The 123,569-nt window shown below is 43.7% G+C and overlaps 1 protein-coding gene across 3 annotated transcripts; it reads left to right on the top strand.

Moving 5' to 3' along the window:
* The first annotated feature begins 10,481 nt into the window (after positions 1 to 10,481).
* Positions 10,482 to 118,464, top strand: LOC115600916 (KN motif and ankyrin repeat domain-containing protein 1-like). 3 transcript variants are annotated; one of them, XM_030470376.1, is made up of 4 exons: positions 10,482 to 10,615; positions 43,101 to 43,234; positions 88,704 to 88,820; positions 114,727 to 118,464. In XM_030470376.1, exons 3-4 carry the CDS (start codon positions 88,784 to 88,786, stop codon positions 117,459 to 117,461), a joined length of 2,772 nt encoding a protein of 923 aa, XP_030326236.1. In that variant the 5' UTR covers positions 10,482 to 10,615; positions 43,101 to 43,234; positions 88,704 to 88,783; the 3' UTR covers positions 117,462 to 118,464. The 3 variants fall into 3 exon arrangements, with proteins under 3 accessions (XP_030326236.1, XP_030326237.1, XP_030326235.1); XM_030470377.1 differs by lacking the exons at positions 10,482 to 10,615; positions 43,101 to 43,234; positions 88,704 to 88,820 and adding an exon at positions 89,607 to 89,633; XM_030470375.1 differs by lacking the exons at positions 10,482 to 10,615; positions 43,101 to 43,234; positions 88,704 to 88,820 and adding an exon at positions 113,653 to 113,799.
* The last annotated feature ends 5,105 nt before the right edge of the window (positions 118,465 to 123,569 follow it).

Here is a 123,569-nt window from a genome sequence, read left to right as displayed (position 1 = left end):
TGCTCCTTGCATTTACCATCAGTGAGCACCAGCTTTAAGAAGCATGGGGCTGGTTTGGTGCTGGAATCTTTTAGCTCAGCAAAAGGTTCACCAGCCCAGGTATGCCCTGTCCCACTGCACTGTGCTGCAGCATCAAGTATGTAGATGGCCCCATCACCCAGTAGGGTACAGCTGATCCAAAAAATCAGGTGTGAGCACATACCCACACACCTGCCAGCATGCAGACAACATGCATATATAAGGAGTCCATGCCAGCTGTGAGAATCATGGAATCACAGAATCATAGAATGTTTAGGGTTGGAAAGGACCTCAAGATCATCTAGTTCCAACCCCCCTGCCATGGGCAGGGACACCTCACACTAGACCATGTCGCCCAAGGCTCCGTGGCCTTGGGCAACAGCCTGGCCTTGAACACTGCCAGGGATGGAGCATTCACCACTTCTTTGGGCAGCCTGTTCCAGAAGACCAACAATAATGCCCAGAAGTATAAATAAACCTGTCAGCATGTTCTGAATACATTTGAACAGTCAGGGTGGATGCTTTTGGTCAGCAGTACTGATCCTACTAGGTTCCTGGTTTGCAGAACAGCTGCCATAAGGGGAGCACACCTTTCATACTGCATGAAAAAAAACACACTCTCAAGGCTTCAGCAGGTGAACGACTGAACAAGCATGACCGAGAGTAGAGGTAGCCATACTTGTGCTGGGTAAAGAGAAATGCAGTGCTGTCACGTATGACTGTCAGGTCTGGGTTACATGACCTCTCTCTGGAAGCTGAATGCTTCCTCATTAAGTTTCCCACCAATGTGAAGACTTGGAAAAATGAAAGCAAACATTTTCATTCCCCCCCCCCCTTTTTGTTTGTTTGAAGTATCATCGTCTCAGAAAGTGGAATTAAAGCTTAGCAGACAGCCTGACACGGGGCCTGCTAGTACTCTTTAGGGTATGACAATCTCTTAAAGCAATGCTTGTTATGAAAATAAAGCACATGAAAAAAAGTTTTTCACTTGTTTTACTGCATTACAGTGCTGCTGCCTTCTGTTAGACAGGAACACGTACAAGGAGTGTACATAGGGTGTTGCCATTAGTGCTGAATTTGGGAGTGGTGTAATTTGGGGAGTAGCTCAGCCGACTCTGTTTCAACCATCTTTTAAACTGGTTAAACGGAGTGATTAAAAAATAATCAACAGGTCTTGATAACTCACCTCAGGTTGGGTAATGCTCTCGTCTGATCAGTGCACTGAAAGGAGAAGGGGCCCCAGTGGAAAAAGTCCTTTTTGATTACATGAATAAAAGCAATGTACACTCACAGTAGAGCTCAGTTAGTGCTTGGGAAGGTAACAGTAAAATCTGGCATTGGTTGAGTGTTTGGCATAGTGAATTGAATACATTTCTGTGACTCCGTATGTTCTAAGTGAGGTATTGGCTTAAAGTAAGCATTTTTATTAAAACTGACTGTTTTCCAAGCGTTCAAGAATTACAAAGCTAATCTTGATGAAGTTCTTTGCCAACAGTGTAGTCACTTAGTATTGCTTAGTAAAAATCCTGAAAATGTCAAACTAACTGCTTGGCTGATCAAAACAAAAAATAAAATCCCAAAGACCCTCAACGGTAGTTTTTTCTAGGATTAGTTTAGAAAGCCTTGAAAGTTGTAATATTTTGTTCAGATTGTCTCTCCTAAGCAATCAGCTGCTTTGCAATCTTCAAAACAAAATTACCCTTTAGGACAAAAAAAAAAAAAATGCAAAGTTGAATTCTAACTACTTTTTTTTTTTTTTTTAATTCCCCATTAATGAATTTAAAAGATGCCTAAATGCACATGTAAATGCCCTAAATCATTACACACTTTTTTTCCTAAGCTACAAAATCGATTTTATATTTCTATCTGTGGATCTAATATTTCTTTTAGAACTATTTCTTTTTACAGGAATAAGGGCTTTCCCTGTCTGCCTCTATTCATGGACGATTTCTAAACCTGTATTGTATGCCTACTAGGATGCTGAAATCCAAATTACAAAGGCAGTTAAACTCTCATAATCAAAGGGATATGGTATTTCAGCAGGATGGCAGGAGGACTATGTCTTGTGCTCTTTGATAAACACTTGTAAAACAACAACTGGAAGGGAAGATTTCCTACCACACATTTCCAATTTTCCCAAATGCAAACGACTGTACATATTCCTATTGCCCAAGGGAACTCCATGAGAAGAAAGAAGAATAAAAAAGAAAAATAAAAAGCAAGCTTAGCATTGCTGACACATCTAGATCTGGAAAGTGCCAGAAAGCTATCTTAAAACCTCAAGCAAACACGTGTTTCTGGACTTAACAAACAGTGAAGAATGGAAGTCGGTACAAGACCACATCCTTTCCTTTGTTTGCTGCTCAGTTTTGAGAGAAACGAACAATCCCTTCCCAGGTACCCAAACCCTCTCAAAGAAGGGTTGGAAGTGTTCCCAAAGGAATGTGTTCCTTCTTGTGTTAAGGCGGAAGGGGAAGGGGAAGGGGAAAAGGAAGGAGAAGGGAAAGGGGAAGGGAAGGAGAAGGGGCTGCCAGCAAGAACAGCTTTCGAAAACCAGGCTGATACTGCTTGACTCAGAGGTTAGAGATTTTCCAGCAGGCTGGAAGAATGGCACTTTTGCTGTAAATTCATGCTGCCAGCTTCTAGTATTGGGAGAATAATATTCAATCAATAGGGTCTAAAAAATTTCAAAGAGGTTGGCTTATGTAACGGATTTCAACCATTGACTAAATCAAGAAGAACAAAACTCTTGTTATCTGTGGCATGTTAATGAGAATAAAACCAGTTCTCCATGACTCTGTAGAAAGGATTGCTCAGCTCAGGTTGTAGAGAAACCCAGTTGCCCCCAAGGCCTGAAGCCTAGGACAAAAGCTGCATCTGAGTGAAAGAAATCCATCCATAAAGAAATAAATAAGCAATCAAAGAGCAAAAGATTAGAAACCCTGTGGGGAACAAAGGAAGTAGTACCATGGAAATGGAATTAAGGGCAGGTTAAAATGCTGAATGCATTTCACTTTCCAGGCATTCAGCACCAAAATGAGGGCTGCTGTACTTTAATGGAAACTGTCAAGCAAAAAGTAATCACAAAAGATTACATAATAATAATAAAAAAATATGAAAAACTCTATTTTTTCTAATAAAAATATTCTTAGGTTTTGGGGGATTTTGTGGATTTTTGGATGTGGATTTTTTGTGGGTTTCTAATGTTTACTGTCTGGATTTTGCTAGTTTCCATCAAGAACTGTGGAACTGCAAAACTGCTGAACAAAAAGCACGCTGTGCTTTCCCACTGCCCTTTGAAGGAGGCAGGCTAAGTGTCAGGATTGTTACTTCCAGTGCAGGATCCAGGCCAGCCGGGAGCAGTGGGACAGCCCCACACACCTCCTGTGGTAATGGGTGCCAAGAGTGACCATTCGTTCCATGTCCTCTACACAAAAGGGATGCCATGGACAGAAATTATTTAGCTTAGAAATGGTCATAGGCAGGCATAGTTTGAGGAAACAGAAGGCAAAGGCAGAATTTCCTGTTATTTCTGCTAGTTTTGGTTCACTGCTAAGATTCTCTATTACTAACCAAAGGAGGATGCACCCAAATGCACCCACCAGTGGCTTCACAGTTCCTGAGATTCTGCCCACAAGCCAGGCACCACCACTGGGGCACTGACCCTGTGGCACTGGCTGCTGTCCCAGCTCCCAGAGTGTCTCATTGACAGAGGCGATCTTCCTAGAGAAGCCAGCTAAGCCTCCCTTCACTGCTGATCATACCCACAGCCTGGTGGGGAAAAGCATTTAACACGTGGTGTTCATGGTTGCAAAACTAGAGCTTGTTTAATCCTTGGCTTAACTTGAGCAGTTCCTCTCCAAACAGTTCCCACCTCTGCTCTCCATGAACATGTGTGCGGGTTAAGTAGGACAGTCCCCTGTGGGAGGGAGCAGTCCCGAAGGTGTTGCTGCTCAATGCCACTGCTAGAAGGAGGGCAGAAAACTGCCCAGACCCAGGAAATGCTTCAGGTTTAACACATTTTTGTGAGTTCTCAGCAGCGCTCTGCATCAGTGAAACACCAAAGTGCACTCCCTGCATCCAGAGAGGACAGCTGCACACCATCTGTTAAAAATGGGGGCTCCTCCTGTGTCATCAGACCGCTTCACGGCCTGAAAGAGTGAGATGAGAGGGTACCTGTGACTATCCAACAACTGCCAGATACCAGATGAAGCCTCTGGCTGGCAAAAATGAAGTGATAGGTCAGCTTAGTTTATGGAGGAATCTGTATTTACTGGCTGTGCCAGGCTGTGCTGTCAGGAGGTACGTTTGAAGGCTGAAGACTTCCACTGGTAGCCTGTTGAAACATAAACAGAGCATTATTAGACCTGGCATGCCATTGAGCTCATCCGATTTCCTACCCGTGCACCAGCCAGTAGCAAATTCTTCAGGATGAAGAATCTCTCTAAGTTATGAGGGAGGATCTACACCCACCTCCTATAAATCACAGACTAATCAGCAAGGCATGCACTTCTACAACAGCTAAAACTTTCCTCAGTCTCTGTCAAAGCAGCTTCACACTGACATCTGCTAAACAGGAACGAAGAACCTGTTCTTTCTTCAGCTTGATCACTAGTCAAGGTGAGACCATTAGTGTTCAGAGTTGTCACTAAAGAGCCATCAGATGGTCCTTACAAATGCCCAAGTACATCAAGTTTTTTCTCTTGCCTTTTTATAGTCAAGGCCCTCCCTATCCTAATCGCATTTCTGAAAAAATAAAGGTATCATGCCTCTCAGTTAAAATCCCCTCGTGAAACTAGGGTGAAGGTTGAGAAACCCCATTCTAAGAGGACAACTGACTAATGAATTTGATGAAATCAAATCATCATTTATATAAAGTAATAAACCTGTGCATAAAAGCAGTCCCTGCTGGCTCAGCTCTGGCACAGAGCACAGTTTAATTTGAGAATTTGTAGTATACAAAGATAGAAAGAAAACTCCAAATGACTTGTATATAAAATGCAAGTGTCCTTCACAGCAACCCTCAGGTCCTACTTATGTCCTGCTGTGGAACCAAATCCATGATGAGGGAGGAACTCCTCCAAGGAGCCACACATCAGGGAAACAAATCCTGGGGTCATTAATTTCCCAATTCTGCCATTCCCTGGGATGAACATACACAAGTTTAGGACTGCAGTAACTGATTCTAACTTTGGGAGTTCATTTAACAAATTCCTTGCTCCAGCAAGAAGTTGCAAATCTTTTTACCTCCTGCTTTCTTCCTATGATTGTTGGTTTTGGTTTTTACTACGGGTCTCAAGTTTGCTATTGGGGTGCTGTGAAATGTTTTCTGCCAGTCCTGGCATGAGAGACAGGTAACCTGTGAACTCGCCTAAACCAACTCTCCCTCTCATGAACTGGCACGTGGACCTGCTCATCTTCCCCAGCACAAGTGTCTGAATAGACCTTTGGTTATATATTCAGGTTTTAGCATGATTCCCCATTGTAGTTCTATGCACATACCCATTAAAGAAATTAATATATTAATCTGCCAGACAACTAATGACAGACATCAAGTCCAAGTAAAGCTTTTTACAGCTTGGTAATATAACTTCAAGCTTGGTAATACAATTGCATGATGCTGTTCACAAAGAACCATAGAATCATAGAATGGTTAGGGTTGGAAAGGACACCGAGATCAACTTGATTCAACATAAACTGCAGTGGCCTCTTCACCCATCTCAGAGGTAAAACAAAGGTCTGGGAGCTCTGAAGAATCAAGCATTCTTTGAAACATTTCAGTGATAAAAGGTAGATAAAATCTACAAGGCAGAGCTATGGCAACTTCTCCTCTACCTTATTAGAGCAGGTCAATCCTTGGGGACTATAGCATTTTGACACTGCTCCCTTAAAGATAAGGGGAAAGGCAGGTGCTACATTTATCTAGTAAATGATTTCTGGAGTTGCATTCCTGTGCATTCATGCACAAATCAAGAACACTGTTGTGCTTCAAACACCCCCAGGCCTAATGGTGAGGTCCAAGACAATGTGTGGCAAACAGCAACACGTACCCTCCAGCACTGGAAACTCAAGATGATGGAAACTCAGACGCAAGCTGCATCATTTCATCTCACTTGAGCCTGACATATGTTGCTATTTCCATACTGTCACTCATGTGAGCCCTGAGCCAAGGCAGAAAAAAGTGCTCTCTCTGCCTCCTCTTGTGTTTGTGTGACATCCCTCCTTTGCAAATGGTGCTCAGAAGAAAAGCCACGTGGTGAGCTTTGATAGCAGTGTGCTATGCTGAGAAAAGAGAGGCAGGGTGTACACCTATTGAAACCGCCACTTCCCTAAAAGCAAGTTGGAACACAGAGAAAGAGCTGGGCTTTCACAGGCTTGCCAGCGGAGAGGATTAACCTGACTCTCAACTGCCATGCCCACTGTGTGGGGTCATTAGCAGCAGTGCAGTGTGTTACCCCTCCTCTCCACAGTGGTTTGCAGAATGCTCAGGGCTGCAAAGGTCCAGTGGTTTAAGAACTGGGTTTTACTTAATGCCTTTGTTTGCTGCTCAGCTTCGGCAGCAGCGGCTGCGTGGCAGTGATCAGCACCTCGCAGTGTCCTTCACAGCACAGGGGCACCCCAGGCCTGAAGGGAGATACTCGCGGCAGTGCAGCCCTGGCCCCTCTCAGCTCACATCTGTGTGAGACCTCACAAAGGCAGGGATGAATTGGGACGGACACAGGGGGTCGCAGTGCTCTGGTCAGGCTTAAGCGAGTGATGTGGACACGGCTTCCTGCGAGCCAAAGCTGCTTTTTGGTAAAAGCACAGGGTTTTTCAGGTAATGATAGTTCTAGAATGGACAAAACAAGACAAAGGAAAGCATTCCCATTTCCTATGGAAAAAACTTTACAACTTTCCGTTTTTTTTTTGGCAAACCAGAATTATTCTGCTCATAAAACTTTAATAGGATTGTTCTGTTTACAGGGCAGGGCTGTTTCCACTACCCCAGCAAATGAAGCGAAGCTTGCTTTGGCTTCAGGGCCTTCCCTGGAGCTGTGAGCCCTGCGGGACTGGCAGCATCGCAGAGTCTGGGAGTGCTGGGAAAGGCAGGAGAGAGGGACAAAAAGTTAGTCACCCTCAGCCTTTTCCACTCACTGCCCTGCTGAAGGGCCATAGATGCCCACCCCAGTTAGAGGAAGACCTGAGGCAACACACTGAAGGTACTCATGGCCTCTATATGGCTGCAGCTAAGCAAAGAACTGATGCCAAATGCAGGAGCAGAGGGGACGTCTGATCCTCCTCCTTTCCACACTTCCAAACACAGTATGGGCCACAGCAGGGTGTAGGGCTGGTGCAAGCTGCCTCTAAGTTTAGCCCCCCAGAGTGCCTGCAGTCAGGTTCTTAAGAGTTAGCCGCTTCTGCAGCAGCTGATGTGACCCTCATGCTACAGCAGCCCCATGGCTCTTGAGTAAGCTGTGTGGGATGTTCCACACAGAACAGGTTTCAGGCATGGTGAGTGTTAAAACAGAGTGATGTGGCCTGAGAGTCAATGGGAACTCATTCTGCCTGAGCCCACCCAGCTCAGTGCACCAAGAATGACATTGGGTGGGATGATTTCTCCTAAGTCCTGCTTTTTTTTACATACATGCTATGTGTGCATAGGCTTTATCTCTATTGCGTGCAGCCTAAATCTCATGGAAAACTCTGCCAAAGCATACGCAGTATTTATCTGGACCAGATCCAAATCATGGGAAAATACAATGTGTTCTCTCTCTTCAAGTATTAGGTTTACTTACTTCTGGATGTGCTGCTTATGATGACCTATTCACAGACATGGGGCATCTGGCTTTTTGAAGGAAATAGGGGGGTTTGGGGTTTTTTTTCAGGAGTGGAGGTTTTTTTGCTAAATGTTAATGATGTGCCCAGCCTTCCTACTTGCCAGGAGGCCACGGTGGATGGAGCAGAGCGGCAGGTACTTACAGGCCCTTCTCATGTTCTGCTCCGTATATCCCAGCTCTGCCCATTTACCAGATCCCTAGGCTCCCAGGTAGTGCCCTGTGCAAGCTCTTGGCAGTGCCAGACAAGCCCCAGGGAGCTGAAGGGCGAACCAAGACCTGGTGGTTTTAATCGTACCATCAAAGAAAAAAGCCCCATCTACTGCATGACCACACTGAAAGTCTTTTCCTGTCAGTCTTATGCAGGTAACACAACAATTGACTTCTTTATTTAATTTCACTTGTTTAAACTGTCAAGAGCTGGCAACTCCTGAAAGAAAGGATTAAGTGGGAGAAGTGGAAGGAGCCCTATCTGCTTGCTCTGTTCATTGCCCTAGTCTGGAGTGCTTTCATTCTGTGTTTGTACAGTTTCTGGTACGACATGGTCCTGACCCAACTATTCAGATGAATAAGCTGATGCTAAGGAGTTGTTTGCTGGCCTGAGTATACTTTCTTTTTAGTTGTTAATATAAATAATGGAAAGTGGTGCTCACTTTTGTCTCAACTATTTCTTTCATCAGTCTCCCATTTTTTTTTTTTTTTCCTAGGGCTGGTGACTTGGCCATAAAAAAATAGCCTCTGGATGGAAAGTTAGCTCAGTCAGGATTAATAATTATTGGTGTCTAAAAGCTGCAGGGCCTGGCTGCAGTGGACTGCAAATATTTCTAAAAATATATGCTTTCAAATTAAAATGTTTAAAAGCTTTTTTCTTTAATAAAAGCTTAGTGCTTTGAGAGATGGTTTAGATCAACATCGTAGAAGCTTTACTTGCAAAAATACTTGATGTGATTTAATTTCTAAAATGCTTTAATGGCTTCAGAGATTTCAGAAGAAATACTGGAAATGATTTAGATGGAAATATCACCAAGCCTGTTAACTTCTTATAGAACAAGAAAACCCTACCATTTAGGGTGTACTGTTACTTGAGTGTGATCCACTGGGAAAAACAGATTTTTGGATTTCTTTAGTATTGTCCTTACTCCATTCTGGAATCAATGTTCATTGAGACAGTCTTGGCTGGCCTCCATTCACAAGCTTCAGGTATCATGACTGCAAAGAAAAAACATCTGGAAAAATGCAGTTTCAGGAGAACTAACCAGGGAAAGGCAGAAGAAAAGCAGAGGAATGACGCAGAAAGAGGGAAATGAGAATGGAGGGTTAGGAGGTGCCAGTGTTTGACAGCACACTGCAGAGAAAAACAGAAAAAGCAAGGGGAGATGCGCCATGGTTACATCTTTTTGTGCCATGAAGTAACCCACAATAATCACCTGACAGGTCCCACATCCAGATCTGGAGAAGGCCAAGTGTCGTCACACTCCTGACTTGGCTGAGTCTCCTGTATCTCGCTTACTCCTGGCCTGTGGATTCACTTACTGACCTCTCTGTGTTTGAGAGGGACCGTCAACCTCCCGAGCTGTGAAACCTCTACTGGCATCACGGCAAAGCCTTTGAAGCATTTGCGGGGAATTGGGAGCCCTGGGGCAATGAGGATAGCACCTGAGATAAGAGTGAGAGGGGTGAAAGAATCCATGCCTCAAACCACGCAGAATATTCAAACAGTTAAGCAAAAACCGCGGTTCACAAACAGGGACTGCTGTATCCTCTCACAGCGGAAAAGGCTTTAGAGACAGTCCCTGACCAGTAAAGATCAAGGCACGAGTTTAAAAACGTTGCTTCTCGGCGGAGTTCACAAGCAGCGCGGTGGCACCTGGTGCACTGTGGAAGCCCTGGCTGCGGACCCCGTGCAGCGGCACTGCCGGCAGCGAGCGGGCACACCGCCGGGGCTCCCACACCGAGAACGGCATTTCACGTGAGTGCCCCGCTGGGGCATCCCCATCCCTGGGCACCGGGCAGCGCCAGCCCTGGCCCGGGACCGGCTCTGACCCATACCGTGCGGGGAACAACGCTCCTGTTAAGGGCTTCGAATCGGTGCCCGACGCCCAAGCGCGGGGAGGCTGCACCGAGCTTCGACCCCGGCGGGTTTCCCAAGGATGCTGCCTTTCCAGCCGCAGCCTCGAGGGCAGCTCTGCTCTCCGGGGCACGGACCTCTCGCATCGCGCTGGCCCAGGCTGTGAGCTGGAGGCGAGAAACCCCCCCAAGCATCCGCCGCCGTCCCTCGCACCCCAGCGCGCCTCCGGAGCTGCGGGGGGGCAGAGGGGGCCATGTGGGGCCGCCCAGAACCCCGAGCCCAGAACTGCCCCCCACTCCCGCGGCCGGGCAGAGGGGTTGCACCGCTGGGTGCACGGAGTTGCGAGGAGTGCAGTGCTGGGGGACTGCGGGGCCAGCGGGGGCACTGCCGGGCGGCCGGTGGAGGACTTGCACTACTGGGGGATCGAAGGGATGGCCCTGGCTGAGGGACGGCCCTGTTCGGGGAGGGCTGGGGGGAGCCGAGGTGCCGGCGAGGGGTTGGAGCGCGCCGTGTTGATTTTGGGCGGCGCGCAGCCGCAGTGCGGGCCGCCGGCGGGTACAAAGCGGCTGCGGGAGGAGTTTGTGGGCTCTCAGCAGTGCGGGCTGGCGGGGGTGGTTGGAGTTTTGCGGGGCTCCTGGGCGCCCACCATCACCTGCCCACCGCTCCGCCGGCAGCCGCGGTGGGGCCTCCTGCTCCCGGGGCGCGGAGCCCGGAGGTGAGCGGCGGGGGATAGAGACGAGTCGGGCGGGGGCCGGCAGCAGTGCTGCTCCTCTCGCCGGGGGGAGCAGCCCGCCCCAGGGAGCCTCAGGGTCGGCCCGGCCCTGGGCGGGGAGCGGTTGTTCGGTCGGTCTGCCGCGGCGCTGCCCCGCTGGCGGCAAGACGGCGGTCCGGGTACAGCGGTACATGAGCGCATCGCGGAGTTGTTGGTGCCGGTACCCGCTTCGCGGTTCCAGTGAAAAAGCGTGGTTTTGCCCGGGGTGGGGGCCACAGATACAGGAGTGTTCTGTCTATCGCTGCATCCCGTCTCTACTTAGGAGCAGTGAAGGTGCATCGCAGCCCTGCCGCTCCCAGTGCTCCGCCGGCCGGGTTGCTGCTCGGAGTGGCGGCGCTGTGCCCACCGCGGGTCTCGGCGGTTCCCCTCGACCCGGCCGCCGCCTTGTTCGGCGGGGGGTGGACGTGCGGCCGGAGGGGGGAAGCAGCTGCGCGGGGCAGAGGAGGGACAGCGGGTACCGGCATGCAGGGTCGCATCCACAGCGGGAGTTGTGTTCATCGGTGTTTTGTTTAAATGGGCTGCCTTGGATAAAGTCTAACTGATGAGCTGGCGCTGTAAAAAGGCAGCAGAGAACTTTTTTGGGGATGGGGGAAGGGTCTTGGGCTTTGATGGTCAACCTGTGAATATGCCGTAACTTTGGCTGCTCTTCATGGATCTCAAAAAGCTCTTGAAGACATCCTGAAGTGTTTGAAAACCATCTTACTCCTGAAACAAAGAACACTGTGAGGCTCTATAGCTTGATACATAGTTATGCGTAAAAACTGATTCAGGCATAATTGCAAGCCTCAGTAATGACAGTGACTTACCTGTGACTTCCTTGGCCCCGGGTTTCACGTAAGACCAAGCTTAGTTTAACTTTCTTGTATTGATGTTAAGGTCAGGTGTAGCGTGCTTTTGTTAAATTAAAGCTCTCAAATTTTAATAGCAGAGCCCATCTGGCAGTTCTGTAGCTTAGCTGACAACCTTGCATCTTGTCTGGCCAAGAAATGTGGCCATGACAATTTGCTGATTAAAAATATTGGATGTATCTTACCCTTTTATTTCACCCCTTCTGGCGGGGTGACTGGATCTGATTAAAGACTCTGTGGGTGCATGTTGTGAAGAAAGGAAAATTAGATAAGTGAGAAGAGGCTGATCAGGTTAATGTGAGTTTCAGAAAGGCTGAACTAATTTACTAAGTGCCTGATGTGTGCAAAGGAAGCCTTGACATTTTTGTTCAGGTGCGGTTTCAAGCCCTTGGGAGTGCTGCTTGGGTGTTCAGGTCTGGAGTCAGTTTCCAAAGGGTGCCAGCAGGGCACAGTGGGGGTGGCTGGCAGCAGTGGGGCTTCACCCAGTACTTGCTGCAAGCAGCATCTTTGAAGTCTTCTCTCTCTTCTGACTGCAAACCTGTCTCATTGGTAACTAGGTAAAATGGGGTGCTAGCCCAAAACTGCCTCCTCAACAGAAGAAGAGGTATTGTCCTGCGGCAGAGAAGCCCAGGACCTTTCTCCATTATTTTGAGTGAGAGAGAGAGAGGTTGCAGCTCTTGTGTACAAGGTGTGGGGGGGGGCTTGTTGCATGAACATCCTCCACAGTGCTGGATGTGGGGAAATGTGGGGCACGCTGGTGCTGGGGGCAGCAGCTCCGGGCAATGCTGCAACTCGAGCTGCCAGGGAGCGGCTTGGGCAGAAGTGTAGGGGGGTACAGGCTGTTGTGCGCCTCAGAATGTGCCCACTGTGTGCTCAGTGGGGTTTGATGTTACACTGGACTCTGTGTTTCATTTGTCTGATGTCACAGTGAGGTTTTTGCTTTTTATTGCCAGAGCTCTGACTAGATGGAAGCTCATTAGCTGCGGTGGATGGTTCTCTAGTGGCAAACATGATACTGCCATTAAATGAATTACTTATGACCACTCTAGGTTATTTGGTGACAACTTCTGTGATGCTTCAGCCTATATGGAAGTCCCCAGTGCCTGCTCTCTTTGGAGATGAGGCTTTACTTTAAAATTGCACTGGAGAAACTGGGAATAAAACTGTGTCCTTAGACTGGGAACTAGATGTGGGTTGTTTTTAGGTGGCAGTTTGGCAGGTGTCTAAAAACCCTGCCTCCTTGGCAGAACTGGCTATGGATGTATTTCTCACAGCACAAACTTTCTTTTTCGAGACTTTTGTGTGAGATGAGTCTGTTCAGTTGCTCCCCCTCAGTGTCTGTTTGCCATTTCCAAACTGGCAGTTTCCTCAGGCTTGTAAGCCTCTGGTAGAGCTTGCGGTCTCAGTTTCTGCAGTGCTCTGTATGTCTAAATAATAGATGCTGAAAGTGAAATGAAAACGACTAAATGAAGATTCTCTTTTGCAAATGACGCTGAGCCACGGTGAAGAGCTGTCAGAAATGGGTTGTTAATTGAGGACAGTTGCAGATTTTCTTGTGGAGTCAGCACCTATTGTAGTGCTAGGTCATGGAGAAGGAGGGTTTTTTCCCTGGTCATTTAGCTAATGGAATTGACTAATGGGCCATAGGAGAAGTTTAAGGCACCACTGCTTGGACTGTCTGATCCACCCAAACTTGCTCCTGCCCTTTAGAAAGGGAAGAAACACAGAACTTGTGAAGTGGCTTGAAAGCTTGTCTGTATATACATGCATGCATATGAATTTTATCTAAGTATTTTGTTGGTTGTGGTGAGATGACAAGTGTTAAGTTAATAACTGTATTATCATAATGATGAGACGTTTGTGTGGAATTGCAGTGCAAAGCAGCAATGAACAACTTGTGAAAAGTTTTGATTCCACCTAACTTCTTAAAGATGCAGTAAATCAAGTTTACAGATGGCTGAAATGCCAGCTGTATTTTTCTTTTTACAGGATTTACTTGAAAAGTTTTTTGTTCGAGACATATGAAAATACATAGAAGTCACAGTATCTTTTTATAAACCTTACGTAAGCACTGAAATCAGTTTGTCTTGACTAGAGATTCAGATTTATGATCAAACTTGTAACGTGTTTGGTTCTAGCAAGAAGTGATTCATTTTAAGTATCTTAATAGTATCTGTGTGGCTGAATAATTAGCAGTCCTGTCAAAAGGTATTGAGGCATCTCATGGAGAAATCGGGGAGACCACTCAGGCTTGTCAGGTCTGGCATACCAATTATCTCTTGCTCCTATTACAGATGCTACATATTGAGGGGAAATAACATGCAAATTACATGGCTGCTCACAGCTGTCAAAAGACTGGGGCCTGAAAAGAAGTGGTAATACACATCAAGAATGAACAACCAGCATAACTGATTATTTTTTTGCAGTTTATATATTTTATGCAGATAACCCCTAGCAGTGATGTCCTGTGAACTCTAATGTCTAGCTCATTCTCGAACTCTGAATGCTGCCCATGTATTTTACTTCAGGGAACTGTGTCTGCAATCATGACAGCAGTGTTGAGACTTGTAGTTAAATCTGAATACAAGTTTAGGCTGTATTTACAGCCAAAGATTGAACTTTGCCAAAGGTTCCCTGGCAAACTGTGCATGTAGCAGAAACGTGTATATGGCGATAGCCACTTCGTCAGCATTATAGATGTACTTATCTGTGATGAGGAAAAGAGGAAATTACTTTTAAGGTGCTGTAGTTAATACTGTAGTTAATGCTTTCTTAGCTTTGCTAGTAATGAAGAGACTTCTGTTGTTCAGGATGGGTGGCAAGAATGTCTGATCTTGCTTCCAGGCTGTCACAGGCCCCAGGCTTTTACCCCTGCATTAAGCCCAATGACTAGCTTGGCCAAAGCACAGCTTAGAAGGTGGCAGCCTATTAGACTTAAAATGCTCCCACAGGCTTCCCTTGGCAGTTAATGCCAATTTTTTTGTGTCTGTGCTCAAAAATGTGTTTCTGATTTCTAATTAGAGCTGTACTGGGGAAGGCCAGCTGACAATTAAGCATGAGTCATGAACTCATGTTTTGAATGTCCCTTTGATTCTTTAGAGGTGTGAGTAGACTGGAGATGGAGGAGTCCAACAAGAACAGTTGGAGCTTAATTGTGGGTAAGCAAATTTGTCAAAGTAAGCATCATTTTTGTAAGCCAAACTGGTGTTCCCGCATTCGGTCAGTGTACAGGCTCCCTATTGCACACAGGAGCAAAAACTACATCCACTTATCTGCCCTCATGGGTAAGGTTGTAACCATGTTTCCCTGAAATGATATGTCTCCAGAAAATGTCCTGCCGATGGAGATGGGGTTGGGTGGTGGGGGTGTCCCAGCCTGTTTCTGGGCTTGAGGATGGTGCCTCCGTGCCATTCCTCAGAGAGGGAGGTGTCTGTGCTGTCCTGAAGCACTGGGATATTGTTGCATGGCACACAGAGCTCAGGAGGAAGAAATGGCAATGAGAGAAGTCTTTGTGCAAAATACAGGCTGTTTCTCCATCTCCTCTGCAGGTGTTTATGCCATCAGGTATAGGCATCTCTGACTTTGGTGATGGTTGTTGATGTCCAAGAGGGCAGTGGGGACACCTCGCTGTGTGTCTTGGGCAAATGTTAACAGCACCACACTTCCCAGTATGGATCCTGGTCAGCTCTGGCTTGGTGGTTTCTTAAGCCTGCTTCATCATGTGGCAGTGCTCTGAAGCAGAGGATGCCCTTCCTGGCTGTGGGTGCCCTGAGCTGTTGGGAGATGCTGAGGAAATACAAAAGGGTTTCACGGCACCTGCTTTTGCAGAGCTGAAGTGCCAGCATTACTGTTGAGTTCTACACTGCACACATGTGCCCACACCTCGTCCCAAGGACCTGGGGTTTTCTTAGATGTCTACCATCTCCTCTGCCCAGAGGGTCACCAGTGCAGTTACATGAAGCAGTAGTGCCCTGACAGGAGTTGGATTGTGCTGGTGCTGTGTTTTCAGAGGAGGTGAAAACAGACAAAATCTTGGTATCGTCAGAAGCACCAGCTTTGGTAAGGCTACTTTGTGTTGGGAGGTTTTGTACTAAAGGCTTTGAGAAATGTGCAGTATTCATACACCTAGGACTGATGAAGGCTAATCTGTCCCTTACCTAATGTCTTGTATGGGTTTGTATTTAGTGGACATTGACTTTTAAGCCCCAAGTTCTTAGTTTTTGCTTTTTGTTTTTTGTGGGGTTTTGGGGTGTGTTTTTGTTGGGGTTTTGGGGTTTTTTTTAATGTTAATAATTTACTTGGTATTCCTGAATGGAGCTCCAAATAGGGCTGTTATTCACACAAGTGTCCAATCCTTCTCTTGGCTGTACTCAGCTAGTAGCCTTAACGGCTGCTGTGCAGTGACAATGACTTCTGTAGTGTGTGTGTGTGCACATTTCAGCTTCCTAATTAAATAGCTCAATCACTCCTCATTGCTGAGGTAAGGAGAAACACTGGTTTAGCTTTTATGTGCCTTTCATTATTTTACATAATTCCCCAGATCCTTCCAAATACCGCTTGATTGGGTTTTTCAAAACTGGAGTGTTTTTTCAAAGCCTTTTTCATGAATTCTACATACTTCTGATCCCTTCCCAATTCTTCAGTGTCATTATTAAGGGGCTGGATGCTGCCCAGATTGACCTGGAGGATTTTGTATGATGAATTCTGTAGTGGCGTCAGAATGGTTTCTGTTTTATTCAGCATCTGTCTGAATCTCCGCACCTCCTGGTTCTTCCCCATTGACTGCAGCTGCCTCTGCCACAGGGGCCTTACAGAGGCTGCAGGTAGGCAGTAAATCTGTGCCTGGCTGAAAGCAGCGGGCTCCTCTCTTGCACTTTGGCTGACAGCTTCTTTGCGATGGTGCTGATATTTATGTGGCAGTGGGACAAAACAGATCTGAGCACTGATCTGGCTGGAAACAAAGGTGCTAAAATGCACCCCCACCCAGCTCTTCTTTGTGTGCATAGCATCCCACAGGCAGTGCCAGCATAGCAGGAGACAGTGGGAAGCTTATCAGCGGCAGTACGAGGTTATGTCAGAAATTCTTAGTCATGAAATCATGGCATTATGACTGCTTCTTGAGGCTGCTTCTGTGAACTATTGGAAACCAATGTGACTTGTTGTACAACTTGTTCCATTAGGACCATCTTGGCAGATGAAGATCAAAAGCATCCTGCTCTGTAGGTGGGATTGGGAAGGCTCCTTGCCTTGCGTTTCATATTCGTTCATGCCCCTGGTCTGCAACTTCTTCATCTCAAAGATGGAAGAGTTTAGTTTGAAACAAAGATTTCCCCTGAGTTATTCTGACTCTTTCACTTTAAAATTGCAACTGTTTCCCAGTTTAAGGGCTGAGAGTCTCCCCTGGAGTGAGACAATGTCAGAGGTTGAATGTGTTTGTTTAGGTGCATAAACATGGCTGTGCATGGTGGGGCTTCCTCACAATGTTTTCATTCATTTCATGAGCTGTTAAATGAGAAGAGGATGGGGGCTCATTCCTGAGCTGGTTTGGAACAGCTGCGTCAAAAAAACCCAAAGGACCTCAGACAATACTTAGGTCTCTGCAAATTTTACTCTTTTCATCCCTGTCTCAGCATATGGTGATGCAGAGAATCTCTGAAAGTTGCTCCAAACTAATCTGGTTTGGACAGAGAAGGAAAGATACATGAGTTTTATGTGGCTTTTCAGTATTTCTTCGGAGAGTTTTGCCAAGAAGTGCAGTGGTTGGGGGAAAGGGGGAGGGAGGAATAATCTTTGGATTCAGACTAGAGAGCTTTTCTTTCTATTTTTGGCTTTTGAATGTTTTAATATTAAAGTATAAAAAGTACCAAAGGACAGTCAAGATGCTGATTATGAGACAAAAGTATGGGGACATGACCCATGCATAATTATTAAATTAAACAACCTTGCAGAATTTGTCTCTGATTTCCAGGCTTCTGACAGAAGAGAAATTGGAACGAAAAAGTTGATGGGTCTTCTCTGTTTTGCAGCTTGGCAAAGGCAATTTGAGCCTTTGGGTTTTTTCTCACTGGTGCTTTGATATTAACTCAGCTGCTAGTAGATAGGTAGAGTGTTTCAACTCTTTCTCTTTGGTGTCCTTGCAATTTTAGTAGGTTGATATGTATTGATATATTAAGACATAATCGACTTCCCATTGCTTTTAGAGGGCTGCTCTAGTGCAGAGCTTTGGGGGCTTTTTTTTTTTTTTTTTTTTTGTTGAGTGGTTGAACCTGAATAGACACAGCAAAATATCTGCTGAGAAAAGATGTTTAATTGAGCTGAGTCTTTCTTCAGAGTAGAAACTGATGCTGGGGTTAGGCCTACTGTGTGGGGTTTGTTTTGAGATTTATTTTTTTTTCCCTTGGTTTTGGGGTTTTTTGTTTTGTTGTTTTTTGGTTTGTTTGTTTTTGTTTGGGTTTTTTGAGCAGAGTGCTTTTATGGGTAATGACTCATCTATTGGAATCTGACTTTTCACTCCAATTACCCACACATAGACCAAGATGTATCTGCCATTCTGCAGTAGGTAACTTCAGTGTGCACTGTTTACATTTGAGTTACCAAACCAGGGTGAAAATCCTGGTGAACCAGGGCTGTTCATTCATTGTGACTTGTCATGTAGCTGAGCATGAGTGCACATCCCTTCAGGCTCCATTAGCATGAGTTAACTTTGTAATTGGGTTTCTGGGGCAAACAGGGACAGGAAGCAGAAGTAATTTTGGCAGTCTAGGCTTAACTTTTTTTGTTCTGTGCCATGTAAGTGCACCAGAGAACAGAAGTAAAAGATGAGTGCAGAATGGCTGGAGAAATCCTAAGAAATTGGACAACAGTTGTCAAAACTGCATATGGATGTTATAGTCTATGATACAGCTATACCAAGGTAGGACTTTACAGCTGCATGGAAGGAGGATCTCTATAGCTCCTGTGCTTTTCAGAGCCCTTCTCTTGGTCTTTTAAACCTGCTCTGTTTTCTCCAGCTTTCTGTCCCTCTGGCAGTAACATCTTATCTTGTAGAGAATAGCAACCAAAAATGGGCTTGCTGAGTGAAGAGCAGTTGTCACTCAGTTTTGAAACCAATTCACAGTGCGGATGTTTTAGAAATGTAAGTTTTAAAGTTGCTCCAAACTCTGTTCATGATCTTCAGTTTTCTCCAGCAAACAAGAAAAAAAGCAGAAAGTCTCCACTTTCACTATAATTTCTCAGTTTTATCCCATGGAGAGTTTTGCTGGAAAAAAACCCAGGTTTGGTATTTTAGCGTTCTTGAGCAGGGAGGTCAGTTTTTTGTTTCTTTTTTTCAAGGCATTAAAAGTCACCTGTCTCTTTTCAGGTGTTCAGTGGGGATTTACATGAGTGGGATTAGAATTAAGCTGCTTTTTAGTATTATTTTAAACCCACACTTCACATTTTTCAGTAAACACTTTTGCTTTTAAAACAACAGTCTTTATCCCAGACTAATCTTAAGACTTAGAAAAAGCAACACATGGAGATATTTTTAGTTTAAGTTCCATTCTTTCCTGACATGCTGTATTGACATTCTTAAACTTGCCTTTTTTTTAATGGTAAGCTCTTGAAGTGTTTTCTTTTTTTGGGTGAATGCTAGCTACTGACCATTTTCTCCACTTTACCAGCAGTCTGCTCAGATCTTTCCTGTGCATGGCAAGTCAGTTATTTTCCCAGATGAGCTAAAAATCACCTGCAAGAAGACCCTGGGATTGAGTCTCTCTGAAACCAGGAGGTGCTGAAAATGATGTAGGCATGATTAGCTGCAGTTTATGTGTCTTGTCAGCATCGTTTAACTGGGCTGACAAACTTAATGCATGCTTCTTACTTTGTTCTTGCAGTGTTGTGGGCTGTTTTACTCATGTTTTCTTTGAGTAGACAAAGGCTCTGATGTGTGTGCCCATGTGTGGAGTGGGAGTTGCTTTAGTCTCCATTCTGATCCTATCTGTGATTTATCACTCAGTCTTTATCTCTTCTGTTTTTCTTGCAGTTTCTCACCCCGTCACTGCTGCTGCTTGTGTCCTCTGTCATGTTTAAAAGCCATGTGTGAGATTGGTCACATCAACAAAAATGCTGGTGGCTGTTGAGAGGGAGCCTGCTCAGCTGGGGAAGTTTAAGGAAAACAAACCCTCCTTTGTGTTGGCGCACACATCACGGTTGTCACGAGTTGTGCAGTAGGCATGCTGAGGAGGAGATGCAGTCGGTGCTCGCTCCGGCGGGACCTGGTGGTGGGAAGTGCCCTGAGCCCCTCCTGTGAGCTGCAGCACCAGCCAGATAGGCAGGGCTCATCCTCAGACCTTGTGGTTGGACCAAGATGTGTGGACCAAGAAAAGGGGGTAGAAATAAAATGGAGTTCTTCAAGAACCTTAAAAATAGCAGGTGACTGAATATGTTCTTCACGCTCTAAGGGACTGTTGATTTTGGATGGAGTAGACCTGGGAGGGTTTCACGTCTGTTTTATCTGCAGCAGTTCCATCTTCTGTTAGCCTGGGGGAGAAAAGGCTTGTACAGCTGAATATCAAATCTCTGGCTCAGGAAGTGTTAAGTGCATGTGTTTATTACTCTTGATGCTGGTATGTTTTTCATGTCAGCAGCTGGCCAAAACCGGGGACCTGGAGTTTGTTTCAGCTGGTAGAAATTAATGACAGACAGGTTTATTGCATTTAAAGTTTTGTTTCCACAAGCATGGGCTGTGTGGGACAAGAAGGGACCCTTTGCTGGTTTGCAGCCTGCAGTTAAGCCTTGCAACCCCTTCACAGACCCACTATTAAAGGGAGACCTGCAGCCCCCGCTGCCTCTTGGTCTTGTTGTGTTTCCCTTGTATCTGCTCCCATCCCTCTCTCCCAGGCAGCAAAGCCCCCGGTCCACATTGCTCACATTCCCAAGCTCTGCATGTGTCAGCGTGCCTGTGCGTGCACGTGGATGGAGCGAAGGAAGGCCCATGAGGCTCTGCTGGTCCTCTGCTCTGGATAGGAAACTGCTGTTAGTTGTGAAAGCAGCCTGCTTGCTCCTCTTCTCCCTCCATATCCATCAGAGCCCCCCTGCCCACATAGCTCACATTCATGAGACACTTTTCACTTGGGATGGTGTTTTGCTTTGGAGGCTGTGAGCTTGGCAAAGGAGTTTCCTTGTAGCTACATCTTCATAGGAGATCATGATTTACATCCCCTAGTTTCAAGGGGGTAACACATCTAGTGCCAGTTCTGGGTGATTCCAGGTTTTTTCGGTGACTGTAGGTGAGTAAGGTGACAGACATGCAGCAGTGAGGATAGTGCACAGTCAAGGGGCCAGAGATTTAGCTGTGCATGGTCAGAAGTACAGCGTGGAGTCCTGGAGGGGTCTCGGTGGGTGTTGGTGTCTCTGTGACTATTGTGTAGGGAGGAAGCTTCATTGTCATTTCAGTTAAAAGCTTTTTTCTCCACCTCTTCCTCCAAGCAACTTGCTAATTTGCATCACAAAAGTGAGCCAGGGTTGTCTCCTATCTCCTGCAGAAAATAAGATCTCTTCAACTGTTTGAGTAAAAATGAGGTGATTTGTGGGTTGCTTTACACTTACTGGTGCATTCAAGTACAGCTGTTAATTGAACTGGTTAATTCTGTATTGCTACGATGTCCAGTTACAGCCATTCTTGCGTAACTGTACGCAAGAGGACGAGGATAGGTTGGCCTGTGATACTAGTGTTACTCTGCAGAAGAGCTAGCTGGGTGTGTAAGGCCTTTTCCCTACACACCCAGTGTTCAGAAGCACTGGGCTGATACTCCCCATGTCTTACCAACACTGCCAGAGATTTTTTTTAAGCAAATGAAAAATAGCAATAAAGTTTATGTGCAGCTAGCAGCACAATAGTGCTGGCACTTGGGATTTTCTGTCATCTAACAGCCATTTTGTGTATATATATTAAAGCTTAGTCAGTTTGACTTCAGTGGAGCTGGAGCATCTCATCACCTTGATTTCAACGCAGAAATTGTCAAGTCACAAAGCTTGTTTCTGTAAATAGGTGACTATAGGAGGTCTTTGGAAATGTGACCATTGTGTCTGTACAGTAGGCCAGAAGCAGTAGGTACTCTGTATGTCCCTTTTCTCTCTCCTTTGCATAGATGTTTGTGACTTTGCCTAAAACTCAGAGTAGTATAGAGGCTGCATAAGTGGCCAAAGTAAGGGATGGAAGTCTGTATTCTGTATTGCACCAAGATTCCTGTTTCTGTGCTGTGTTACAAAATTGTAATGTTAATGCTTCTGCTCTGAACAGAAAGCCTTTTGTGGCTGGCTAAACTTTGGAAGAGCATTAGGCTCTAAGAGATACATTTTCTTTTCCTTCCTTCTTCAACTAAAATCCTGCTTGGACTGATGCTTGAGTATTTAGGTTAGGCTGCCTTTGTCAAAATCCAGTAGGGCTTTCTTTGCCAAAACTAAGGTAAGCTCCATATAAAACTTAGTGTGATGAGTTATCTAATTCCTTTAAGAATTGTATTCTCTCACAATTAATTACTTACGTAAAAGCACTTGTTAAACCATGTCTAGACTGCAAAGACCTGGATTTGATTGAATCTAATTAAAGTAATGGTGGCTTGCAGGTGAGGATTTAAATGCAGTATATTATCCTAGCTTCTGCTAGACAGAGTTTGGCCTTGGCTGAGGTGGTTTTGACTTGCATGCAGAGGTAAATTAAAGTCAGATAGCTGAAATGGTACTTCCCCCACCTGCTTGACTTGCCACAGAGTGAGTTGTCTACAGCGGGGTGGCTGAACAGCCCACGGAGATGTGGGTTTCAGCACAGTGTCCTGAGATAAATGTAAATAAGTTTCCTGCTGGTTTTGTAATTCTGGAGAGTTATTGGGAAGCTTCTGACTGTACTGTGGAGATATGTGGCTTCTTGACATATCCCTTAGAAATACTGGTTTTGATACTGGAGGTTAACCATGTTCAATGCACAGTTCTAACTGGTCCATGATAGCCAACCACCCTCCTGACTAAGATTGCGAGTTCATTGTCCCATCTGTGCCCATTGCCTCATCTTGACCACTTAAGCCAGGTTGATTATCAGCCGCCTATTAAGAGGGATTAAGGGGGGCCTGGATGTCTAACAGAGCTGGTTTTTCACAGCTCTGAACAAGTCACTGGAGTGAAGTTGTGGCGTTGCCTGTGGGTCCCTCCTGGGAGATGTTCGCAGTAGTTTTTATTGCAGTACAAAGAAGATGTAACTTATTGCAGAAGACGGTGTAACTGCTGGCTTCTGGTAGTTTTACCTCATGGCCTTGAACGTTTGCCCAGACATGTCTGTGAAGCATCTCTGATCTCAGCTGTTCTCATGCTTTTGCTATTCCTCTGTCTTGGCTCTCTGGACTGCTTTTATTTCCTGTAACTTTTCTATCTAGCGCACGCTTTGTTCACTGCCTGTCAGGTTGTGCCTGCTCCTCCTCTTTCACCCTGCCCCTCAATGCTGGCTCTGTTTATTCAAAAGTCTCTTAAGGCAATACAAAAAAGGAGGTTAACAAGAAGAAAATGGAAAAAATAAAAGGGAGAAGTGAAAGAGCTGTCCCTGACAGAATTCAGGCTCCTCTGTCTAAAGTTTGACAAGTAAAACTTTCTTGAGAAACTGTTCTTCACTTTGCATTTTCATCCTGTCATTAAATTTTTGCTAGTTTTGAACTTTGTCCCAAGGGGCTATTGCATGTGTGGAAGTGACGAAGTGATGAGCCAGCCAAAAATTCCTTTTCTTATTGTGGGGCGATCAGGACGGGGAGAAAAAGACGTAGCTGCCTCTCACTGTAGAACGGCAGCAGTGGGCAACTACCACGATTTCAAGCTGCTGCAGTCTTACAAGATGTTTTTACTTTGGAAGTGGAAAAAGATGACATACTGGGCTATTCTTGGTACCAAGTTCAAGCCTCAGCATTGCAAATAAAATTTGTATGTATCTAATAAAAGATACACATACTACGAAACTTTTCCTGGCAAAAGCCTTGTTTTGTCCCTGTGAGTCTGAGAACTTGCGTTTTTGTCATTTTCTCAGAAACAGAGCAGAATCCAACCTGGGAAAAGATACATTGTGATGGTGCTTTTATGAGTACCCTCCAGCATCAGTTGTTTGCAGCTAGGTAGTGTGGGCTGCAGGATAGCCCCCTCGCTGCCTTCTCCCCTGGCCATGGGCTGTGACTGGCTGAGCCTGCAGCACAGAGCAAGTGCTTGCTCTGCCGGCTGCTCTCCTGAGCTCCTCTTGCTTTCTGCAGGAATCTGGTATTTTCTTAGCTGTGAACACTTTTCAAGCCTGATTTATGCATGGGTTTTTTGAACTGACCTTTTGATTTCTTTTCACTTTTAGCCTGTTAATTGGGAGCTGGTTGTTTCAGGGCTGCCTACATTCTGGGTGAAGAATATCCACAATTTGGGTTGTACATTACTTGTGAATTTTTTTGTTACTGTGGAAAAAAGCTGTTGTACTCCATGACTGGCTTATAATTCATCCTGGATGGCCTGATGGGGACCGAAGTCAGATGAGGTGAATAATGGTCCGTGCTGAAGATGGCATTACAGGCAGAGAATACTCCTGGTTATCTTACCATGAAAAAGGGATGCTATTTTTCTTGCCAGACTGAGATGCTTACTTCTCTCTGATGTGGGAAGTCTCAAATAGCTCCATATATTTCCTTAATTGTTTCTTGAAAACTTCATTTTTAGTCATGGTTTAATTTCTGCCTGAAGGGAGAAGACCCTTCTTCGTTTTTTCTTGCTGGCTATCTGGAGTGGCAGAAATGGCATCAGAGGCTGGATTTTTGTTTATTTATTTACTTGGTAGATGAGTTTCTCTTCTGTGTGGCTCTGACATTCATCAGAACTGTTCATGGTGAAAGGTGCAGGTCATTGAGATGTTTCAACTCTTGACCTAATACCATGAGGGTGTTTCCTCTACTCTTGCCCGGCTTGCTCAACTCCCTGTTTGGTCAGCATCTGGGGAGCTGTTAGGAGCTTGGCTGGAGCTGGGCTGGCCTTGGCTCCTGGTCACAGCAGAGCTGGCTTGCTGCTGGTGTTAGCCTTGTCTGCCAACCGATGTGCCTGGCGGGCTGAGCAGGAGGCTGCAGTGTTAAAATGCTGTCTGTGCTCTCAGCCCACGAGGCAGGGCTGGATGGCAGAGTCCATCAGGCTTGTGGGAGGAGAAGGGTGACAGTGGATGCAAGGCATGGGGAAGTAGGGCAGGCTGTCCTTGTACCTGTGTTTCCTTATGTTTGATGAAAGGTAATTGTAAACAGCCATTTCCTCTCTTCTTTGCACATCTTTCACAGGCGTTCCTTTTAACCCTCATTTTTCCATGAAGTTGCCTGTTACTTATAACTCCTAATTCCAGTTTAATGACTTTTTTGTGCCTGGGGATTGTACATTATTTGCATCACAACAGAGCCCCATGAGGGAGACTTGGAGTAATGTCAACTCTGGATCTGGCATTAGGCAATTCAAAGCCCAGGCATGCGTTTTTATCAAGTTGATCCCTTTGTGCTGCTAAGTTTGAAGACACAGATCGAGTTGGAGCTAGGCAGGTGGCAAGTCAAGCAGCACATCTGAGAGTTGTCTGGCCACCAAAACTTGCTTTAATGAGAAATAATAGAAAAGTAACAAGCCTGTCACAAGGAGAAGTTTCAGGAATTCAGTTCCATGCCACCTGTAGTAAAAATAAAACATCAAAAGCATCTCAATGGCTAGCCAGTCACTTTTTTTGGCTAGTGTATTATGAACTGCTCATTCAATAAGGTTGTAAAATCAGTTTCTCAAAGCCTGGTAATAAAACACATCAGTTAAAATGAGGATGGAGTCTGGAAGAAAATACTTAGTTCTGTGAACTGTTTCTTTCAACACCTTGAATTAATAATGTTTTTTTAATAGTTCATCATACCAGAACTATGTAGCAAGTTACGCTTCTAATTGGCTTCCCCCCAGGCTACATTTCTTTTTAATTGCCAAGTGTTATATTTGCTAGTAGCATCGCAGGAAAATAAATCTGTACTGAGAGAAAATCTGAGGGAGGATGCTGAAAGCACTCTTCTAGCAGATAGCATAATTTTGGTTTGGTTTTGTTTTCTAGGTTGTGTGTGAATGCTTCATTTTAAACGGGACAAAAGGAGATGGCTATTAAACCTAAGCTCTGCCTTCACTTTTCCCAGCTGCTGTCTCAGATCTTTAAGCTCACTTCTTGTTCTTTTTTCTCTCTCTCAGCTCAGGCCCAAAGGTCACAAAGGGGTCATTGCCTATGGAGATTGGTCAGTGTCCAAGCATCCTTGGGAGAGCAAAGCAAAGAAAAAACATCTCTTAGCCCCCTGGTTGTAGTACCTCCAACAGCTTTTGCTGTATTTCAGTGCTGTCCAAGTGTCCTGCAGCTGCTCGCCTGTTCGTGAGTTTTGATGGATCCCTGTTCTGTCAGCTTGCACCAGATAGGTAGCAAGAGAAGGAACTGCTTCACCAGAAGGAACTTCTCACATGCTGTGAATGCAAATGGACCATTTGCTCCCCTCCCACCACCTAAATCTTTCCTCTCTGGCTGTGTGGGCTTTAGTGCCAGCTCACAACACAAGAGTGACAGCTGGTTGGTGTCCAAAGTCCTTTGTATTGTTTCAACTTGAATCAGGAAATGATTTGTCAGAGGATCAAAGCGCTTTTGGCTGAATTAACTTTTTTTTGCCAAACCACGGGTTTGACACAGATGTAAATATTGTCTGATATTTGCAGGGACTACCAGTGGCCCCTGGCATGGGAGTGATTTCTGGATATCGCCCAAATCATGTTGGGCTTGGCATGACTAACTTCATAGAGCAGTCTGCATGGACTATTGGACATTGCATTTGGAAATAAGACCAGGTGCAACAGTAGTTGCATGGAATGGGCAGGAGAAGGCCTTCTGACTTATGTCCCAGTACAACTCTACAACCAGCAAACAAGCTTCCGTGTTTGCAGTGATTTGTCTCTTTGCCTCCGCTTGTGCCTCCATTTCTGAAAGACAGTTGCATGTCACTTGGCACTGCCTCGGCCTTTGGAGGCTGTGTGGCTGTGAATTTGTGACTTCACCCCTGCACTGCTCTCTGGGCTTGTGCCAATAGCAGGACTTAGGAGCGCTCATTGTGCAGTGCAAATACGCGGTAGGGTAAGACCCCTAGGCAGGACTTTGCAGCGTGCACAGCTTACATGTGTGTGCCTGGCTGGAAATGCCACACTGTGAAGGAACACGGAGAGAAGGTGTGAGAGCCTGTGCTTGGGATTCCCTCTTTCCCAGTGAGGCCGGCAGGGTGTTGCTACTGCTGAGGGCCAGTGTGTGTTCCTGTGGAGGCAGCAGTGCTGGTGGGAGAAGTGTGAGCTGCAAACACGCGTCAAGGTGGTCTTTGCTTAGAGGCTGTGTGCTGCGAGCAGATGAAGCTGAATGAGGTCATGTTGGGGAAGGTGTGTGTGTGATGGGGTCAGGGTGGAAGGCAGTGAGGTACTGGATGGATAATATCACCTCGCAGTGGCTGTTACAGCAGCACTTGCTGTGGCATGCTGCCTCTTGTCCCTGCCAGGATGTAGCTGTGGATGACTATTCAAGAAGGCAGTCCCAGTATTTATGAAGGACTGACACCTTGTCTTTGATATATAGGAGAAGAGTGTTTTGGGGTTTTTTTTCTTTTTTTTAAAAAATACATTTCATTTGAACAAAATACACCCAAAACTGAAGTACCTTGTTTTTCCCCTGGTCTCCGATTTGAAGCACCAGTTTGTCAGCCACCCTAAAATAACTCCTCTCCCTGTACATGCAGATACACCCCTTCTGTGCAGGAGGGCCAGGTCCTGTTCCCCAGAAATGAATGGGTGATACACTGTATGGTGGTCCAGCCAGCCACATGTGCCCGTATCTACAAGGTATCAGCAGGTACCTGAGTGGGCAGAGCCTTCCCTTGACAGGACTCTTTGACTTGACTCATAGCTTTGTCTCTTCATGCATGGAAATGTGGGATGGCAGCAAGACCAACCTCTGCTCTGTTACCTGCAGAGCCTTTGGGGATGTGGAAGTCTTGTGCTGCAGAACTGAGTAGTTGCACATGGAGGGCAGGAGGCTGTGCTCTGGAGAGAGGGCAAGAAGATTGCTGGTAGATGGTGAACTCTGATATAGAGTTAGTGTTTGTCTGGTGCACCTGAGTGCAAAGTCATAAGAAATGGATGGTGTCAGGATGCCTGACTGATAGGAGCAGAGTTGGATTGAGGAGCAGAAAAGACTTGAAGTGAGCTGTTAATCAGTAACAGAGTCATCCTGCAACAGCTTGCGATGCCAGCTAGGATGTACACAGTGTGAAAGGAAGGAGTGTGCACAAGTGAGTTTATTCCAAGTAAGGAAGGACTTGCCCTCATTTTGTTGCTTTTGAGAAGGAGCAACTGGGTTTAGTAGGAAATGTGTCCCTATGATTTTGTTCTTTGTTCTTCACATCTGATAGCATTGGTGCAAAATGCTCAGTAATGACCCAGAGGACAGCTGTGTAATTCCTGCTTACCCAGTCTGGGTTCTGGCCAGTGGCATTCCTGATCCAGCCTGTCTGCATCTTCAGGGTCCTCTGGCCAAAAAAGGGCTTGAAACCAGTCAGAGAGGAGCTTGTACATGGGAACTGATTCGCTTACAATGGTGGATTCACTTACAGTGGAGGATTTCTGCTTTAAAAAGGGGGGGGGGGGGAAAGGCAAACAAAATGAAAACAACAATAATAAAATAATACACACACACCAAAAAAAAAAAGGGGGGGGGGAATAAAGTGGGGGGTGTGTGTGTGTACCCAAACAGTATTCCCATTGTTTGCCCGGAACAAATCTGGTATGTTTAAGAAAGTATCTGGTCCTTGACATTTCCATTCTTTTGCTGTTGGCTCTGAATTGCACACCTGAGGTTGAACTGCAGGTGTCTTCAGATTCCAATAAAGCAAAACATTTTTGCTTCTCAGATTTCAATTAAGTTTGTGTCCTGTGGCAAGGCCAGAAACTGTAACCCTTGTTTTCACGGGAAAATATGTGGCTGAGATTGCTGGGTGGGTAGAAAGAAAAGCAGTTTCAGGATGGGGGCAAGGGGATGAAATATTGATGTGAGAAAACACAGCTGGCTGGGCTGAACATCTATGCAATCAACATGCACTCTGTATACCCAGGAGTTAATAACACAGGAAAAAAAATCCTTTCCATTGCCTGTGTTTGCCCAGTTGGCCTATTGCCCACTTGCATCCATGCAGTGTGAAGAAGTGGTCTTGCCCTGGCTAGAAGCAGGTTGTGAAGAGAAATAGTTGTGGGAGCGTTTAAACAGCACTGGGAAAGGGTGATGAAATTAGAGCTACTTTGGATATTGTACAAGTTTGTAGCTTGTCCTGCCTCATAAAAAAAAGATAAATCAAAAAATATTAACTTAAATGACTCCATGCTTTGTGTCCTAGCTAAAATGAGGGAAATCACAATCATAAACAGAGTGAGAAGCATTAAAGTGGTTTGGATTGAGCCTTTGTGCTTGCAGGTGGATTTGTTGTTTTCATGAGGTACCACTGACAGCCCAAAAGGCTGCAGGTGAGCTGCAGGTGTTTCAGGTAATACTTAATTTATGGCTGTATCTGCCCCCTGGCAGCCAGGAGTTTAACTCTTGCTGCAGGGACTTTTCTTGCTTGTATTGTGATAGTACGAACAGATCAGCCTTGCTAGGCAAAGAGACATTGCTGGAAGCAGAAGCTTGAGATCCTCAGTGTTAAAGTGTGCTGAAATCTCTGTGTGTGGGGTCCGCAGGGTTGTTTTTTCCCCTATTATTCGTTCTGATTCATCTCTTAGTACTATTTCTAAAGAGCTTTTTATCACCGTCAATCCAGCTTAACTGAGCAGCTAAGACAACAGTCCTGATTTCTTAAAGTGCTTTAGTTGCCTGCATCTTAAATTGGCATGTCACCTGCATTGTGGTCCTGCCCTTACAGCAAGAGATTTCTACTGTGTTGCAACTTGGTCGGAGATAGTTTAATTCAGGGGAACTTGTTCACCCAAGAGATGATGTGAGGATTCTTCCTCGTGTGAAGTCATCCTTTTGAAAACATCTGTGCCTTTGTCATGCAGACCTCTCATCAAAATCGCTGTGCAATATAAGATGGTGCTCTGAAGATTAACCACGCTTAAAATAACATCGGCGAGGCTGATGCTGCTTTTCTTTCATCTTTTCTCACTGCTGGTAGGGAAAACATTGCAAACCGATCTTGTGAGATGATTGTGTCTCTTTTTTAATGGCATTTTTCAGAACGAATCAAGCCTCTTTCTCAAAAAGCTATCAAGTGCCTATTCCTAATAAGCAGGTACTTTGCAGCTAGGAGCTTTGCAGTGCCTGGGTGAGGAGGAATTAGTTAGCAGCCTTTTTGCTAACTGGTGTCCTATTTCATTCTTCTTAGATTGCAAAAGGTAGGAATGAGGGGAAAAAAGCCTCATCTGATGATCTCTTCATGGCTTCATGCTGGCCAGCCTGGGGCTATTTATGCCAAGCATGCTAGTGGGGTTCAGTTTAAACTTTTCGCAGGCTGTTTGCAGGGAGCCAGGGCCTTTGCAGGGCAGGGCAGTTGCTGTGGCCTCCTCGCCTGTCCCTGGAGCAGCGCTGGTCGGTGTCTCTGCTGAAAGGTGCCGGAAGAGGAGGGCACAGCCACTGAGGTGTGAAGGGCAAGAACCAGCACTGTCGCTGCAGGCTTGCTTGTGCTCATCAGGTTTCACCAAGGATTTACTGTACTGTGGCTCAAGGGCAAAAAATACCTGACACCTTTCCCTTTCACCCTCCCTCTCTCTGCCTAGCACTTTAATGTCAGACCAAGACGTAGCCTTTCTCTAGTCTTCATCTTGTTCGTTAACCATTGCTTTAAGAAAGGAGTCTTTAATTTGTTACTGGTTTGATAGCATATGGGTATTTGTTGAGAATAAAACATGGAAGTAAGCTTTTTTCCAACTGCATAACAAAAATGAAATTCTACAACTACTTTTAGAAGAATAACAACTCACAGTTGTGTAGAAGCTGTTTTGTGGCAGTCTTAGAGTGTGTATATAGACCCCTGCTCCCTGCCACCCGAAACGTGTTGATCCTATTGTTACAGAAGGCTTTTGTTGACAGTACAGCAATATTAGCATTGTAGCATGACACATACAAGCTTCTGCTCTTGACCCCTGAGGTTTCTGTGGAAGGTCACAATGGAGAGGCTGGAATTCCTGTGCTAATCACACTGAAGCAGAATATCCATGCTAGTTTTCCCAAAAGATTAACAGAATGATAGCACATTGCTTTGAAATGTGATCTAGGACCATCTAGCTCTTCAGAACAGTTTCTTTCATTTTTATGCATTGATTTTGTGTATTTTTAAACCACATATTTATTATTCCTTGAATAAAATGTGAATGATAGTTGACCACAGTGGCTGCTTGCTACTGCCTTTGTCTCACCAGAAGCTTTCAGTGCTCTTCTGTGGAGTAGCAGAAAAGAGAAAGACTTTGTTTTGAGGTGATGTGGGTTTGTTTTGAGGTAACTAAGCTGCACCTATGAGTGACATGGTCGAGAGTGAAGCATCCCTGCCCATGGCAGGGGTGTTGGAACTAGATGATCTTAAGACTCTTTCCAACCCTAAATATTCTATGAGGCAATTGCTGCAATGTGTGGTGAGGTACAGCTTCTCTGCAGGTTTGAAAAATAAACAAATACACAAAAAATGGCCCAGTGGTTAGGCTTCATAGGTGTAATTCTGCCAGCATCTTTGCAGTCTAAGCTGAAGCTGCTGACATTGCTGTTTTAAGGTTTTGGGAAAAGTGTCCCAAAAAGAGCTGTGAGCCTTTCCTTATAGCTTGGCTCACGCAGCGGGTATCTTCTTGGCTCCAATCCAATGTGCTGTGAAATGCAGTATCAAAATATTTACAGCATTGTTGGCACCTGACTTATTAATTGTGGGCCTTGGCATGGTCAATACAGCTGGGAGCTTTTGTGGATGCCCATGTTTCATACAGTGTCTGTGGTTTCTCTATGCTTTCAGCCTGTGGTGGGGTCAGAGTACACTAGCATCACTTAGCATTGTCTTAGGTTCTGGATGCTCAGTACTTCCAAACTGGACTGCACCTCTGGGGAAAAGATGAACGTACCAGATTGTCATTGCTCTTTCTCCGCAGAGCAGTCTAGTCTCCAACCCTTCTGGCGACAGTCTCTCATTACTAATATTACGAGACACTTTCGCTCAGAAGTTAAGCACTGATAAGGAAGATTGGAAGACTTATTTGTGCACCTGAATTTCCCCTCCTCCCTTTTCCCCCAAACCCTTGTATATGTATAGACAAGCTATAGATTACAACATTTTTTGGATGGAAGCCCTCTCTAATATTGTTACAGTCACTCTTGATGAAACAGTGTCATGAAGACACTCACTGCGGGGCTAAAGAGGAGGTGTTCACATTTCTAGTGGGTACTCCAGATGTTTATGTAATGTGCCTAATCTTGCAGTGGAATACAAAATATTTATGAAAGGCCCCCAGGTCTACCCATGGATAAATTATTTGCCTAGGTTTTCTGAACAAAGCAGGAGAGGGAGCTTAACTGACAAGCTCTAATTAGCTCTATGTTCTAACAACTCTTTTCTGGGAGAATGACTTGGGGAAGGTTGTTATCAAACCACTTGTAAATTGGAATCTTAAAATTTTTTCCTTCTGTTTACTGCAAAAGCAAATACTGAAAAATACTTGAGAAATTCCTGCTCTGGCAGGAATTCCTATACTAGCAATTACATTATTCCAACCAGGATTTGATGCAAACTCAGACTTTTGTTCTGTAGCAGTCTCTGTGCTGAAATGCACATCCATTTTCCCTTCTTTTCACCACAAACCACTTTTGTTTGACTTCAGGAATTTTCATCACATAGATCAAACATTTTTAATAGATACCTCAGGTAAGGCTTGAAGAGGATTGCTCTGTCACCTTTTAATTGATTTTTAGGTTATATAGAAGAGGGAGCAAAGCTTCAAAATAAAGCTGCCTATAGTTTTAAGAAGCATGTAAGGAAGTATGCAGGGCCCATCCTCTGAATAAATGACTATTTGCAAAAGCAGGTTTAAAACTAACAAACAAACAAAAAAAACCCAAGCAAGTTCTTCTTACGTTGTCTTATTAACTTGACCCTGATCCATTTTCCTATCTTGAGGTTTCAGATATGTGTGGAAAAAGGTTGCTTTAAAGTTTTTACTTTCTTTCTATGTGGTCACTGTGACAACTCAGGTTCCCTGATATAAGTGGTTATCCTGCATAAAGGGGAAACACAGATCTTGGAAACTGCAAAATGACTTACATATATAGAGAGGTACTTCGCTGTATGCATTGCTGTGATCTTCAGAGGTTTTGGAAGTATATAATGAAGGGGAAGAGATGGAGGGAGCTGGGCTGCTTGAGTACAAAACAGAAGAATTATTCTAGAATTATTCACATGTCTGCTGAAACAGTATTCCAGATGCATGCATTGTCCCTAGTGCATGGGGAATTAGCTGAAATAAATACCCTGTATTCCACATCGATTGCTGGCAAGCACTAGGAATGAAATGGGCTGAATCAAGGTTGCCCAGAGAAGCTGTGGATGCCCAATCCCTGGCAGTGTTCAAGGCGAGGCTGGATGGGGCTTGGAGCAACCTGGTCTTGTGGAAGCTGACCCTGCCTATGGCAGGGGGGTGGAACTGGATGAGCTTTAAGGTCCCTTCTAACCCAGACCATTCTATGATTCTGTGCTGGAAGTGTTTTATTGTGAAAAGCGGACAGGCAGGTTGGTTGTCCAGAACAGCATTGTGTTGGTATTCGTATCAAAGTAAGTTTAGGGGCAAATGTATCACAGCAACTATAGGTGTTGCTGCATCTCACTTAGTCAGGAGTGTGGCTAGGTCTTAAGTTTGAGGAATGGAACTTGGTGTAACAGGAGAAGACTGTAATTAGACATGTGTGCACAGTTGTTCTGTCTTTGGTAACTGCATTTTCTCCCTGTTAAGAAAAAATTGCATTTTATGTTGTCTTCTAGCCTTTGAAGTTCTGAAAGTGTTTTGCTAGGCTGTGGCTGTGAATATTGGCTTGTGGTATTTCATTGTCCTCTGGTTCTGCCACTCAAAACTCAAAAGGCGAATGCTGCTTTCCTTGAAGAGAGGACTATATGCACAGGGAATATTGCCTTAGGTGTAAGTAGCCGTGGTGTGAGCTGTGGTGGTGGGTGTAGCTAGGAGCAAGCACGGTCTTCTCTTCACTCACCTGCCCTGTTTGTCCTTACAGTGGTGTGTTCATCGCAACCCACTCTGTGGGTGCACTACTTCTGCTAAAGGTCCTTGGTCTGGTGGAGGTGCATGGTGGTGCTGAGGTGTGTAGGAGAGGTGCCACTGTGCGGGAGTGGGTGGATGATTAGTGATGGGGTGCGGGTGGTGCCCTGGCAGCATCCTTGGAAGTGCTATGTGAATGGGTGCTGGGCTCAGAGGAGAGTAAGAGTGACACTAAGTTGTCAGTGGTGGGGAGGAAAACCCACTGTTGTGTTGGCTTTGAGCTGGCAGCGCTGTTGGTGTGTCTATAACATATGCACAGCTTAAGTCCAAATAAATTTCTTCTGCCCTAAAAAAATTTTGTTCTCTCAGGGCCTTAGGAAAAAAATCTTAATTGATGGTTTGGACATAATCTAAGCCTGGAGTGTCAGTGTGACTTTTCCATTCATATTGGTTCACGGATGAAAGAATGTGTGGCAAATACCCAGCATAATTATGCATGTTTCTAATGTTTCAGCTTGTATAATACCGCCCACCTTCCCAGAGAGGTCAGGTTACTGTTGCAGGCATTGCAGTTCAGTGATGTACGGTGTGCTAGAGAGAAATGGTGGACTAACAGCTCTGTAAGTTCAGCACTTTTTTTTAATGCTTTTTCATGAAATAGTGAAATCTGGTTTGTGTCACTGGGTAGGTTTTGGTGTCACAATGTAACAGGCTGTTTAAAATACATCTAAATGGGAGAGTACTTGTGGCTTGAGGTGGTGATTTGTTTTTGAATGGCAGTACTTAATGTCAAGGAATTATTACAGAGTGTGTGTGTGTATATGGAATACCTCTGTCGATATCTCTTTCTGGTGCACAGACTGTTTGCAAACTGCTGCAACAGCCCTGATAGTCCTGCACAAATCAGCAAGCTATGGCAGGACGACGATTAAGTGGTCGATTTTTCATCCGTGGTGACCCTGAGTACCCGCAGGCACACGGAGCCTTCACCCCAACATCATGAAGCAGGGTTGTATGGCTTGAGCTGGCTCTTTCATTTGCTTTTCCACTCGATCCTGTCCCTCCCCTGCCTTCTGCTGGCTGCCCTTTCAAAGGAGACCCTGCAGCTTTTCAGGTGGCGTCGGCTGAGGTCGCTTTGCTCTGTGGTGTTTTATGGACTGTGTGAGGTAGAGGGATTTCTGCAATTTCTTATTATTTTGGCTGTTCAGGGGAAACATATGTTGAAAATCACACAGTTCATGTGTGTGTTTTCCCCCAGTCTGCTTTAAGATATTAGGTTGTTGGTTTACGACCTTAATGTCCATGAGCTGGTGCTGCAAAATCCAGTGTTCAGTGTGTGTATATGTTTGTATCTTTTTCCCTTATGGATAGAGAGACAGAGCACTATGATTGTAGTAATGGTCTCCCTACTTATTTTTTGGCAGAAGCAACAGGAGTATTGCCATTTGTGTATGCCTTCTTTTGTGAAATTTCTAATCTGTGCCATTGCTGAATATGCTAGCTCATAACAGTTTCAGCAGAGAAAAGCATCTTGACCAGCAGTGTCATCCTTGTCCTCCCTTTGCTAGGATCAGCTACTCTTCTGCTTTGTTTGAGGGACACAGACAAATGTTTAGAGTGATAGGGATTGAAATGAAATTGGGGAAAGCTGTTCTCTTAAGAGCTAGCAGTGGGACTCTGGAGAATAATGTCATTTCTGCTGGAGGCCACATGCTTGTTTGCATAATTTTCCTGGTCACTGAATTCCTGGAAATGCTCGGTTTTGTTTACTACCCCTAGTCCAAAATGAATTGCTGTGTCTGTAACATAGTGTTCTTGAAGGTGTAAGGACATACAGTGGTTATTCTAGACTAGTTTGCTTCACAGGAGTTAAATTCAGAATTACTTTATTTTTAGCTTTTCTTGTTCAAGTCATTGATTCAGAACACCTGATGAGACAGCTGTCATCTTTCTTTTTCTCCCTGTGACTGTGTTTAGACTTTTGAGGATCCCTCTTGTAGCCTGCTGTAGTGAGCATACCACCCAATAGTACTGTGCAGCTTGGACTCATCACTTCATTGTGTTTTCAGAGCAATAGGCTGAAAATATGACAGGATTATTCTTGTTCAGTACCAGAAATTTCTCAGAGCTGTTACAGGAGTGTGTTGTGTGGTGGGCATTGAGGGTCCTTTCCAAACAGTGCTGGATTTTGGACGCTGGTGTATCATCCAAAAATCCTATCCCTTAGGAATGTAAGCTCTGGAATATCACTTAAGGATGTGGTGGTAAGATCTGTTTGAAAATCCCAAAGGTAGGTAGGCAACACGTGTGTGGAAAGCCTGAACTGCAAAGCCAGGTGACCTGGTCCAAGGTTTGCTGTGGTGCCAGAGAAGGACATGAGCCCCATTGTCTCTTTTTTTTCTTTTCTTTCCTTTCCCCCCACCCCCACCAACTTGAAGTCTTGGGATGTGGCCTGTGCCTAAGTGGGGGAGCTTCAGTTTCCAGGCCTAGCTATGGAGATGGATATGAGGGATATGGATTCCCTAAGAAGCAGGTTCTTGGCGTGGTTCTAGAGCAGATCAACTGCCTATTTCATTGTTTGCTATAGCTGTGTTACACTGTGAAGATATGTAGTGATGCTTGACAGCTAGGGAATGCTTTAATTTTCTGTGAGGATGGGGTGATAGCACAAAAAGGGAGCAGAGTTTTTATGAAGGTTTTTGTCACTTGAAATCTAGCAGTTAAGAATTTTTGGGGTCCATCAAGGTTACTAGTGTTTCTGAGCTGCTGTTTCTGGAGATAATGGCAATCAGCTCTGTATCTTTATCTTAATTTTGAAGATTAAGATTATTTAGTGCCTTTTAAAAGCTTTCTCTCCCTTCCTGTGCTTGTCCAGCTCAGATGGGACTAGAAGAGTAAGCAGATGGCTGTCATCACGAGCAGCCTTTGTCCACTGGCAGGTGAGGGGCCATCTGACCTAGGAACCAGGCAAACAAGATAGTGTTTTATGGTCCCTTTCAGTTTCATTCTCCACCTTCCCAGTTCCTATTCAGTGCAAGACAAAAGAATGACCTTCATGGCCTTTCCTAATCTCTGCTCCCCTTAAGGAAGCAAGCACAGTTTTATCATGTGTGCTGTTGCTTGTCAGAGGTGTTTCATGATACGGTAATGTGAACAAGAAAAGGATATAACTGGATAAGGGATGTAGTAGAGGATGTAACTGGTGTATTGAGACAAGTTAAATGAAGATGATCTGTGACTGAGGCTCTTCCTAGTTTTCCTTCTTTCCTGAACCACTGTTAGGTAACTTCACAGTAGTGCTTCAGTTGTGACACCCCCTTTTCCCTCCATTCCTTGTCTAAAATGAAATATCTCAACTAAACTGCCCTTGTCAAGCCCATCCTGCTTTAGAGTCCTAGGAAATACATAGTTTTTAACTCTGGGCTGTTTCGGTAGCTTAGTCTTGCAGACAGAGAATAAAGAATCCGATCTGTCTGCACAAGGGGTCATCTGAAAAAGAAGGGGGGAAAAAAAATCCCCACAAACAAAAGTTGGGTGTGCTAATGACATTACTCTTACTCTGGACATAAGTCTCATATAGGGGTGATGAAGTCCATAAGCAGTGACTTCCCTGCAGATGGCATAAAAAAAAAAAAGCACTCGATGAGCTCTAGCACTGTCAGTGACACTTCATCTGTGGCAGCAGCCTCAGTTGTTAGAGTGGGTATTTGCACCGTTTCTCTTCAGAAGTTTGCCCATTTCTGGTTAAAGCTGAGATTGCTGTCTGCCAGCTGAAGATCTCATAGCAGCAGTGGTTGTGTCTTGGCACTGTTTGTCTTACCAAGCAAGTTCTCCTTTCAGAAAGCCCATAGTGAACTCCCCAGTTGGTATAGGGAAGTACTGGAGGAGTGGGATGTATGTATCTGGCCTCTGAGAGTACAGTGAATGGTGAGTCAATCTCACCTCACTTGACAGCTAAAGGTGTTAAGATTCAGCACATCTGTTTGTGTGGCTTGCTGGGTTTTATATTTTGTCACAATCTGGGCTAGTTCTTGTTGTTTGGGGACTGAAGCATTTACCTGGATTGTCAATTCACGTTCAGCATTTGGGTCAAAAAAACCCCCAAGAAGGTTTGGAAGGAGACAGCCTTTTATTAGTCAGTGTCAACCTTGTATGTGCACCAGATGGTTATGAAAGTCGGACTGTTTTTTAAAGTGATCAGCTAGCAAATGTCTTTTATTACACCTTTCCATTTTTCATGAGCTGGCTTACTGTGGGTCTAATGGGAGAACTGCTACTTTAACAATTACTTATCAAATGCAGTTTAATTTCTCTTAATGATCATGCTTTTTACACTGGCGTAGGATTTGTATTGAGCCTTGCTGGACCTGGCAGATTTATTTGAGTACTTGTCTACTCTGATGAGAGCATGAAAGGCTCAGGGAGGATTTTCATGCTGCTTTTTTGATGTTATTTCTCCTGTCTCGATGCAGCGTGCTTTATACTAGACGAACAGTTGTCCCTGTGCCTTTTGCCACAAGAAACAGCCTACTTATTGAAACCGGTCACTGTTTTCTGACCACTGTAGTGCAAACCCTGGACCGAGGTGAAGTCCCTCTTTCCTGAGCTGCAACCTCTGCCTGTGCAAATGGACTGAAACGTGAGAAGCCAGTGTTGCTCCCTAGGTTCTAGCTGAGCTGGTGTATCCCATTTACCAGCAGTGTGAGTCCCCTTGCTGAGGTAACTCATGCATAAATTCATGGAGCTGTGCTTTGCAGAAGGTCTGCATTTCTGGAGAGAGGCCGTATGAACACTGTCTTGGTAATATCTCATCTTAGATGTGGACTGGTGGGGAGGCGGAAGAGGGGACTGGACAGGGGCTGTTCAGGCTCCGAAATTCTGTTCTGACTGCCACTGTAGAACACTTTTCCTCGACTTTGCCTTGTTTGTGCCACAAGGTTTGGCAGACCCTTTTCTGTCTTTCCATCCTGTAGTGTTGGGCAGGCTACGAGGCTACATTCTGCTGCAGGTTGGATTGCAAGTCAGATGTTTCCCTTCCCTCTCGCTGCTCAAAAACCACTTACTATTGGGTACTGCTGAGTACGTTATTCCTTATGGGATGTTTAACAAGTCACAAGAAGCTCAAAGTCCATTTGCAGTACGTGAGGAGCTAGTCTCTGTACCAAGAGGTAGCATCAGGTACAGCAGATAAGGTGTTCTGGCTTTACCCCAAGACTTGTTTTATCACCAGACTGTTGAAAGTTGCTTTGGCACCAGTTTAACTGTTTTAAATGAGCTAACAACCACACCATTATCTGCTGTTTAGAACCTACAAACTCGCGAACATTTACACTAGCACTACAGGGTCTCTCCTTGCTCTGTTTTGAGACCAGTTGGGAAATTAAAATGTGTGGTGAATTGCTGCAGGTGATTGGCAGACAATGACCGTTATCATTACAGGTAGCTTCTCTGAGATGCTGTCCTGGACTTTTTCTGCCTGGGTCAAGGAGATTGTTCATAGATACACCTTCTTGTATTCCTCCTCCTAGCAGCCAAGGATCCTCAGTAACACCAGTTGATTAATTTCCTGTTTGTTAAGAATTAGTGCAATGTACAGCTCGGTGTTGTCTGCTGTAGGTCACAGATTCAAATAAAAGCTGTATGACAGATTCTGAGAGGAAACACCCCTCCACGGGAGGTTCTTCTTTGGTGTAAGACTCTTCTTTCATGTGAAAGAGACTGCTTGGGAGTGGGGGTGGGATGTGTGACCAAATGGCATGATGCATTGGCATAGGGAGATTCCCGAGGCAGCAGAGTACTCATGTTGCTGTGGCACCCTGCCCGGATTAATTAGTGTCTCTGCAGGGTTAATTAGCATGGTGCTTTGTGCCATGCAGACATAGTTTTAGTGTATTTCCTTTAGCGATTATGAGAATTTATGCCGGTGAAGTGTACCAAGATTGATTATTGCTTTTGATTACGTAGAGGCATTCTGTCCAAAAATTTAGAACATATTCACCAGGAAATAGGGTCTTTTGCACCTTCACATTCAAATTTATTTTGAAATAGTGTCTCCTTCCCAGCAAGAATGTAACAACCCTTCTGGTGCTACGCAGGGCACCTTTAACTGACTTTGAATTGTTTGACGCAACATCTGAGGCATATCACAGTAAGTTATCCAGGCATGTCCTTGCAATTGAGGGGGCTGGTGTTTTTCCAGACCAGCATAAATTCCTCTTTAGATAAGTGAATCTGGCTGCTGGAGGGAGGTGCATGTGTTGGAGGAGTGTGTGGGAGGAGGTGTTGAATAATATTAAAATGGAAAAGGAGAGAAGATGGAATACATGTGTTAGCTGCCCATGGAGAACTTGTCAAGCTGGAGTACGCTGTGATGTAGACTTCTCATGAAAAATTGGTGAAACCATGTCTTTGGGAATTCAAGAAATACCTGTTGCATAGCAAGCTTTATATAAATGTAAAATGTTATCAAGGTTAAAAGCTTCCTATAAAAATTACAACTTTATCAGCAAAAGTGCTCCCTTGTGCTCCCTTTGTATATTCAGTATCTCTGCTTAACTGTTTGACCATGTTTGTTTTCATTTCTGCTTTTCTTCACTTCTACTTAGCACTCAATTATGCTGATCACAAAGTCAGTTTTCTGACTGGGAATGAATTTAGATTGCTATTTGCAAGGCAGTTCAGAAGAACAATTACTTTTTGATATGAGACATAAATCCATTTTATACAGATTCAAATTTTACTTAGTGTTACACATATTTTTTTGACACCCCGTTATATCAGAATGTTTTCTAATGTTTGGTGTTTTTACTAATACCTGCTAGGTGTGGTTTGTTCTCTCCTTAAGGGAAAAAATGGGTGTGCAGCATAATGTTTTTTGTTTTGGTTGGGCTTAGATGAGTAGGAGTCAGTTGATTGCGTATGCATGTATGCTGTGATTTGTTTGGGGTAAAAAGCAAAACTGAAGCATTCTTTCAGTCTGGCATGAAAACCAGTAAGGTATGTGATAAATCTTGGCTCCCAAAGGATTTCTGACTTCAGTTCTCTTTGACAAAGCAGAGCAATTACACAGAGTTGTCACTAGTCATCTTGGAGTTCAAGTGTGTCCTAGTCCTGGCTTTTGGTGTAGCACCATTACTGTCCTTTCAAACTGATCTGGATCAGGTGTGAGCATAAACACTCTTCAGCTGGATTACACAGAGTACCTGGTACAGAGTTTATGGTAGCTATGGGACAGTGTGCAAAAGATGGAATCTGTTGGAGCAGATTTAACCGATGAGAAATACCTGAACAATCTTGACACCATGTCACGGGGTCACGACGTGCTGGGTGTGGTAGTAGGAGTTTCAAAGTCATTTTTTGTGTCCTTGAACAGTTGCCCAGGGTGTGTGACTGTCAGCTGCACACCTTGAACATGAAGGCTGAAGTTGTGAAATATTCAGAATTGTTGAACGAAACTATTGTAAGGCTTATACAGAAGTGTAAAGCAGGATGTTATACAGAAACACGAAGATTGTGGTGCTTCCTATTAGCTGTGATTATTTAGCTCCAAGAATATAATGCTTTCTATCATCTGAAGTTTCTTAATGCATTATAGTTTTTAGTATTATATAAACAGAGATCCTTGTAATTATCTTGGAATGCACCCCCATTGAAATGTAAGGAAAGCATTTTTAGGGTGTTGTGAATAGGTTACATGCAGTACAAACAAGTTCATGTTTTACATAAATAGCTGAAAGTATAACTAAAGGTATTGGGGAAGTGTTGGAGGGGTGGGGAGAAGAAATTGATTCCCATTTCCTTAGAGTACCTTAAAAGCCCTGAATACTGTTTTAAAACTCGCCTAAACTTGGGGCTTTGGGGATTTCTGTTTTTGTAACAGATGTTGCATTTATGGTTTATCTTTCTACAGTCTACGATCTCTCACTTAATTCCCCTGTCCCTTCTACCACAGAAAGACCTTTGTGGTTTCCCTTCAAATGCTACTTGTTATTTTAGTTTATGAAGACAATTAACCCTTAGGAGGCTGGCTTAGCGATTTGTAAACGGTGTAGGATTAGACCAATATGTAATATATGTAGGGACATTGGTCTGTGACATGCTTTCAGTGGTACTTTGTTTATTAATTTATAATAAAACCTCTTTCATTCTTACGTGGTATGATTCTCTTGTACTCCGTTAAGCCCACTTGTAGTTTTACAAACTGGGGCAACAATAGCCTTTTATCTTCATACTAAAGCTTTAGAGAAGTACTTAATTAAAACCTAGAGATAAGAAGTGTCTTTTTCCTGAGGATAATCTTCAAAACTCTCTTGAGTAACCATGCTAGATATAGATAAATTGTTCTGCTGTCCCATCCCTCCATAGCTGTCAAATGTCATAGCAGCTGTCAAAGGTGATAGCATTGTTGTGCAACTTTTCAACATCAGCACAGCCTCAGGGTGCAGCTGGCTTGGACTGTACCTTTGAGTGGTTGTGAGGCAGGATGCCTCAGTGCAAGGAGTGGTGTCTTTGTATGAGTGTGTCCATGGTCTTGGGAAATTTGATCATTTGGGGATTAAACATGCCAGTTAGTTGGAACTGAAAAACAAGAGTCCGATAGTGGCAGAACATCTTTGCTGAGTTGCTGTGGAGCAAAAGAGCTGTCTTATGAGCTGTGTAGGTGCAGGCATGAACTTTGCTGCAGTTGGAATGCCTTTACTCAGGGTTGAGAGTAAGTATGAGTCCTTGCAAAGTGAGAATTTCTAAAGAAGCCTATTCAGGGAAACGAGACAAAGCAGTCTGTAGATGTCTCTTCTGCAGTCTATAAAGTACTTCAATGTGTCTTTAAGGTACACCAACATTCTGGCTTATATAATGCTACTACATGGCTCACATGGTCTTCTGCAGTATTTCCCAGTGCAAACTAGTACCAGGCTACCTTTCCTTAAACATTCACTGTTGTGTTTCTGCATCTGGCATGGCTGGTGTATCCTGAAATGCCTGGAGCTTTGTTTTGGTGCATTCACGTGGACTGTTGTTTGAACAAAGAGGATTGAAATTGGGAAGGCAGTGCAGGGTGACATAGCTATTGCAAGACACATGCTTCCTTTCCAGGGGGGCTGTAACCAAAATATTGCTTGTGCATTTCACACTGGAAGCAAAAAATTACTTAGCCTTTCGTATTCATAATTGTTGGTAATTTCATTATTGTTTAGCATGGCTTTACCAGGCATCACCGGTTTTAAGCATGTGATATATTGCTCAACATGTACGATGACTAATTGGTGCTTTTCATTTCTCTTCTTTAGGATGACTCTCAGGTTCCTGAATGTGCTGTCAAATGCCGAAGCATTGAATTAGCTGAATCCTCTGCATTATTGCTGATGTTTAAAAAGGCCTAAAAGAAAGTAGACAACTGGTGCTTCTGTTACGATGTTTTAAGGTAACATGTGACTTCTTTTTCTGGGGTCAGAGGGAAGAAGATAGATAGACATGATCCTAGGCACTGTCCCAGACCCACTTCTTGCTTTGTAATAAACCTGTTGTGGCTCAACCCTGGCTATCGGCTAAGCACTGCACAGCCACTCTCTCACTCCCTCTGTGTCAGGAGAGGGGAAAGAATCGGAAACAGTAAAAGTGGGAAAACCCATGGATTGAGGTAAAGACAGTTAAAGCAAAAAGTAAAGTAAAGCAAAAGCCACACATAGAAGCAAAGCAAAACAAGGAATTCATTCACTCCTTCCCATCGGCAGGCTCGTGTTCAGCCATCTCCAGGAAAGTAGGGCTCCATCATGCATAACAGTTACTTCGCAAGTCAAACATCATCACTGCAAATGCTCTCCCCATCCTTCTTCCCCCTGCCATGTCATCTGGAATACCCCTTAGGTCAGCTGGGGTCTGCTGTCCTGGCTGTGTCCCCTCTAACTTCCCATGCACCCCCAGCCTACTCGCTGGTGGGTGGGGTGAGAGGCAGAAAAGGCCTTGACTCTGTGTAAGTGCTGATTAGCGTAACTAAAACATCCCTGTATGACCAACATGGTTTTCAGCACAATTACAAAACATAGCCCCATACTAGCTACTATGAAAAAAATAAACTCTATCCTAGCCAAGACGAGCAGAAAACCATACTAACATGAAGTCTGAAGACTGGACCCAACTATCACTATTTGTTAGCTATGAGTAAATTCACTGACATCAGTAAGGTAAAAATTGATGCAATGAAGAAATGATTTGGTTTCTTTTCCCAAATCATGAATTGTACGCTCTTAAGTGCTTCCATTAGAATTCCTTAGTCCTTCATCTATGTATTGGTAACGTTTTAGTAGTAAAAAGATGTAGCCTTCAGTCCCTATGGAATCTCAGGCTGAAACAAATTTTTCACTGGGAAAAGTATGGGCAAGAAGCTAAACACAACTGTAGCTAGAAAAGTGACCCTTCTGCTTTGACTAGAGCTGCTGCTGCTGTCTTTCATCAATAAATTACCCATATTTTGAACCTGTCTTTTGGTTTCATAGCTGCATTGTCAGCTGCACTGTAGTGCTGTTGCTGCTTTTTCTCAGCAGCACAGTAGACCAGACACAGAGTAGACCAATGGAGAGTATGATTGTGCAATGTCCAGTGCACAGCATGGTCTTCTCTTGCTGGTCATTTCAGTGACCAAGGAATGGATGGAAGCACCCCACCAGGAAATGGCTATGCAGAAATCTTGCTGTGCAAAGACACAAATCAGGTTAAGAGCAACACCAAGGGGAGGGCCTGAATTAAATCTGCAATAAAAGAAATACAGATGGGTAATTCCCTCAAGTTTGACAGCTGCTGTTCAAAGTGGCAGCCGACTCTTATTTTATTTACTTTTGGTGACTGTCACTGCCTACCTTATTATGTGCACACTAGTGTGCTGCAAGTTCAAATGAGAGATGAGACACACCTAAAACTGAACTCATTTCTTGAAGAACAAAGACTTAGTCTCTTGGCCATTCCAATGATGGACAGCTCACTGCAGATTAACTATTGTCTCATGCTGCTTTCGCTGCTTTAATCAGAGTGAAACCAAGCAGTGGGGGACAGCCTGTTTGGCTTCGGAGCATGGAGTAAATCGTACAGGTGTGTCTCTGAGTTGCTGACAGCTGTTGGGACAGGTAGAGGGTTACTGAATCTAGTGATCCAAAATATGCACAGCTGTTTTCCCAAACTGCAAAACTCAGTAAGCATGGAACAGCAGATCTCCTGCCTTTCTTCATGACTCTCCAAACTTGCCATTTAGATGAGGCGTGTGCATGTGTGTACGTGCATGCACCCAGGCTCCGCTGACTCTCCCTTTGGCTCTCTTGCGCAAAAGTCAGTTGAGAGAGGGGGAAAGGGTGCTGCAATGTACCTGTGGCAAGCTGCTGTGAGCAGAAAGCCTCCCTGCACTTCCACTCATGCCAGCACGTTTCAAATCAGCCCTGGGCTTTTGTATGTAGAGCAGTGCCTGTCCCTCCTTGCAGGATGCTGTTCTTCACTTGGGTGTACCAGGGCTTTGGGTCTTCTGGAGCTTTTTTCACTGGGAAAAGCATTCATAGGTTAATTTTGTCTTTCTGGTGGCAAAGAATTGCTTTGTACAGGAGTTGGCGGAAAGTTCAGGCTTGGGCCCTGAGGCAGGGCTGTAGCTGGCAGCGGGGAGAAATGCTCAGAAAAGGCTAAGTAAGGAAACTTATTACTGTGACTAGGCTTGTCCCAGTTCGCATGTGACTGTGTGCCACAGCCGTGTCCTGGCCGTGGAAGTGTGCATCCTCAGCCAAGGATGGGCTTCTAAGCAAAGGAAATGTGGATATATGCATGGAGGACTCTCAGGTTGCCCTTGCAGGTCTCCAGGACTGGCTGCCTGGTGCACTGCGGCAGGTATCGGTAAACTAGTTTAGTCCTAGCCTGGTTGTCTAGCAGGGTGCACGGGTGGCCAGCAAGGTATGGGGTGGGAGAAGAGGAGAGGGGGCTCTAAGGAAACGTGTGCAGATAGAGGGGAAGAGTGTGACTGGAGAAAGGCTGGAAAACCCAGATCAGACTTTTATCTGCTGTCAGGAAGCCAAAGCGGCAATGATTGCAGACTGCCTGGCAGTCAGAAAGCACAAGAACACAGTGTACAGTCGCTAAGAAATGGACCATGAAGGCACTTCCTGTGTCAGCACTCGTCACAAGGCTGTGCCTACGGAGAGTAGCAGGATGAAGAGATGGGCTTCTTGGAGTCTCTGAATTTAAGTACCCTCATGTTACATACATACATATTTTCTTTGCATATCCTTATACAAAGTACATGGCAAGCTGCCCCGCTGCCCATTTGAGTAGTGCTGGGCTGTGACTCTGTGTTAGAGAGGACAGGAAAGTACAGGCATTAATGGCACTATAGAGCAGTACTCAAATAAAACGTTGGTATGGTAGTGCTACTAATTTATCAAGTCTTTGGAGAAGTGGGCTCTATTTCTCTTCATAAAATGCAGTGTTTGAAGATCATCTGTACCCATGATTGCATGTAACACAACCACATTTTGCTGTTCTCAAGGCTGTACAAATTTTGCATTTGTACAGGTGACTGCTGCTTTGAAATATTAATGTAACCACCTCAGAGCTTTTTGCCTGTGAGTTACAAAGGTAGCATCCCACCGAAGTGACATGCTCCATGGAGAAAGCCCGAGAGCATTCTGTGTGTCTCTGATCTTCACTGATCCCTGTGCAGGTGATTAAAGCAGTGCGCTTTTAATTGGGTCACAGAATTTGGCAATGTAAGGTGAGCTATGGACTTGCTAAAATTAATTTCCACTTATAAAGCCACGGTTGCTTCAGTGGGATTTTCTGTGCTTTCTCAAGGATGTGTCCCGTAGCCTTGATTTAGCCAGGGATTTTACTGCAATATCATCAGACTTCAAAACAGCAGTTTCACTTTTCACAGCAGAAACTCAATCTGTTAAATGGAAAAATACAGCAACCAACCTCCTGAAGAAAACCTTACACTTCTGGCAGATTAAAACACAAATGCTCGGTGATTGCTTTCTACAGCTGAGTCTTAAGCTTAGCCTTCTAGATTTCCGCTTATCTTGAAAATCTTAAAAAAGATTTTATAAAAACTATGACTAGACATCAGTACAAGTTCATCTGGTACAAGTGATCTTCTACCCACAGGATGGAGCAGACGTTCTGCTTTCACAAGGGTGAAGCAGCTTCACTGAAGGCTGGGGAGTAGTTGTCCTGGCACAGCAATGTAGTGAGAAGATTTAGTCACGTCTGGCTCTTCACTTTCCGAATTTTCTGGGATTGCTGGAGTTATACCAGTTATACACTGATTAGTTGGCTTCAGAGGTCCATGAGATACTTGCATCTGCAAAGGGGATCTGATTTTTGAGAAAACATGCTATTGTAAATTAAGTTAAACTTTGCTATACAGTAGTATAGACCTTAAACAGGAAATTAAAGGTGTCCATAAATCCACATATCACTGATCAGAGTTTATTTTTCCTCTCTACTGCACAACAAAACCAGTCACGTTTGGTTTTATTTTGCCAGATACTTCCACTTGACCAACTCGGAACAGATGTGGCGTAAGTCCTGCCTCTTGCATCGTTCCTGCTCTTAGTTGTGGTTGGTCTTAAATATACCACAAGCCATCAAGCTTCCAAACCATGCTACATCCTCCACCTTCCCACATTGTATAAAAGTGTTTTTTCCAAGCAGGGACATCATCTTGTCATGCCAGTTACAGAGACACGGAGGGTCCTGCCTGGGGGGATGATGCCTTGGTTATAAAAAGGCTGTCACAAACCTCATACTTGCCGGTGTTTTCTAGAGGGAAGCTGGGCAGTGTGACTGTAAAAGAAACAGCAGTAGAAGTCTGCAGCATAACCCAAACCCACCTCCTGGTGGTGCTGCCATCCATGTTGTGGCTGGTTTCACCTGACTGCACGCCTGAAACCAAGCTGTGGAGGACCTGGGTGGCACATTGGCCACTGCCAGAGCAGATCCTGGCTAAGACTGTTGGATGCACAGTCCTGGCATCTGCATGCTTTTGCTTCTGGTGGCCATCTCATGCGCTACAAGTTCCTTGATGCCTTCATGTGTTTAAGACATTCAAGTGCTGGGACTGCTGTGGCAGGACGAGTGGGACTGACCAAAAGCAACCAAGTTGTGCAATACCATCTCTTGGTTAATTTGGCTTGGGGGAAGGGATTCCACCTCTCACTTGTTTGCTGGTGCCATAAATGTTGCTGAGGCAATTTCATTATGATAACTAGTTCTTTATGTTGATGAAAGCTTTACGTGTGCTTTTTCTGATTTATATGGCTTGTGAAAGATTAAAAAATAAGTCTATTAATCTTTGGAGCTACCTAAATGTAAACAAAACCCATCAAAACTATCTTTGATTTTTAGCTCTCTTGTTGTTAGAACCTGACCTGTTCAGCATCTCTCAAGATTTTCAGAGACTGACAGTCAATTTCTTGTATAGAAGACAAATTCTTTTGCTTTATATTTTAATCTTAATAAATTCAGGAGTTTGAGTTGTTGCGTGTATATGTTTCTTTTATCCTTTTGCTATTTTTCTACATGTAAGGCACAAGAGTAACTCATCTCTCCTTCTGCTACTTTTACTTTTTCAAAGGAGATGCTTTGTCCCCTAGGAACTGTGGTCAGCATGCTAATAAAACTCACTTTATGCATTTAAAATGCTTATTCAAAGTGGCCTGGCTGGCTTACAGTAACTGTGTGGGTGGACTGTCCTTGAATTTTGTAGACTTAATTTAGTACTACACAATACCCAGTGATGGAAAACAGCTATAAATTGTCTGTGCGCAGCCATGCATTAGTGATAAAGGGTAGAATAAGCTCTACAATTTCTTTATTTGATGTTGTTAGTGCAACAGCTGGCTGATTTGTTAAGACTTTTTCCACCTATTGGCAGTAAAATATCTCTTCATTTTGAGCTCTGAATTTCCTCCTGAATTTTGATTTATGTGGGGGTGAAAACTTCCTTTTTCTCCAGTGCTGCGGGAGAAACCCAATGAAAATGTTTCCACCGAATAGAAACAAGCTTCATTTCTGGGAGACCTAACCCAACAGTAAGTTTGACTGTATGCAGAAGACAGGGTTTTTTTCAGTTGTCACAAATATTTAAAAGTGGAAAATAGAGCATAAAGTGCCATAGTACATTTAGGGAAAGAAATAAATCTTTTAATATACATGATTTGGCACATGCTTAGAGAAAATGCTTTACAGTGAGTTAGGCGTGCTTTGTAATTTCAGTGTTCCTTCAAAGTTTATGAAAAAATCTCAACAGTCTTAAATCTGTCATGGTTTTTTTTCCTGTTAACACTTATGATGAGTAAAGAGTCTACTGAATATAATTTGCATATAAAACTGTGCTGTAAACTAAACAGTTCTTTCCCTGTAGTTGAACAAAGGTACAGTGAACTGCTCACAACACAGGAAATAAATAAATAAGTGTAAAAAAAAAAAAAAAAAAGCTTATCAACAAAACTATCAAAAACTTAGTCTTCCCAACAAATGCCCATCATTGAAACTTCTTTCTGAGCAATAGTTTCTGGAATGGTAGCTTCCCACAGGTTCTTATTCTGATATGACAGAAGGAACATATAAATTGTGGCAAGCAAGTATTGTATTTCATTATGGAATTGTTTACTTCCCTCTTGTATGTGTGTGCAACATATCCTTTGGTAGAAGTGTTCAAGACCTCTACAGATTTTTATTTTTTTATGTGTAAAAAGCATTAAGATAGTGAAAAAGTATGAGTATAGTTGATCTTCACAAGCTATACTGACACTTATAACAGTTTCCTCTATTCCATGGAGAATTGCCGTGTATTAGTTTAGCTTTCCGTATATTTACAGTCTTTTAAAGTAAGAAGCCTTTAAGTAATGAAGTAATTAAACTGGTTGTGTAGTTTTAATCAGGAGGCAGAAAAAAACTGAGAAAAGACATGATTGACAGAGGCTTGCTGGAGATTTACTTTGAGAATAACTCATTCTTCAAAACTTTTTCATTTTCTGATGGAAATTGTGGGGTAAATCAAATCAGTGGCTGTGAATGATTAAAATGTTCAAGTTATGAATTCTTACTGACTTTGTAAATCTCTAACTCTTTCACTGCTAATATAAAATCATTTATCTTAAAGGGGTCTTAGGGCTGTGAGGATTTAAATGAAAGATTCAACTTCTCAAAGAAGACTATTTTGATATTCAAGATCATGAATTTTGTGGCTTGCTTGATGCATAGAACATTGTTGTGGAAGGAGAATGGGAGATTTTCCATAAATCATCTGATAGGTCTGCAGTAATGTGCTTGACTGATCAAAGAGGCAAATTTTCCAGTCTTTTAAACGTTTATGCAATTCAGACTTAATATGGGCAACTAGACATTCTGTGCTGGTTGAAGAGGTTACCTTTGATCTTACAGAAAATACAAACAATTGGACATTGACATGGCTGTGATTTTGTTTTTGCAGCAAGTGTGCAGCTGTTTGTGTTTTCATACAGAAGAATTGACTTCAGCCATATTACTATAATTCTGGCTTTGTCACAACCTTTTTCTTTTCACACTGCTTTGGAGTATGAGTGTGGGGGTGTAATTTTTTTTCTGAGACAAGTATACTGTTGTGAAATGCAGTTTTGGAAATTCCTTGTTCTTGGTGTTTAAAAAAAATCATCTTTCACTGGCATTGATACTGGCTACTGTAATAAGAAACTGTAAGAAAAGGGAGCATCACAATGTACACTGGGGATGGATTCTCCTTCAATGTATCTGTGTAATCTCCACAGGCAGTGCATGAATGAAGTTACCTTGACCTCTTAATTTATGCCCCTGGAAATCAATCAAAAGTAGTCTGACAAACAAAAAAGAGCTTTAATGCCATTTGACATTTCTTAATTTCTTCATACTAACAAAATGTGCGTTAGTCCTGAAAGGTAAGTGACTTTCAGAAAGTTACCTAGATTAGAAATCTGCTGTGCAAATGCCATGAGGGCTGCTTGCTACCATCCCAAATTCTTTACCCTTGGGAAAACAATTATGGAGGAGGCCTTGAGAGTGGGATGGTTGCGGTGGTAAGAGATCAGCTTCACATGACTGATCTCTGCAGGCCATGCTCAAAATAGAGGGACACCTGCAGCAAAATCTTTTTGCTATGTCCTGTAAGTAGGGTTTTTAAAAATAAGAGGAAAAGAAATAGAACAAAATTAGTGTTTGATTATAATCCCAAACAGCCAGTGCAGGTATTGCATGATGCAGAAGGACCTGAAAGTAGTTGATTTAGAAATAAATAAATAAATAAATATTCATTTAAAAAATTATGTTTTCCCAAGGGAAAACACAGAGAGACTTTTCCTAGCAGTTAGTATAAATGCAAAGTGGTAGGGAAGCAGTGAGGTAGGTGGGCTTGGCTTGTGAACAAAAGTTACCTGAAAATGTTCCATTACTTTTAAGGTGGTATTTCTTGTTCCTTTTCAAATGTGTCATAATATGATTTATTTTTTTCTTCCAGTGTGGGAATTAAGGTGTGTGTTGGGGACATTCTTCAATTATTTTTGAAAGGTACTGCCTAAAATATTCTATTTTTGAAAGCATTGGGCAAGAGGGTAAAACAAGTGTGGTTGCATCCATCCCTACTCAGGGGCAGCACCAAGTGCTTTGTCTCTGACAAGTTGCGGCATGCAGTATTATAAGGGCAAGAAAACTCCTGTTCTTTCTGTTCTCTCTTTTCTTGGTAAAAAAAGACGTATAAAACTTGTTGGGGTGAGACAGACTTCAGCAGCCTCTTCCAGATTTGATCAGTGATGTGAAAAATATCTTGGTTGTAACACAGATGCCTCACGGTCCCATTACCTCTGTGGGCTAGCTTGCAGGACACGTTCATCCTGTGCATCACACGGACATCATCACGGACAAAACCGTTTTTCTTCTCCTTTTTGATGTTGCACTATGCTGCCCTCCACTAATTTGAAAGAGAAGGGGAGAATAATGAATTACATGCTGATTTTACCAAATTACCGTGATAACAATGCTGTTATCTGCTCTGAGGGGTTCTGTAGTGGCAGAAATTGATTCTTAATGAGACCATATAATGGATTCACTAGATACCAAGCCCAAGCTAACTTTCTGCTGTAAAAGTAATGAATTTTCTGCAAAACTTGCTTTAAGTAGAGCTAGGTCCTTGCCTAATGTCTGTAACCATGATACCTAATCATGTTTTGTCCTTCTAGAGGCCTCTATTGATTATCTTTCCAAAGTGAAGCCGGTGAGTTCTATTTTGCAGAGCACAGAGCACTTTTTAACCCTTCTTCTCCTAACAGCCATTTTGGCTGGCAGCTCTCATTCAGTTTCTGTGGAATGTGGTGTGCCAAGGCACATTACCCATTTGCTGTGTATAGCACATATAGCACATGTAACAGGTGCTTTCCTGTTCTTCTCCTCTTCCCCCTTTCTTCCTCCTGTGCATGCTGCTCTTAAAGAGCTGCTCAGGAATGGCAGCACAGATTTTCCCAGTATGCCTCAATGCAAACATGGCTAAACTGTGTGTGGTATAAACAAACATGGTTAGAAATGGCCAAAGAATTGCTTGGTAGGTAGAAACTGAGCTATGTTGTTTGAGAAAATGATTGAGCCTCTGACTAATTACAAAATAATTGAATAAGCAGTTATGCATGCCTCACTGCAAGCTTTAAATATGTGAAACATGATCTGGGTTTTAGTGCTGAAGTTTGCTTTGAAATGGAAAATGGAGTAAGTAAGGTTTGACTCCAGCATGATCCTAAGCTGTTCTTGAAGATTGCTCACCCTTCCTCCTTCTAGCTTAACTCAGGATATTCTTGTGTACCGAGAATACTGTGCTATAAAAATGTGGAATTTTGCTTATATTGTTTTGTTTGTATTTTACTTTGTGCTAGACAAATCTGAAAGCTTTCTGGAGTGTGCCTATAGGAAAGAGCATACTGGCAGGTGAAATTAAAATACAGAATAGGCTGGAGAACTGCATTTTAAGGGGACATCATGAATGATAGGGATTAATGTGTCTTATACTTAACGAATTCTTTCTCCCCCTCTTCTCTTCCTTCCACCCCCTCTCCCCCCAGTATTTTTGAGTTAAGTACAACTTTTAAGGAGTCACCACCTTGAAACAGAGCCTGTCGTTTACTTTGGGACAAATTCACAGAATCATATAGTGATTAGCGTTGGAAGGGACCTTAAAGATCCACCCACCCGCCACAGGCAGGGACACCTTCCACTAGAGCAGGTTGCTCCAAGCCCTGTCCAACTTGGTCTTGAACACTGCCAGGGATGTGGAACATCCACAGCTTCTCTGGGTAGCCTGTGCCGGTGTCTCACTACCCTCATTGTAAAGAACTTCTTCCTAATATCCCCTATCTAAATCTCTCCTTTTTCAGTTTAAAGCCATTCCTCCTTGTCCTGTCACCACATACCCTTGTAAAAAGTCCCTCCTCAGATGTTTTGTAAGCCCTCTTTAGGTACTGGAAGCTGCTCTAAGGTCTCCCCAGAGCCTTTTCTTCTCCAGGCTTAACAAGCCCATCTCTTTCAGCTTGTCCTCATAGGAGAGATGCTCCATCCCCCTGATCATCTTCATGGCCTGCTCTGGACTCACTTGATGAGGTCCACATCCCTCTTGTGTTAGGGCTCCAGAGCCGAAATCACAAGTGACTTCAGCAGGTTTTGTTCCACCTTTCTCTGCTTTCTTTGCCTTGGTTTCAAGTGTTTTGGCATGTTTTCCTCCCTTGGTTCCATACAGCAGCAGCTGATGAGGGACTTCAGCCTCCTTCAGTAGAGATGCATCACCAATGATGCTACTTTCCCTGATGAAGAAGGATGGAAGGGAAAGATGCACGCTGTCGCTTCCCAGTGGTCAGTATGAAGGTTCAGATTCTAACAGTGTCACTGTGAGAAAGATCTAGGCACAGGCAGTTACGAGCTGTTACAGCTCATTGTTACAGCTCATTTTACCTCGTCAGTCCTCAGGGTAAAAGGAAAATTTGTCATTGACTTTGCTGAAAGGCTAATAGCTACTGTGCTTGAAATATTCCTCAAAACCAACAAAGTTAATTATCTGACAGGTAAATGGGAAATGTTGCATTTTTTATTTTTCTGAATTGATTTTTAAACTTCAGAATAACTTTAAAAGAGTCAATGGAAAATCCATTTTCAGAGTTGCTGGGATATGTCCATGATTCCCAAAGGTTAATAGTTCCTGTGCCAAATTCAAAAGAGTGGCAAGACATCTCATTTTAAATCTGTCTTCAGCAGAGGATGGATTATTGCTTATTCTGGCCAAACTAAAAACTGTAGGAAAGAAAGAAAGTGTTTTTTGCCAGGTTACCCCTCATTTGTGAGTAATGCTACTTGTTTCTCTGTCACATCACTTAGGTTAACTCCTCTCTTTGTTTTGCTCCGAATTCTATACGATAAAAGTAAGTACCAACTTCCCTCTGCTTTAAAAGGAGGGGGGGAAAAAAGGTGTATTTCAGCAGGATTCATGATGTTTTAAGGAGAAGTAGAGAAGCCAGGAGACTGCCTTTCAAATTCAGTAATTGATGGGATTTCTATTCAGGGAGGAGTTTTGCTTGTTTAGTGTAACTTTGCAGCAGAAATATGCATCTCATTATTTTATGTGTCTATGTTTATTTAACTTTTGGCTGTGCGTTTTAAGGTGCCTGTAAAATTCCTTTTAGTTGTGGCTGAGATCAGACTAAGCAGGTAAGCATAGGTTTAAATGTATAATAGTGTGGCTTGGCTGAGTTTGGTTATGGTCTTGGCTTTTAATTGAAAAGGCATAGAAAGAATCAGTAATTTATTTAAACTGAAATCTATTTTTGGACAGCGCAAACATTTTCTTTATGTTAAAAAGAAAGGGCAGTTACTGAGGCGTTGTGTCCTTTGCTAGGTATCAGAAACAATTTCTGAGGTATCAGTGGTCACTGAGTAATTGTTTGAACTCTGGTAGAAATAGGTTTTCTCTTCAGATACCTAGGGGAAAAAATGTGCTCAGAAGTTCAAGTAATTTTAAAGGCAAGGGAGTCTTACAAACACAGGAGAGCTTGGGGATGTGCGTGAGCAATGAACTGTGGTCTGAAGGAGTTGAGAAAGGAAAAAGAACTTTCTTCTGCCAGTTAACTCTTCAGCCTTGAGCACCTTTTCTGTTTCAGATTTGCCCTTCAGAAACCTGCTTAACTCATGCTATCTCAGCATTAGTTGTGGTGCTAACCTGCCTGCACAGTGTTTTTTCTGAACATGTAAAATGACTTAAGTATTAATTATATAAAGATTTGTGCATGTGCTTTAGAGATGGGTAATTGTTTTTCAAGATTGCTAATGCATTGAGCAACAAAAGCTCTAAAGGCCAGATTTTGAAAGGATTATCATAAGCATTATTTCAGCTGTAAAGAGCTTCAGAGGTTGACTTTCATGCTTCCTCTTGTGTAGGTGAGTAAGGGTTGCCTCATACAGTACTACTAAATCTATTCTTGGGTAGGGTGCTTCTGAAAAGGCTCTCTGAGAGTCATGGTACAGATAATTTATCTAAGTCATATACAAGCTGATGAAGCAGTTGTTATCCAGAGAACTCTGCACTATGAACCTTTGTCTCCAGATACGTGTACCCTTCATATAGGAGTAATGAATATGCAGGCAGGACGACATAAAAAGACAGCAAGAGAAGATGGGTGTGAAGGAAGGATATGGAGGAGATAACAGGACTTCAGAGAAGACAGCAAGCCACAATACTGTTCTACTTGTGAAGGCTTTTTTGGTGCGGGAAAAGAATTATGATGGTATATGCATCATAGTGGAAAACCAGTTGTCTGGGAAGCTTGGGAATAGTTTTCTATTTTTCCTTAAAGGACTTGAACACACTGAATGTCTCAGCAGTAACTAGCTTGTAATGCAACTGAGAAGAAGGATATGGAGATCTGAAAGTTAAACTCTATGTAGCAATTTAATCTCAGTAAATGTGAAATAGGTCATAGTCCATTAATCTCCCATTCCACTGATTTTGGGGGAAAAAGCAAAGTCAAAAGTAGTTCCCAGTGATGCGGCATCCCTCTGTGCCTAGGGGGTGACTTCCCCACTTTCTCTGGTAAAGGTTCATTTAATGGGGTTTTTCCCTGCCCCTTGCTCTGTGGAACAATTTTCAGACAAAGCAGGAGAAACAGATTTATTTGTATTCAGGAGGTGTGCAGTTCACCATAAGTTAGGGGGGGGGAAGAGAAAAAGCATAGTGAAAGGGAGATGACAGTGTCTTTTGTATGAGTTACTAGCAGTGAGGAAGATACCTCCTCAGGTGTGAAGTGGCTGTCTCTGATCAGGCCAGGGAGGAGTTGAAAAAAGAAGGAAGTGTTTAAAATTACTAAAGCGATTTGGTTTATCGCTAGTTTGTAAATCCCAAATGCAAGTTATGAGAGTTTCTTTGTTATAATGATGTGGTTTAAAATAGTTTATAGTAGGGGATGTGTTGATACCCAGTTTATCTGTACAGCATACAGCTGTTTGTGTCTTTGTAAACCTCAATAAATACAATGGTGGTACTGGAGGACTGGATAATTTTAGGAAAGCAAAAAGCTCAGTTGAGAACAGCAGAACTTTGCAGCAGATTTTACTTGTTGCTTTGCTGTAGATGGCTCCTGCCTCATTGTGAGAGAATTTAGGTTTTAAAAAAAGGGCAGAGGGGGAGAAGTAAAAGATTTTCTATGTTATCTCTGCCTTCCTTTTTTCTGCTGAATGCTTTGGGAAGGCCTTCTGATTCAATAATTGTATCTTATCATTAATATTGCTGCAGCATGATATTTTACCAGTGTTGCTTGTAGAGCAGCGAGAAGTGGTGGCTGTAAAGTGGATTAACAAGTAAGTTAAAGGAGCTGTCAATCACAGAGCTATATTAGTACACCGTATCACAAACAGGTGCAGGAAAGCAATAGAGGCAGATTTTAAGCAATCACCTTGGTCCCGTGTGGAGTCTTCCCCGCACAGCTTCGTGCTGAGTGTTGACTTGAGCGCCTTCAGCCATGTGTGCTGCAAAGATACATGATCTCAGAGGTCAGCCTTGGTTATGAGCTCTTCCAAGGGCAGCAGGGTGAGTGACCTTGGATGACAGTACTTTTGTAGATGGCCAGTGATTCATGATTCTTGCAAGGCTGTTTCTGTTCTCACACTTATTAATGAGGCCTAACAGTTGTATATCCTACCCTACTGACAACCCCATAGTTACTGAGGTTATAAAACACACATCTTTCTTTAGCAGTGGATTTAAAAACTTGAATGGCCTTGCTTTCCCTGTAAATGTTTAGCATATGTCTGAGTTGTGTTTTTGGACTGAGTAGGTATTGCTGTTATTGAGCGTAGAATTTTGGTGCATTGCATTGCAGTGTAGATTTGGAAGGTGCTGATTGAGGTGGGGGCGCACAGGAAGAGCAGAATACTAGAAAAAAGTAGGAAAAAAGAGAGAAAACAGGCTTGTATGTGAATTTTGCATACATCAGGCTGGTGGTTCTTCAGCTGGAGAAGTTTCCCAGTTGGGGTCAAAGCTGGGCAGTTGTGCCCTGGAGAGACAAGGAGGGCAGGAAGAAATGCACATTCAGAAATGCTAATTCAACATGCTAATGTTTGGAGCACTGCTAATTCAGTGTGCTGCTCAGCAGAAAACTAACCTGACAAAAGAAACATTTCTACTGTGTTAGTGAAATTGAGTAAGATGCTGAGGGAGAACCTGGGTAAGGACTAGGACAGAACTGCATGGCAATGGTAATTTGTCTGAATTGTTCTCTATTTTGACATTCACTTTTTTGTTCTTCACACAGAGGAGCTCAGGGGAATGCTGCATGCTGGGTTTCAGAGTGCTGTTGCAAAAGTCAGTTTAATTCTTAGGCAGTGGAGAGTGAAATGTAAAATTATTCAGCTTTGTTTTAGGAGGCAGTAGTCGTTCATGCTTCACTCCCTAAACACTGACTCTTAGAGAGAAGACCTTCAAGCATGTCCAGGATCATACGTTCATTCTTCTGTTCACTTCTTGTAACCAATAAACACTGTTTTCATCTGATTACTGTTAATCTTGGGTACCTGTGACCTTCTTTCCTCCTGTGTGATCAGGTAAAATTAGAAACCCTGCAGAGGGTTTTCAGCCATTTCCGTCTGGGGATGCTAGTAGCTATTAATATGCACTAAGTCTGATTGCTTTCCCTTTTCTCTTGGGAAGCAAGGGATTATTTTGTTCTTGACTCTAACACTCGGTGCATATGAAAATGTGCATGTTTAGAAAGAAAATCAACTTTGCCAGCAAACTGTTGGTATTCTTTTGTAGCTTGAAATCTGTGAGTCTGTTTTCCAAAGTGGTGAATTGTTGTGGAGTTCGCGAGATTCTGAGATTACAGTTCCCAAAGTCATGAACCCTGTGACAGCTCTTAAGGAGCAAAGGGTTTTTCCTCTCTCTCTGCTGTATAAAAGTTATCTCAAGGCTAGGGCTTGTGCTCGCGGTGCATATAGCAGGCAGTGTCCATTAGGTGGCTCTCGGTTACGGTACATACACTTTACGTGCAGCCTAACTTGGAAAGGCGTTAGCTGTGTTCGTGTCCTGCCACACAGAACAAATCGAGAGGCCATAAATACAGCCTTTCTCAAAAGCTGGCAGCTTTTGGTATGCTGAACAGCTCTGCAAATACTGTCCTGTCTCTGTTTGCTTCTGTTGTTTGTAAACTGTTCTCTATGACAGGCTCTACAAGTGAGATAAGATGGAGATAGCATTACTGTCAGTTACAAGGCACTGGAAAACAATTATACTGTTGTTTCATTAAGAAAAATGCTCTTCTCATAAGAAACCGACAAGGTAATATAAAGCATTAATGGAGGTCATGACTCCTCCCTAAGTGAAGTAAGGCTGATGCAAAATTCAAGCTTTCTTGCTTACTCTTTAAATTAATCTGGTACAGAAATGAGGAAGCCTTGTTCAAAGCAGCAGTTGATCCTCACGCCTTTGGATGTGCAGACGTGTTGGAGCAACCACTGAGTGGGCTAATCTGTCCCCTTCTGTTCCTTGGGCAAGTAATCCTGGAGAATAATGGTTACAGTTGAAATACGTGGTAACTACCACATGCATGGTTACGTGCTTCATCTGTGATGGTTAGGCTGACTTTCAGATGCTGTCCTCCTTGTAGAGCAAACACCGCTGGCCACAATGCTGTGGGTACTGCCACAGGTGCTGCGCTGAAGGTTTGTGGGAGAGGGGAATAAGATCAAGCCTGTGTGTGATAGTCCCTGGCTCTCTGAGGCTGCGGCAATACAGCACAGCCACAGGCTTTGTTTCTACATCTTAGAGATCCCTCCATAGATTGAATATCTGTGCAAGCCCATGGGGAAGCCTTGGACTTGCCTTGACCGTACTTTGCCAGCAGGACAAACAAACCTTTTTGGGGGTCAGTAGAGGGAGGAAGGGCACAAGTTTCCTGTTGGTTCCTTACTGTCATCTTGAGAGCGGGTACGAGGAGGAGCAGGTGGGAGATCTGGCCAGCAAGAGGGGCACCCTGTTTGTGCCTCTCAGATTTAATTTGGGTTAAACCCTCCCCAGAGAGTGCAACTCCATGACCTTCACTTGTGCCAGTGCACCAGCCTGCCTGCCTGCATGTGAGCTGGGTTGGAGGACTAAACGGGAATAAAACCACCACTACAGGAAAAAACCCCATCATTTTCTAGCTGTTAATATGTCTGATCAGCTTTGGTAAGGCAGCCAGGCAGAGTGGTGGGGCTGTAAAGACCTCTCCTTTCCGGTGGTGAGACTGGCTCTGAGGCGTGTTGCAGGACTCCTGGTTTAAGGAGTGCTGCTGGCTGTCTGCAAGGGACTCATTGCTGTCTGCTCTGCTCTCCTGCTTGGTCCATGCAGCAGAGATTGTGGTTTCCCGGGCAACTCACATGCCTGTGCACATGCTTCTTGAAGGAAGAAGTCTCAGAGGAAGCAGGGATTTTTTTCCAATTCAGCCATTTGTATCAAGTGTCTTTCTGAAGGAAAGTAGGGATGCTGGCTTGGGTTTATGCAAGGGAGGAGATAAGCTTTAGAGAAACTGAGATCCTGAGAATCGTGTATTGGTGGCAAAGTAGAGACAAACTACAAGGAGTAGTCTTGTTTACTGGGGGCTTCATGGCTTACTAAGAGATGCTATGCAGATAAATGTAACCTGTGTTTTTACTTCTGGAAACATATAAATTTTACCAGATCTGGTACACATGATTCCCCATGTGTCTTCTGTGACAGTACATACACATGGGCATTCCGTGTAGCACTGCCAAAACGGTTTAATTTCTGAAAGGCATTTTGTGTACTCTGTGCCTATTTGATACTCTACATAGGATATATGAAAGTATAATAAGACTTAGCTGCACAGCTTCAGTCATTTCAGGCTAGTAATGTAACAATTTTTCCACTGGTGGGAAGTTCTTTTTGTTACGAGAATTTAGTCTTAATCCCAACAATGTTATACTTCATGCTTGAGAGCATTTTCATAAGTTGGTTACAAGCCTGTCACCATATGTGTATAATGTATAAAGGAAACAGAAAAACTTAGGCACACAGTGATCATGGGAAAATTAAGTCTAAACCCTGCCTAAACAGGAAAGACAGTTTGGTGACTTTAATGTGCTTGGCTGAGTTGACACTCCTGGCTTCTGTGTTTACTGCAGACTTTGTCCTTAAAAAAGATAATTATCTTGGCAGTGCTGTTCTAGGTTTTAGATGACAGCAAGGACAGATAGCAGAGAAATCTCCTTGTACTTTTGGGTCTTGTTTTGGGTTTTTTTTGGGGGGGGAGGAGGGTGTTGTTAGGCCTAGCGTATATTTGTGTGTCCAAGTTTTGAGTAACGAGAAGGTTAAAAGTTGCATCCAAGCACTGTCTCCGTGTGTGTATATTTGCTTCTTGATGAATTACGTCAGTCTTTTTATTGTCTCCTGGTATTTAGGCATAAAAGCACAACTTGCTTCCACAACAGTCACAAGTTTTGAAACTTGGTTGTAAGGTTTCAGAAGCATGATTCACTTCATGCTGAAAGCATTGAAGGCAGTGATATATAGTGGAACAGTTCCCAGGGCTTCTGATACATCATATTAACACAGCCAAAAATGTTCTTGCTAGGGTGAAGAGAGGAGTCGGTGGGCGTTGGCATTCACTTACGGACTTCTGAGGCTTACAGCCTAGGACTAGAAGGAAGTCAGAGGTACACTGTGGTGCTTGCCCTCAGCCCAGGAGCACTCAGGCAGGCTGGATCCTGTCCCTGGAGTTACACAAAGCCCTCTCTGGCACACTTGTGGCGGAGCTGGCGCCATCATGCTGCTTCAATACCTCTCCTAATTCCTGGTGCCTTGAGAGCATCGGACAAAGGCATGCCTCAAATGAGCACAGCAGCTATTCACTGGGAGGCACTTTGAATGCTGTGTCATCCCTGAGTCCCCTTTTGTGCTAGCCTGCAGAGCAAGTCTGGAAACCCAACAAGAGAAGTCTGGGTTTTATCACTGTGTAGTACTTTAAGCACCGTATCTTTATGAATGTAGCAGCTCCTGGTCTCTCCATGGGCCACCTGGCCTCCTTTGGCTGCAGTGGGGCATTGTCTATGCCATCGTGCTCAGCAGCATCCTCTCAAATGTGAGAATCTCACACTGCGCATCTGAGCCTGCTGCCTGATCCCCCTCTTCCTGCAGAATTGAACTGCAGGCAGCTGAGCAGCTACCTGTGGAAGCCCTGCAGGAAATGAGCAGCACTGTGTCCCCAAAGGGCTTGTGACAAGACTCCAGGGAGGGCTCTGCATGACAGCCTCCCACGGGGGGGTTCAGTGGATGGAAGGTGAGGCAGTTTGGAATTCATGCTTTGCTCGTGGTAAACCTGTGTGAACAGTCTTTTAAGAAACAGGTTGAAGACTTTTCTTTTAAATGTTAGAATATTTGGGGCAGAAAACTGCTCCAGTCTTGGCTTTCCTTTAGGGCTCTGCCCTTACCTCGCTGAAAGTCCTGGTACGTACAGTAGGTAGCTCAACAGAGAAGAAGGTGCTATGTGGAGTAATCCTCAAGATATACAACTTAAAGTGAGGAAAAAAAAGCCAAGAATGAACAAAGCAACCTTCAGAAGTTCCCAGGAGTCTCTGTAACAGTCATGAGGGTGAGCAGCCACAGCAGTTTGGCAACAGGCACCTCTGTTTTTCTCAAGAGCCAGGCTGCTTTAGGAGACTAAGCTATCAGGTAATATCTGTGTAAATCTGCGTGAGTATGCCCTGAAGGATGTTCTCTCTCTCTCTCTGTTCAACAGGATGGCCTCCTTTGCAAACGCTGTTTTTCATAACATGCTGTGTGTATATAAATAAATCATGCTAATTAGAAAGGTGAGCAGATTTTCCTCTCCATCTGAGAGGAACAAATTTTCAGCACAACATGCTGTGGGTGTGAAAAGGACCTTTATTTCCTAGCTGGTGATAATCCCTAGATTTGCCAGGCTTCTCTCAAGAAATGTGTGGCTTACATTAGCCATTCCTTAGCAAAATGCATTATTTGTAGACGACCAACACCCCCACAAACAAGTTCTGTCTGTGGGCACTCTCGCACAACCTGATGGAGAGCTAGTCAAAGATTTCCATGCCTTTGAAATTTAGTTAGCAATTCTGGATAAGTTTTGGCATGTGCCTGTGGAGATATGATACAGAGCTTGCGTCTCCTTTGAAATGTCGTTCCAAATCGCCTGGAAATGCTAAGTGTTGATTTTAAAAAAAGAAACCCAGAAAGCCAGCTGTCTGGAAAGCTTTAAGAGAAGTGCAAGCTCTCTACACTATCCTTAGGCTCTTTCTAGAGTTGCAGAGTTCAGTATGCATTTTCTATAAAAAGATGAATTGAATACTTAAAACAATCGCTTCAAACTACTTCTGTTAATGCAGCTACTAGTGGAAGAAACAATCTGAAATGGTGCTTTCCCTCTGTCACTTCATTCTGTTCTATTTATGTGGATGTGGCTGTACTGGATCAGGTCAAAGTCCACAGGGTTCAGTCTGTTGTCTGGTAGTGACCAGGGAAAAGTGCCCAGGGAATAATGTAAGAACCAGGCAGGCATGGAGCGCGTTGCCAGAATATACCTCCAACAATTTGTGGTCCAGAGCTTTCTCAAGACACAGATTAGTTTCTTTCTTTCAATAGCCCTTGCTGGACAAATACATTGTATTCTTCTTCCATCTGGGTTTTTAAATATGTGTAGACTGTTAGCACAGTCAGCATCCTGTGGCAAGGAGTTTCATGTGTGAGTTCACCTCACTTTCACTTTCTCCTTTTAACCTGCCTAGTTTTTGCAGATCTGGGAAACATTTGTTCCCTGTTCATAGTTTTCAAGCCACACATTTAAGATGTCTTTGTATTATAAAAGTTTTAATTTTCTTTCAGATATGCCAGTAAAAAAACCCAAATAATAATTAAAAAAAAAAATTACCAAAATTTTAGATTTTAAAAAATACTGAAGGGGGGGGAGTATTGGTATTTATTGTACAGAATTTCTCCCTCTTGCCCAGTCTTGTTCTGATAGCTGAATACTGGGAAAAATACTTGGTTTTCCTTGCTGTTGCCAGAGGCTTGTTGTTAAACTGGTAAAAATATGATCATGAAACTTAAATGTGTTTCTTTTGTCTTCTATTTTGAAGTCTTTTGAGTATTTCTAGCTCTAAACAAAGAGGAGGAGAGCAGGAATCAAGGCAATCCTGTTCTGTTTGTGCATACATCAGCAGACATGAGGGGGTTTACATATTCAAAAAATACTTGCTGCTTTTTTCATAGCATTGTTTTTAACAGTCATTGTTATAATGTGAGAGAGGAGAAAACATTACTGTCTGCCAGCGAAATTTCTCTCCTTCCTTGCTGCTCAGGTTTGGTCTCGTAATTGACATGATATCATCAGTGTCACAGCTCATCAGCTCTGCCTTCAGATGGTGAGACCTGAATTGCTGATGTGGTGAGCTGGCCAAGGAGTTGCCAAGTCCTTCTCCCTTCCATACCAGAAGACTGTTTCCCTTCCTGCCAGCTTTATGGCTAATCAGCTTTTCAGTAGGACTTCTTGTTGGGGCAAAATGTCACTGAGGAGCCTTCTTGGTAGCAAGGACCATAGTACTGTCCCTCTGAGTTGTGACCAGGTGGCTCCTGGTGGGCTGTGGCTTGCCTGGGCTGAGGTAGAGCAGAGTGGAGCTGCAGGTAAAGGTAATGCCTCCTAAATGCATGGTACCAGCTGACCACTGTGACTTGGAGAGAGGCTGTAATAGGTAACCACCATGGCCCTTGGAGCTGGCACAGTGGGTGGTGACCACTCTTGGGAGGCTGCCACTGTCATGTTACTTGCCATGGTGTCTTCCAGACTCGGCCATTAGCCTCCTCCCCCCCCTTACTTTTCAGTATCTTGGGAAAGGTGAGTCGTCTTTTGATTTTAAGATAAAGGCTCAACTGTAGGTAATGGATCTATTCAGTTTTAGACAAAGCTCTTCTGTTGCTGAAGGACAGTAGAAGGGTGGATAGAAGTGACTGGGGCCTTGCCCGCACACAGCAAGGCTTTGGTCTGCTGTTCACAAAGGTGACTGGGTTTAGTAGGAAGCTGTCTGTGCCATGTACTATTTTACTTTTCTCTGCAGTGAATCCACTCCCCTGAAGCAAACTCTTTCCTATTACCAAGCTGTGTAATTACACTTGAAAGAAAGGTGCCAGACTGGGGCATGTCCACTGATTGCTGATCTCACCTCTCAGGGCTGTTCAGCATTGCAGGCGAGTTAAGTGGCACAGAAAGCAGTCGCTTTCCATGGTGTAAAAATGTACATGGGCTCCATGGGCTCCTCTCCAAGGATGTTTAGTACACAAAGCAGAACCTCTAGCAATTAATAAAAGGGCACAGTCTCCTTCAGACTGTGCCAGTAGCAAAGTATTTGTTCATTTAAAAAGCTTTAGATTCCACACCTGTATGGGTATTTTTTGTAGATTGACGAACCTTGTTTCTTTATGACAAAACTAAAGAACTTTCCATTCTCTTGTGGGATGCTGTTGAGAGATCAAGCATCACAGTATCACTGCTCTCGAGGTCTCCCGCCCCAGGGTGGAAAGGAAACTCATGAACAAGACTGGCATGAGAAGGAGAGCCATCTTTTTTTTTTTTCTTTTTTCCCCCACTGTTACAGGTGTCTTTTTAAGATGCTGTCCTGCAGGAGGGTGTTACACTTCATGCACAAACATTCCTGCTTTTCATCTAGTAAAACTCAAAATCTAAAAACTGGATGTCTTCAGGGGTCCTGCAGAGGTATTGCTCTACTCCAAGTGAAATGCAGACCTCATGGCATAGTAACATCATATGACTTGGGCAGTTAGTTGAAGAGGTGGGTTTTGTTGTTTTCCCATTATGACCTGGTGCAGGAAGCAGGCAGGCTCCTGCAGTGGTTAAGTTATGGCGTTTATGGAAAGTTTTGACTCCTGCTCTTGGGAGGAGCTGCATATCCCCATCCTCTGGGCAGAGGCAGGCATCCACTCTTTACCATGTAAATGGGATTGCTAAATGCTGAGATGTGAAAATCCCTTGGTTAAAAAACAGCCCATATTAGACAGATGCACTTTTTTAAGATACTAGACAGCAATGCTTGAAACAGACAGACTCAATACCTAGTTGGCAGTATGATTTTCCTTGCCTGCTGACCAGAAAGCCAAATACCTGGTGTGGTCCCCTCAGCATCCTGCGATGACCCTGCTGGCAGGGCTTGGAGTGCCAAGTGACCAGCACTGTGTCCCGTGCCTCTGCCTCATCCTTGGCAGGTAGCTGGGGTAGAAACCAGCCCAAAGTCCCTCTTGTGCCTTGGCTGTTCATTCCTGTCCCTCTGTTCTCTCAGCAGCAGTGACTCAAACCACCATGGGAAGCAGCCAAGCCTCCGCATTGAGTTTTTCCTTGTAGCAAGCTGTGTAACCCTCGTCCTGTGCGGTTTAGTTCTGACAGCAACTACAGCCAGCGGTGCTTTGGCTTTAGACGTAGCGTAATGATTAGTGTAACACACAAATAATAATTTTATTGTAACATCTGCCACCCTCTTGGGGTGAGGCTGCGTGTTTTCCCTGTGGGCTGACACTTGCTGGATGCATTTCATTAGGTTCCCAGACACACCCTGGTTTCTGTATAATAGATGTGCTTATTAAAAAGGGAATAGAAAAACCTCTTCTGTTCCCAATACGTGATTTAATAATAAACTTTCCTTTCTGCCTGTGAACAAGTCTTTCTTCCCAACCCTCATCTCCCATCTTTGGGTATTGTGGTATGCTGAACAACAGTGAGAGGTAGCTGTGTTGGCCATTGAAAAGAAAGGAGAGGATTGTTTTGCAATTCTTATCTCCTTTTGCTGCTGTGTATGGGAGAAACACACTGATGACTTTCACCCTTAAAACTAGTAGTTTAATAATTTTTTTTTTTTTTTCCTTAAAAAAGAGTAACTCTTTGCAATGGATGGCATTGTGGATGGTTCTATAGCAAACTTGTTTTAGTTGCAAAAATCCTAAGAATGATGATAAACAGTATTCAGTATAAAAAGCATTCTATGGTGACAACAAAAGCACCTTTCACAATTTGTCTGCCACTCATCCATGTTTAGGAGAAATGGGTATTCCAGGTCTGAAAAGCTTTGGTAGGAGGTGCCCATTGTCAGAGTTGCAAATTGCACTTTTCTCCTTTTCTTGTCTTCCTCTTACGTCTCAGAAGCAGGGCTAAGTGTTCATCTACTACACATTACTGCCACCTGCATACGTAACCTGTGAGGAGGATTCTGCTGAAGGAATAGGGACAATTGCTAAATACTAAAAGTGTGCTAAAATTATTGGCTGTGTTTACATATTCTTGGCCAAGGGTTATCAGTGGATAAATAGGTATATCAAGTGCAGATATCTTGAAGGAACTATCAAGATTAAGCCATAGTTAAGAAAAATATGGCATCCTTCTATGTACAAAAATACTAAGCACAGTATATAAACTTAGTTGAATAACAAGATGCTTGTCCTGTACTTGAATGTCAACATGAGGGTAAAAATCCCAGTGAACATTGGCAATCTTTTATTGAAATTCAGTAGTTCTGCTTTACACTGAAAAAAGAAATTGAAGGGCTAGAGCTGAATTGAGACACAGTATCTGAAGTTCCTTTATGAGTAGATGGTAATGACCCTGTTAGACACTGGAAAAAGTAAAGGTCCATGTTCTGAGCCATTAATGTCAAAGCATGTCTGTGAGATGGTGGAGTTTGTGCTCCTACCATTTTCTCCTTAGCAAGACCTGCCTACCAGAAGAGAGATGGGGTTCTGCTGGAGAGGAACTGAAAGTAATCAATGAGAAAGCCACTTGCTTTTTTATTTTGAGTTAGCAAAAAAAGTTGCTATCAGGTGTAAGAAACAGTTTCTAATTATGCACAAGAGGTAGCTTAAGTAGAGAAAGTACCATACAGGCAAACCAGAAGGAAAACTTGCCTCAGGTACGCAAAAGTGCCATTTCACTGGGTCTTTTGTGGTATGTCCGTTAGCACTCATACATAATAGAAATAAGAAATTCAAATTTAGTTTTTTGAGACTGATTATCAGGTCTTAAGGTCAAGTTAATTATGTTGGTAGGAGAAAGAATTATGAAATTTTAAATTGCGAATAGACAGCCAGTATCCAAGTGCTCTTATGCTGAAGCGACAGTATCTTTCTATGACTTGTACTAGTTGCATGAGATAAAAGTATAAAAAATAAAATTAAAAAAAAAAAGAGGACAGACAACAGAAGGAATAAACTTTGGCTTGTAGACTATCAAACCTGACATCTGTTAAGCAAAAGCTAATTAATGTGTTATTTGTGTCTATATTAAAGAAAAAAACAACAAAAAAACCCCAACATTTTTAGTTAAATGTTAGTTTAGTTTGTTTAATTTTCAGTTGAAAATGCACCTTGTTTTTCTAAGAATACTGAGAAGAAAGCAAGCAGGCTTAAGAAAAATAAAAGTAAGTAATTGAATTTTTTGGCCTCAGCAATGTATGTAATACAAAAATGTTTTAATCCTTAAGCCCACACAAGTAGAAACAGAATGGTCAGAATGTTGAACTAAACAAACTACATTTTGCTATTTGCAGGGTCCCTATTTCTTGCTTGTCTTGTTTAGATGTCTGCTAGTTGACACATTGGATTATTCATCAATTTGAATACAACTGAGAGTTTATTCACAAATTCATGCTGTTGGAATGAGTAGTTGTTTGTTTATTGCCCATTGCTCTACTTATTTTTTATTGAGAGTGTTAATATTATTAAGTTTCTTAATCAGGCAGAAATTGCAGTGTGATATAGGCTGGATTAGATACTCAAATGCTGAAAAAAATAACACTTCTTTCACATGAAGAGAGCAAATTGGATGACACTTCACTTCCATTCTCTAAGTGATTGAAAGGGGCACTGCTGTGAAATGGTCTGGATTTTCAGTGCCTTGAATGAAAATTTATAAAATGCTGATGCTCAGTCACAGTTCTGTTCTCATAGGCAGTGATTTAAAGTACAGCTGTGGGAAGACATGGCAGGCAAATTAGGAGCACAGACTTTACAAAGGAACTTCTTATGCAATTGCTCTGCTTTGACTTAGTAGCAAAGCTAGAGGACTATGTAAAACAATTACTACTTGAACGTGAACCTCTTATCTCGCTACTCCAGGGAATCTTTGCGGTTGGAAAAAGGCCCTCTTGTTGTAAGTAGGAGGTAACTGAAAACATAGACAAAGGCTCTCCTGAAGGAGCATGTCATCTCTAAGCACAGCTTGTGATTGCAGCCTCAGCTAATGTTTCTGGTGATTCCGCAGGCTCCTAGTCAGAGAGCTGGTACCAGTCGATGGTACTGCTGGTACCGGCCTGGCTTCGCCCTTAAATGTGTCTCTGTGACAATTCGCTGCTATGCTGAAAATTGCTGCTCTTCATGCTACTAATAGTCAGGCTTCCAAACACTTACAAAATGTCTCTTTTTTCTGAACTGTTAAACTAACTGATGCTGTGGTTTAGTAAAAGGTACACTTTGTTCAGCTGTCATCATGAGACTGCGTTATCTATGTTAAATGGCTAGGATTTTGCTTAATTGAATGCTGAGTAAAACAATCTCTAACCTTACCATCTTGTTTTCAGATAGGTAACAAGTTTAGAGCCACAATATATATTATGTGGTAAGATTGGTGTATGTTTATGTAAGTGTCTAGCTGTCCTTCCAAACTGAATAAGCCAGTGACAGGTTTCACAGAACAAGTTAGGAAAGATATTCTGGGTAAAGAAAATGCAGATGGGTTTATCCATAAGCTGCACAGCATGCCCAAGTTTAAAAAAAAATAGGGAGAAAGGAGACTCAGTTTTTACCTCATACAAGCCACCTGTTCTCTGTGCCAGGCTTGTACTGGAAAAGGGTAACAAAGCTAGTATGCTTTACTTTTTCTCCTCCCCTTTTTAAAATAATAATAAAAAAATCCCTCAACACTCTTTCTGCTCTATTTCTTTTTATGATCTCCTCCACCAGAACATTACTTTGCACCATTATAAGGGAATATTTCAGGAAAACTGGTTCCCTAGGGGTGCTTATTAAGAATCATTGCTATTTGTTTCACAGTGCAGTACTAAATAAACAAACAGAAACCTCAACCCTTCCTTCCAATTTAGAGTGACAGATGACCTTAAAGAGAGCTAGCAGTGCCAGTGAAAAGGTTGTGGTCTACCAAAGATAAATGGAAATACATACATGCTATAATAGAAAAGTTACAGAAAATTGGGTAATAACCGGTTTACATTATGCCGTAACCACTGGGCTGAGTGTGCTTGAAGTCAAGTATATTTCAGTGAGTAAGAGAGGAGGAGTTTGTTTTCAGGAACAATTGTTAAACACCAGTGCTTTGACCAGCAAAGGAAAAAGGGGCAAAAGGAAGCTTGATTTGTGCAGCTGTGTCTCGCTGATATGGTGTCTCCTGCAGAAATGAAGATTCTGTAGGAAAAGACTGGGTTATTCCCAATAAAATTCTGCCCAGTACTCACAGCACAGATTTTTAGAGGATTGTCTTGGTTTGTTGTGGTTGAATTAGTTTGAACTGAGAGGAGGAGCATACAGTTTCCTGAAGGAGTAGCCACAATGCTGGGAATTAGATTTGTGGTCCTTTTACTTATATGTTGATTGTTCACCATTTTGCAGTAAATAAGATTTATATTAACACCAGTTTTTATACTGCCTTAGCCACATTTGCCCTCAATAGTTGAAATTGTGCTGAAAACCTCCCATTTTCCAGGCTGATCAGAGAAAAGATACCTATGTAAGTGTGTGCACTTATATGTATCTCTTATTTTTGTAAGTATTGCGAATCAGACTACACAGTGGAAAATGGTCACACCTTGCAAAATACCAGAGGCATCTGCAGCTGGATGGGTTGGTCAGCACTTTGAATGCTTTACCCAGGGAGGCTGACCAAGCTTAGGGAGTGGGTAGCAAAGTTAGGGTTTACAACTTCAAGAACTTCTCCAGCTGAGAGAAATTTTGTCTGAAAGTTTTGGCCTCACTTTATGGAGTTCAATCAATCAGTGAATTTTGGGGCAGTTAAAGCATCTTCAGGGTGAGTTACATACTGAGAAAAGGACCTGTATGAGGTCAGCCACACTGTTCACGTGAGAGGTCTGACCTCAGCAGAGTGTGTGCGCAGTGACTGCTCTGAACCTGGGCTTGACCCTGCTGTGAATTTCCTGAAACAGCTGCTTATCAGTTGGCAGGGGTCACTGCTTGCACATTTTTACCACTAATGGCCTGGGAAAGTTGGATGTTTGCGCATCCTGTACTTACCTATTGTTAATACTCCCCACAACATGCTGTGAAATAGGTGAGAATAATACCTTGGCACTTGCTGTTAGCTTTTAGTGTATCAGCTCCTGAACCTGCTGGCTTAAGCTAAAAGAAATGGTTGGGCTGGAGGGCAGGACAGGCTGCCCAGGCTTCGGTTTAGGAGCATATGCAGAGCAAGCAGCACTGTGCATGCTGACTTAAGCAGGTCCCTGTGCAGGAGGCTGGTTGGGAGCTAAACTGCTAAATTAGCAATGTCTCCTTGTGGGATTTTTTTGCTGCTGTTTTCACTCTCTGGATATGCGTGCTGTGGGATCTTAGGATCTTGCAGGATTGAAGAGGGCAAGGTAGTACAAACTAATAGTAGTGCAAACCACCAGCAAGCTGCATGGGAGCAGCAAGCTGGGAAGGCTGGAAGTCAGGCTGGTCTTGGTGGTGACAACTTGCTATGTCCCATTAGCATCTCCCATGAAACTCCCATCCCTGAAGCCAGGGGAGGCTTACAGATCTTGTAGAGATTTGGGTCAAAATTCAGAGGCTTTTAGGGGGGTAAACGTGTAGTATGCACGCCTAGCATGTTACTAGCCTAACTCTCCTAAGTTCCCTTTCTCTATAGGATACAACTGCCCTAGTGGATTCCTGCCTTTTGAAAATCAATGTCCTCATAATTCCTTTAAATCTTACCCTCATTAGCTGAGGAATCTCCATATAGGAAATGTTCCTGGTAAAAATGGCATACCTCTTGGCTTGCAGCACATCCCCCTGTCCTATTTTACTTCGAATTGTGTTGGTTGGGAATATTAGGCAGTCTACTATGGCACCTATGGAGTAGGGGCAGGAGCTAAAGTCTCCCCAAGAATAGAGGTATTTGCTTGATTACACCCATATAAAGACTCAGAAATTTTCTGAATAAAGTTTGCTAAAACTAGCACAAGTCTGCTGCAAGTCAACGTGATACCCTGGTACACTTTGATTTCGTAATATACATAAATAACCTTCGTTTAATCAACAGATCTGGTAAGGTCAAGAATAGGACTGATTAGAACATTAAGAAAAAAAGACAATAAAATTAATAAATAATCTCATCTAGAGTTAGAGGTTGGTGTGAGAGAGTTGGCAGGAAATAATTAAAACACATTCACTGGGAGATTTGGTTATCTTTTGTTCCTGTTATTTATTCCTCGTACTTTTAACTAATGCAAATTTCCACCCATGCTGTAACTACAAGCTGGCGCAAAACACAGCTGGCCCTGAGGGATATTGAGAAGCCTGATGTCTGTGTTCCCCCCTCCCCTCAGTGGCTGCTCTGTAGAGGTATGCATTGCTGTGCCCACTGATAGATTCTGGCAAATTTGGGAATTAACTGTGGAGGTTCCACCTGATGGTGCTCAGAAGCCACCTGCCTTGACCCCTAGAAGCTGGAAAGAAAATGTAATTCCTTCATAATGTCCCATAAACAGGTTTTAAGTGTTGTGGTTTGAATGTTGAAAGTGTATTTTTATTGCCATTAATTAGTGTTTGGACACCGAAGAGGGTGATACGATAAGCTTTTTAATGGGATCACTTTCTGGAATTAAGAAATTTGGACTAAAAAAAGAGAAGCAGCTAATTGTTGTAAAAAATGTGATCACCATTGGGCAATCACGTAACATTTGTTCTTGTGGAAACTATCTTGTTTTGCCCTGAAATAGTCTGAGATCTTACTATTTTTCTTTATGTTCAGGTTTTTCAGAAGTAGTTTGTACATAGACAAGCCACACAGCTACCACACAGTGATACCATGCAGAACTGTAAGTGCACTGTGGAGATGATGGCGTTTGGTATCCCCAACTGGACTTTGATAAGATGAGCTCTATTCAGTACTCAGCTGTGCAGCATTTAGTATCGCTATGACCAGCGCTTCCCAGTGCTGCAGAGGAAAGAACTCAAGCATCTGTCACCCTCATAGTGCACTATAACATGGGTGAGCACAGCGGCTTGTGAAATATGTTTTTCTACGGTATTTTGCTCTGCAGGATGAATGGATGAAACTAATAATATTTCTGAAGGAGTGCCCAAATATCTTCCTGCTGCTTGTTGTCTCCCCGATTTTATTTTTGTCCTTCCTTCAGCAAGAGATGAACTGATTAACATGTAATTTCTAATTAACTACAAAACTCAGTCTGCAATATTTACTTTTACTGTAACTAAGGCCTTGAAAGTTGTTCACAGGGAGAAATTAATCAAGTTTTTAGACAGTAGTTGTCTCCATCATGAGTCAACACTAACTTGCAATGTTTATCAACACTTTTTAATAAGATGAAATTTATATTTACAGATAATATTCATATGCAAAGAGAGGCTGTGATTCCTAGAGATATTTTTTTTTTTAAGGTGTGTAATCTTCATTATTGCTTTTGAATACTATTTTATTATTGCAGCAATGTAAACAGGTACTAATCTCACAGATTCTGGGAGAGGCTGGCTGGTGTCTTCACAGGTCTAGAATGTATAGGAAGCGATTTCTGCTGTTTTGTCCTACCTTGCCTCAGCAAGTGGTGTGGGACTGAATGTCCTCCCAACAGTCGCATTCTTTCTGCCACTGTTCGTTGCTGCAGTCAATAAAACAAAGTGGAAATTCTTAAAGCTGCTCTTTTTTTTTTTTTTTTTTTTAATTAAACCTTTAATGCTCTTGCTTTCCCAGCAAGGAGCTGCTGCTGCCAAATGCTACGCCTCTTCAGGTTTCACCTTCCTACATACTTGCTAATTGGCACTTTTGGGAAGGTTTGTGTGTGTAGCTTTTTGGAGCACAGCAGCCGCATGCCAAGTGCTTCAGGAGGGGAGGCAATAGAGTGGTGTTCACATTCACAGCTGCCTTTATTTCAGTATGAGCGAAAAACTGCCCAGCTCCAAAATACGCTATCATAAGTGAGCAACACCGGAGCACTATAGGCTACCACACATAGGGAGTGAGGGTTTATGTGCCCATCCCGCAACAAGGCCAGCTGCCTCGAGCTCTCAGCAGAGAGAGGTCAGCGCTGTGGGGAGCCATGCGTTCAAGGGTGTCACTGAGCTCATAGAGAGATGATGGTGGGAGGCACCTTCAAAATACTGACGCATCTTTATAGCTCTTGTATGAAAGGCCACCTCCTACTTGAGAGAAAAATCCCATTAGTTACAGAACAAGAAATGTTGCTGTTAACACTGGTGCTGAGAAATCTGTTTTGACTGCTTTTTTGATACACCTTTCCCTGCACCAGGGAGCAGGATACATCACAGAGAGGGATATTCCCATCTCCTGTGGCTCAGGGATTCCCTGCTGTAGTTATCAGCAGTTCTCTGAGTACAGTTTGAAAGTCCTCTGCTGCTTCTGCAAGTCCTGTATGAACTCCTTAAGGCAGATGAAGTGCCAAATACCTTGAAGATCTGTGGTCTACTTTTTGTAGTTGCAGGGTCCACTGCCAAGTTAACCTTTCCTGTTTCTATCACACTTATATTCAAGAATGTATGAATTATTCAAGAATGTGGTGTCTGAGACACAATACAAGGTAGTGGCTGGTGAATTCGCTGTGATGCTCTCCAGCATGTTAAGCCCCCACCTGTTTCTTAAAGCCACTCACTACAGATCTCAGCAGTAATCACAGCTATCTTAATTATTATTCTAATGCAACTGTGGCTGTGTGATTTATGCACCAAGAGACAAATACTCTTAAAACTAGCTGAGAGCTGGTTTTAGTTGAACAGAGAGATGCATGCAAAATTGTGAGGGTTTATGCTGCAGCTAAGGGATTTCAGTTAAGGATAAAGTTTGCAGTTCTTTATTCACTATCCACCATGAGCATAGTTCGCATGAAAAAAGTGGTGTGACTTGGCACATAAATTTGCGAGATGCATGATGCCCTGTAAGGCTTGACCAACAGTTCAGATCTGTCCATGTTTACCATCTGTATTCCTAATCTTGGTGGGAATGGAGACAATGTAAACTGAAGAAGTTTCCATAGGAGTTTTGTTATTTAAGGCCATTTACCTTTCTTAAAATTGGCCTTTGAAGCGCATGCCTTTCTGGACAGTTGCTGATGAAAATAGTGCTTGTCTATGTGTCCTTAAAGGCTCATGTGCCGGAGCTATCATATGATGAATTTTAGCTATACTTAGAAAGGAACTAATGCTGGCTTTCACCCTTTAATAACTGACCTAGATAGTCTTTTCCCATTCTTGGTAATGTCCTATTTTCATAGCAGTCAGTGTTCAGTGTGATGGCAGCAGGTAAGAAACATACCAGAATCTGTTCATGTCTTCAGATAACTGAGGATAACTTTAATCTTTTCTGTCCTTTTTTTTCCCAATTCTAAATGTGCTGTAAAATTATTAAGATATAGCAAAAATAAACACCTGAATTTTAGTATTCCGTTACATACATGAATATTGTCTACTTCTTATATCAGAGCTTTAAAATAGTAATTCACACACAGTGTTCAACATTTCAGTTTTTAAGGTTTCTCTTCCATGAATGTTGTCTTCACATTGTTTGCTTGGTATTTCTTCTCTCGACACATTTATCTTCTGAGGTCGATATCCTTTCACTGCGTTGGAAAAGTTGTTACCCTGTTTACAAGCTAGTATCTCAAGCTGGTAATTCTGTACTGGTGGAGGTAACCTGTAGCAGGTTTTGTACTCTGTAGTTGTGTAATCTTTGAAAATCCAATCATGTTTGTCTCAACAGGGTGTTTCCCCAGCTTAAAAGATTGCAGAGAGCTTCCACCTTGGTGGCAGCCTTCTTCCCTGAAAGTGGAACTGCTTTTTTGAGTAGGGAAGTGTAAAATATTTCTAAATACTGTGCAATCTACTTTCTTAGTCTTTTATTTACTGCATTGCCTAATGGCACAACATGAGATACACCCAATCTCATGTATGTATATATAGATATGTAATGGCATTTAGAAATAGGCAATGGAAAATGTAATGTTTATTTAAGGAAATTTTTGCCTAGCTTATGCATTTTCTGCTTTTGAAACTTCACTGCTGATAACATTGTCATGCTGCCTTCTTTTTGTTCATTTTGCTGGTGAGATTTTGCTGCTGGAAGTACATTGCCAGAAACAAAGGTGTCGTGGTTTGAGCCCAGCCGGTAACTCAGAACCACACAGCTGCTCGCTCACCCCCCCCCCCCCCCTTCTTCCTCCCCCCCCCCCGCTCCCGGAGGGATGGGGAGGAGAATGGGAAGAATGCAACTCCCACGGGTTGAGATAAGAGCAGTCCCGCAACTAAGGTATAACACAAAACCACTACTGCTACCACCAATGATAATAACGATTAGTGAAATAACAAGGGGAGAGGATACAATTGCTCACCACCCGCCGACCGATACCCAGCCCGACCCGAGCAGTGATCTGGGCCTTCCGGGTAACTCCCCCCGGTTTATATACTGGGCATGACGTGCTGTGGTATGGAATACCCCTTTGGCTAGTTTGGGTCAGGTGTCCTGTCTCTGCTTCCTCCCGGCTTCCCCTCCTCCCTGGCAAAGCATGAGACTGAGAAAGTCCTTGGTTGGAATAAACATTACTTAGCAACAACTAAAAACATCGGTGTTATCAGCGTTGTTCCCAGGCTGAAAGTTAAAAAACACAGCACTGCACCAGCTACTAAGCAGGAGAAAAATGACTGCTATAGCTGAACCCAGGACAAAAGGGCAAAACATGGATTAATAATTAGAAAGAAATGTGTCAACAGAATTCAGTTGTAACCTCTGTGCTTGCTTTTGCTATTGTATGGTGAGAAGTAAAACAGAAAAAGTCATTCCAGTATAGCGGAAAGGAGCAAACAGTAGAAGTTAGTATTTCCTCATATGGTGATTACATAGCTTTAGAAAATTAAGAAATTAAAAAGAGGAGGAGGAAAAGTATTTGCAAAGATCTTTAATCCTAACATGCCATGCTGCCTTGTAATGTTTTTGGCTGTCTATTCTCTTGCCTCTGAATAAAAACGTTAGAAGTGTAACAGTTCCCATTGCTTGCTTTTAGGCACTGGACCTGGTGCTCTGGGGAATGGGAGCAGGTGAAAATTAGGGCTAGTTAGCCTTGAGTAAGGTGCATGCATCCTTGGTGACAGAAATACTGAAAATAAGCAGTTCCTAAATAAGTAAGGTAGGGGAAAAAGAGCTTCAGCATATCTAAGAACAAAGGCAGGGAGAGAACTTTTCCCATAGCACCCTTTTATAAAAACATTTCTCAAATTTGTAATTAAAATTAGTAAAAGTTTATCTGTATTGCTGAAAAAGGTTATTTTTAGGCTTCATAGGAAAACTACACAGGCCACAGAAGGGACCTTTAAGTTCTGCTGTGACTCAGAAAACCAGAACTTAAATTTTAAAAACTTTTCATTTTAATCTGACTGGGACAGACCTCGTCCAAGTTCAGCTGCTCTGTTCTTGATTATGCATGGAGTGAGAGGAAAGAGGGAAAGGTATAAATAAATGGTGTATTTTCCATTTTGCTGTTCTTCCAAGAAGACAGATGGATCCAATTTTAGCTCTGTACTGGTTTGTTCACTGTGGCTGGCTGTTTATCACAAATCCATGGGTGCTGGGGCTGGGAAGAGCTTGAAATACAGCTTAGCTTCCTGGGGAAGCAGGATGTGGATGGGAATAATCTCAATAAAGAAAGGGCCCCTCTGCTAAGGCCTGGTAGGCAAGCATTGGCAATTGTGCAGCAGTTTATTTTGCTTTCCAGATAATGCGAGGGAATATGAAAGCCATTCTTTTGTTCCTAAGAACATCTGATTTAGTTTTGGTTTTATACACGCCACATAGTTTCCTGCCTAGGAGTGGTCTTCTGTGAAGAAACACATGAACCACATTGAAGATGCATTGTTTCATTGACAGTTCTGCTGTGTTCCTTTTAAAAGATTAAGTTCTTGTATTGCTTTTTTCCCAGATTTTGGTTAGTGGGGAAAGATGCACTGCCATCTAGTTATGTCTGTGTTATGTCTCATGGTGACTGATAAAGATACATTCTATTTTGCTGTTTCTTTATTAATGTGCTCCTATTCAATAATAAATTAACCAAAAATATTTTAAAGGTAACTTATTTATGGATCTCCATGGAAAGGTACAGTTTTTGCCCTTTATGCTGGACTTGGCCACTGTCTCAGGGTTATAGGAAGGTGACTTTCAGATAAATATGTCATTTTGGGGAATAAAACACTTGATTCTAGCTTGACATGTGCTATAAGAGATATATGGTCCCTTGTGCATAAAGCGTGTCGTCTTGTGTCAGCACCAAGATGTAGTTCTGGACACCCACTTGCTTGTGAGCACCTCTCCTTCCAGGCAGCCTGTGGCAGACCAGTGCGTGCCTTATGGCAGCAACCAGATGCAGGGCTTTATATAAGAATTTTTAGGTGAGAGACATAATTCATAGAATCATAGAATGGTTTGGGTTAGAAGAGACGTTCCAACCCCCCTGCCATGGGCAAGGACACCTTCCACTGGACCAAGTTGTTCCAAGCCCCGTCCAATCTGGGCTTGAACACTGCCAGGGACGGGGCAGCCACAGCTTCTCCGGGCACGCTGTGCCAGTGCCTCATCACCCTCATAGTGAAGAATTTTTTCCTAATATCTAACCTAAATTTACCCTCTTTCAGTTTAAAGCCATTCCCTCTTGCCCTATCACTACATACCCTTGTAAATGTCCCTCTCCAGGTTTCTCCTAGGCCCCCTTTAGGCACTGGAAGCCGCTCTAAGGTCTCCCCTGAGCCTTCTCTTCTCCAGACTAACAAGCCCAACTCTCTCAGCTGCCTGGCTCCCTAAGGTGAAAAGTCCTTGTGCAATTAGTTGATCAGCACACTTTAGTGTGCACTGGCACTCTCAGAACTTGCTACAAATACTGTACAGGTTTTTGGAAAAGAAGAGGGGCATGAGCATGCTTTGAATAACTAATACAAGCATTAGCTCACCCTCTCACTGAGGAGGAGGACAGCTTGTGTGAACTCTATGCTTACTTAAATTACTTCAATTAAATGACAGAGTCCCTGAGCACTAGGAACAGGTTGTTTTAATGTTAGTGTGACTAGCCAGCAGAGAGGAACACCCCTGTGCGGGACAAGTGCGTTGCCCTGACTTGTGGTCCCCTCCTTTGGGTGGGTGAGCTCTCTGCAGGTGGCCACATGCAGCGAGATGTTTTTGGCCTCACGCAAGGCAGAGGCAGTATGACACTTGCAGAAACCTGACAAGTCTTTCTCCATGAGTTGTTGAGCAGGAAGAGTTTGGGGGATACCCAGCTAGCCTGGCTCCACCGTGCTCCACTGCGGGTGATGCTAGACAGCCTCCAGTTGGTTCATACCACTTCCAGGTCAAAATGTTTGTTGATTTTGGTAACTCTGCATGCAATTGTGCATGTGGTGGGGTGGCTGGCAAATTTTGCTGCCATGAAATCCTGTGTCCCTGCCACGAGGGTATGCAGGCTTGCAGTCCACAACCTATGGTTTGGAGACAGTGGCTCTGAAGGAGGGAGCAGAGAAACCTGCTCACCCCTGGAATGAAAGCAAAAAGCCTCAGAGAGATGGTCTGTGGCCAGGGGAGGAGGTGAGAAAAATCATGCACACATGCTGGCTACTCCTGGGGAATGCTTGTGATGCAACAGGAGGGGAAAGCAGTCTGGAGGATGTCTTGAGTGTGTTCCCTGGCCAAGCTGAAGCTGTTTTCTTGTGGTCTCAGTGCAATGGAAAAGATGCAGGGGATGGGGTCCCGTTTCTGAAGGGCCCCCAGCAACTTGGAGAAATGGGCCCACGTGAATATTAAGGCTGTAGATACAGTCTGGCACTTAGGAGTGATGGATATTGGCAGTGTGGGCTGTAGAGTCACATGGAAAGTAGGACTTCACAATCCTCTGTTTTAAGTTTGTGATAGAGCAAAAGTATGAGGCCAGCCCTTGCAATAGTGTCTCCTTGCCCCTACAGTTTTCCATGTTCACTGTGGAAAAACCCTGTAATTCCTGTGTTCCTGTATGGGAAGGACTAGAGTCCACAGTACCCCTATTAATGGTTAGGAAAAGAGACACCAGGATTTGGGTATTGATTTGGGGCAGGACGCAGCATTTAGGACTAGATGGGGACAAAGGTGATCCACTGCTGGAGCTGTCTCATGTGAAAATACTCCTTTGGCTGGTGTATTCCACCACCATGGAATAGCTACATGGGCAAATGCTGCTAGACAAAAGTCTTTAAACTTAAGCAACTGTCCCACAGCATCATGGCTGCAATGCATGCCACCCTTTTGTCACAGCAGATTCATGGTTCCTCTGACTATGCATAGCACCTCAGACGTAAAATCAGAAGAAAAGACAGACTGAGATTTGGCTGTCTACCTCTAAATATGTTTCATGCTTGTGCCACTGCATCTGAAGTGTCACCAATAACAAAATACTTGGGTGCTTTGTAGAAGAGTTAAATTTCTCTATTTACCAAAGTTTGTGCTTTAAAATCCTTGCAGCTTTTTTTAGATGCAAGGTCTAAATGAGATCATAGTGCATTTCATAAGCTGTTTTATAAACTTCCTTGATTGGTTTATTAATCTCAACCTTCAAGTTTATCTACCTTTAAATTCACTTTAAATAAGCGAATTCATTTTAAAGTACTGGGAACTGCAGATGTGTTTTCACAACTGTTATTCAACTTTTAATGTTTAAAAGAGAGTGAAAGGGATTCTGTGTTTCATCCTGTCCCACTGGGTGATCAGATTTGATGGATAGTTTAGGTATATGCTGTAGAGGAGAAGGTGGAACTGCTGCTTGTGCCAGGCACAGCAGCTTTGGAATTGTCAGCACTGCAAGGCCAAGGAATACGGCAGCTGGCATGCATGCATCATCGCCAGTAAGCATTAATTCCTCTCCTAAATTAACAACTGTTTTGGAAGCCTCTCCATTTGTTATTGGTGCTGGATTTGGGTCTTTGTCATGGCAGATGAAAACACTGCTCAGCAGACACGTTGTTTCATTTCCCTCTTGGAGAATGATCAGACTGAACTCCTTCAAGCCATGGAAGTCTCAGCCCTCCCGCTTCTCCACAAGAAAAAATGTGGATAGCCCAGTTGCATCCTTTGGGCTCCCTGTCACAGCAAGCATTACAACCCATAGCAATATCATACTGGCCTGAATTCATGTACTTTCATGTGACTCATTTATTCACTGGCACAAACCAAAGGGAGTGTCTTCTACATCACCCGTTAGGAATTTCGGGTATATAAAAAAAAGGTTTTTTCTACCCTTGCGTTTTTTTCCCCTAGTTGATGTTTTTTCCCTAATATAAACAGAAATCAGTTACTGAGTTACAACACTGTGCAGCCTCCAGACGTTGGTGGGGTTGTATTTTGGGGTTTTTTTTCTTCTATAATGTGATGTGATGACAGTGATGTTGTCAGGAATGATTTGCAGAAGATACGGGTGGTCTGACAATGTTTGCAGGGTATGGGGGGCCTTGCAGTACTGTGTGATGGATGTCATCTGATCATACCTGTCTGTGTTCAGGCTCACAGCATATGAGCAAAGATCATGCCTCTGGCACATTAGACATAGGCCACCAAGTCAGCACACTGGACAAAGAAAGATTTTAGCCCAGTTCTGTATAGATGGGGTGTCCTCTCTCTTGGGAGTGTCAAGCATGCCACCTATGATGTACAGAATCCATACAAAGACTTCCTTTTACCAGTGAACGCTGATCCTGATAGTGAGAAAATAGCAAGAGCTGCCACTCCTGGCTGACAGTGAGTCTGCTGCATCTCGGAGAACAGGTATGGTTACCTCAAGTCCATTAGGCTGACCTGATGTGTGTTTGGATACTTGGGAAGGCTGTATCCAGCCTCTGGCCTATACTAGGGAAACCTGTGTGTGCTGCAGGTAGTTCTGTTCTGTTTCAATTCTTTGTTTGCTTGACAAAAATTACCAAAACTGAGGGTTTCCTTCCTATGTATTAGCTGGTTGTTAGAGCCAAGCTCAGTTACGTTAAGAAAAGTGTTGAATGCACTTTTTATATGTTGAATACCCCATTGTTCTTGCAGACATTTTTTTAGTACGACGCTGTTTATGACAAGGGTCTTCTGCATGGTCAGGCTCACAGCACATGAAAGGATACAAATAGGCAAGAGAAATGATCTGGGGAGGAAGTTGCCATAAGAGCTGGGAGAGAAGATTGAGTTCTATAAAATCATGAGAGAGATGTGGATAAGCTGAATCTGCACTGATGTTCACCAAGCCCTGCAATGCAAGAATTTAGTGGCACTCAGTAAAATTTGTAGTACTTCAGTTTAAAACCAGAAAAAAAGTATGCAGTGAGTATTGATAGTCTTGGACTTCCTACCCAAGGCAGCAGAGGCAGACAGCATCAGCAGGGTCAGAATGGGGCCAGTCAAATTGACGGGACTCGCATGGATATGAAAATGACACAGTAAGGATATACCTTAAGATATTCCCAGTCCAATTATTGTTGGTGCTGGGAGCGCACGGAAGCATGGACTCATCATCAGGCACGTATACTGTCCTGACGTAGTATCTCTTGTTGCCACTATTGAAAACAAGGTAGTCTAGATGGACCACTTAGCTGGCTTCATTGGATGCTTGTTTGTGTCTTCTGGGTAGTATTTTGAAATTCTTCCCCTGTTGCTTGGTACCAGCAAGTCAATGCACGGCTTGTGTAGAACAGCTGATTTCTTTTCTGGATCCTCCAGACCCACTTGGGATAACTCCGAATGAAGGGAAAAGGAAACTAAACCCAACAGCTGACGGTAGAGCATTGCTGTCATCGATAACAAATGTGACAAAGCAATACCCAGGGAAATCCAGAAAATTGCTGGGTTATTTAGGGTAGCTAGAAGAATCCAATGCCTTTGAAAGGTTTTCATATATGTTCATTTCCTGAGACATAATCTGTACCAAAAGCTGCCCAGTAAACCTGGCTCCTCTGGAGTAGGTAGGTGGCTTGGGAGAGGGAAGTAGAAGCTTTTGTAGAAGCTCAGCTCAAGAAATAAGGAGACCATTTTCAAGTATGCAGAAGAAAAGCCCTCAGACTCTTATGTTATTGAAGGTTGTACATTTATTCGCTGCTTGCAGAAATAACAAGGCAGGCAGACAGTTTAATGCAAGTCTGCTTAAGATGGAGGGCAAGACAGCTTAGGACATCGCCATGAAAATGACTGATGGTTAACTCCAGCAAAACTTGAGAATAATTAGAGCCTAGCATTGCAGTAGTGGGGAGTTTGTGGTTCGAAAGCAACAAAGCTCAGTCGGGTCTGATTGTTTTTGGGTTTGTGGCAGAAGGGAAGCACGAGCCCTGGCTGGGAGCACTCTGACTTTTCTTTCTTCAGCTTGCTGACTCAGGTCCTGGAATTTCTGAGCCATCACTCTCTTAACAGAGCTTAGTTCAGCGTTTGCCTGGAGCTCTGCTATAAAGAGAGACCTTTTACAGGCCAATGCTGTAAGTGGAGGGAGTGAGGAAGGCAGGCAGGTAAATTCATGCTGACCACAGCCATATCTTGTTAATTAACTCGCCTGTTGAAAGGATTTACAAGGCTGCTTTTGCTCCCATCATACTGCAGATCCTGCAGAAAAGAACATACCGTACTGAGAGGTGGCTTTTCTTGGTTGCCTGCTTGTATTCCAAAACAAATTGACTGCCATATTGCATACAGTGAGAATAGCCTCTGGATCATCTCTGTCGATGGTGGAGGCTGAATCACAACAGGCTGCTGCCTGAGAGAGGCTGCTGGAAACACTGATCCCAGGGAATTTTTACTTTTGCATTTGAGGGTGGCCTAGGCAAACAGCCTGTGCTAGTGATTGATTTTGTTCCGTTATTGAGACTTAAGCAGCAACTGAACTTGTGTATTTCTGCTTGTGATGTGGATGCAACATTGAAAAGCCTTTCACTCTAGAAATTATGTAAATGGGTGAATCGTTACATGGTTAAATAATTAAGTGAAATTTAAAATCATTCACAGTTTACCCTGACACCAAAGTTCACTGCTAGGTGTCTGACCTGAAAAAATAAATCCTCATATGCCAGCATTCTTGCTTGGGTTTCAGCTTTAATTATTAAAAAAAAATAAAAAAATAAAATCCCTACCAACTTTATCTCTCAGTTTATTGGCCACCTGTTTTGATAAACATACAGATAAGAAGAACACAACCACAGTAGGGGGTAAGATTGGAAAGAAAATATCAGCAAGATACAGAGACATTCTCCCAGGGTAGATACCAACCACAGAGCAACTCCCCACATACTTTCTCTCTTGCTGTTGCTGGCTTCAGCCCTTGTTTCATTTAAATTGCACCTGGCATATTTGGTTGAGGGTACGAATTAGGTTGCAGACTTTCCTGTTTCCTGTAGAGCCGCACAAGTCTGGAAAGTGCTTGCCCCTCTGGCTGAGCAGGAGGAGGGATTTCCAGTGCCAGTTTCTTCGTGCAGGTAGAGAAATTACCATCCGTGTGTTTAGATGGGCTTTGCATGTATCTTGCCTCTTGTGTGCAAATGTTATCAGTATCTTGCAGAATGAAACTAAGCGAGTTCTACCCACATGTGAGAGGGAAGTGTCAGGCAGAAGTCTTGTTGCACTGATGTCTAACAGGAATGGAGCAGTACCAGTTCTTCCTCAAGTTCTTCATCTCGTGGGTCAACTTGCTCTGTCAAACCGCTCTATCCCAGGTCTACTTAATCACTGCTTTGCACTTGTTGGACAGGATTGCAGGGCTGGTTTTCCTCCTGGGACCATCCTTTGCATCCATCGGAACAGTGGGGAGCTACTGTCTTTGAATCCTGCACATCTCCACCCACAATGCTCCCACTTTTAGTCCAGACCTTAAGCAACAGCACCTTAGTCTCTCAGACATGTGGTTCAGGATACCTGCAGATCTGCAGCTTGTGTTGAATGGTTGACGTGACCATTTACTCTTAACAGTTTGAGTGCCATGAGAAAAAAGAAAGTTACGTGCATACCTACTTAGCCTAAAGCCCCGTTGCCTGGGAAGCCAAGGCCTGTCTTCTTGAATCCGACAAACAAGTGTGTATGCATCGATGCTTCCCACATGTGACTATGGCCCTTAGACAAGAGGACTTTTGTGATTGCTTTTCTGGGTTAAGAGCTAAGTTATCTTTCTCTTCTAATTATTGTGTTGCTAACATGTCATTCCACAACTGCTCTTAGATTAAACCTCAACTGTTTACTGTCTTAAGTTTTTCTTGCAAACATCAGACTAAAATGGGAGCCTGGGCTCTCAGCAAGGTCTGTGCCTCTTGAGTCTGCAGCTCTGCTATGTGGATGCCAGAACTGATGTATATGTACTCAGATATTTCTGGTGCAGAAACACTAGCATAGGTGTAGGTGACCTGACGAGATGCAGCACAAAGGAGGAGCAAGGTTCTTGTCCCTTGTGATTAGGGCAGATTAGGACATATGCTTTATGTTCTGCCTAAAGAATTGCCATTCTGGAAAAACATGTAAAAGCTGCAATGTCGTGATAGTTTGTAGAAATTGCAGATCATGTGTGTTTAAGGTTTCTGCTATTGAACCTCAGGGCAGAAGAGAGTTTGAATATCTAATTCAAAACACTTTAAACAACTGCTTCATTGAGCAATAACTTCATATAGCTAGTCTGTGCTTGTTTTGCATTTGCCCTAGGGTCTGTAAATCACAGTATTCACAGGCAGGCATGGCGTGAGCATGTAAAAACACATGGGCAGAAAGTTGAAGAGTTGGGAATGGAATATATAATCTCCTCTGCTAATTTTCTTTTGTGAGATGTCTGTGCTGGAGAACATCCTTTGCTGTGGGGCAGGCTAAGTTTTCCTCCTCTGTGTGTTCCAGCTGGCCTTCGGTGTTGTCCTGCGCCTGGCCCACGCTAGAGTCTTCTGCCAAAGTGCAGCTTTTGGGGTGTGTGTTGCTGGGGAATCATGTGCAGCACCTTTCTAAAAACGGTCCATGTACATGTGGGTGCAGTTTCAGAAATTCAGTTCCCAATGTACTGTGGCTCAAAGCAGTATGAATTCCTTCCTCCATGAGTCTGCTGAACTAGATTACATTTTTTCCATACTTTAACAACTGTTTAATAGGCAGGTTGTCAGCTGCAGTTACATTTCATTAAAAAAAACCAAACCCCGCAAAAAAACTATTCTTCCACATATTTTAGCTAGCAAATTATTAGACCCTATATTTTTATCCTTTTTTTTCTTTTTCTTTATTTCTATGTGTTGAACTGAATTTGCTTCCTAAAGTATTTTATTAATTTAAGCTCAGAGGCATCACTGTTTTAACTAAAGTTGAGTTTGTTTCTTAATGGACGTACTTAAGCCTGCACAGCTTTGAAACCAATAGAAGTGTACCCAGAAGGGAGTTTGTAGCAGGTCAGTTGCATCTCTTTAAGCCACAACATAATGTAGACCTGAGGCCCTGTTTTGGCTTTCAGCAGTGTCTTTATTAATTTTATGTCAATTCTTACCTCAACTGCATTTGCTTCTCACTATTGGGGAGCTCTCCTCATGTGTGCCCATGATGGTGACTAGCACTTTTGAAATTGATAGGATGAATCTTAACAGATACTAAATCCATGACTAGTTTCTAGGCATGCTCCAACGTGCTAGAGCTGCACTGGCTGACCCACTCTCATTTGGGACTGCATTGCACCTAAAAGAGGTGTGTGCCCCAAAGTGCCTCCCACCCATCTGCCCGTACCCATCCGCTGCTGCATGTTCTCACATCTCCCTTTGTACAGGCACTAGTGGCAGTGCAGCTGGTGGCATGAGCAGAGCAAGCTCAGGCAGCAGGCTGACATCCAGCCCTGCAGAAGTGCTGAGACAGGACCCTGAAACACTTGGGCCTTCAGGGTGGACGTAAGTCTTGTGTCAGATTCCCTGAGCAGCCTGCCCTGGGCTTGCTTTGCTTCTAGTGGGGTAGGAAGCTGCAGATGGGCAGAACATGAGTTGTCTGGTAAAGCAAGGTCTGCGGTAAGACAGTGTGCGTATTTGACTGTGCTTCATTGGTTAGGTTTACAGTGCTGCAAGACTTATGCCGCAGCAGCGTACAACAAACATATATAGTGAAAGCAGGACAGCACACTTGTTGCAGGACTAGTAAGAAGCAGAGAGCTGTGCTGAACCAACTAGAAGCGGGTGATTTAATTCATCCCTGCTTACCCTTTGGGGCACTGCTGGTTGGGCCTGATGTCCAGCTAAGTGCAGCCTGCCTTGAGACAGTGGCTGTCCTGAGAAACTTAAGAAGGAGACACATAATTTTTCAGTAAGCATTCACTGTGACTCAGTAGAAGTTGCCTTTCTTAGTGCATAACTTTATATATCCTTATAGCAATGGCAGAGATGGGAGTGATGCTTTAAAATTTCTGTCTTTGAAAAGAAGTGGTTAATACTTCCCTAAAAGCTCACAGATTTCAAATGTCAGTCCTGGCTGCAAACTCAGCCAGCAAAATGCTTTTCTATTTTGTTTTTTGCCAAGCTTCAGTGTTTCAGAAATCTGATAATTATTGTTATGCCTGGAATCTTGTGATGGGCCTCCCTCCGTCATGGCCTGTGTTGGACGCCTGCTTTATTTCGTTGTTAGTAGCCTTTTGCTTGTACAGTCTTTTTGACAGCTTCATGTCCTACCCACCATTCAACAAGAGATCATAAATTTAAGGGTGTATGGCAGAGCCTGGGGAGGAGGAGTTGCAATGGGGGTCTTTTTGCATTCTTGGAAAATTGACATCAGGATTGTACTAAAAATGAAGAGATTTGTGCTTGTGTTTTTTGAAGTGGAAATCAAAGCCTGTGTGATGGAGCTCTGTCAGTTTTAAGAGACAGCCAGCTTCTCTGTCAGTTGGTATACCTTTGACTCAGATTCACATGGTGCTTCCACCAGTTCATTTCTGGATTTTCTTTTCCTTTGCTAAACTGCTTAGCTTTTAAATACCTCCACGCACGTACCGTCAGAGCCAAATCAAATATAATTGGAAAAATGTGACTGGTTTGTTGAGGAGCTGTCAGCCTATGTCGACTGGGGTCGGTGGGGCAGGGTGTTCTTCATGCACCTAAGCTCCACCTATCTGAGTCAACAAAATGAAATGCTGTTTGGATTGTAAAAAACTTGAAGCAGAGCCAAGAAGAGGCATCTCTGCAGCCCTGGAGGAGTCGCATCTGTTGCTCTGAGGATGCAAGTTGCAATCAGGCTGCCCCCATGGTGGGCTGGGAAGGAGAACAGGAGCCTGGTTGCAGGGCCAGCATGGCTGGCTTTGCAGAGCCAGGCAGCAGCCAGCTAGCCACAAAACTGCTGCTGGTTTTGCTTCTGCCTCTCACTTGGCTTCCACTGGGCAACCACCCGCCCAAGCCAACAGCACCCTTTTTCTGTACCTGCAGCCTGAGCTTCAGGCAAGCACTGCATCTCTGTTGCGCCTGCCACATGTAGGTTGAAAGAAAACCTCACACCCAGAAAACCTGTTGATGTGGGGACCTGCAGGGGACAGGTTGTCTGGACAGTGGGGATGCACGTGCTTGTTTTTTGGCTGCATCTGCAGTGGGGTCCTTCTGTCCTCACCTTCCTTCAGGGACATCTGAGCTTGGAAGTTGCAACAGGTCCCTTGCTCACTGGTACAGCTCTTCTATAGGTGTTCTTCACCTAGAAATCCTCTAACCCTGCCTGTGTAAACCCTTGGGTAGTCTAAAACTTTACATATGTGCCAGGAAATGTGAGGAAGCTGCCCTGATGAAAGGGAGGCTAGGGACAAAGTGCAGAAAAGCTTCAGACAGGACAAAAAAAAAACCAACCCAAGGCCAATAGCAAATTCATCTGGCTACATCCTCACTGAGGACAGATCTGGAGCAACTGTCCTCCACGGAGTTTGTCAGAGAGCCACAATTCACCTTCAGACACCAGTTTAGCCTTGCGTTTTGTGATAGTTATGGCGCTGATTGAGAGGAATATAAGTTCCTGCTCTGGTGAAGCTTGCACTGAAGATGAGACTTTAAACACTCAGAAATGCCTGCTGCTTAGTGTATCTAACTTCTTAAAACTGCATGGTTTTAACTGTCTTTTTCTTGTCTGTTCCAGGTTGCATGTCAGGTTGGACTTGATGCATGGCATTTGCATGACACCCAACAGCCTAGCTCTGGATGTGTTACTGAGCAAACATGGCCTACCCAGCAAATACTAACGGCATTGCTACAGGTAATTAATTGGGAACACTTTTCCCCCTTTTGGATTATAATTTTTTTAAAAAAATCTGTTCTTAAACTGTGAAAGCAGCAGCAAAGGGAAGTAGCACCAGTTAAGATTAAATACTGAAAACTGATTTCCTGGTAGAGCAGAGTCTGTCTGCTCCCCCTTCCCCACCCTCGATAATCTTTTAAATATTTGAAGTGTGGAAAGTTGTTTGCAAAGATGTAAGGGTTGGCACTCTGTTGTTCAGCATGCAGCGCGCTCTGCTTTCAAGGGCCTATGTTGGTTTACACTGGACTCTGAGAGGCCTAGGGGTTTGCTGCAGAAGTCATGTGGTTGTGTTATCCTGTGGCTGTAATTAACTGGTGAAATTAACCAGCTCTTACACATCGAATCTCCAGCCCCTCCTGGTCACCCTTACTGGCCAGGCTGATTTTGGTTTCTTGATCTCCAACAAAACAGAAGCATTTCTCGAGCAGCATCAAGAGGAGGTGTTCAGTTCACTTAACTATCATTATTTCAAGAAGCTCCCGACGAGGTGTCTGTTTTGTTTGGGTGATACTCTCTCAAATAGATTGCTAGGCATGTTCAAAGGTTGCTGAGTAGGGCTGACGGGTCAGGAGGGGGCAGAGATTGCGGAACGATTGATAACAGCACAGCAGCAGCGCTCCTCCTGCAGTTGTGTCAATATTTTCCTGTTCTCCTCATCACTGCACAAACATAACTTTAGCCCACTAAAGCTGAGGCTGCTACAGTGGGATTATATGGAAAACTTCAAGTGCGTGGCAGGAGCTTGTGGGTGTTCTTTTGGGACGTCCTAATGTAGGTATGATGGGAAATGGATTTATCAGTTAAGGGTGGGGTGGCTGGGAGCACTTTGAATACCCTGGGAAGGAGCATTAAATATCTTTTTTGTTGTCCATGTAAACAGAAATTTCAGCTTCTCTCCCCCTTCCCCCAGTGCTCAGGCACTCGTGTTCAAATGCTACTTGCTACATCATGACATATATATACTGAGAGTTGGCTTATCTGGTGGATTTTAGCACCAACCTCCTTTCCAAGTATATTCTGGTATGAAAACAAATCCTAAATTATTCACTGTGCTCACTGTAGAATTGTTCCAATTAGTGCAAAGTGTTTTGGGTGCTGGGAATTAGAAATACAGAGTGTCGTTATCTGCAATTTATGCAAAACAGTAAGTCTTTTCTAAAGGCTAGTGGAAGTTACATGAAGACATTGGAGTTACTATTATCTGTTGATTATTTAAAGTTAAATTTACCAATGTTGTTAAATCCTGAGACCACTGAAAAAGGATGTTTTCTTTTCTCCCTCCTCCCCTCATTTTTATACAATTAGAAATGTATTCTCTAAGGAAGAAACCATACCCTTTTGTAACCTTTTGTAATCATTTTGAGAAGGCAGACTTCAAAACCTCTGCTGTGTAACTTTAGTGTAGCTGTTCATTGCCTACCCCCCCCCATGTAACTTGACTTTTTTTAATAATATGCTTTTAACTTAAGTCATGCAGAACAATTCCCTCTGCTTACAAGGAACGAAAAAGTATGCATGGAGTGTTACTGATTGGTTTACTAATTTCTGCCCCCTCTCTCCCCCTACCAGTAGAATTGTCCGTTGAAAAAGTTGGTAGGCTGACATGCAAGTTTAAAAGAAGCTAAATGCTTGTACTGGGGATGTGTTAATGCAAGATGCAGTTTTAGCTTCAGGATTGTTATGCAAACAAGGCTTCTTGCAGGGTAGAAGCTGTTTGTTCCCTTATTCGTAGAAAGACGCTATAATGAATTGCAGGTATTTAATTCAGAACTAAATTGGACAATGTTTTGCAGAGACTGTCAGGACATGTTGGCTTTGCAAATCCTTGAGGCTGGCGTTCTAACATGCAGCTATGTATGCCTGTGTCTCCAAATCCTCAGCAGTTCATAAAGGACAGAGTATTGGGCTGCAGGTATCTGTGATTTGTTATCCTGCGCTTGGATGAGCAGGAACTGATTTGGGCGTTGGAGTTATTGAAGCAAGTTTCTTAATTGCATGGAGCTCTAAGAGTGGAAAGACAAACTTCAGGGGTGGTGTTTTCTGCACCCTCTGAATCAATCAGCAACAGGAAAAAGAACTAGAAAGACTTGTTACGGACTACTAAGCTGCATTTATGTTACTTGAATATTTTGGCAAGTTTGACCACATCAGCTGCATTCAAGTATGAGGTGACTAAGGAGCAGTGGTTTGCTTTGGTTAACTCAAGAATGTAAGTACTTGCACTATTAAATGATTATGCCTATGTGCCATTTCGGTAATTTTTCTTAGTATACAAGCCTATATGGACTACTGCTGCTGCAGATAAAATCTGTAGAGGAATGTTTGAATTCAGAACTTGTTTCCAGGAAAGGATCAAGCTGTTTTGCATTTTTATAAAGTTTTTTTTTAGAAGTACATTTGCTGTAAATATTTTCAGTGAGTGAGTATGCCAGATAACCTACAAAGCAAGCGATGACTTTATCATGAAAGTACCTATCACAAATTTCTCTGCCTCTTGCATTATCTCGTTAAAGACATGAACTTCACATGTGGTGAATAAATAGCAAAGACTGATTTAGACTTCCGTACTGTTTGTCAATAGTTTTGTTTGCTTCTTACTCTGTTCCCGGTTTCATTGCACAAAGGTCTGGTAGTGTGCTTCTGTGAGCTGCAAGCTCATTTTTAGACATTTTGGAAATTGGTTTAGAGGCTTGGTACTGATTTTGGACTAGGCTCAGAAAATAGCTGAAGTCTCTCTAACGCTCATGATAGACTAATTGGTCTCGCAGGAAAATTTGCTTTATTTTATCAGTTGGGTGCTGAATAGTCAGAACTGTTCTCCATGGCATGTGAGCTTACTGCTCAGCCCGGTAAACTCAGCAGGAGTGCAATGGAAGTCCAGAGCCTGTCGAGCACTCTAGCTGCAGCAGGAGTTAGAAAATACCTTTTGTCTGTGGGGAGCTATTACGAGGCTGGAGTTGGTTTGGTGCATGATACGAATTAATTTCTCTTGGCATAGTACAATTAAAAAAAAGAGAGGTGATTGTTTCTCGAAATAGTATTAGCGTCTCCATTAACTGCTGGGTGAAACTTCCAGTAATCGTTAGTTTCTGCGCTTGCCTGGACTGATGCATAAATCATCTATTTAATGAGGCTCTGCAAACACTGCTGTAGTGGTATTTGCAGAAACATCCTCCAGCCAACTACAAAAAGCCCGGTGTACACCAGCCTAAAACTTACTGGGCAGTTTGGAAATACTTCTGGCTGGATTTTCATTCCTTTCACTAACATCTGATCTGCTGAAACTTTCTTTTCAAAACACATGTTCTGAAAAGGCACTGAATGGTGTGAAATTCCAGTACAGTTTATTCTGATGTAGAAAACAAGGAAGCAGCAAAACAAACATAGGAGTCTGATTAAAAAAGATAAAGGGTTAAAAACTGCATTTGTTTCTAACCATAATGAAAACATCTGTTTTATTTTACTTCCCTGCACACCTCATGCTCTGTATCCAGAGACCACAGAATTGTCAGTCATCTCTTTTAACAGGGACATAAAGCATTTTAACAGAAGTAAAGCTTTTCCAGTTTTCTTGAGTAGGACGGGCTGCAGAGGTCAGTATAGCAAGGCTGTTGCACAATCCTTTAGTTTGCCGTAAAGCAACTGCATAGTTTTCTATACATGGTGTTTGAGATTTCCCTGATCCTTTCTGTTTTCTTCCTTCTGTCTGCGCCTCCCCCCTCGCTCTTATTTAAAGAATTGTGTTTTCATGCCTTCTCATCCCACTTTTAACATGCTTCTACTTACAGGAGCACTACATCTTATACAGATTCATTTGGACTATTTCCCTGAGTGTTTAACTGCTATATGCTTTATCTCCTTCAGAGTTCTACATGGTTCTTAAAGCAGTGGCATCCTAGGGAGTCACCACCGTTTTTACTCTTGATTTCTTTGCACCTGCAAAGCAAGGAACTACTGCTGCAATAGGCAGTGTGCCCGCATCAATGGTCGTTGCTTGCAGTTTACTCCTTTCACTTTCAGCCTCCCAGGACAGGGAGATGTCACTCCCAGCAGACCTGAGCATCTGCCTCCGCTCTGTAGAGCGCGCTGAGAGCTGCAGGACAGTGGGGCATTTGATGGTAGATATAGTGTTGGAGCGCTGGTTCCCCTGCAGCAGCCTGGTGTCCCTCTGATTATTCTATATATGCACAGTTACCCTGCAGCATCCCATGGGCCCCTCGTTAGATTTTCTTTGTATCTGAGCAGTTTTCTTGACTCCTAAGTGAAGTTACAACTATGCAACAAGTTAGTCAGAGAATGAGGCCATTACAAGAGGCTGTAGCCTGCATTAATGTTGTTTGAGATAATAATGTCAGCATGATTCAAAGACCAAATGTTTAATAAATGTGTTTTCCATCTGCTGGTATATAAATGCTTAAGCAACTGTTTTAAAGTATTATGAAAACCCCTGCTGACTTATTAACCCTTTTTATTGAATCCAATAAAACAGGACACACGTTTACTTAGAGCAAATGTTTTTATCATACATGTCTTCTGCACTGACTTGTAACAACCATTGAAATGTACCAACCATTTGTAGACATGCTTTAGTTTCTGTTACTGGATTATCTGAGTTAGAGTCTCTGCTGTGATTTTACTTTCCTGATGCGTATAGTCTTAAGCAATATTCATGGAGTTTTGCATAATTTCCAGCCTAATGATCTGAAGCGTAGTCTTAAGAACAAAGTGCTGAGCTCCAGAATATTACCAGCATTGTTATTTTAGGAGACTATCATTACAGACCCTCAGTCAATAGAGAGAAATTCACAGACATGAAGGGGTTAGCAACTGGAAGTGTTTGATTGCTGGGTGTAGTAGTCAGTCCAATAGAGCCTTTACTCCTGAGTATCGCGAGTGCCTGCCACAAGAGCCCAGCTGACATCTGCTCTCTGCTGTTTTCCTGCGGGGTAGGTGGCATTGAGGTACCACTACAATGCTACTGACATCCCGAGCTCCGAGCTTAGCAGCCTTAAATGCACTGAGTTTGCTTAGCTTAGCAGAGGCAAATGACCAGGGCTCAGGTGAGCTTGTATTTTTATCAAATCAGCCATGCAAGCAAGGGTAATTTGGTTGAGTCAGGGCTGTGTGATGAGAGGCTATTTAAGCCTGGGCTTGTTTCCTTATGGTGCTCCCTGCTCCGAGCCTCCATCCAATAACCATCAGAGTTAATGGGGACGGGTGTATGCCAAAGGTGTGCTCTGGCAGGTGGTGGGGGACTTTTGCCATTGGGAGAGCTTGCTGAATTGCCACATAGTCCTGTGCTTTCTGGATGGGTAGATGGCATTCAGGGCTGTCACTGGGATCTTGCTCCTGCCTCACCCACAAGTGATCTAGTGAGTCACACTGGTGGTGCCCAGTATTTGAAAACAAGCTAGGGTGGGACCTAGACAGTGGAAATCTGTGGGGTGAAGGGTGAGTGAGCCTCCAGTGATTTCACATCAGCTCTATCACAAGGCGTATCCGAATTTCCATCAGTATGCTCTAGTACACTCACTGATGTCAGATCTGCCTTAAAGACAGATGGCTGGAGATGGAGGATCTCACAGCCAATGCCAGCAGAAAGCTTGAAAACACACTGACTTGCATTTGCCCAACCTAGAGGCCTTTATCAGAACAAAGAGGATCACAGGGATTGTGCATCTTCATTTACACACTTGCTGCCTGAACAATGCCTTTCAGGCCTGATCTTGGAATCTGCTGGAAGTGGAAGGGGCAGGAAGAGGTTAAAAAGGATACAATAAATACAGTGTCATTAGTAGTTGAGGACATAGCAGTATGGCCCAGATGGCCCAGTCCTTAAAATGGAAATGGGATGCAGTGGGAAGCAGATGGCCCAAGACACAAAGCTATATAAGATGCAGACGCTTTGCAGGACAAAGTGCCCTGAGATAGGGAACAGATTTAATTGGTCTGTCTTTTGTTCAGAGATTACTGCAGTTGTTTCTTGATCTGGATTATCTTCTGCAGCTGCCCAGGAGATTCCTACCTCTCACCTAGACAGAGGACTGTGTTCATTCCTCTGGGACACAGGCTTGCTCATGGAGTAATGCATGCTTTCCTTGTCTGAGCTGTTGAGATGCACTTCCATAGGCAGCACCTGGACCTTCTCATGTATCCTGCTGCTGGTCCCTCTACACCCTCAGAGGCAGCTGAGGGTGCTGATCTTGTATTTTAATACCAGTAATGCTCTAGGGGCTAAATAGGCATGCCTTGCTGTTTATGGTACCCTGCAACCTCACTGAACTGGCGGCGATTAACTGTGGTAAAACCCCTAAGGTCTTGTGATGGATGTTGCTGTTTTGCATTGATCTGGTAGCAGTCTGGTGAGAGGTGCCTGTGTGGAGGAGCAGCCTGTGGGGCTGGTGAGGGGCAAGGACCTGCAGCAGGGCCAGCATGTGCTGCATGAAAAACACCAAGAATAAACATTATTCAGACTTGAAAAATTATACTCTCTGCATCTTCTTCCTTGCCCCCACTCTCAGATACACAACTGAGCAAAGTCTTCTGTGGCTGTTTAACTCAAAAGAGTGTATTTTTCCCCAAAAACTGTTCTACAGTGTTCCTCAGTCCCTTCCCAGATTCTTCTGCAGAAAACAGTTTATGAATAATGTGTATGAATCTCCTCCTTGTGGGAAGGGATGGTATTTTGTTGCCTTTAAAAGGATACAGCCCCCCAGGGAAACAGCTTGGATGGAAATTGCCTTATTACAGCTGGTTGTCTTCTGTTTGTGAACACTGAGCACCTGCATTTAGACATGTTCCTTGCAGAAGGATTGCTCCTGGAGCAGAAGTCCTTGGGAAGCTTCTTGTAATGGCTACCTCTGCCCTCCCCCCTTCCATACCATTTGTAAGGCTTTGGATTAGAGCTGACAGAAGGGCAGACCTTCCCGTATCATGTTTTCACAGCAGGTTTAGGGGCTGAGGGAGCGCTTGGGCTGCCCACATTGGCATTGCTGCTCTATCTCCATTTCCTTCCTCTGGAAACACGATCCCTTAGGTGGCAGAGCACAGATCCCTGCCAGGATGTCCCGGTGTGACCAGCTCTGAGCTCCAAGACAGAAGCATGCTTGTGGCCATCCTCCTCTTTCTTTCTCCCATTCCCTCCTCTGATTTCATCCGGAAATCACACTTACAATATTAGCTGAAAGCGATGGTTGACCTCTGCTGTGGGATGCACATTGCAGCTTGCAGTGCTGAGGGGGGAGCACATCAACCAGCTCCACATAGGGCTCCCCCCCACCCCCCGTCTCTCTAACTCTTTAAAACTTTTCGTAGCATATACTTGGTCTGTGTAAGGTACCATCTCCTGAGATTTTTCTTCACCTGATTCTTCACACAGACTTCAACAAAACTTAAGTGCTCAGACGGTCAGAGAGGTAGGTGAGTGTGAGATCCCATCATATTCTTTCATGCTTTTGGTCAGTCCTTCCCCACTTGTTAAGCACTTGTAAAGCCGCCTTCCCTGTAGAAGTAAGTAATGTGACCCTTACCCCCTCTCACAGCCCATCCCTTTTTCTTGCTCTTCTCCTCCCTAGTTATCTCACACTGTAATAAGTGTTTTATGTAACTGTCTTATCTTTTTTTATTAATGTATTCATGTATATTTTTTCTTCATAACAACATGTTGCTTTCCTTCAACATACAGGACCCATCTGTGATGTTCCTGAGTTGCCCTTCAGTATGTGTTTGAAAGTAGGAGATGGAGGGAGGGGGTGGAAACAGTTTTTAATAGCTGGGTTTGAAGGTTTGGTCAGGTTAGGGTGAGGATCAAATTAACTGATAATCAGGAACAGATTGTTTTCCTATGTAAACCAGACATCGCTGGTCTGGAGTAGTCTCTTATTGCTGAGGGGCATGTTTGTGGATGTACTCCCAGCCCCCTCCCTACCCTCTCTTCACATAACCAACCCGTCTGCCTGGAGCACTGTCATATGGGTTGCAGAAGATCAAATAATAAAAAGAAAACACTTGTGCAACTTAGCTGCTGTTACTGGAATTTCAGCTCTAATCCTCGCAAATAGGTCAAGTTTTAACACTTTAACTACACTGCTTGGTAAATCTAAAGCACGCAGCTTTAAAAAAAAAAGTATAGTGCAAGAAAATACAGTAAAACACATTGTTTTGTTTGTAAAAGCAGACTGACATTTGCATATGATAGAAGCTTAATGACAAGATCAGAGTAGTCACGTTTACGGGATTACAAGGTTCAGCAGTGTTTTTTCAATTCAAGAAGTCCATGGCTAAGCCCTTTCTTCTCTCTCTCCTCCCTCCAGCAGAAATTGTGATTCTTAAATTTTAGGTATGTTTTTCCCTATCTTATGTTAAAAGATTAAAGAAAAAAAAGTGTATTTTAGAATCATTGTATTCTGCTCCCGTCCTCTGTTTTTCTATGTGGAGACAGACAGCTCAAGCTTGCCAGTACTCAAATGTGCTCACAAGGCTGTGTATCCACTGTATTGTCCTTTAGACTTTCACCATTCTCCCTTGCTACCATTAGTTACAGACCTGTTCCCACTCTCCATTCTCAGACAGCATGTCTGTCATCCAGAGTGCTGGTCCTTTCCTTTTGATTTCCTGCTATTCCTTTTGGCCCCCTCCTCCAGTGCTCGGTCTCACCCCAGCTCTCCCTGAGGACATGCAGGGACTTCTCCCTGGGTGCAGGCCCTGGGGAGCACAGCCTGTGCCTTTCCCTGCTATCCAGCCCTCCTCCACCCCCTGCTCTGCCTTCAGTGCTCGGAGGCTTCCTCGCAACCCATCTTCAGTGCTGTGGAAAATGCACCATTGACATTCTGGGAAAACTACTTCCCTCTCCCTTTTCAGAGAGAAGTTGTAAAGCTACAACTCTACAGGCACATGTGTGGCTCGGACACCAGGTACAGCCAAGACCACAGCAGTGGGAGAGACATCTCTGTGCAAAACTGAGTGTAGCATCTCCTGCTCTGCTCCAGCTTTACCATCCTTCTCCAATCCTGCTGCTGTGTGATGTACTGCACGCACTGTTTATCTGTTATATGGCACATTAAAAATGGACATGTGTAGTCTTGCCCATGGGTTCCTTTAGGTACGCATGGCACTTGGGTTTTTTTCTCCAGTTTGTGTAGCACTTCTCCTTGTCTCAGCCTTTTGCATAATCATTATGTTATTGTGGGTAGAACTGCAGTATTTCTGGATTAGTAATTATTACTAGAAATCCATGGTGTTTAATTGCAGAATCTTAATCCAAGGGGGAAAGAGATGCCTAAATCTGTAGCCTGTATGGTCTCCTTGGAAAGCTGTGAGTTCCTTCTTGCATCCCCTGCCCCTGCTCAGCTGCGGACATAAGGGGTGATGACTGAAGGACATGGGATGCCTTCCAGGCTGGCAGGATCTGCCATCTGACCCCAAATGATTCAGACAGGTTTTTTCAAATACACCAGAAGATGGTCACTAGGCTGACGCTTCCACCTGAGCTCCCAACAGGCAGATATTCACCTTGCATCCTTGTCTGTGGCATACGAAGCCCATACATGTATTTCCAGCTTTGAGAATGCATATCTTTCTTTTACTGCCAGTGGACAGCAGCAGTGAGCACACGTGAGGGAGGTGCACTCAGGTGGAGGAGCTCCTCCACTTACTGACAGAGCTCTGGGGACAGGCAAATAGGTTGAGGAGTATCAGCGAGTGAAAGAGAGAGACAGACTACTGCAATTGCACCCTACCTTCCCCGAGACAGACCCAACAAGCAGACAGCACCCATAACATGGAGAATTCCTTATCCTCTCTCCACCTGGCTGAATGCAGTGACTTAGGGGATAAAGAGCAGTGGCAACAAGTTCCTGCCCAGTGCAGTGGGCATGTCTCCTCTGTGACTACCCCACTTGCCCAGGTGCCCTTGCACAACAGGTACAAGGCTCTGCAAGTGGAACTGAACAATAATGAGGATGATGGTTCATCTCCGAAGTTAAGTCAGCCTACGCCCAGCGTCAAAACTGCTTCCATAATGAAGAAAAGATGGGTCATTGCCATAAGAGACTCCCTTCCAAAAGGAACAGAAGGCCCAATAGGCAGACTTGACCCACTTCAGTAGCACTGGTCCCTTCTAACCCAAACCATTCTGTGATTCTATGATTCATAGACCACCCAACCAGGATGAAGAGGCAGACAGAATATTCTGTTAAGTAGCTGGGAGAAGTCTCACAATCACCAGCCCTTGTTCTCCTGAGGGACTTCAACTTACCAGATGTCTGCTGGAAATACAACATGGCAGAGAGGAAACAGTCTGGGAGGTTCCTGGAGCATGTAGAAGATAAATTCCTAACCCAGCTGGTGAGGGAGCCACCTAGAGAAGGTGCCCCACTGGACCTGTTGTTTGTGAACAGAGAAGGGCTTGTGGGTGATGTGATGGTTGGAGACTGTCTTGGGCTAGTGACTAGTGATCACTAAATGATAGAGTTTTAATTCTTCAGGAAGTAAGGAGGGGGATAGGCAGAATTGCTGCCCTGGACCTGCGGAGGGCAGGCTTTGGCCTTTTTAGGATGCTGGTTGACAGAGTCCCCTGGGAGGCAGTCCTGAAGGGCAGAGGGGTCCAGGAAGGCTGGACATTCTTCAAGAGGAAATCCTACAGGCACAGGAGCAGGCCATCCCCATGTGCCGAAAGATGAGCCAGTGGGGAAGAAGACTGGCCTGGCTGGACAGAGAGCTTTGGCTGGAACTCAGGGAAAAAGAAGTTTATTAGCTTTGGAAGAAGGGGCAGCCAGCTCAGGAGGATTACAAGGATGTCATGAGGTTATACAGGAAGACAATAAGAATGGCCAAAGCCTGACTAGAACTTAATCCAGCTACTGCCTTAAAACACAATAAAAAATGTTCCTATAAATACATTAGCACAAAAGGAGGGCTAAGGACAGACTAGATCCTTTCTTGGATGCGGGGGAAAACACAGGGACAAAGGATGAGGAAAAGGCTGAGGTACTTAATGCCTTTGCCTCAGTCTTTGACAGCAAGACCAGTTGTTCTTCAGGTACCCAACCCCCTGAGCTGGAAGAGAGGGAGCAAAATGAAGACCCCATAATCCAAGGGGAAATGCACAGTAACCTGCTACACCACTTACACACATACAAGTCTATGGGGCTGGATGGGTACTGAGGGAGCTGGCAGAAGTGCTCACCAAGTGCTTTCCATCATTTATCAGCAGTCTTGGCTAACTGGGGAGGTCCCAGTTGACTGGAGGTTAGCAAATGTGACCCCCATTTACAAGAAGGGCTGGAAGGAGGATCTGGGGAACCACAGGCCTGTCAGTCTGACCTTGATACCAGGGAAGGTAATGGAGCAAATCGTCTTGAGTGCCATCATGCGGCACATAAAGGACAACCAGGTGATCAGGCCCCATCAGCATGGGTTTATGAAAGGCAGGTCCTGCTTGACTAACCTGATCCCCTTCTATGACAAGGTGACCCACTTGGTGGATGAGGGAAAGGCTGTGGATGTCCTCTATCTAGACTTTAGCAAAGACTTTGGCACCATTTCCCACAGCATCCTCCTGGAGAAACTGGCTGCTCATGGCTTGGATGGGTGTACTCTTCACTGGGTACAAAACTGGCTGGATGAATGGGCTCGAAGAATAGCAACAAATAGAGTTAAATCCAGTTGGCAGCTGGTCACAGGTGGTGTTCCCTAGGGCTCAGTACTGGGGCCGGTTGTGTTTAATATCTTTATCAGTGATATGGACAAGGGGATCAAGTGCACCTTCAGTAAATTTGGAGACAACACGAAGTTGGGTGGAAGTGTTGATCTGCTGGAGCATAGGAAGGCTCTGCAAAGGGATCTGGACAGGCTGGATCCATGGGCTGTGGCCAGCAGTATGAGGTTCAACAAGGCAAAGTGCCGGGCCTTGTATGTGGGCCACAACAACTCCATGCAACGCTCCAGGCTTGGGGAAGAATGGCTGGAAAGCTGCCCGTGGAAAAGGACCTAGGGGTGCTGATTGACGGAGCTGAACATGAGCCAGCTTGTGCCCAGGCAGCCAAGAAGAGCAACAGCATCCTGGTCTGTATCAGCAATAGTGTGACCAGCAGGGCCAGGGCAGCGATCATCCCCTTGTACTTGGCACCATGAGGCTGCAGCTCGAATCAGTTCTGGGCCCCTCACTACAAGAGAGACATTGAGGTGCTGGAGGGGCTCCAAAGAAGGGCAGCAAAGCTGGTGAAGGGTCTAGAACATAAGTCTTATGAGGAACAGCTGAGAGAACTGGGATTGTTTAGTCTGGAGAAAAGGAAGTTCTGGGGGGACCTTATCACTTTCTACAACTACCTGATAGGAAGATAGAGCGAGGTGGCTGGTCTCTTCTCCCAGGTAACAAGTGATATGACAAGAGGAAATGGCCTCAAGTTGTGCCAAAGGAAGTTAAGATTGAATCTTAAGAAAAATGTCTTCACCTAAAGAGTTGTCAAACACTGGAACAGGCTGCCCAGGGAAGTGGTTGAGTCACCATCCCTGGAGGTATTTAAAAGACATGTAGATGTGGCACTTAGGGACCTGGTTCAGTGGTGGACTTGGCAGTGAGTCTAACCCTTGAGTTCAACAGTTCAGCTAAGTGATCTTAAAGGTCTTTTCCACCCTAAATGATTCTGTGAGTCTAAAATAAATAAACAAATAAATAAAATCACCAAATGTGAAGGCTTGAATGGCCTACTTGCTCTCACAGCAAGACTTCTTACCATAAGCTTTTCCAAGCAGTCATGCCTCATCCCTGGCAGTGTTCAAGGCCAGGTTGGATAGGGCTTTGAGCAACTTGGCCTAGTGAAAGGTGTCCCTGCCCATGGCAAGGGGTTGGAACTGGATGATCTTTAAGGTCCCTTCCAACCTAAACACTAGAGATCATGACTTGCCTCATGATACACAAAATACCAAGCAGTTGAAGTTCATTCTATATGAAGCTAAACAAGGTGGACAAATACGAGGTGCTTTTTTCAGTTGCATCCTTTCTCCGTGTAGATGTTAACTAATGAAGGATGTAACTGTAGCATGCAAAGTCTCTCATATGCGGGTTTTGAGTGTTATGTAGTCATTGGTCAGGTTAATCCTCCATTATTGTATCTCCAGGCATGTGACCAGTAGATCTCCTTACAGTACTAGCATATCAGCTGCAGTCTCACATTTTGAATGCAGTTATTGAATACATCCCCACTACCCTGAAAATACATATTTGACACTGTGATTTAAAACCCACCCTGGACCACCCCTGGATCAGGAAGTCTCTTGAGTTGCAGGTTTCTGGCAGCTGAGAAGAGAAATGTTGCTGTATGTTTGCTTTCTTCTTCTGCCTTTCCAGAGGCATCTGCTAGGGAGGAGAAGGTGGGTAGGCCAGATCAGTCTCAGGACTGACCTGAATGGCTAGTTTTTGATTGTGTTTTAAATGGGCTTTAAATCATTCTATGGAAACTGGCTGCCAAATTCTGAAAGACATTAAAGAAAACAAAACAAAACAAGCCCGTAGCAATGTAACCCATCTCTCCCAAAATAAAATCCACAAAAATAAACCCAAGAGGAACACCATATCCAGCCTTCACCAAAATGCAAGAGCCACGTTTCTGGGGGTAGGAACATAAACCTGACAGTGGTGGGTCAGGCCAAGCTCTGTGCTTCCCTGGACCAGACTGCTGTAGTTGAGCAGTTTATTTCATTCTTTCCAAGCAGAGCCACTCCACTGCTGAGGAAATGGTCTGTTGAAGGCATGTGTTTTAAAGAGCTGCGTTTCATCCATCACCTTTCACAGATCCATTGTGCCCTCTCTGCCTTTTGTTTTCAAAAGGGGTGTGAAATAACCTGCTTTTTAGATAAGAATTTATCGGCTGGATGGCTGCCCATGCACCAAATCTTACATTTGCTCTGCTTTGGACCAAGTCACGTTTTTTGGTCCCTGTGGAGCTGTGCTCTGACCACAGTTTTGTTTCTACTGTAAACAGTAGCTGAATGAGTTTATTTGGCACTATAATGGTTTCAAAGGCCAAGAGAACAAATATGCATGTGCTCTTTGCCTTTTGGTTTTACTGGTGCCAACCCAGACGTGTGCCTCCATATTTGACTTGCTGGGCAAGGGACAAAGTACTGGTACACGTTATGGGTTATTGCTTGCACTTGTGGCAGGTCTTTTTCAGCCTGCCCAGCTGACCAAGCTTTGAGGACAGTCCACTAAAGGTGCATGACTTGATGCAGGGCTCATTCAGACGTCAAGCCCTTGAAACCTCAGAGTAATGATAAACAGATGGAGCATGTGGAGACAGCTGCTAAAACTTGTTCTCTAAACAGGATATCATGCTGTCTTTTTTAGAAAAATGAAATCTTACAATGTTAGAGGTTTTTTCCTTTTTCTCTGAGCAGAATCCTAACTCTTCAGAAGGATGTTTTGGCCATACCTTCTATTCTCATACTTTATCCCAGATGTCACAGTCTTTTTCACAGCAGAAGACTAGATGGGTATTTTCATGTTCTCCACTGCCTGGTGTGAAGAATCTACTGATGGAGCTAGAGATGCCCACTAGTACCACCCTGTGCTGCTGTGCACTGCTTGTCCTTCCCTTGCTGATCACTCACTCTACAGGTTGAGAGATGGGCCTTGAAGGGCAGCAAATGCAGAGCAGTAGCTGCAGGCTCCATTTCAGGAGCTTTTCAAGGGTTGAATTTTTGCTTTTGTTTCCCTGAAAAGAAAGCATGGGCTGGGTTTCAGCTGCCCTACAGCTTTTCTGTCTCCCAGGAGAAACTTCAAAATACAGTTAGAAGCTGTTCCCAAAGTGTTTTTAATGTTTTAATGCTTTTCTTTATGGATGGGATGATTAGAGCAGAGACCAAAACAAACTAAGTTCACTTAAAATTCAGTACCTTTGTGGTCCATAGGTGCAATGAGTTGGCTACATCTAGAGACCTTTTAAGGGCTTTTTTTGTGAGCTCATGTTTTATAGTGTTATGTATCAATGACTTGTAATTCAAGGAAATAAATGTAAAATTACCGAGAGGGCAGGACATATTTTATAGTCCAAGAGCTGATGCCTGTAAGTATTACACGTTATTTTGATTCATATTAAATACCACTGAAGCTGCTAGACACACTCAGGAAATGCTTTTATTGCAAGTCTGTGCCGTTTTAGCTGAAGGCGCTGTGGAGGACTTGGAGCTGTCTCCTGTCATTCCAGCACAAGATCCCACTTCTGTTTGAAGCACAACTCTTCCAATCTGCAGTGACCTTGGAAATTATTTTAACAATTCATGTCTCTTTTTTCTTTCCTTTTAGCTATTCTTTGGAAATTGGACGGAAGGCATGGTAATAAAACTCTCTTCCTTCAATCCTGCGAAGTCTTAGGACCATTATCCTTCTTGACTTAGCCTGTTCCTTTGCCCACTTTCTTTTAGCGTCCTTGTTTGGCTATACTACAGCAACAGTTACTGTAAGCAGAGATGAATAGAGATGGAGCTGAGGCCTTTGAGGGTCTCTTTATTATGCTTAGAAATGACCCTTTTTATATTTGGAATCCCAGTTATCTTTACATAAGTTAATACTTGGTGTTATGTGGAAACCAGAAGGTGGATTATGGAAAAGTCAAATATGTTTGTGCATCATTTTGAAAGTGTTTGTAATAGCATGAAGGATATCTTGTGTATTTTGGCTGTGTTTCAGAAAAAAAGAAAACTTTGTGTCTGTAACTTTATACTAAAAGTTTTTATTTTTATCCTTCAAATTATAAGGTGCATTTGAGAAGCGTAAACAAAATGAGACTGAATGTAAGACAGGCAGAATTGCAAGCGGTGGTGGTTACAACAGAGGTAATTGTTCTGCCCAAATTATATCAATGAACCTTTCTGTGCTCTCAGTCCATACGTGGGAGTGAGAAATGAGAGGGGCTGGGGAGGAAGGGAGAGCGGGTGGAAGAGAAGTGACCTGAACTTTTAATTCCCTTTTGGGAATTAAATCTGTCTTCATCAGAGAAAAAAAACATATCTTTTTAGTGTGTCATTTGGTACAGTTCCTTTTGTCCTGCTGCCCATTTAATGCATATTAACCCTTGGGGAGCTAGAGGCGTTGGGCAGCATGTGGAGTGCTGTGAAAGAAACCACTGGCGCTGCGCTGGGCTGGCCTGTCTCAGGAAATTCCAAATGAGTATAAATAAATGCTCTGTAGCAACCTCTGGGCTCCCTGCCTGCTGATGTGTCAGGAATACGCACTCCCTTTAAGGCAAAGGAAAGTGTGCTTCAGACTTAATTTCCTGAAAAACTAAATGCAGCGACATCTGAGGGTTTGCTCCTGGGTGGATTGGTGAGTGAGACCCTTGAACAGGCTGGGGGAGAGGTGAGATGCAAGTGGCTGGCTCTGCTAGCACTGCAGGCCAGTCGAGAAGAGGGATGGGGGCACTCCAGGGTACCACATCTGAAACCAGCCCTTGATGTTCTTGTAAGATATTAAGCTGGAATTTTTTTAATGTTTTATTTAATTTTTTAGCAGTGCCTGGTTATCTGGGCTGCCTCACAAGTACTGCTTTCTGATGGAAGTTTGCACTTGCAGCTTTACGCACTTCCTGGCAGCCTCTTTGATTTTGTTGTTACATACAGAGTAGTTTGCTTCCTTCAACAAGCACAGGTCTTCTACTGGGAGATCGGTGTTGTGAACAGTCAAGCGAAGAGAACGCTGCACCTATTTACTGTAAGGCATCGTTTCAACAGCAGAAAGGTAGCTGTTATCCTTAAAGTTACTGATTTTTAATATTTTTCATAGACTTTCAATTATAAACCACTGGTTTTAGCTATTTAGAACGTGCGTATAGAATTAATCCTGATAATGACCTTTTCCATATTTTCTCTTAATGATTGCTTTTTAACTTTCTGAAGAAAAACAGTTCAGCAGTCTGAACTCTTTTACATTATGAGAAAAAGCTTTTAGTGTTTTTGGATAATGCAAACTGCTTATGCTTTTGAAGTCTGGAGGCAACACACGTCTTATCTCACTGATTAATATAAAAAAGGGTAGGAGGCAACAATTCCCAGTACTTGAAATATTATACTGATTATGCAGCATAAGCCATATTCCTTATGGAGGTAAGCATGTGACAAAATAATGTCCTTACAGAACTCATAAATACAAATATTTGTGTAGAGCCGTTCTTGCAGAAGACAATTCTTCCATTTTTTCCACCCTGTGCACAGCTGTAAGAGTGAAGTGTAAATCAGTTTTAATATTCCATGGCAGGTTTATATCCCAGGAGTCCAGGTTCTTTCCTGATGGTTACCTCTGTTACAATAACCCTATGTATCTGTTCTCCACTTCTCACCTCTTTGGAGATTTATAGGCACAGAAGGGTAATGACATTATAAATCTAAAGACTTTGGGTTTGTGATTCAGTTGTTCATGGCTAGAAAGCAAACATATCCTTCTTTGCTTGCGCTTCAGCAGGTAACACTGATGCACAGTTGTGTTAAAAGACGTTTTCAGGCAAACACCTGGTTTGCATCCATGACTCCTTTGCCCCCATGGGAAGTGGGGAGATGATTTAAATGAGTGAGGAAGGAACGTAAGTATTTGGGGGTTTACTCCTCTTCTGCTTTGCTAGCCCTCTATCTGGGTGTTGTGAAGCCCATCCTATTATGTGGATGCAAGCCTTGGTCTCTGTAATTATTTTTTCCTTTGTCATTTTTCTTGTGAGAACGCAGTGGTGTAAAGTAACGGGATGATGTACTGTTGGAAGAGTGGGGCGGGTATGCCACATTTTCAAAGCCTAAGGGAGGTAGGGGGCTTCAGGGTTTCTCCTACACAGCAGAGGATATCAAGGTATCTTACCAGCACTGAGGCTCGACCTGGTGTTCATCAACATTGTTAACCCAGATCTATTGGGCTATGGTGGTTCAAAACTGAGCTGCTCTACAACGGTGCTCAGTAGATGGCATCACATGGCTTTCTCCTCGGCTGGAAGGAGCTTGTGATTGGTATCTACTGTTTGCCATTACTTATTTTGCCAGGCCTCAAGGAAGTCTGATTTGGAAAGTATCTTTAAATCGAAGGCTCTTCATTTATCACAAATGTGCCCTGAGCCAGTAAGTGTGCACACAGTAGAAAGTGAATGAAATGCATGTTTTGGGGAATGACGAAGGGCAGTTCTCAAGTAGTCAGATACTGTAAGATGAAAAAAATGCACATGGAATCAGGTGCTTGGAAAGAATAAATTCATTCTTGTTTGGACTTGCCCTCTTGACATCTGCTTTTCAAACGTAAGTGAACAGGACTGAGCTGCCCCCTGTTTCAAACCCACAAGTCAAGGGTGACTGTTTACACCTTGTCACTCCTTCTGGTGATACCTGACAGAGCAGGAGACTAGCTTGATCATGAGTAAATAAGCATCTTGCAGCAGAGAGGATTGTCTGTGGCTGAGCCAGCTAAGCCCCCATCACCATTTCAGTGGTTTGCTTTCAATGCAAGGCAAGCTCGCTCTTTATCAGTTACATTTTTTGACATGGCACGTTGGTTAAAAGACACTGGATCTTTAGGAAATGCATGTGCAATGCAACAAGCGCTGCCACTTGCTTCTGACTTGCTTGATGGTGGACCTGCTGGTCATGCTTAGAGCCACAGCGTACCCGTGGGCTGACTTGGGACAGCAATCTGCCCAAGTGGCCACTATTTTTAGAGTAGTTTCTACACAGAGGTGGCAGCACTGTTGACAACAGCAGCAGCCCCCACGATGGTTTCTGCTCTGCTCTTCCTTGCTGCTGGTGAGGCAGTTGGCAGAATAAGCTAATGACTGTATCCTTTCCCACCCATGCCCTGCTTCCTGCCAGCTGTAGTTTGATTTCCCCTGGGACCTGTGAGTCAGAAACTGGGATGGAGGCAAAACAGACTAGTCTCTTAGTTTTGAGTTTCCGTGGTTAGTGGCCTTGGGGTGGTGCACGTACAAGATGCTCCACCATGGAACTAACACATCTAGAGCCATTCCCAGAAAGTGAGAGCAGTTTAAAATGAGATTTATTGTTGGCCTCAAATAAGGGAGGTGTCAAGAATATAAAGCAGATTTTGTGCATTTTGATAAGGGGGCATATTGCAGTCACTCTCAGGACAGCTGGTTGTGCTTTTTTATTTTTCCCCAGGAATAGATTGCTCATAAACAAGATTAAAACTTTGCTCAGGGTTAATTAATTTGCATGACTTTCTTATTTTATCTTTTAAATAAACTTCTGTTTGAGCTGCAAGTTTTCCATTCAGAGATTCTAGAAGTAAAAGTTTTAGATATTAAAAAGACTGCAGAGGGTTAGGAGGTGTGGTTTTTGAAACATGGTTTTCACTTTCAGCTCACAGAAATAATTTTTAGTTGTAGTTATATGAAGTTCAGATATGAATTCTTTAAGTAACTTTTTTACTATATAAAAGAAAACTTTTAATGGTGTAAAAAAAAAAAGTAAAGTGACCTTGAAAAACCCTCTCCCAGACAACAAAAACACTGTTTACTGTATATATGCCTTTGGGTAGCTGGCTGGTAAGCATTCTGAGCATTTTCTGCGTGATACCAAAATGCTCTGGTTTTTGTAGCTATGAACAGTAGTCAGCATGTAGTTAGTAAACATGCAGCAAAGGGAGAAGAATAAGAAAAGCCAGAGTCTCGTCTACAAGGTTAAGAAATGGCTCTGTGGTTTACGAATTGACCCTTGAGGAAGAGGTGACAGTGGGACATGCAGACTAGTGCATGCATCTGATCACCGATACTAAGGTGAGAGTTGATTCATTGGTTTTGCTATAATGCTAAATAATTAAATTTTTATTATGTTGTTATTATAATGATAATTCTCATAGAGTGCTAAGCAACTAAGATTTTTTAGGTTCAAAGGAACATAACTGTTTGAAGCGAGTGTTTTCACTGTGGATTGATCAAGTCAATGGAAAGACTTTTGATGCTTTTAATGGCATTTGCATTGTGGTTGTGATTGTTTTGAGATTTTCTTCTGTTGCTGTAATGGTCCTACTTCTTCTAGAAAGAGCATGGTCTTAAGACAGCAGATCCATTCTTAAAATGCCTTCTTTTACCTTTGTTGTCTGGTAAATGTGGTGTCCTAGTCCAGTGCCCTAGTGTTTTCAAGTACGACAAAAATGCAGCAGCCCTCTGAACCACCTTTCTTCAGCACTGCTGCTGCTTACGTTCATTAGCTTAAGGTGATGTCCTTAATTCACTTCTGTGAGGTTTACCACTACAGATACCGGAGCAGGAGTTTCTATATCTTGAAATAAAAACCCTATTTATTACACAGTGTTGTAGCTTCAGCCTTTCTGTGTTACTAGTATCAGAGAAGTTGTTATCCCCCATTTTTTTATTACAACCAGTATCCCAAAGCACTGAGTATTTAGATGTCAGATTTAAAAGTGAGCTCCCTAGCTAGGGTATTGACACATAAAAATAATCTAAAAACCTTATAAAGGTATCTTACTATTTTTCTGCTGCTCATTTTTCTTTGAGATTAAATTTGCAGCAAATGGAATTCCTCTTTAAGAGGAGAATCCTCCACACCTGTAATTGCGGAGTTGGTAGCAGAGTCTGCCATCCCTCTCTGGCTAGGGCATTTTTGTTTGGACTGTACCCAACAACCTCAGGTGCATCAAGACTTAAGTCCCATTTGCTGCAGGCATAGCTGTAGCTGAGTAATAGCAAAACAGACTGCCTTTCGTAGGAGGCAGTATTTGTTGGGTTTTTTTCCATAGCAGAGAAGGAGAAGAAGGGGTTATCAGCCACGTCACCACTATAGTGTAATGTGGTGGGCAGTTGTGCCATTGCTTGTACAAAACCAAAACACTCGATGCTCTTGCTGGGTCTGGCGAAGTACAGAAACAACTTTCTTTAAGTTTCCCTCTCTCAGTTCTTGGAGAAAAATAAAACAAAAATTTGGTAGGTTGATTGACTGGGTTTTGGGCTTTCCCCCACCTTTGAAAATAGTGGAGAGCAGGCTGAATTGTGGGGAGCTAGTAATTTCATGGCAGCTTCTGTATATTGCTATCTGAATGGAAGCTGATCAAATGAGTGTGCTGCAAGGCTAAGATCGATTTTCTAAGTGGTTTTGTTGTGGTTGTTTTTTTTTTAACTTACATCCAACTCCCAACACCTGAAAAGGAGAATGAAAGAAAAATTGTTAATTATTTCATTCTACTTTTTCTCTTCAAATGAGTGCTTAGCCTCGGTTTTTGGTTCTGATTCTCATTTATATGTTCTGAAGGACAGAAAGAGGAAAGAACCAAAGTAGTACTGGAGTGGAAGGAGAAGGGGAAAAGCATGAATTTCTTCTGCTGTAGTAGAATATCAAAAGCCAGAACTCTTTTTTGGTTGGTTTGGTTTGTTATGGTTTTTTTAATCCCCTCTTTCCCTGCCCTAGATAACCTTTCAAACTGCAGTTGAGCATATAAAAATACTGGTTTGACACCATTTGTGCAAGCGATTGCCTCTGTGTTTTTCCTCTGCAGCATTCTTTACGAATTGTCTTGTGCCGTAACTCTGGAAGGAGACTGCTATTCATAACATTGTTTTAGTGGAAAAGACTTCTTTAACAGCAGTCAGATCCAACATAAAAATGCTTTTGAGCAGATATCATAACCAGATGGGGAGAGAAGGCTTTAGATGTGATGTCTGTATTTTTCAAGGCACCTTAGATGTCTAGCTTTAGAAATACATCTTCACTTGCTTCTCTCTGCGCTTCCTCTCCAAAGCAGCTTTACCATACAGTTTTGCTAGCACCAGAACTCTGTGTCTGCCCACATTTCCACTGCTTTTCTCTTCCTCAGAAGTCTTGAAGCACATGAACTAAACATTCAATTTTTTCCAGTTCTCCTGGTCTGGAAGCAGACATGATTAGCATGGGCTCAGGTAGGGCTGACTCAAAATGTTACTATACTGATGTTCTCATGTAGTGCATTGGATAGGATATAATTTAATAGAAGTTGGCAAGACTGGAATGATTGGACAGAGCCAGTCCCAACAGTGCAGGAGGCGAGAACTGAAGAGTGCATCTTTTAAATGCTGCTTGTGCCTTGCCCGTGGTGATCCTGCAGCAGGCAGAGGGAAATGAAGTCTCCGCATACTTCTGGAGAAATGCATTAGTAACGACAGTACCACAACGAGGCCTCTGTGCTTCACAGAGTGTTTTACTTCACAGGTACTGGCTTAAAAGCATGATGTGTTTGTGTCTCATTGCGTTTAAAGAAAACTGGAGTGTCTGCAGTATTTTCACAGGCAGAAGTGTATGTTTATGCGTCTGCACATACTGCTTCAGTGTAACACAATGGCGTGATTAATATTTGCCTGAGCTACAGCATAGACTGGGGAATAATTTTTCTAATTTTAGCAGTGCCCATGATCAGCTGGCCAAGGATGAGACAAGCCACCCAACAGGAGTGTTTGTACTCCTCAGGATTTGCTGCAGTACTTCGGCGTGTGTTGGGTCAATGGGGTAGGAATCTCTGGCACTTGAGGTCTCTGGAGATGAGGGCTTGCCTTTCTGGCTGTAGGGCAAACAGATACAGCTTCCTCTGAGGTTAATTTTAGGTACTTGCTTGTGTAGCACTTCATACTCACCCACCAAAGCTAGGGAGTACGGGCGTCGATGGTTCATCCAGGACCTAAGGGTTGAAAGGAAGAAGGGCTGTGCTCTTATCAGGTGTTTATTCATTTCTTTTTTATTATATATGTATATTTTTTCCTTTTGGAACAAATAGTACCATTTTTATTGCTTGAAAACAGCAATCCATTTTGCTTTGTTCCATGCTTAACAGGCACACCCATTTTGGCCCTTCTTTGAGACAGCAAAATGCACAAAGGCTTGGCGCAGCTCCTGCACGCTGCATTGGTGTTGTGTGGTTGTTGGTAGATTGCACGCCTGATCCTCGTTTGTCTTAACGTATCAAGAAACATCTCCAGAGATCAGCTCATAATGCTGGGATTGTGTTGGTGTAGGGGAAGTCGCAGGCAGCCAGCTCCGCACACAGTCTTATGCTTGTGGAGTGGCAGATATGAACTGTGTCCTGGTAGTGCTGCCAGCTTCAGCCGAGGAGCAAAGGGATTTCATTGTGAAGACACTGAGCTGCCTGCAGGTGTTTGTGGAGAGGTTTAGTGAGGGATTCACTGCCAGTGTCATTATTTTATTATCATTATTTATTTTTTATAGGTTTGTGTTGAGCAATCTTAATACTACTCCATGAAAAAGAAATAAAATATGCCTGAGCTTCCAGTTTGGCTCTCATGACTTAACATGAGATTTGCATGTCTTTTTAGAGGTTTTATGAATATTTTTCCAATGATGCATTAATTCCTAAGTCCTGGGGCTTCCAAACAGTCTGTTCCTCCCTCCCCCATCCAACTTTTATGCATTGTGCCCAAGGACAGCTTAGAGAAGCTGCCTGACTTCACTCGTGTAGTGATGGGAGAATCGGAGATGTTGCTGGGTAAAAGAGAAGGACCAAGAGAAGCAGAGGAAAGGAACTGGGAAAAACAGGAGAACAGGTAAAACTGATGGACCTTGAATTTACAAGGTGAAGTGACTAAAAGCAAGCCTGGGATGAGGGGCAAGAGTATAACCAGATTTTGGGTTAGAATCAGTGGAGCAAGCAAATGAATGTAAGTGCAGAAAATGGGTGAGAGAGAAATCCGAAGTGTGGGGAAAAGGCCAAATGAGACTAGAAGGCTACCGGGAAAGAGGGCCAGTGTGAGAGTGGGGGAAAACCTAGAGTGCAGGCAGGAAAGTGACCAACCTAGGGTGAGGAGCTGTGGGGTGTGGGAGGGAGTTCTGTCTGCGGGGAACAGGGCCAGGATGAGAATCTGGGAAGAGAGTGCTGAATTTGGGAAGGAAGAGGAGTAATTCAGACAGCACGCTCTGTTTCATTCTCTCCCTGTCAGTGGGAGTCCTGGAGGCTTTTTCTGTCTGACATTCAGGCAGTCCCGCTGGAAGGAGCTGTGTGTGCTTATGTGCTTAAATATGTGTGTATGCATGTATTTTTGCTTCCACAGTGGTATTTAGATGGCTATATTCGGTACATCTATAAGTAAATACCACAGCATACTGAGACTCTGGTCTTTCAACAGAAACATGTGGTCGGGGAGGGGGGTGCGTGGGGTTATGTTTGTGTGTGCCCAACAGACTGTCCATGCTGCAGGACCAAAATATCAATGCGCTTAGGTCGGCCCCACTTCTGTGGCTCTTGCATGCGCCCGCCTGTGTCTGTGTCTCCATCCTACTCCTTTCCCCGTGTTGGGGAAGGTGGTGTTCACTCAGCAGCATCCTCCTTCCGTCTACTGCTTCGGGTGTCCTGTGGTAGCCAAAAGCATAAAGGATCACCATGAAAGCAGTTATACTGTCTGTAGACAAAGCTTTTCTTAAGCATGCAAGGAAACTGGAAAAACAGGAGCTTTTTTTTCCCCCTTCTCCTAAAACTTTTCAGAACAGCATTAAGTCACTTCCTGTAGTTGCAGTAAATCGAGAGTTTCTCTTTTCTCTCTCTCTCTCTCCCCACCCCCTCCCCCCCCCCCCCCCCCCCCCCCGCCAGGCTTGTATTCCTTTAAGAGGAGCGGGTTCCAGACCTCGCCTTATAAAAACGAAAGGCAGAGCTAAGTTCACTTCCAGCCACGGTAGCAGCCAGCAGCGGCCGGGGCGGGCCTCGCACCCGGCACGGTCGGTGGGCTCGGGCGGGCGGGGAGCAGCGGCCCGGTGGGACAGACGGACGGACGGCGGTCGGTCGGTGTGTCGGAGGTGCGCCGCCGGCCGGGGCTGCGCCGGTGCGGGTGGCTCTTCCTTATGGGGTGAAGAAGGAGAAAGCCGGGCGGGAGGCAGGGCTTCGGCGTGTGACACATGAAGCTGGGGCAGCCATACGTGGCTGGAAAATGTGCAGTGTGGGGGCAGAGGCATGTGGCTAATTCAGGTAACCGGAAAGCTGGCTTTTATTATTCTTCCAGCTCATAACTCACAACAGTTGGGTTTCTTTTCCTTCCTTCAAGTGGGACGGTAGGAGCAGGTTGTATAGCAGCGCTGCGTATAAATACTCAGCCCAAGGGAGCCCAGCGGATACGGTGGAGTTTTGTTTAGATTGCTGTGCGGACAGGCGAGTGCCGTGTCTGGAGGGCAGGCGGGCTTCGTCTTCCTCAGGTGCGAGGCGAAAAGTCTTCCTCCTCAGGGCGGGATTTGGGACCCCACTGGAAGAGGGTCCCGCTGCCTGTCTTGGGGCTGGGGGCTCTCTGCAGTTCAAAATGAAAGAGGCAGAGTTGCTGGTGGAAGTAACGTGAGCTGGGGTGAGAGCGAACTGGCATCACTGCTTCTGTAGCAGCACTTCCCTGCGCCATAAACCAGCTGCAGAGCTGTGTACAGTCTTAAGGGCATCGGTTGCATAAGGAGCAGGGTAGGAGTTCCCGTCGCCTGCACGAATGCACCCTCTAGAGAACTTGGTCTTCGGCAGATTTGTGCGGTACGTTGTAATCCTGTGGTCTTTATGTGCCGGCATAGTGTGTATGAAAGCTTGGTGTGACACAGAAAAGAGATTCGGGGAAGGACAGCTTTGAGCTACTAGCTGTGCCACTTGTGTGCCCCTTTGCTAACAGATCTGTTCTCTGTGTATGCTTGTGGACACATTTCCGTGGGTATGCGCTTCTCAGCATTTGAAAACCTGCTGATTAACTTTTTAAGTTGATCGGGATTTAGTGTCAGCAGAAAGCTGGTCTGCTTGCAGGGCTGTAGCAGCAGTTTCTGCCTCCGGCTCACTATGAGCACCCGTCTTTCTGCGCTTGTGTTTCAGTGTGCAGTTTACTGAGACATAGTTTTTTTCCAATGCTGATTTTTATTTCTTCTTTTCCAGAGAAAGAGGAAGTTGTTATAAATGGAGAAAATGAAAAACAACGGAAGGACCCCTATTTTGTGGAAACACCTTATGGTTACCAGCTAGACTTGGATTTTCTGAAGTATGTGGATGATATACAAAAGGGGAATACCATTAAGAAACTAAACATCCGGAAGAAGAGGAAAACCATACCAGCCTTGGCAGGTACCAAGAACTCTGGTGGCCAGTGCAGTGGCTGGACCTCCACGGAGTCTCTTTCTTCATCAAATAGTGATGAGAACAAGCAGTCTTGTTTGAGAGCAAAGCATCAAGTAACCTTGCCTGTTGCTGCAAGACCCTCAGTTTCCTTTGAAGCATCTCCTTCCTACTTAACTGTTCCTGACATTAAGCAGCTTCCTCCTCCCTCCCCCCAGCCTCCTCGGCATAACCTCCTTGTAACAAAAACCCTCATGGAAACACGGCGGCGACTTGAACAGGAGAGGATGATGCAGGTCATACCTGGAGATGCCCGCAGGCCCCGGCTTTCCAGCTTTGGAGGCATGGGCTCCACAAGCTCCCTCCCCTCTTTTGTGGGATCCAGCGGGTACGGTCACATGTCTCAGCAGTTACAGAATGGGTATCAGGGGAACGGTGACTACGGTGCCTGCTTCAGCTCCTCCTTGGGCAGTTCCATTCGTCACAGCCCCATGAGCTCGGGCATATCCACACCAGTCACCAACGTGAGCCCAGTGCATCTGCAGCACATCAGGGAGCAAATGGCAGTTGCCCTCAAGCGACTCAAGGAACTCGAGGAGCAAGTCAAGACCATTCCTGTGCTGCAGGTCAAAATTTCCGTGTTACAGGAAGAGAAGAGGCACATGATGGCTGAACTGAAAAACCAGAGGAAAGCCACTCAGAATGACACGTATGGTTTCAGAAAGCGATCCTACAGTGCAGGAAATGCAGAGCAGTGGGAGCACATGTCTCAGGTGAGAAGAGGTGGAGAACTGTATATAGATTGTGAGGAAGAGGTGGAGAATGTGGAGCAGAGCTCTCAAAGGATAGAGGAGTTCAGACAGCTGACTGCCGAGATGCAAGCTCTGGAGAAAAAAATCCAGGACAGCAACTATGAAAGCCCAGCAAACCTTCAGGTTAACAGAGAAAGCCTGACAAAAGAAGCCCGATGTGTTGCTGTAGGTGGTGATGAGAACATGAACGATGTGGTTATATACAGCAGATCTGCAAGGCAACACAAAGAAGTAGCTGTGGGGACAGAGAAAGAAATGAGAGAGTGTGGGGTTGGGGTGACAGAGGCTATGCTTGGCTTGTCTACGGAGGTCGAGAAGGAGATAGAGCTTCAGCAGCAGACCATCGAAGCCCTTAAGGAGAAGATATACAGGCTAGAGGTTCAGTTAAAGGAAACGACCCATGACAGGGAAATGACCAAATTAAAACAGGAGCTGCAGGCGGCTGGGTCTAGGAAAAAGGTGGATAAAGCCATGATGGCTCAGGCCCATGTCATCAGCAGGATCGTGGAGGCCGTTGTACAAACAAGAGACCAAATGGTGGGAGACCACGTGGACTTCGCTGATTCATCGGTGGGAAACCACCTTCAGATGAGCAGCATCGGCACCTCCTGCAGACCTGCCGTACAGAGCGTGGCTGCGGGCCCCGAGCTCCTGATGAGCCAGTGGCTGGTGAGGGAGAGGGCAGAGGTGCGAGACCAGGGCACGGGGAGCTCTGTTGAGCTGCGTGATGAGGCGGTGGGTGTAGAGACAAGAGTCTGTGAGACCGGCATCAACACAGAGGAGCCGGCAGACATGCCGAGTCCCCGCCAGCTGGCACAGGCAGCCGCAGAGGTGACGTCTGTGGGCTGTGGGGATTGCTCGGTGGACGTGGTGGTTTGCACCCCCAAGGAGCACGTGTCCCGTGAAACAGCCACAGAGGCTGTGCTCAGCATGGAGGCAACAGTGATGGCCGTGCCTTCTGTGGCTAGCCGGGAAACCAGCACTGCTTTGGAGATGGTGAGTCGGTGCACCAGCACGGATGTAGCTTCCCTGGTGGACTGCGGGACAAACACTGCTCTGAGCAGCTGCGATAAACAGACCAACACCGAGAGCATGGAGACACGGAGCGTGGCAGTAGGAGATGGCCGGGTGAAGGACATACACGCGTCTGCTAAAACGCGTTCGGTAGGAGTGGGCACCTTGCTCTCTGGCCACCCTGGCTCTGAAAAGCCCTCTGCAGTAAAAACCAAAGATTGTGGTGTTGGGCAGATAAATGTTCATGAGAATTACCTGGTTGGTCTTAAAATGAGGAGCATTGCCTGCGGACCCCCTCCATTGCCAGTTGTGCCGCCTGGCACCAGGAGCATTGGTGTTGGTGGAGAGTCTGTGTGTGAGCCGGTGAGTGGTCTGTTGGAAAGCCCTCTGCCTCCACCTGAGCTGAGGACAGGCTTGGATCACTATATCGAGCGTGTGCAGAAGCTGCTGCAGGAACAGCAGATGCTGCTTGCTGAAAATTACAGTGAATTGGCAGAAGCCTTTGGGGAGCCCCACTCCCAGATTGGATCCCTCAATTCGCAGCTCATCAGTACCCTCAGCTCCATCAACTCCGTCATGAAATATGCCAGCACAGAGGAGCTGCGGAGCCTGGACCTTCAGAAGCAGTGCATGGAGAGAAGCACCACACCAGGTAAGCTCAGCGTCCGGGCACGTGTTTGGTTGGCTACTTGCCAGAGCCACAGGTCAGTCACCTCCTCGGCTCTCGCTTAGACTAGAAGCAGGCGTGTGATCATCCCCAGTGAAATGCAGAACATAACATCATTGCTGGACATGTCCGTTTGGGTATTGTCTCCAGCCCGCTACTGGTAACCGAAGAAAACACAAGTGATTTAATCTCTCCCAGTCCAGCGGACTCTGAAGGGCCTGACGATGATGATGATGGCTCTGACCATGCAAGAGAGGTATCTAAAAGTGTGCAGCATCTGACCACTGTGCAAGGTGTTGAGTTCACTTACAACTTTAAGAGTATTCAAGGTTAATGCCTGTGGGTTTGGAGTTTTGTCCTTTCTTTAAACTTGGCATGCAATTTTTAAATCTACAGTGTCAGATTTGACAGAGTTGAAAGTCACGTTCAGCATCTATATCAAACTGACTTGTTTCCACAGACATTTCCCTGGGTCTTGAAATGTTTCTTCCAGTGCCTTCACACCTTGTGCCAGAGACCTTTGGGGTGCTTTTCCCATTCCAGCAAGACTGATTGCTTTGTAATGGGCAACTCCAGAGCACTTCACAGAAACCACATCTTGCGTCTTCTCTGTTCTAGTAACTATCCTAATCCCTAATTATAGCCTCGTGTGAAACACATGAGCTGTAATTACTGCTGGAGGTTTTGGTGACACTCAGGAAAGGCAAGAATTGAGATTTAAATGGTCCTTGCATTTATTTATTAACTTTAATAATTTTTTTATACTATTAATTTGAGGGATTTCTTTATTCCCTAGGGTAAAGTTGCTTACTTTTTTTTTAATTACTATGAATTTTGGGTGACTGATAGTCTAGTTCAAAACTTAGCCATTTTTTCTAATACCTTATTGGTGAATCCAAGCACATTACTGTTAAATGTAACAATTTTGGCTTACTGGACACCAATATGTAATACTCTAGCAGTGACTGTTAGATACTGTCTTCTTGGTCCTGCCACACAGTGACTGAAACAAGAGGTTAAAGAAATGTGAAAAACTTGTGCAAATTCGTCTGTATGGTGGGTGCTGAATTGGGGGGGGGGGAAAATCCTGAGTAAATACCATTTAATGTCATTATAATATCATTTGGTAATGAACTGCTGTATGAAAGCTCTTGAAGATTATTTACTGTCTTAAAATTTACCTGCTTTTATTAAAAGGCAGCTTGGTAAATCTGATTCTTTTCAATTTTCATGCCCTAAATGGAACAGTCCATTAAATGACCTGAAGTAAAAGTTTAGCTTCCCATAGTAAAGCAATAAGCAACATTTATATAGTGATAAAGAAAACATATGACATCCTGTCTGCATACATGCAGTGTGATACTATATATGCAATATTATTATCTTTCTGGTATGCACTTTGTATTTTGGACTTCTTACAAGTAATGATACTATAATAATAAAGAGTATCTAGCTGACACCAGAAGTGTCCTTAAAAACAGTGAACCAGATTTTTTACTAGCTGTAAATCCTCAATTCCTTTCCCTGCTTTTACTGCACAGTATCAAATATGTAGTCTAGAGATTTTAAAGTATTTAGACACAGGTGGGGCAGCGGATCATATTTTATAAATATGTTCTTACTCAGGTTCAGATTTCACATTCTTGATAAAATTATTCTAGAATAATTTTATTTTAACTTGCAATGCCATTATCTTTAGCTGTGGCTGCTGAGTGTAAAATCTCTGTATTTTTAGGCCCTGGTGAGAACTGCATGCCAGGACTGTGTGCGTAAGTCAAGCTCTGGGCTATAACAGTTTAGACCCATAAGAGAATTGCAGTGGAAAGGAGGTCATAAGCCTGAAATGTTTCCTGTTCTCTTTCTATTAATTTCAAAAATGTCTTTACTGCATTTATCTGCTGGTCCTGCTGCCTGTTCCTGTGGTTTTACAAATGATGTGTTACTTTTTTTCTGTAGAAAGATGTTTGCTGAATGAAGCACTAACTTAAATAATTCTGTAAGCACTTGAACTAATAAAGCTCTTCTATTCCATGGATGAGTGCCTCATGATAGCCCTGGTATGGTTAAAATGAGCAATTGGGTTTAAGTTATTCAAAGAAACATGACCTCGCACAAGCCTTGGTTTCTTAGGAAAACAGGCTGAAAATAGAGGCAGGAGTGTCTTGTTTCAGATTAGCAGCAGTAGTGTTGTCTTTAATATTTTATTCAAAGAGCATCCTTAGGAAGTGCCTCTTAGAGGTCAGGTCCTTTTAGGGCAAAAATACCTGAGCTGGCTTGGAGGTGTGTGGTTTGGGTACCAGTTTGCTATGTTAAAGCGTTAGTGGTCCATACTGCTTCTCATACTTGAGGTAGCACATCAGTCACATTCTCAGCTTTACGGATTTTAATCTCTGCCTGTGCTGGGCAGATGGAAGCATGCTGCAGTGACGTCTCACAGCCCCAGCGCAGCTTGTGGCAGGCAATGGAGACACAGGCATGAGAGGTGGAGCTTGCTGCATGGAATGCGGGCTGGCTCTGCTGCTGGCATCCGCCGGTGCAAGCCAAGTGGACCTCTGAGATGATCTCTGTACTGGGTCCATCAGCAATGAGTATATTGCTTGTTGAAAAATAAACACCTTCACTTATGTAACTAAGCAACTCCTATTTACATAGGCGCTGTCTTTCAGAAGCCCTAGTGATGTCAGGGAAATCAACCCTCCCTGTCAGTCGAGCCAGTTTCCACTCTGCAAAGCCATTTTTGCCATTATTGGCACCCTGTCTGTGTCCAGCTGGATTGTATGGATGTGGACAACAAACATGGATGCTAACCGATCCTTATTCTTAGACCTGACAGCATATAGGACTAAGAGAGGCGAGTGTATTCAGATTCTCCATTTATTGTCACAGGATTTTTGGGGACTTTCATAAGGTTACAGCTGAGTGTGACTGTGATACATTTTGCAAAATACCAGCCAGAGACCTAATGTCACTGGTAGGGGCTTTTCTTACATGGACTTTTCACAAGTCTTGTAGACGGATGTCTTTCACAGGCAAGGAGTTTGCAAAGGGTGGTATTTAAAAACAGCTCCTCTGCTGTTGCACTGAAATATTACCTGAACGTGTTTGACCTGAAAATGCATGGCTATTTGGCCTCAGAGATCTTTGGAGTATCAGTTTTAGCCACTTTTGGAGCAATCCTGACTGAGCACCCCAGTGGAAGCATTATACTAATCATCATGAGGAAGGAGGCAACTTTTTGAATTAATTTAGACTTGAGGAGTGAAAAGAGTGGGAAGCAAGTGGCATAGGAAAGTCTCATGGGTTAGGAAGACATTATGTGCCATCTGGTGCAAAGATCTTTCAAGGTTTTCAACTTTTCATCGGGGATGGCAGGCTGAGGGACAATGGACAGACAGAAGGAATGGTGGTGGTCTGAAAAGCCCCTGGTTGTCCAGTGTTGGTGTGTGGAGTTAATGAGATATTGTGGCCATGGTTGTCTCTCTCTGTGTTGTCACTCATCATGCAGAACCAGCAGGGAATTGGAAAAAGCTGAGATTTTTTTCTTTAGAGCTCTTCTGTTCAATGAAGTTTGTTTGTAGCTTCTTCTCTCAAAGACTGTTTGCTTGGTGGGTTGGTAGCCCCTCACCAGGCATCATGGACCATGCTAGTGCAGCTGAAGAGTTGAGGCTTGCCTCAGCCTCAGGTGCCGGTGCTTTTTGAGATAGACCCTGTAGAGCTCGGGGCTGCTAGAAGTCACACAGTTGTCTACATCTAGGCAAGTGAATGAAGCCCTCAGCTTCAACTCTGCCACAGATGTACGCCTTAATCAGCAGGTGAAGTTTCTGTACAGATGTGCTTGTTTGTGTAACAAACTGAATCCATTAGTGACTGGCATATGTGAAGCATTTTTCATACTTCCTGGAAGGTAGTGCCTGATGCAGAACGGTCATGCAGATGGTCCCATCTGTGTGCCAGATTTCTTTATACACGTGTTTGTCTGGCATCAAAGAATACAGTGCCTCATCCATGTTTTTCGAATGTATTTGTTGTGGTATTTGTTGACCTATTTGTGACAACTTACAAAGCTCAAATGCCTATGTAATTTGAAAATGGTAGCAACCTCTGTATTACAAGCTGAGGCGTATAGTGGGTTTTTTTTTTCTTTCAGTTTTAAGTATCCATCCAGTTATATCTGAAGAGAAGCAGAGTCCTCGTCAGTAATTGTCCTATAAAGACATTATTGAAGTGAAACTCCATAAACCTCTTCAAAAAGGTTTGACATACCTTCCATGTGTTAACACAAACTTACTACTATTATCATTATTATCATTAGAATATTTGCTGCTTTCATTTTGTGGCAGCAATATATGGAGTACCACCTATCTCCTCGCTTCTGCTTTGGTTAATAAAGAGCATAATTAATTTTTATTATTTCAAACCTATTGGTGCTTAGAGTGGCAAGCTGCAGTCTCCTAGCCTGTCTGTTAGAGTGGCTTTGATAATACCGCCTTTCCCAGGGACATGACGTTCAGGCACTGATCTTTGTTCAGAGTTCAACTCCCATGGTAACAGGCACATCTATGAATATTTAATGGCAGGAGATTCCCATTTTTCCATGTAAGTGTTGTCATATTCCAGGAACAACAAAGCATCAGTTGAGAGCAACTCCTCACAAATGAGAAAGAAAGAAAAGCTCTGAGATGACCTTCTTGCTCTGCCCAGCATCATGAGTTGCTGTGATCCACTACTCATCAGGAAAATTAAGGATGGCTTTCACTGAGCTTCGCACGCAGTTGTCTTGGAAAGGAGAGCATTTCATAAATAAGATGATTAGCTGCTTCACAGATGTGTAATTTTTTTTATTCAGTCTTGTTCAATTAGAGGAATTAGTTTTGACTTCCAGTTTCGGTAAACTGGCTTCACAAGCTAGTTTGGGGATGGAAAGCAGCTTCTCGACACAAAGGAATTGGTTAAAGCAAGAGTGAAAATAAAATTGAGATTATTCTTGCAATCCAATTAAAGGAGCCGTCCTGTTAGAAGGAGCATTTTCGCTGGAGCCCAAATGGTTGTTGAAACATTTACCTATGTCTGGGCCCCAAGTGAATCTGGCTTCGTTGGCTTATCATACAAAGAGTTTGTGTGTGGCAATTTTTTGTTGTGAGATTTCAAATTCACTGTCTTCTGACCTGGAATTGTTCAAAAGTACCTTTTAAAATTAAACTGTGCTTAGTCTTCTGAAGGTAACACATTTATCAGGTGGATGGGTTAATATCAATTGTTGTAAATGTTTAAACTTAGTGTTTGCTCATCACTGCCTTTTTATTTACCTTAGTAGAATGGTTTTTTCCTTCATAGTTCTGATGTGTAGACCAAGTGGAAAGTGGATTAAAAATTATTTAGATGAAAAAGATAAATTTTTAAGGGTAAAGCAACTTGGTAAGATTTAAGACCACTGGAGAACAGTCTGTGTTCTTCAATTACAGCAAATTCCAGGGAGCTTGTTGCTACTGTGAAGAAATCATTCCGTGTGAAAGGAGCATTTCCTTGCTGTACATGCTCCAGACAATATTCGTGCACTGTCTTTAACAGGGAGTGTGTAAGCTGTATCATTCGCTGTTACAAACATATTGTGTGAATAAATACTTGTACTGATCAACAGGTTAAAAATAAAATCTTTGTGTAGCTAGCACATGGGCAGCAATCTTGTGCCCTTTTTTTAGCTAGAAGCCTGTGATGTTCCAGCCAGAGAGCTAGGTTCTCATCCTGATGGTATTTAATTCCTGTGGCTCTGTTTGTGCTTCTCTGTTTCCAGTGGTTTAAAAGTATTCTCAAGCTAAATCATTTTTACAGTATACTTAGGTTTGCTTCTATCAGATTAATGGAATTTTTCAAAAGCAGGTAAAAAAGGTCAGACTTCTGTTATCACGAGTTCAGCAGAAACTCAGGGGAAGAAAATACTGTTTAAAATTTGCCCAGTGAATTTACATGACTACTCATGCGCTCATAAATGGGAGGGAAGGTCTGTGGTTGGGAAGAGTAATAGCATCTTAATAACAATGAATGGATTTAATCGGTGCCAGAAGTGGCATGGATAGTCTGCTGCTGATGTATAGTAGTTTTGCTGTCACCCTGGTTTAAACTCGTGAGATTTCAAAAGAAACACAAGTGATTTAGGAGAGGAGATTCCTTCTAAA

The sequence above is a fragment of the Strigops habroptila genome, chromosome Z, assembly GCF_004027225.2.
Source record: "Strigops habroptila isolate Jane chromosome Z, bStrHab1.2.pri, whole genome shotgun sequence".
Classification (NCBI taxonomy): domain Eukaryota; kingdom Metazoa; phylum Chordata; class Aves; order Psittaciformes; family Psittacidae; genus Strigops; species Strigops habroptila.
Note: the sequence above shows the minus strand (reverse complement) of the source record. Positions and strands in the feature narration are given on the sequence as shown.

Bases quoted from the DNA above. Each gene is read 5' to 3' on its own strand.
- LOC115600916 (XM_030470375.1), top strand. From the start codon at position 113,730: ATGAAGCTGGGGCAGCCATACGTGGCTGGAAAATGTGCAGTGTGGGGG. The intron at 113,800-114,726 runs GTAACCGGAAAG...CTTCTTTTCCAG, and splicing joins GAGGCATGTGGCTAATTCAG to AGAAAGAGGAAGTTGTTATA.